This window comes from Pseudorca crassidens, chromosome 20 (assembly GCF_039906515.1).
Source record: "Pseudorca crassidens isolate mPseCra1 chromosome 20, mPseCra1.hap1, whole genome shotgun sequence".
NCBI lineage: Eukaryota > Metazoa > Chordata > Mammalia > Artiodactyla > Delphinidae > Pseudorca > Pseudorca crassidens.
Window position 1 is genome coordinate 17,407,597 of NC_090315.1, and position 135,920 is coordinate 17,543,516.

Genomic DNA, 135,920 nt, shown 5'->3' on the forward strand with positions numbered 1-135,920 from the left:
GCAGTGTGGCAAGTCAGGAGCCAGGCCCCTTCAGAGGAAGCAGCCACCATCTCTTTCAGTGAGATGTGGCAGTGTGTAAGCGCAAGCCCAGGGCTGTCAGTCGCTCCACCTGTGGCAGGAGCAGGAATGAGGGTTGTGATGTGAAGTCACCCAGCAGTCAAACATGACCTACTGTGGACCAGCTGCCAGCTCGGAGTGGAAGCAACTTAAGGGCGGCTGGCCTGGGCTCAGGGCTAGGATCCCTGAGGACCCAGGGAAGGGCAAGGAGGCGGGGGGCAGGGTCCCCAAGGACGGGTCTGAAGTCATCAGGATCTAGACGGGTGTTTGGCTTCAGGGCATTTATTTCGTGTTCCTCCGCACAGGCCCTGGGGCCAGGTATGGGGACAAGAGACCAGGCAGGGGTAGCAATAAATAACACGGACAGACGGGCTCCCCTCCAGACAGATGAGGTTAAAGGAGGTTACAGGGGAGCCACAATGCGGAGCTGGGGCGCTGGCAGGGCGGGGACAGCTGGGAGGGAGGGGGAGGCCAGGCCCCCAGGACCTCACTGTCACCTGTCCCGTCCCTTTCCTGCCCCAGCTCCCGCTACTTTGGGGAGGAAGGAAGCCCACAGCCAGTGGGGGCCAGTGAGGGTCCTGAAGGGGTGGTGGCCATCCGGGCTGCCCCCGGCTCCCTCACTTGACGCGGATTTCAGCATACTCGGCCAGCTCCTCCGTCAGGGTGTAGCTGTCCTTGGTGGGTCGTTTTCCCAGGTCCGAGTGAGAATAGCTCAGGTCCAGCTCTGGGGGTTCCCCCCGAAGGCCCAGCAGCCTCCTCTCAGATCCCAGGCGCCTCTCACTCTATGAAGGGAACCAACCCATTAGAAGGTCCTGTTCCACCCTTGACAGATGCAAAGGCTGGAGTCGCTTGCGCCTCCCAGAGCTGAGTCCTGTGTGAGGACCACCAGCCCAGCCAGCCCCACGGTCTCCAGTCCCCCTCTGGAGCTCTTGCCTGTGCCGATCCCCGCTACGCAAAACCACCTCCTCGCCGCCAAGCCTGAAAGTCGCCCACAAATGCAACGTCTCCAGGAAGCCTTCTTCAACATCGGAATTTGGGGGGGGCACTCAATTCAGTCCATAACATGCCCTTAGATTAAAGCCACCTGGCCGGGTGCCCACCTTCCCCAAGTTCTGTAAATGCCCGACTCAGTACGTTTGGGTCTGGTGTGGTCCCCCTCCTCCACCTGGGAGATCCTGCAGGTGCAACTTCGGCTTCCCTGTCACGCTTTCCATCCCTACCCCCCACCTTTGGACACACACACACACACACACACACAGGACAGTGGCCACAGACATACAGAGGGGAGCAGCAATGGGACAGACTAGACAAGGCCAGGAGTGCTGGGCAGAGCCAGACTGAAGTGGGGACCAACCTGGACGCCTGACGGGGACGCACACACATGCACGCCAACCCCAGGGCCCAACACGGGCCCAGAGGTGGGCACACTGAGGCCCCCGGAACCTACCTCCCGGGGTGCTCATTCCAGGGTAGAGAGCTCTCTGGACTATTGGAGAAGGAAATGCAGTCATAGACGCAGGCGGGGTGGATGAGGGCTTCCCTTGGGCCCCGAGCTCCACAGCCCCCCGCCAGGCCTCGGCCTGAGCGCCCCTTCCCAGCCCAGGGCCAAGCCAGCCCTCCGCACGACCCCTGCTTCCCTTCTGCGGGGCCGGCGCCCCCTCTGCCCCTGGGTCTCCAGGCCCCCCGCCAGGCCCTCGGGGCCCCTGGCGCACAGGATCTCCAGCTAGCCCCACACCACAGGGCTCTGGCCTTACCTCATATTTCTCCGGCGCCCCAGAGATGCGGAAGTCACTGCTGAACAGGACGGGGGGGTCGTCCCCCGCCGGGAAGCTGGGGCTCTCTGTCACGTTCTTTCTGCAGGGCAAGACGTGTCAGCTCCAGTGGGACCCCCAGGTCCCCCCACTCCCCTCTCTATCTGCAACCCCATCTACCTAAGAGTATGGCCCAAGGGACCCCAGAGCTGCTCCCACCCGCCTCTCTAAGATGGGCAGCAGGCGCTTTGGTGAGCAGCCTCTTCCTGTCCACCACTGCCCACCCCTCCTCTGCTTCACAGCTGAGGATGAGCCACCTGGGCCCTGGTCTCTGCCACTTTCAGGACCCCAGCCTGGCTGCTCCGGGCTCTCCTCATTCGCTCTGGGGCTATCCGCACCCCCTTGCCGCCACGATGCGGAGCGGGGGGTTAACTCCTTGTCAGGAGAGCTGATGTGCGCACCACAAGGCAGAAAATTAACAGCGGCGCACCTGTGGCAGGTGGCTGTGGCTTGGGACTGCGGAGCGTTTTGTTTTGTCTTGTTTTGTTCTGTTTTTTTAAGATTTCTTTGATGTGGACCATTTTTAAAGTCTTTTCATTGAATTTGTTATAATATTGCTTCTGTTCTACGTCTTGGTTTTTTGGCCACGAGGCATGTGGGATCCAGCTCCCCGACCGGGGATCGAACCTGCACCCCCTGCCCTGGAAGGTGAAGTCCCAACCACTGGACCACCAGGGAAGTCCCTGAGGAGCGTTTTTGATACCACAGATATGTGTAATCATTGGGGCTTCCGGAACCAACTGTGACGGATGTTCTGGGTGCAAGCCAGGGGTACCGGCTCTCCCCATCACACCGGAGTGGCAGGAGGCCACAGCACAGGATGCGGGGCACAGGTATCGACTGGTGAGAAGTGCTCGGCCCAGGCACTGGCATGCGTGACCTGACCACGGCGGCCCACGTTAGCCGGGGCCCTCTCTCCTCCATCCAGCTGAACATTCTCAGAGCAGAATCCTCCCTCCCTTGCCCACCCCCAGCCTCCAACTGCTCTGCCCCTGCCCTGCCCTTGGAGGCCACCCCGCCCCGCCCCAGCTCAGCCCGGAAGGCTACTCACTTTCTGCGCGTCTGGGTGATGTAGCAGACGACGGCAATTAAGATGGCAAAAGCAACCACCGCTCCCACGGGCCCGATCTTGGCCCACATCAGGCGATCTGAGGAAAGAGAAGACCCAGGCGCCCTCAGGGCTGCCGGTGGGAGTGAGGACACCTGGGTTCTTAGGAGACAGGCTGGGGCAGGGGTGAGAGGGAAAATATTTACACCGCTGGCATATCCTTGCACTGACTGGCTAGCCTGAAGGCCTTTGCTGCTGGAGGGGCCAGTAAAGTACAGGCAAGCTCGGGGCAGCCTCTCCTAACTGGCTGGAAAGGGCATCTCTACCACCCGATCCGCTGCGCAGCCTGACCCATGCGCAGCCGCTGGTGATCAGCCTTGGGGAGGGGAGCTTGGATCCAAGAGGGGTCCTGTCTGTCCCTTGACGCCCAGCCCCAGGCCACACCACTCACGGGCTCCCTGGAAGGGCAGCTCCAGGCTCTTGGTGCCATAGAGGTTGTGGGAGGAGCAGATGACCCGGGGCGGGGCCTGCGCCTGGCCCCGCAGCGTGAGGATGCTGGTGAGCAGGAGGCCGCTGCGCTCCGAGTACACGAACTCGCGCTCCGTCTCGTTCACGGTCACGTTACGCGAGGGCAGCTCGAAGGCCACGGACGGCTCTGGGTTGGCTTTCACCACGCACAGGCACTGCACCGTGTCACGGGCCGCCGCACAGTGGGACTCCAGGAGGATCACGGGGGCAACTGCAGGGGCAAGACCAAGACCCCGCGGGCTAGAGACAGGGCCTCGGGGGCTCCTTGGCCGTCGCAGAGATGAGCTGCCTGTTCCCCTCTGCACTCTCTTTTACGTCCTCTCTAACTCTGCTCACCTTGTGAAACATAGATCACGGTGCTGCCTGCTCAAAGCCCTCCCCCCCTCCAATTGCTCCCCGTGTCACTTAGAATAAAACCCCAATTCTTTGCCTTCGCCTGCAAGGCCCTGCAGGACTTAGCCACGCTCTAATCTCCTGCTGTCACCCTGGCTCATTCCCTTCCAGCCACACGAGCCTCCTTGCTTGTTTCTCATACTTGTGGAGCTTTTTCCAACAGCCGGGGCGGGGGTGGGGGGGTCTTGCGTTTCTCCCTCCGCTAGGAACACTTCCCTGACACCTGCCAAACTCACGCCCTCACTCCAGGCAGCTTCTGCGCAGACCATGTCTATTTCTCTGACCACCCCATGTAAGTTGCACCTCGCTTCAATAACTGTTCACTCGAGTTTTCTCCCCAGCACTTATCCCTACCCGGGTTATACACTGATGTGGCTGGTCTTGTATTTGCATCGAGACAGGCTCTTACTCAGTCTCCACTCTGTCCCCCACACTTAGAACATGACTTTCTTTTTTTGCCATACCACACGACATGCAGGATCTTAGTTCCCTGACCAGAGATCAAACCCAAATCCCCTGCAGTGGAAGCGCAGATTCTTAACCACTGGACCTCCAGGGAAGTCCCTAGAACATCCCTTTCACCCGGCAGGAGCTCTGGGAAGACTTACTGGATGAACTACTGCGTTCAGCCAGCTCCCCTTCCAGGCCATCCTACAGATGCCCCTACTCACTCCCTGGAGCCCCCTGCATCCTGACCCTCCCTCCCTCGCAGGATTCCCCGTGGTACCAGGTACCACCCTCCACCCAATATCATTTTGTTGAGCTTTGCTTTGCTGCCATTTAAATTACAAAAACGATACTGGTATTTTTTTTCCTTTCATTTTCCAAAATATGAAATTATAATAGAACATTGAATGTTGCTTTTTAAACTATGTTCTCTTTCCCTCATGGAGAGTCTGGCATTCCCCTCTGCTTGCTCTAGACTGACCTCTGGTTCTCAGCCCTGAGCAAAACCCACTTCCACACGGGCAAAAGATCTTTGGCCCACCTACCCCACTTATTTTCAATTTCCAGTAAAAAAGAATATGCAGGTAACAGCGACGGAGCAGGGAGTCACATGAGCCGTGTAGTGGCAATAGGGATCATCCCATTTGGAACCTCAATGTGTACATATCTCTACGTCTAGTAAATGAACAGTTAAATATTCCAAATTCTGTTGAGGCAGACGTGCACTATGCTTGCTGTAGTATTGACAAATTAACACACCACAGAGTAAATTAGTAATGACAAACATGAACGGACAGTGATTAATTTTTTAAAAATCCTTTCATTCAATACTGCGCCACTGGTACTGTTGTGACAGTGTTGCGGGAACGCTGACACCCTGTTGCATGTGCTCAGCATCTTTGCAGCATTGCCGGCAGCCTCGCGACCTATGAAACCCTGATTGACACTAGATAAGCCCCAGGTCCCACAAAGGATGGGGAGTTTGGGGTGAGACAGCTTTGGCTTGAATCTCAGCTCTGCCATCTACTGGCCGGCCACTCAGCTTCCTGGGCCTCCGAGATGAACTTCTCATGTGTGCAAAGAGGGGTAATGGTCCTTGACTTGCCAGGGGCTACGGGACTCTGTTCTGAAGTGGGCACATGAGCTTGTTGAAAAGAAAGCTTAGGGACTTCTCTGGTGGTGCAGTGGTTAAGAATCTGCCTTCCAATGCAGGGGACATGGGATCGATCCCTGGTCTGGGAAGATCCCACGTGCCACGGAGCAACTAAGCCCGTGCGCCACAACTATTGAGCCCGCGCTCTAGAGCCCAAGAGCCACAACTACTGAAGTCTGTGCGCCTAGAGCCCGTGCTCTGCAACAAGAGAAGCCACCGCAATGAGAAGCCTGCACACTGCAACGAAGAATAGCCCCCGCTCGCCACAACTAGAGAAAGCCCGCGCGCAGCAACAAAGACCCCATGCAGCGGAAAAAAAAAAAAAGAAAAGAAAAGAAAAAGAAAGCTTAACATCCCATGCAGGGATCGAACCATTCCAGCAGAGGAAGCAAGTGAGCAAAGCCTTGGCAGCAGGAAGGCAGGCGGATACCCAGCCAGGAGTTCAAAGGAGAGATGAGTGGGAAGCTAAGAGGTTGTCTAAGACTTACGGGGCACATGGGACATGTCGGGCACTATGGGCGCTCACCATAATTTCCTTATACTGTCATATCCGTTTTTCAGAGAAGAGAATCGGGGCTCAGCAAAGGTGAACTCACTTGTCTGGGATCACACAGCACATCTCCATCACAAGATGGAGATAGAGCTGGGATTCGGACCCAGGTCGATTCAGCTCTGTCGGGTACTGGGCACCAGTAACATTTCCGTTTCCTCCTATTAAACGGGTGAAGGGCAGTCCCTGCCCCCAATCACGTTGTTGTGAGAATGAAATAGGTCAATATGCACAAAGGGCTGAAACCAGTCTTCTAGTCATCACAGGGTCTCAGTGAGGAGAGTGCCCTGCAGGTCCCATGCTGTGCTGGGACCCAACAGCCCCCCCCCCGCCCCCTCCCCGCTCAGGAGCACCCACCATCGTCACCGAGCATGGAAGCCCCGTTGCTAGGGGACGCAGACTTTGGGGAGAGAGAGGGACCTGAAGCCCAACGCCCAGAGGGTAAGCACAGCGACACAGGCCTTGGAGCCCGGTGACCGGCTCAGCAGGGGTGGGGTGGGAGGCACAGCTGCTCCTCCCCTCCGGCCGACTGAAGGCCTTGAGTACCTTGGGTACCAAGGACTGCAGGGGAGATGAAGCAGCCAGAGGTTTAAGAACTGGGTCGACAGGAGTCCAGAAGAATCCTGGCACTGGCCAGCCTTCCAGCTGCATGGCCTTGGGGAATTCTGACCTTCAGTTTCTCCTCAAAGGGGACGACGATAACACGTAGCTGCTTCAAGGGGCGACCACAAGGGCTCAGCAAAATAACACGCGCAGGGGATGCAATCCTGGCCCAGAGTAGGCCCTTAATGATCATTTGCTGCCACCGCTCTTATCATACAGGAGGGTCTGTGACTGAAAACGTTCGTGAGCTGGAGGTGTGTGTATGATCAGACATTTCCACCAGATCCTCAGGGGGTTCTCTGACTCTACACCTAAGAACCCCTGGCTTGGGATATAGGTTTAACGGGGAAAAGCGTGAGGCAGAAGGGTGGGCATGTATGGAGAAGGCGGGGTGCCCACACAACCCATATGCGTGATCACGTTGGATGCCGCGAGCGAGCAGAGACTGGGAAGGAAGGTGCCCAAAGAGGAAGGGTTAGCAGGTGGCCACCACCTTGCCCTGGAAGATGGTACTCCAGGAATAATCTGTCTCTGCTGACTACGGCCACACGCCATATTGAATATACGGACTGTGCCCAAAACCTTCTGGCAAGCTTGTGTGGTAGGGACCATTGTAGGTGGAATCATTTGGAGACAAGTGCCAGAGGCCAGGCTGGAGCTGGGGAGGAAGCAGGGGCAATGGAACTACAAAGGTGACATTCCAGAGGGAGTTGCTGGAGGAGGGGGAGTGGAAACTGCGACTTGGGAGCTATGACCCGAGTGACGGCCGGGTGGGGGTGGGGTGTTGGCGATGATGTCCACAGAAGGTTGGGAAGGGCTCTGGTTGGCAGTGGAACAATGGGCTTCATTCCCAAGACAGTTGGCTTTTTATATGCATCCGTCTCATCTCTCTGGCTGTACCATTATCTGTTAATACGCTTGGTGTCCTCTCGGTCCTACCCCCCGCCTCCCACTGAGCCACACGGCCGTGCATGTAACAACGGCTTGACCAATGTATTCTGATGTCATAACATAGGATGAGGTCAATGGGCAGCACAGAAGAGTGGAACCAGACCACTGTATTTGAATCTCAGTTCTGCCGTTTTCTGGCTGTGTGACTTTGGGCAAGTGACATAACCTCTCAGGACCTCAGTTTCCTTCTCTGGAAACTGGAGACAGTAAGAGAACCTCCCTCATCGGATGTAACAAAAACGAAAGAGTGGGTCCCTGTACAGAGCTTCCAACATTGCTTGGTGCCTAGCGACGCTCCATAAGGGTCGGAGGTCATGGTTATTCTTTTAGTTAATGCAAAGGGGCTGTGGCCACAGGATTCAGAAATCTCCTTGGTCACAAGCCCACACCAGGATGTGGGGATACCGTATTCTCAGGTGGGGCTTTTATTTTCTTGCTGTGGGTTCCGCTTTCCTCCCTTCCTCATCCTTATCTGACCCCTGGCTGGGATGCGTGGGTACCTCCCGGTCACCTGGGTGTCCCCCATTGAGCCGTCTATCACAGGGGTGGGTGGGCAGGAGTCAAGCCCGGCCGCCCTCCGCAGGGGCAGCGGATGCAGGGGAGTACTCACACTCCACGGATAGGTTGAAGGCGGTGGCCCTCTGACCGTACTGGTTCTCGGCCACACACCAATATTCTCCATCATCCTCGGGCACGACGGCGGGCAGCTCCAGCTGCAGCTCGCTCTCATAGATGACCGTGGCCAGAATCTGCTTCTCCTTGAAGATGGTAAGAATGGGATCCGGGTTGCTCTGTGTGGAGCACAAGATGGAGACTGTCTCCCCCTCCACGGCCACCACTGTCCCGTTCACCGTCGGCTTCCAGGGTGCATCTGGGGGGCAGGACAGGGGGCCGATGGTCAGAAGCTCCCACCCCCAAATGTGACCCCCGACGCCCTAATCAGGGCACACCAGCTCAGGATGGCTCAGGTAACCCCAGGCCTGGGCGTCTCGTTTACAAAGACAGGGGTTCTGCAGCGACAGCGCTTGTGTTTGAATCCCGGCTCTACCCCTTCCCAGCTGTGTGTGGACCCATGTCGAAACCCCTCTGGGCCCCATTTTTCTTATCTGGAAAATGGGCTTAATAATATTCCCAACCTCATAGGGGTCACTGAGAACCAACTGTGACAAGCACTGTTTTAGCCTGAACAAGGTTAGATGAAGATCCCTGCCCGTGTGGACAGATGCTGTATAAGGAAATCAAACATATAGTTGGCAAGACGGGGATAAGTGCTTTGCAGAAAAATAAAGGTGGGATGGGAAATCGGGGTAGTTGACGGTTTTCACTAGGATGGTGAGGGAGGGCTGCAGTGAGCCTAGAAGGAGGTGAGTAGGAGCCAGCCGTGGGGAGGCCCCAGGGGAAGAGTATTTCTGGAAGGCACTCAGAAACTGCTGAGTAAATGTTGGCCGGTGCTGTCATTTTTATTATCCCCAGCCCTGGGCACTTTGCCTCAATAAATATTTGTGAATGAATGAATGAATGAATGACCTCTCCTTGGCTCCTAGTTAAGAATCCTGTCTGACGGGCCCCCTCTCCCTGGGGCCCCATAATGTTCGGGGGCTGGGAGAGGCCTGGGTTCTCCTCAGCCCTCCCATCAGAACTGCAATGGGGCTTATTTTAAAATGCAGATTCCCGGAGCCAGGCCCAGCTCTACCCGCAGGAAACTGAATTTAACAGGCTTTCCTGGGTGGCAGGGATTGCCTCTGCCTCTTCCCATCTTGTCCTAGCGAGGAGAGTGGTGCAGAGTAGGTGTTCACCAGATACTCGTGGGGAAAATGAAGGAACTCCTTAACCTGCAACTTCCTCTCCATCTCCACCTCAACCACGGGCATGGTCCCGACCGCGCCCCCACTGGGCCCCCAGCTCCGCCCCGGGAAGGGGCGGCGACTCACACATGACGCTGAGCCCCACGGTGCGGTTGTCCTGGCCATAAGCGTTCTCGGCCAGGCAGGCGTAGACGCCGTCCTCCGCGGGCGTCACCTCGTCCAGTTCCAGGGACAGGCTCTCCGTCACCGCCTCCCGGAGCACCGTGCCGTCCCGCATCCAGGTCAGCAGCGGCGGCGGGTTGCTGTCGGCCCCACAGAGCAGGCTGACGTGGGAGCCCTCGATGGCCTCCACCGAGGAGTTCATCTCCACAATCACCGGGGGGTCTGCGGCACCGGAGACACAGGACGTCAGCGGGCACGTGCCGCAGACCCCGCCCCCGGCCCGCACCCCGGCCCGCACCCAAGCTCACACTTGACGTCCAGGCTGGCGTAGCCTTCGAACTGCAGGGTGGTGTTGGGGAAGGAGGCCTGGCAGCCCAGCCGGTAGCCGTTGGCCTCCCTGGTGGGCACGAAGTGCAGCAGCGACACCTGCACCCAGGTGCCCTCGTCCTCGCGGAGCCGCCCCAGCACAGCCGGCTCCCCGAGCCCCTCGTGGCCCAGCCAGCTCAGCTCCGGGTGCATCTCGGGGCAGTTGTCAGGCACCATGCAGCTGACCTCCACTTCTGTGCCTGCCACAACCTCTGGGGGGACCATGATGTTGGGGGTGTCTAAGTGAGACGGGGAGATGGAGGGTGAAGGAAGCAGCATCGGACCCCCACGTTGTCCGACTCCAGTCCTGGTACCCGCTCCCCTCCCCATCCTTGGATGCAGAATTCCCTACAACCTTCTCTCCTCCTGGGTACCCTTCACCCAGAAGCCCTCCGCAGATCCAACCGCAGATGTAATAATAACGGAAACAACAATATAGTGGTCTGAGTACTTTACTGTGTGTAACTTGCCCGTCCTTCCAGCCATGCCGAAAGTAGAAAGTGGGTAATGTTATTTTGCCCATTTTGCGGATGAGGAAACTGAGGCCACAGCGCGCATGGGATAAAACTGAGCTTCAATTCCTGTCGCTCTGGCTTCATCGTCTGTGCTCTGGACACTACGTTATATTCCTCAAGAAACCTCTCTCCTTCCCACGTTTGCTTTGGTTTAGCTTCCACGTGCGTGCGTGCGTGCGTGCGTGCGTGTGTGTGTGTGTGTGGTGTGTCCTGGAGCTGTCTGGCTGTGCCTAGCGGCGGAAGCGGGACCTCTCTGTGCATCAGGGCTGTAATCTGGCCCCTCATGTAGACTCAGAGCTGATGGCAAACCTGAGTCTAAGGGTTCCATGCCTCTCGGGGCCTCTCAGAAATGAGGCAGTAGACCCTACTCTAATTGCCCAAACTGGCCCGGAGCTGCATTTTATTTGACCTAAATTTAGGGTATTTTTTTTAAAAAATATCTGAATCAGCAGCTGATGCTGAAAAAACATAGAAAAATACAGTTCCCTTTGAAAATTCGGGAATTCCCTGGCGTTTCAGTGGTTGGGACTCTGTGCTTCCACTGCAGGGGGCACGGGTTCGGTCCCTAGGATACCGCATGCCGTGTAGCACAGCCAAAACCAAACCAAAACAAACAAACAAACAAATGGAAAACTCAGAATGCTTGACAGCAATGACCCTGCCTTCTCACCCAGCACCACTTAGACGGAGCTGGGCGTCATGTACCAGGCACTGCTTTGCCCACTTGACAACTGTTCCCTCATTGAACTTTGAGTGCTGTTCTTAACCCTATTTTACAGAAGAGGAAAACAAGGCCCAGAGAAGTTAAGTAACTTGCCCTCAGTAGCCCAGCTAACATAGGAATCCAGAGGCCTGGCTCCAACCCCTGGGCCCGCTGCCTTTACCCCAGGTGTTTCTGGAAGAGTAAGACCACTGCTTTCCTCTGAGAGCCCTGCTTTGCCTGTTTCAGTCATCTGCCTGGGCCGTGTGGGCGGGGGGGGGGGGGGGGGTTGCACCCCTCCCCCCAGCCAAACCAACAAGTCCCTGGTCCTGCCAGCTAGACCTCCCTGGAAAGGTGCCAGGAGGACTTCCTGCTCCCCCTGCGCCCCCTGCATGGCCCCAGCCCCACGGCATCTGCACAGCCCCCGGGAACTCACTGATGATGTCCAGGACGCTGTGCTCGGAGAAGGTGTACTGGTTGTAGCCCCCCAGGTCCCCGCGGAAGTAGTACTTGCCGCCCAGCTCGGGGCTGAGGTTGCTGAGCAAGAGGGTGCAGTTGCGCAGGCCCAGGGCCCCCAGGAGGCGGCTGCGGCCCTGGAAGCTCTCGTGGACGACTTGGGTGCGTGACTTGAAGACCACCGGCGGGTAGTTTTTCGGGTAGGGGCTATTGAAGTACCAGACGCCGTGCACAACGGCCGGCCGCAGCTCGTCGGGGAAGTCGAAGCGGCAGGGGATGGAGACACACGTGCCCTCGAAGGCCGAGATGGACGAGGGCATCCAGGCCCCCCAGTGACCCCCGCGAGAGGCTGTGGGCAAGCAGGACCGCTGAGGCTGAGGGACATGTCCTGCCCGGATGCCCCCAATCCCCCCGCTCCCATCACCTTCCACTGCCCTGCGGGGCGGGGGCGGGGTCCAGGGACCCACAAAATCAACCCCAGCCTGCTCAGGGGCCAAGACCCCAGGAGCCCCAGACCCCCAGGCATTACCTGAAATCATGATCCAAAACAGAGGCAGTGCCGTGAGGAATATCATTTTGTACAGCAAGTGAGCAACAGCTGGATGGGGGAGAAGAGAGGAGAGGGTTAAAGGCCAGGGGAAGTGAAAAGGGTGCTTCTAGTAAGGCTTTAGGAAGCAGCCTGTTCAGATGTTAGCCACTGCTGCTATTATTATGTATAATCACAAACACATCTATGGGCATCAACCATGAACCACCCCCAGTACTTTACGACACAGATTCATTTCATCTCTTTGAGGTAGGTGCAATTATTATCCTCACTTTGTAGCTGCGGTCCAGAGAGGTTGAGTAACTTGCCCGAGGCCACACAGCACATAAGTGGCAGAGCTAGGATTCAAGCCCTGTCTGCCTGTCCAGGTCTGCAGATTTCACCACCAAACTGTCCTGACTCTATGTGGTAGTGACGTGCTAATAATTGTCTTCATCACCATCCTGCCCTTGGGGATCTCCAAAGAGTAAGGATAGAGCCAAGTCTGGACCAGCATCAGGAAGCAGGGCAAGCCAGGAGGAAGGGGAATTTGGAACCCTCCCCCTCACCTCCGTCTCCCTGAGTTGGGAATGTCTTCTGGTCCCACTTGAAGCTGTCAGCCGGCCAACCTGGAACAAGAGTCAGACAGGCGCAAGGAGGTGGGGGCCTGAGGGTCCCCTGCCCCTCCCCGTCCACTTTCCGGATCTACTGTGAGTAGATCCTGCAGGCTGCCCACACGGTCTCTGTGGCCCATGGACACTTGGGACCCTCCCACACAGCCTGAAAGCTACTCTGTGGTCACCTCCCGAGGCAAACTGCGATGGAGAACTCTCGGGAAGGAAAGGGAAGCAGCAGAGCTCTGGGGGTGGGGGGAGGCAGGGGCAGTGAACGCGGTGAGGGAGCACATGTCCCACGGCTGAGGCCTGGGGGTGGGAGGCAGGGACCCAGCCCCATCAATGACTGGGTTTCACATCGTCAGCATTCCCAACATGCCACGTGAATTCCTGCCGCCCTCTCCCACCCTACAGATGGCCCCTGGCGTCCCCACCCTCCAGAGGCGAGAGCCCGGTACAAAAGAGCCCTGTTCCCTCAGGGTGAGGGTGCCTCGTCCTGGGGGGTTTCTGGGGTAGATGGGGGTGAGGGAAGAGCTGGGCGAGCCTGGCTGGGCTCTGAGTGGAGCCAGGAAGGACCAGGGATTGGGGTTAGTGACTCCCTGGCACCCAGCTCCTCTGTGGGTCGCCTCAGGGCTGGACCCAGTGTTTCCAAGTGGCTGCTCTTCCTGGCCTTTGACACTCTCTTCCCACGGACAGACGCATGCGGTCAGACACATGCAAATGCCCCCATGAAACGTGACGGATCTGGACGCAGCCAGAAGAAGCAGCCTCGCACCGTAACACCCGTCAGGGCTCTGCACACGCCGACAGGCACCGAGACCCCCGTGCGGCAGACACACACACACCTGCGTCCTCCTGCCCACCACACACCGGGACGGGCATAGGCATGGCAATTGGGCATACACACGGACCTGCCTGCGTGCCATGCTCGCAAAGACACTCGGACCGGCTATGGACAGACCCACTCAGACACATGCGGATGGACACGCGGCAGATGCCACCTTTGCACCTGCGACGGGAAGGTACAGGAGGTAGACACAGGTGAGGGCCACGGGGCCTGGGCAGACGTGTGAAACAAGTGTGTAGACCATGCAATCTGAATGGGGGTGAAAATTGGTTCTTGGGGTGGGGTCCAGAAAAATCTTAGTTATTACAGTGGTTTGTGGCTCTCTAAAGGACCACGGTATATAAACATATACAGTCTATCCGTAATATTAAGATCTCACGGGGGGAGCTGGATTAGGAAAAACAGGTCTAAAAGCTTTCCTTAGTGGGGTGTAAATAAAGGTGGAGAAACACGGATGTGCATTACGACTCACTAAGAGACGTGCACGTGCATGTGCACACGCGCCCCCGTCAGGTGCTCAGGTGCTGGAACTTGCTCACTCACAGCCCCCTGTGCCCGCACCCTCCCAAATGGCAGGAGGCAGACGTCTGATCACCTGGGCATCCCTCCACTCTTCACCTGTCCCTGGATGACTTCCACCCCATCTGCCACAGACTTAGGAGCCCCAGGGCAGAACGTCCACCAGAGGGGTGCTGAGGAGGGCTCTTCATTCTTTCTCTCTGTGGTTTCTTCCCAAGGCCCCGTCACTGTCCCTGCCGCGGTCCCAGCCCACGCCCAGAGCAATCCTAAGCAGCACCCTCCCCCACCCTAAATTAGCGGCAGCTCCCAGCCACCATCCACGGCCCAGACCGCTTCGTACTGCACATGCCCCGGGCGGCCCTGCCCAGTGCTCTCAGCCCCAGTCCTCTGTTCTCCTCCCCGTCCCACAGCCCTCTCGGCTGCAGTACTCACCTGATGCTCTTGCTTCTGCACCCTCTGCTCCGCAGGCCCCGCTCGCAGTCCCCTGGCCTCCCAGGGTCTAGGCCCCCACTGACCAGCCCCTCCCCTCCCCCTGGGTGCCAGGGGCCGCCTGCCTCCAAGGCCCAGCTCCTCCCTGCCCCCGGGGGAGGGGGGCACAAAGGGCCCTTGTCACCGCTGCTTGAACTGGGCAGCCTGATGCCTGGGTTCTACGAGCTCCTTCCTGGAGGGGCTGGGGGCGGCTGCCTCACTCATTCCCCCCTCCATCACTGCGTACCCTGGTTCTGGGTCCCTGGGAGGATGCTCTAAGATCTCTGGAGTCTCAGGCTGAGAAGCAGAAGGCATTGTCCTCAGCGTCTAGGGGATCTTGGTGGCAGTGTTAGGGATAACCCCGGGCCTGAGAGGCCACAGAGGCCGGTGTGGCCAGGAGGAGGAGGCAGGACATCTCACCCTCGGCTCCAGTCACATCCACCCTCTCTAGAGGGTGTCGCGTTTGGTACCCACATCCTGGTCTATTGTCTTCCAGCCACTTCTTGCCATCGGAAACAACCTTATGTGTTGACTCTCTCCTCCCGTGATAACATGATCTCCAGGAGGACAGGCCATGGGCTGCTTATGCCCAACCTAGCCTGCCGGGAGGCTGGCTCCTGGCAGAGTTAAGATTCGTCAACACAGAGTGGGTGCACGGGTGTGATCCTCAAATGCCCTGAGCGGAGGCCTTGACGCCTCTTCCTTCCTCCTAGAAAGCTCCCCTGCCCTGTCCCACTCCCCGCTCCGCTGCTGGCCGTAGCCTGTGCGGCCTGTTGGCTCCCAGCTTGGACGCTGCTTCCTCTGGAAGCCTGCCCGGCCCCTCTCACCAAGCCAAGTTCCTCTGTTTAAATGCTGCCCGGTCCCTCTGTGGCCCTCAGCACGCCATTTGCCAACCTGCACCCTCAGTGAGCTGCTTCCCCACTGGCATCTGAGCTCAGGTCTCCGCCTGCCTGTCTGTCTGTCTTGTTCACCACTGTATCCCCTAGAACAGTGCCTGGTGCACAGAGGGTGCTCAGCCAGGGCTGTGCTGACTCTCTGAGCTGGGTAGGGACCCTCTGTGTGCAGAGTCCACGGTGATCCTCCTGCCACCCCAGCCCCTCCCATTGGTCATGACCTTTGCATGGTGATGGTGGTGTGATGAAGTGGAGTAGTGGTTTGATCATGAGCTGCTTAGTCACACTGGGGCATCTTCTGTCCTCCTTCAGGCCAGGGCAGTAGGGAGGGAGGCGGGGAGGGTCCTTTCTCCCAAGGGAGAGCCCGGCCCCGGGGGTGAGGGGGGGAGATGCAGAGGGTGATGGGTGGGGAAATCCCTCAGACTGGGGATGGAGGGGGATGGGGAGTCCCACCCCCACCTCGGGCTTCATGATGTCAGACTCTGCCCGTGCCTTTCCCAGTCAGGGACAAAGGCCCACTGAGAGTGGGCTGGGGCTTGAACGCCAGGGTTCCAGACCAGAGCGTGGCGTGGTGCTTGGGCTCTGGGAGAGGACACGGAGATCCTAGGGGACTCATGTCACAGCCTTCAGCATCAACGCCAGCCGCCTTGGGGTCTTGTGCCCGAGCATTTTAGGGGGGCGGGTCTATCGTCTCTCCGGGTGTGAACTGAATGACGGCTGTCCCTGGGGGCGGGATGTACACATGAGTGAGTCCCACAGAGGGCTCTATCGCTGGGATCTGCACTAGGGTCTCCAGCCCAAGGGAGGACTGGGGGACCGGAGAGCATGTGCCAGGAGAAAGGAGAGGTGCTACTCAGATCCCGCTACCAGTGCTGCCTGATCACCGGGCCCTTCCAGGCGAGGCAGGTGTGTTAGTTTGCTAGGACTACTGTGACAAAGTCTTACGAACTGGGTGGCTGAAGAAACAGAGTTTATTGTCTCACAGTGCTGGAGGATAGAAGTCTCCATGTCCACATGGTATTTTCCCTATATGCGGGTCTGTGTGTCCAAATTTCCACTTTTTATAATCATACCGGTCCTATTGTATTAGGACCCAACGTAATGACCTCCTTTTAATGTGATTATCTCTGTAAAGACCCTAGCACCAAATGCCACACAATCGCACTGCGGATTAAGACTTCAGCATATAGATCATTCTAGTCTATTCTATTCTATTTGATTCTATTCTATTCTATTCTTTCTATTCTATTCTATTCTATTCTATTCTATTCTATTCTATTCTATTTGATTCTATTCTATTCTATTCTATTTTGCCATGCGGCTTGTGGGATCTTAGTTCCCCGACCAGGAATTGAACTCAGGCCACCACAGTGAAAGCACCTAGTCCTAAACACTGGACCACCAGGGAATTCCCAACGTATAAATTTTAGAGGGACATAGTTCAGCCCATAACAGCAGGAGTTCAGATTTTTATGTGAAATACCTCTATCTTTAGATATTAGCCCAATTTTTGTCTAAAACATTGTGCAGACCAAGCAAAATTGATCTCAGGGCAGAATCAAGCCTTCCCAGGCCCACTCGTTGCACATGCTCTTGAGGGGTAGTGGGTGGTTGGTCCAACCCAGAGGCGCTCTCTGCCCTCAGCCAGAGTTGGCAGCTTCAACAGCAGGAGTCTTCAAACTGTGGCCCCCAGGCCAGCAGCAGCAGTATCAGCTGGGAGCTCGTTAGAAATGCACATTCTAAGGCCCCACCCCAGACCTGCCAAATCTGCATTTTACCAGGCCCTCCAGGAGAGTCGGGTGCACGCTAATGTTTGGGTGCCTCCGCCTCACATCACTAGGACCACCTGAAGGACCGGCTAAGGTGAGAGAAGAGCACTGGTATCATCAAGTGCAATTAGCAATTTTGGGTTTCCCACCTCCCGGTGTTTATTCATCAGGAGGGTCTGAGAGGCCTCCACCTCCTCTGTCAATACGAATCCTTTGCATTGATGAGGTATTTGACAGTTTCCACTCACACTCCTCCCTCTCTGAGCATCTCAACAGCCCAACGATCTGAGTACTGTAGAGGCTTCTGTCCTTTTACAGATGAGGAAGTGGGGTTTCAGAGCAAGAGGAGGATGCCTGTGAGATCCCGCAGCTAAAAGGACGCCAAGCTCCCCACGTCTTCCTCTCCCCATCCTTCGGTCTCTGTTCAGGAAAACCTCTCCCAGAGAACCAACCTCTCGCGGCTTCCGAGGCAGAAGTCGGTAGTGTACGGGGCTGATCTGGCTACCAGCTGGGTTTGGTTTGGCTCCTAGGGTGTTGATTTTTAAAAAATCAGATTCCTTTCATCAGTTGTCAATATTTTAAAGATCAGGAAATTTCACATAAAATAAGGATTGCCACCTTCTCTTTTTTTTTTTTTTTGCGGTATGCGGGCCTTTCAGTGTTGTGGCCTCTCCCGTTGTGGATCACAGGCTCCGGACGCGCAGGCTCAGCGGCCATGGCTCACGGGCCCAGCCGCTCCGCGGCATGTGGGATCTTCCCAGACCAGGGCATGAACCCGTGTCCCCTGCATCGGCAGACGGACTCTCAACCACTGCGCCACCAGGGAAGCCCGCCACCTTCTCTTGAAAAGGCGCTCTAGCCATGTGTCGCCTGCCTGTGGGCACGGCAGCTATGTCTGGCAGCCCTCTTTAGATGGGGCCCCAGGCCTCCTCACTCCCTATCTTTATGCAACATTGAGGCCAAATGGCCGAGGCCCTTTATCGTCACGCTAGCGCAGAGGTGTTCTCATGGGCTAAGATGATAGTGAAATGCATCTTGCATTTCTTCTATCAAAAGTGGGGAAATCAGATAAATTGAGAGGGATACAGTTTTCAAGAAGCAAGGGAGGGAATTCAACCGCTTGTGGAGATGAACAGTATTGTCCTACGTATCTCCTATGCAAAGTATGTTGTTATTGAGAGAATATAAGTGAAGATGCTCCTGTGAAACAAATCCATCACATCTCACTCATTTGTGTCACCTAGTGGTCCCTGAAGGCCAGTGGTTCTCAAGTGTTTTGGTCTCAGGACCCCTTTATACTCTGAAAACTTACTGAGAACTTCAAAAACCTTGTGTTCTAGTGAGTTATACCTATAGGTGCTTAATCTATTAGAAATTGAAACAGAAATTTTTAAAGCACAAGATACACAAGCACACAATCTACCAGACGTCAGAAGGATGACGTCCTCACACGTCATGGGGCCTCGCTGTCCACTCACGAGGGAATGAGAGTGAGAAAGACGGGAAACATCTTAGTAGTTTCCACCTTGTGGAGCCCTGGAGCAGTCCCCAGACCTTACTCTGAGAACCCTTGCTAGGCATGTGAATTTACCCCTGTAAATTGCAGAAGATTGTAAGGAGGAAACTTTAACTTTCATTCCCTGCTGTTGCAACATAAATTCGACGTTTTCTGAAGTGGGGAAAGATGGGAAGAACAGAAACCAACTATCCCTCAACAAGCTTCCTTGCAAGCCCCAGTACACACCAACCCCGCACACCCCACCGAGCACTGGCCCTCCCAAGACAGGGGCCACAACGAGCCTCTGGCATAGGCCTTTGGCAGGGAGAAAAGACAATGGACTCTGGTTTGGAAAATAAGAGCTAGAACCGGACATTTTATTCCAAGACCGTTCACTGAGGGTTGGAGGGTAGCAGGAATAAATAAGGGACTGGGGGCAGGGCAGCAGGGGCTGCTCTATGTTCTGCAGCATAACCCACATGTTGCTTTAAAACAGCAGCCGCAGCAGAACGTGCAGATGGGGATGTGGGTGTCTCGTCTCAGCCTCTGGAGCACGGGCTGTGGGAAAGAAGGGCAGTGAGCGGAGCGTAGGCATGGGAAGGCGTGGGAGGCTCTGAAGGGAGTGCCAGGGGACCTCACCGTCAAGCCAGCTGCAGCTCCTGCTGTGTCCTGGGTCTGGAGGTCTGCGAGCTGTCTTGTCTGTGAAAGCAAAAGGGGAATTGAGGACGGCAGGGCCCCGGCAGAGCTCTCAGTCTCGCTGCTACCGACCAGCTCCTCCCCAGGGGTTGGGTCCGCTGGTTCAGCTGGAATCCTAGGAGTGGCCTTACGTTGTGGCCTTCCCGCACCTTCCCACGGGTGGTTCTCCTGCCTACAAACATCCCAGATCTGTCTTCTCTCTCCACAGCTGCTCACTCTTCCGTAGCACTCTCCGTGGCCTGGAGGCCAGTCCCTGCCTGTATCTTGTCCCTTACAACCCGTTCCGCATGGGTTATCCGTCAGATCTCGGCTTAAAAGCCTGCAGGGCTTCCCCTGTGCTTAGAGGAAGATCAGCGTTTGCACAGTTGCCCACGAGACGTGGCATGGCCACCCCTTGGTCTCCTCTCGAAGCACCATCTCCTTCCCTTACCAAGCCCTCTAGTCCTCAGGTACACCATGCTTGCCCCACCTTGGTCTTGGCTGGCTGCCCCCTTCTCTTCTCCTCCCTGTCATAGGTCAAATAACATTTTCTCACAAAAGAGCCAGCCCTTGATGCCAGCTAAAGAAGCCAACCCACATCACCACTCTTCCACCATCTTTTATGTTATTCACGAATAGCATTTACTGAACACAAGTGTTCACTTGTTTTAAGTTCACTGACTAATTTCCCTGACCAGGATGTAAGCTCCACGAGAGTCTTCTCTCATCTACCTTGTTCACTGCTTGGTCACCACTGTCTAGAAGAGGACTTAACACAGAGTAGGCCCTCAATAAATAACTGTGGAATTAGATCAGGGCCCCCAGTCCCTGCTACTCAGTACCCCATCTCTGCACTTCGAGCAGCTGTCTGTCCCCCTTTGCTTGCCCTGAGCTCTGGCCCGTGCTGGGGTCTCCTGCTGCCCTCCGCTGTCCCCTCCCAGGGGCCTGGCTCTCCGTTGCGATTCTGGCTGCCCTCCTGGGCCCAGACCCTGTGGGCTCTCACCTGGGGTGGGAGAACGAAGCCACTGGTCAGGCTGACCAGGAGAAGCAGGAGGCAGGTGGCCCGGATCTGCGCGTTCAGTGCCATTGTGCCGTCCGTCTGGCTGTCCTTCTGTTACGTCTAGGACTTGCTCTGGTGTCTGGGAGCCCAGTTACAGTTGCTTTTATGGGGCCTCCTGGGGGAGGGGGGGCGGGGATGCTAAGCCCCCTCCCCTTTGGCCCAACTCATTTCCAAGAAGGTGGTGGCGCCGAAAAGGCGGGAGAGATAAGCGGGAACAGAGTGACAGGGAACAGGGTTGTGTCACCCTCAGCCAGCAGAGGTGTGTCCAGGAGGTGGGACAGACGCGACCACAGACACACGCCTCTTGCCAGCCACCTGGGAAACACTTTCCCCAACATGACATCACCCTGTTGATTTCAGAAAAAATTCCACCTTTTGCCCCAGCAGCTGAACTGGTCGATGAGCAGGAGTGAGGCGCCCTCCTTCCCCACCCTTCCCCGGTCTCCTCATTCACATGCCATATGGCTGTCACTTGCCGGGCAGGGAACACCGTGACGGCCACGTGCAGGAGTCTGTGTCGACAGGAGCCCCCAGAACACGTATGGGGTCTTTTTTTTTTTTCTTTGATGTGGACCACTTTTAAAGTCTTTATTGAATTTGTTACAATATTGCTTCTGTTTTGTTTTGGTTTTTGGCCATGAGGCCTGTGGGATCTTAGCTCCCCGACCAGAGATGGAACCCGCACCCGCTGCATTGGAAGGCAAAGTCTTAACCACTGGACCTCCAGGGAAGCCCCACCTGTAGGGTTTTTCAAGTGTCAGAAACTTAAGATGTGGCCCTGGTATCTGGGAAATGTTCCTGCGAACTTTGGGCCAAAAAAGACAGTGGTGACGGTAATAGCTAACATCTGACTGCACCTCATGAGCCGGCAGGTGTATTGCCTCACTTTTGGGTTAACTCGGCCTGTGCCACCTATCCTCTGGGCAGCTCCTACCTGACCCATCCTGGGCTCTGCTCTGTATTCCGGGTGCTAGCTGCCTTCTCAGCCACTGACCCCAGGGGCCAGGCTTCCTAGATCCTGCTCCTGAGAGAGGAGTCCACCATGCCCACCTGAGACTTACTTTCTTCACTTTTCAGGAGAGGAGCTGCAGGCAAAGGTGAGGGCGCTGCCCAAGCTCGGCCAGCCAGAGGCAGTCGGGACTTCAGCCCGGGCAGCCTGACTGGGGCCTGTGCCCTCATCCCCAGGCTTTCCTGCCTCCCAGAAAACACAGGAGGGCACGGTGGGTCTGCCGGACCTGGCCCATATGGCTCAATGAGCAGCTTGTGCGCGTCCCATCCCAACTCCAAAGTTAGGGGCATCGTGTTGGCACCTTGAAACCCACTGATGTGGGAGTCCTTACGCCACAGACGTCGGCAAACACTAACCACCCAGGCTTTCCTTCAGAGGGCCGGCTCCCTGCCCACCATGCGAAGGGGAGCTGAGCTGAGGCTGCCCGACTGCGGCAACCTCATTGCTACCCATGACCTGAAACATCTTAGAGCGCACACGGCCCAGGAGAACAGCAAACCTTGACTCCAGAGATGGCCCCTTGGCCATTTTCCCTCTCCGACTCACTCTAGGGCCATCCAGTGTTAACCCTACGAACCTGGGGATGGTGCTGTCAAGGAATGAACTCTTCTTCCTGGCCCCAAACTGCTGCCAGAGCCCACTCAAAGAGCACAAAAGTGGGGGGCCCCTGGGAAGTAATGCTGTTCCCTGCCATTTGCCTCCCCACTCACTCTGTTAGGCCCCTCCAGCTGCACACAACCTCACTCTCAGACAGAGGAGGAGAGGAGACGGGGCCCTTGGAAGGAAGAAACCAGCTGGGGGCATCTGGGATGGGCGCAGCGTGGCGAGCTCAGTCAGGTGACCAGGCCTAGATGCTGGGAGTGGCTGGAGTTGCACGGGGAGACACAGCAGCATCACCCAGCACTGCCAGGCATCACTGCATCTCAACTCAGGCCAGGTTTCATCATCAACCAGGGGCAGGGGTCACAGCACAGGCGCCAGAGTTGCAGCGCAAGGCGACAGGCTGACGGGCCAAGCCTGGCTTCCTGGCCATCTGCCCTCCCTGGGGGTGGGGGTGCTCAAGGCCAGGCCCCACCATTGGCTGATGCAGAGGGGAGGGCGTCAGCCCAGAAGAGCAGGGCCAGGAGCCAGTCCTGTTTAGGAACTGGTGACACGAAGACCCCAGCCTCTCCTCCAAACACATGGGACATGTCCTTGACCCTGGCTCCCCCTGTCCCCCACACCACATATGCAACACCTGGGGCCTCCACGAGGCCATTCATTCCTTAATTCCTTCATCCACACAACCAACAGACTGGGTACCAGGCAGTACTGGATGGCAGGGACCAGCACACAGCCACCAACACAAGAGGGAAGCCCTGCCCTCACGAGCCCTGCACAGACCCCAGACTCCCTCCCCACACCTGAGATGGACAGATACACAGACAGACAAGGCGAGGCCACATGGGGCCAGTTTATTGCAGTTAAATACCTCTCTCTCTCTCTATTTTTTTTTGTCCATTTTTTTCCATAAAGAAAATTAGAACACACTCACACACCCAAAGGGGAGCAGGGTTCCAGAAACAAGAGGTGGGGTGGGACATGGCCTCCCTGCTTAGGTCCAGGCCCCAGGGCTGGCCCCCCAAAGGCTCCCCTCCTTCCCATAAGCACCCTGTCTCAGTACCTCTAGAGTCCAAGGAGGCAGTGGGGTATGGCAGGGGCTCTGTCCTCCTTCCTCTTGCCTCCAGGTGAGGCCACTAGAAGTGCCAGGGCTGAGTAGGGGCCGGGAGAAGGGAGACAGACAGACGGGCAGGGAGGATATTGTTTCCAAGTTGAGGAGAGCAGTGGGTGCTTATCCACAGAAATTCATTATTTCTCCCCGTTTTTTGTTAAAAATCTACTATAAAAAACGCAGCTGGGGGAGGGGCGTCTGTCCCTCTCTGTGCTAAGGGCTGGGGAAAGGGACGGCAGGGGCCCAGAGGCGGCCCGCGCCGCACGCTGCGGACGGCGTCACTGCCGGGCGCTCTCGCCCACCATCTCCAGGTTGTGCTGCTGCAGCTGGGCGCGGAGCACGGCATTCTCGTTCTTCAGCTCCTCGATCTGCCAGACACGACGGGGCACAGGCAGCCGGGGCTGGCTCCCCGCGTCCTGGGGTTCCTGGGCGCGCCTCGCCACCCGCCCAGGCCTGCCGCTCACCTGCTGCCTCAGGAGCTCACTGTCCATCTGCAGCCGCTCGGCCTCCTTGAAGGCCTCCTGCATGCGCTGGTTGGTCTGGCGCAGCTCCCGGATGTAGTCACAGGCCTTCGACAGGATCCCTCCTTTACTCTGGGGGGTGGGCATGAGCGTCAGCACCGCCCGCTGGCCGCCGCCCGCCGCCCACCGGCTCGGCCCCGGGCGGCTCCCGCCTCTGGTGGCCAGGCAGACTCTCCGCAAGGGGTCGGGGATAGGCCGCAACAGCACTGAGGGCCGGAGGGCACTCACCGCTCCTGTCTTGCTATTATCTGCATTACAATCTGGAATGATTTTTGAAAGCTGGACGATCCAGTTGTTGATCTTGTCCCTCCGCCTCCGCTCCACTGCAGCAAGAACAGCAAGAACGAGGCTACGTTCACAGCACTCCCTCTGTGCCCGGGCGATTCACCTCCTAAGGCAGGTGCCGTGAGAGCCGAGGCCACCCAAGGTCACACCGCCAGCAAGTGTGGGGCTCCGATCTGAACCCAGGCAGCTGGCTCCAGCCCACTCCACATCGCTCCTCAAGAGGAACCCTCAAGTGCCACACGTACCTCAAGGCAGAATCGACAGCTGGGGGGCTGCAGGGTTCGCTTTACCCGTCCAGCGTGTTTTCAAAAATCTGATTCAACATTTAAAAATTAGGAAACTTCACCTAACAATTGGCCTCTTTTGAAAACTGGAGTTGTGGCCACAGTGGGCACGTGTTCTTGGCAGGCAAGAATGGGCCAGAGCCCTTTACACAGGACCCGGGCACCCTTCTCCAGTCCCCACAGCCCCTGCATTTGATTCTCCATGGTGCTCAGGTCTCCCCACAGCTCTGGGCCCCATGATCCTATTTCTCTTTTCATCTTTAAAATCACGGTCTGACCACGTCTCACCTCCACTGGAAGTCCTTTTCCAGGGCCCCCGCAGCAAGTCTCAGCTTCCCTGGCTGGCACTGCGGCTCTCAGGGGCCTGGCCCATCAGGGCACTGGGTCACCCAGGAAGAAGCGCTACGAACCCTCTCTTGAAGGCCAGGTTTGACAAACTACTGGCATATTTCACTTGAAAAGTCCAGATTTGTGATTTATTTCATAAAACACCACAACCTCACTCTGTCTGCTGAGTTGCAGGGAAGCTGCTCCCTTCAGGCAGGACTCGTATGTGTCTTTGCCCTGTCTTCTCATCTGGCCCGTCGTGACCTATGACGGCGGCCTGGGGTCTGCCTGCATGGCAGCCTGAGACCCCTGGTTTGGGGCTCACTGAACAAAGCTATCCCAGCCCTTCGTACTAGGCAATTGCTGGGGACACACAAGAAAGCCCAGCTGCCCCTGTGACTCTCACCCACACACTCTCATCCCCCTGCCAGGGCAGCCCATGGACAAATGCAGGTGGTGTCTATAGAGGAGCGGGGACCGTAGGTGGGACCTGGCAAGGAGGGCCAAGGGGTATTTTCTCAGGGTTGGGAGACTGGGGGAGGGGTCGGGTGAGCGTGAGAAAGATGGGGTGGGCCAGAAGCTTGCTCCTGACTCCTCTCCTCCGCTGAGGCCAGCCCCACCCCCCGACCCGACTCTCCCTCAAAGGGTGGGCCTGGCCACTAACAGGCACATCCAGCTGTCTTCTCCGGGCACTTGCTTTTGCCCACTCGCTGCTGACCGGTCCTTCCAAGAGCCCCCCACTTTGGCCTCGGTGACAACATCCTCCCGCGTGGACTCGCTTCCTCCCTCCCTCTCCTCTCTTTCCGCCGAAACCTCCCCCTACCACGGTAAGATGATGCCCAGTATTGAGCTTCACCTGACCCTGGCCCTGGGGCCAGCGAGTGCACAGACCTGGGCCCCATCACTACCGTGGTGAGTGAACTTTCCCAGCGAGGACGACCCTGTCTTACGGTCTTTGGGGACTCTGTGGTCCAAAACAGCAGCGGAGCTAAGGGCCTGCCCAGGTCTGGCAGCACTGGCCACCACGTCCCTCAGCAGCGCGCTCCACTCTAGGGGTTCAGCTGAGGAGCTCTAGAGCAGATGGCTGCCCAGTTCCTTCCTCTACCCTCCCGCAGCCCGACATTCCTGAGCCTGGGCTCCGTGCTGCAGCTGCATCCCACACACACTCCTCACTTCAAGCCACCGGGGGCAGGGATGCGGGGGCGGGGGACAGCAGTTCGCATTTGCTTCTTCAAAATTTACCGCCTGCCCTACTGTGTGCAGGGCACTCCGCGAGGCTGAAGTCCATGGTGGACTCAACCTCTGTCCTGCTGGCACTCACAGCACCAGCGTGACATGCACGTGAACAGGAGACACCGACGCCACAGGACTGTGTGTTATAACTGAAGACTGTACCAAGTGCCTGGGGAACGATGCATTCTGCATGGAGTGAGGTGGGGCATATCTTCAGAGAAGGATTTAGAAAGGAAACATTTGGGCTGGTTTCTGAGAGGAAGGACATCAGGCCGACAGGCATCAAGAAACCCAGAAACGGTGATATGGAAACACCTTGGAGGGTGCAGGGGGTGGCGCAGGGTGGCAGGAATAGATTGCAGAAACAGGTTGAGAACCCCTGAATGCCCTGCTAGCAGGTCTGGACCTTGTCTTCTCTTCCCCTAGGGGTCTAGGCCCTCGAGTCTAGGGCCTTTCTTGGCAATGCGGTCAGGCCTGTGGCTTGGGAAGACCACTTCGGCACAACCGAAATGGAGGAAGACCAGTTAAAACCAAGGCCATGTCCGTTTCTCAGAAGTCTTAAGTCACACCCATACAACATTTAAAACACAATTTAGAAGCAAAATCTGCCAGGACTAATGGGAGAAATGGGCAAATCCACAAATGTAAGACATCAACACTCCTCAGCAATTGACAGGACAAGTAGATAAAAAAATGAGGATAGAAAACCTGAACACTGTCAGTCAACCTGACCTATACCACCGACGGAACACTCCACACAAAGCAGCAGATACACTGTCTTTTCAAACACACACAGAAACTTTCACCAAAATAGACCGTATTTGGGGCCGTAAAAGTAAGTCTCAACGAATTTCAAATAACTGAAATTATATACATAGAGTATGTTCTCTGACCACAACAAAACTCACTTAAAAATCAATAACAAAAAGATAGCCAAAAAATCCATAAACATTCGTAGTTAAACAACACACTTCCAAATAAGCCATGGCTCAAAGAAATCATAAGGAAAACTAGAAATATCTTTAATTGAATGACAAGAGAGCACAACCTATCCAAATGGGATAGAGCTAAAGCAGCATTGGACTGGAATTCGCAACTGTAAAGGCTTAAATTGAGAAAAAAGGCAGGCTTAAAATCATCTTGAGAGACAGGGGAAAACCCCCAGCAAATTAAACCCATATTAAGCAGAAGAAATAAATTAGTAACAGTACGAGTGGAAACCGATGCATAGAAAAAGCAACTCAAAAATCAGACTTCATATAAAGACCTAGATTTCTGGCTCCTCAGAGGTTCTGGCAGTAGTGGGCCCAAATTCTGACACGGCAGCGATGGCTGGCACCATGCAGTCACCCTTCAGGCAGGACAGACACACAGACCCCAGTTCTCCACAGGGATCACCACTCCCCTTTCTGCCACACTAAGTATCCTGACTCCCTCAGGCCCCTGAAGCATCTGCGGCCCAGAGATGGGCCCCTGTGGTACCAAGAAATGTGGGAAAGAGGGAAAAAGGAGACAGAGCTGATTTGAAGTCCACTTCGGCACAGCGTCTCAGGGCTTGTGGATGTGAGGGAACAGGGCAGAGCCGAAATGGCCTGGCTCTCAAGTCCGGCTGCGGTAATCAGGACAGGGGTGCCTTTTGCTACTCTGGAAAAGGGAGGCTTTGGGAAGGAGGGACAGAAGGTTCTGTCTTGGACAAGTTGAGTGTGAGGTGTTTCAAGGACAACCAAAAATGGAGATTCTGAACGGGCACTTCAAAATATGGGTGCAAAGGAGATCCAGAGAGATGGAGCAGAAAGACAGCTTTGTGCAGTGCGGGGGGCAGGGGAAGCCCTGGGAGGGCATCAGGGGGCAGTCTCTCCTTTTTGGAATCACATACTTTTCTGGATAAAGCTCGCAGACGCACTCCCGGGAGAAATGACAAACACCGACAACCGGGGATAGGGTCTCGGGGATACTGACCATCCCTGGGCCTGATGCCTCACTCTCCTGAGACCGCTAGAAGAAGGGGCTGGACCTCCAGAAACGCTAACAGCCAAAGCACTTTCCAAACCTCTCCCATCGTGAAGAGTCACCTGGGGAACTTGTGGAAACAAGGACTCCCAAGCTCCCCCTCCGACCTACCCATTCAGCACCTCGTGAGGACAGCCGTGACTGTGAAGCCCTGCCCTCAGGAGCAGGCTGGAAAGGAGAATCAGAGTAGGTAGAGCAGAAAGGAACATTCCCGAAAGGAGGGGAACGGGCAGGGTCAGATGCTTGGAGCGCAGACAGGAAAGGAAGCCAGTGGATTTGGCAATGAGGTCATCACGAGTGACCTTAAATAGAGCCGTTTTGATAGAGAAATGAGCCAGACTGCCAAGGGTACGGGGAGGCCAGGCAGAGGGTGGGTCAAACACTGCAGGTTAGGAGAGAGTGGGCAGGCCACAGCTGGAGGGCAAGGGCAAGGTCGCAGCGAGACTGATTTTTACAGGATGAGGAGAAGTCACGACTTTGGAGCTGGATTAATCCAGTGAGAGGCAGAGTGCGAGGAGGGTGGAGGGTGGCTGGCTGGTCTCCCGATCGTTAGCTGTGGTCTTACCAGGCGGCACACCACCCTGCTGGGGGCTCACGACTCAGCGCGCTGCACCCTCACTACGAGCCTCTGGGGTAGTCAGTCGCGTTAACGCGTTCTTAAGAGGACTGAACAGGCGCGGAGGTTAAGAACCAGCCTAAGGTCATACGACCAGTACGCAGTAGAGCCAGGACTGCCCAAGGTAGACAACTGGAGACCCCTGAAACCCATCACACCCAAAACCAAGCTCACACTCAACCCTCCCCTTTAAATGAACCTGACCCCGTCATGAAAGCCTGATTCACGAAATCCTGATTCTGCAGCCTTGTGCTCCTCCGCCCCACAGCTCGGGCCCCCACAAGCCCCGTTCAGGCCCCGCCCTGTCTGAGGCCCACAGCTGCAGTCAACTCTCGTTTCCCTAACCTCTGGTGCCCCACCACCCTCACCATCCAGCCTCCACACACAATCCCTCTGCTTACTTCCCCTCGAAGCAGAATAAAAACCTAGGAATGGGGACCCCAGAAAGGCCTCTGACAAGGTCCCACGTGATCTGGCCCTGGCCAGGCCACCCACGACCCCACCAACATCCTCTTATCTTTCCTGAAACCTGCTCTTCTTCAGACACACCAAGTCTGTTCCAGCCCAGGCCTGGGTGTTTGCACTTGCTTGTCCCTCGCTGCCTGGGACTCTTCCCATTCAGGCCCCTGCTCAGCCGTCACTCCTAGAGAGGCCTACAGAGCACACTGCCGCCATAACCCTCCATCTCCTTACCCGGGCTTATCTTCCTTCACGTGACACATGACTTATGTTCCCTGACGTCTTATTGTAGCTTTCTGTAGTTTCTGTCTCTCCCACCAGAATGAACACCCTGCAAGAGCCAAGGTGTCTGTTCCATTATCTGCTGCTGTATCTGAGGCCTAGAACAGGGGCTGGCACACAGTACGTATGTGCTGAATGAATGCCTGAACTCACTGAGCAGCTTAGATCACAGCCGCATAAGCCCACCTCCCAATCAAACACCTTCAGGACTCTCAGGTCCTCACCCTGACGTTCAAGGCCTTCCTTGACCCTCCCAACTCTCTCCTCCCAAGCACTCCACATAGAACCTCTGCTTTAACCAAACCAGCACCCACGAAGCAACCTCACTCTACCCTGCCTTCCTGTGCTTCCCTCTGCTGGACAGGCACTCCCAAAGGCCACTTCCCTGGGGGAAACGTCACCTGATCCCCAGTGTTCAATCAAACAGCCTGAACTACTCTGAGCTTCCTGGACACTCCAGACTAGTGGCACGGGGCATGTACTGCCCAGCCTAGTATACACCTTCAGGAAATATCCGCTGAATGATGGCTATTTGGGTGGAAGTGTCCCCTGGACATGCTCTGGCCTCAGCCAGAGACATGGACTTCTCGCAGTTTCATCTTCAGATGTACTCTCTCTCAGACCAGAGCTACTCCTGGAAGCTAGGCTGGCAGAGGCGTGGGAGGGCTTGAGCAAAACAGCTGCTTCGTGGGAAGGCAGGTCCAGGTGAGCCAGACCAACCCAACTTTCCAAAAGGAGCAGGAAATCCATACATGAATGTGAAACTTGCCATTTAAAATATTAGTAATTAATTCAAAGTCACTAGCCAGGATGTTAAACACACTGCAGCTCACACCTCCTGCCTATTTGCTCACGACAGCGAACCTCCACATTTCTGCTTTTCCAGCATTCGACAAGCACCTCTCACGTACTTGTCGCATGCCTGCTGATCTGTGACTCCAAGCACCGGGCCAGGCTGTGCCCGTGAGGCCCAGCAGCTCCACCCTGACCTTACCTTCATTATGTTGAGCTCTCCTTCTCTCATCCCGTGGTGTCCTGGTTCCGTCGATTTTCCTAGAAAAGAAAAAAAAAAATAGGTGCATGTTACCTCCAGCCCATTGGTCCAAACGTTTATTAAGGAGTCAGACTTAAAAATGATCTTTGCAACACGTATCCATACGCAGAGAGAGAAAGAGAAAAAACGAGAGAGAGGAGAGAATATGGCATTTTCTTTACTTAAACTAAAGAAACAAAAACCGACCAAAAAATACACCAACTGCCTGCCGTGTACTCAACTGCCTGGCTCCGATTTCAGAAACACATTCCCTTCCTTGGGCCCCCACACCAGGCCCTCCCAGTGTCCCCTACTCCTGGGACCAGGTCTCCTGCACATACGGGGAGTAGGGGTGTGTCCGGGGTGCAATTGTCCTCTGCGTTCCTGTCTGAAGCACGTCCTGGGGCGTCATCATGACATAGAACTGGCCTGCAGGGAAAGCAGGGGTTAGTGCTAAAACTGGGGACAGAGTCAGACCTGGCCGGGGGAGCTTCCCTCCCTGCTAGGCCTGCTGCCTCCCCTGCCTTCCGCCCTGGCCCCTTCCTTCCTTTACCTCCAGCCTGCAAGCTCTGGTCTGTGGTCTGTACGGACACAGCCGTGGTATCTCCCACACTGGACGCTGGGAAATAGGCAAATCGTGCCTCCCCACTGACAGCCTCAGCTGCCGGGCTGCCACCATTGCTGAAGGGATTTTGGATTACAGCCTAGGGAGTAGGAGGACAGAGGCCACCCTTAGCCATCTTTGTTCCCCAATCCATCCCCTAGTTGCCATATTTGATGTTTACTGCATTCTCTAGGGAGAGTGGGGAACCCCTCTGTGTGTGCCACTCTGCCCTGTGCCTCACAGCCCTGGAACTCGACAGATACTCAGCAATCACTTAGTGAAGTGACCCACTTTTAACTCTTAAGAGACTTTCCTGTTACCGTGATGACCCTTTCACAAAAAAAAAATATTCCAAAGATCTTGCCCCAGGTTGCACTGTGCAGAACACAAATTTCACCTGAGGGCCTGAAGGCAGCATCTTGGTCCCACGTGCCCCACCCCCTGGGGCTCCCCCAAGAACAGAGGCAGTGTCCCTTCTCCATCCCCCCAGGGGGTTGCTGGGCACCTACCAGTGGGAAGGGCGCTGCGGGACCTGGGGGCACAGAGGCAGCAGCGGGGCCGGGGCGCTGGGTGGCCCCATCCACACCCACCTGGGTCACAGCCTGCTGCCCCCCCGCGAAGGCAGCCGTAGACACGACGCTGACGGCGCCTGCTGTGTCGCCCTGGCCGTCCAGCTGACCATCAGTCACCTGGACTACGCGGTATGTCACCTGCAGGGGGCGGCAGAGAAGGAAGACCCGCGCTGGGGCCCGGGTAGGGGCCAGGTCCGAGCCCCTCCCAGCCCGCCCACTCTACCCGGGGCTCAACCCTCCACTTGCCCGCCGGTCTCCGGGCCCGCAGGCTCACCTGTCCTCCATTATTCTCTGTGCGGAATTGGTACTGGATGTTGTGGTCGCCGAACGCCGCCTGCTGGACGCTGGCGATGGCCACCGCCGTCTGCTCCTCCGCCCCAGGGCCGTCCCCGCCTGCGGTCGGAGGAGGGTAGGGGGGATGGTCAGAGGTGGCGCGGGCCAGAGCGCTCCCAGTGCCCTCCCGGGCGCAGGTCGCGGCCCCGGTGGGCCCCGCGAGCACTCACCTTCCTGCAGCTCGACGCCCTCCTCTGCCTCGGGTCCCTTGTCGTGACTGCGGGGAGGACGGGAAGAAGAGGGGGTCAAGGTTGCCCACGCCCCCGCCCCTTCGCCCAGGTGCAGGGCCCCCATCCCGCCCGCCCCAGTCTCGGGCTGCGGCACCGCCAGGTCCGGGGGCCAGGGATATTCGCGCGGGTCCTCCCTCCCTCGCGGCCTCCATTTTGAGCTGGGCCCGGCGGCCGCTCGGGATCATGGCGGCCCGGCCGCCAGGCCGAAGGGCCGGGGCCAGGGCGCGCGGGGGCGCGGATCGGCCGGGCTCCCTTACCTGGCGGCGGCAGCAGCAGCGGTAGCCGAGGCAGCAGGATCCAGACCCGGGTCCAGCATGTCCATGGGGGGGGTGGGGGCGGGGGGGGCGCCGGGCCCGGGGGGGAGGGGAGGGGAGGGGAGGGAGGGAGGGGAGGGGGCGGGCGGCCGGGGGGGCCCCGAGCCCGGCGCTCACGCCGCGCGGCAGGAGGGGACGGAGGAGACACGGGAGCCGCTCGCGCTGATCACGGGGACAAACAGTGGGGTCATGTGAGGAGGAGATGCCGCCGCCGCCGCCGCCGCCGCTGCTCCTGCAGCCGCCTCCGCCCTCTCGCCCGCCGGCCGGCTCCCGGCGGCTCTAGGCTCCGGGACGCAGCGCAGCCGCCCCCCGCCCGCTCTTCGCGGCCCTCGGGCCTCCTTCCCTGAGTAGCCGCCGCCGCCGCGACTTTTTTTAACCCGGCCCGCCCTGGATGGCCGCAGCCTCTCCCCTGGGTCGCCGGCTCGCGCGTCCGCCGCCCGGCCTGGCCCAGTGCGGCGGCGGATCGCTGCTGCAGCCGCCGCCGCCGCTTTCTATTTTTTCCCCCTTTTTTTTCCTCCTTTACTTGAGCTGCGCGCGCGCGGCGGCGGCGGCGGCGCGAGCCCGGGGCCGACGCGCGCGGGGGGAGGGCAGCCCCCGGGGAGCGCGCGCGCTGTCTGTCTCCGATGGAGGGCGGGTGCGCGGGCCCGGGTGTCGGCGGGGCGCGAGGTCGCCGTCGCCGCCAGCGCGGCCGCCGCCCCGGCACCCGCCGGCGGGCCGCCCGAGTGGAACGCGGGCCCGGATGGAACGCCGGGGAACCCGGAGGAGGGGCTCTGGTCGCCGGGAACGAGGCAGGCGGCGGGGTTTGGAGACAGAAAAGTAGGTCGGGGGCGGGGGGGAAGAGTGGATGGGGTGGAAGGGGAGAGGAGCGCGCACGCGCGCCCCCGGCGGCCGCGCTGTGGTGCGCGAAGGCGGGGGCCCGAGGCGCATGCGCACGTCTGGGCGGGTCCGGGGGCGCGCACGCAGGGCGGGGCGGAGCCAGCGTGGGGCACGTATTCCTGGCCGCCGAGAGACGGAGAAGGCAGAGCTGGTCCTTTCCTCCTGGGTCGGGACGCAAGTCCCAAGAGAGAACTGGACATGAGGCCTTTTGCAGACACACACAGCAGCTGTCCGGGCTCCCCACCTCGCGCAGCAAAACAAACGCTTTCCTCCAGACTTAGGACTTGTGATCATAAGTTTTATTAGTCTTAGGAGGAGAATATCAATAATTCATCAAATTTAAAAAAAAGTACAAAAGTTACATACAAAACGCTGAGATCAGACGACTAAACTTTCCCGACTCAGGCCCAAGTTCTGCAAGGGAAAAAGAAAGAAGGATGTGAGCTGGGGAGGACAGGAGAAGAGGGTCCAGGAAGGCTCTTAGAGCCAGGTAGGGCCGTTCACTCACCTTCTTAAGCCTCCGCTCCCGTGAGGCCTGGGAGTCAGTCTCAGAGTAAGGGGGAGGCGCTGGAGGGTAGTAGGCTTCCTCTTCTTCCTCCCTGTAAGGTCTCCTTCTCTCCGCTGGCCCCTTTTTCCGCAAGGCCTCTTCTAGTAGCTGCCCATCATATTGGGGGTCCCCAGACCTGGAGCCATCACCTGGAGGGTCCCGGGAGGGGTGGTAGCGGGCCCTAGGGTCAGCATGAGGGCGGCCTCTAGACCTGAAGTCATCATAGTAGGGATCCCGGGAGTGTGGGAAGTGCCTTGAGTCATCTTGGTCTTGGTCTTGGTCGTAGAGGTCATCACGGCTGCGACTTCGGGGGGGTGCACAGGCCCGGCCTCTCCTCCCACCACTTGGGGGAGACCTCCCTGATTCAGCGGAGCCCAGCCGGGCGAGGTCATCTAGAGCATCCACAGAACGGGCTCGGGGCCGCCCGGCCCCCCAGCCACTCCCTGGCCGGTCCAGGGGGGGCTCTTGTTCCCACCTCCTCGAACTCCGGGGGGAGTGGTGACCCCACTCCTCATCCCGGATCGGGGTGAGGGCAGGGCCCCGGGAAGGCCGGGATCTCCAGTCGTCCTCATGGAGGGAGGTGACTTCACTCATGGCTGTGGGAAGGAAGGTGTCACTGGTGGGAGGAGGTCAGGACCTAATGTCAGGAGCCCTGTGGTCCAGCAATGTCACCCACTTGGCTCATATACTCTCAAGGGGGCCCTAGGCTTTTCATCTATTTAGTGATGATCGTACACTTCACTGTGGCCATGGTAGGGAATGAGGGATTGTGTCCAGGATTTGGAGCAGGTATCAGGGAGTCATGTTTCCCCCAACCCCCGCAAGAATCCCTCAGACCCCAAGGCTCCTCACCTCGCTCTACACGGCCATTTGGGGGACCAGGTCGAGAAGAGTCAAAGTTGGCCAGCTCCTTCTCCATGTAGTACAGGACCCGCATGGAGTCGTCCTGCTGGTTGGCCTGAATCCTATAGCCACTACGGATTTCTGGGGACAGGAGTTGGAGGTGATCAGTTCCGGGAGGTTGGATGCTGACCCAGCCCCCTCCCCTATAGGCATGTCCAACCTCATAAGGATTGGTTCTCACCAGAGGTCACGTTGCTGTCTGTGTCACGAAGCAGGGGTACCTGGGAGCTGTGGCCACCAACTGGGGGAGACTGGCTGTCAGGAGGAAAACCCTGCATTCCCAGCCCCCAAGCCCCCCTTCCAGCCCCAGACCCCTTAGTGGCCAAATACCCAGCCTAGCCCCTGCCCCAGCTGCTCCTGGCTCCCCCCGACCTCACCTGAGCTATTCCTGTCGAAGTCTCCAGAGTACCCGTTGTACAGAGGGCCCATGGGAATCATGGCTGGGGTCTTGGCAGGGGAGAGGTGGGCATAGGTGCTGGGGGCGTAGATGCTTGGGACGCCTGAGGTGGCAGCTTTGCCTGCAGCATACACTGGGGAGGACACGCATAGCATGAGAAGGCCCCCAGGGGCCACATGCCTTCTTCCCACCCCACCTCCCCCCGCCACCCCACCTCCCGCCACCCCAGGCTGAGGAGCTTCCCTAGGTGCTTGGTTGGTTTCTGCAGGGTCCCTGAGGTTAGGGGACATCAGCTTCATGGAGTCCACACCTCCTGTGCCATGCCTCACAGAAGTTTCAGGATGGGGGGGGTGCATATTGGCAGCCGGCGGCCCCGATCTGGTAGGCCAGTATGTTTTAGACAGTTTGATGGTTTGCCAACATCTGACAAGGTTTTACATCAAACTCTCCTGCCAGCTTATCACAAGATGCGGCCACCCTGGACCTGCATTCCTACAGAGCAACAGGGGCAGAGGCGCCCTATAGCCGGTAAACAAGTATTCCCTTTGGCAGCTGAGCCCTTGCTCTAGAAAAATGGATCATCTTGCAGGGGGAATCCCATGCCTACTCCCCTCTCACGCCTGCCCCGTCCTCCGCACAGGGTCTTGCAGACCCAAAGGTGATGGGACTCAGTCTGAGGCAGGATCTTGGGAGCCTCAGCGTTCACTTGCCTCAGCGAAGCAGCAAAGCGTCTCCTCTAGTGTTTCCCACTTGGGGGCCGCACCCACCCCGCCCCCGCCTGGTTCTAGGCTTGACAGCTCAAGGGCAAATCCTCCTCCTCTCCCTGCCACCTTCCTCCCCAGGCAAGAGGTTGGGTTCTGGTGGCTGCTTTGAGGCAAAAGTCATGGGCCTGGGCAAGTCACTTCCTCCCCGGGACTCCAACAGGAAGATGGAGTGGGGAGATGGGCTCAGAAAGCTCCCTTCACCTCTGATTCAGTTGGGAGGCAGAAGGCTCAGTGCTCAGCCCCACCCCACCCAGCCCTGAAGAAGCCCTTCGGCGGCTCAGCTGATGTGCCCTTTTATAATTAACTGTGGGAGCTGCTGCTCCAGGACAGCTCAGCAGGACTGTGGCTGTGACAGAAACGACAGGGCCTCCGGCAGGGAGTTAATGGGACCTCACTTTGGGGTAACAGGGTCTCAGGATGGAGGAAATGGGGCCCTGGGCCTGGCATTTGCAGTCCTGGTCCCAGCCTTAGTTAGTGGGGTAACTGCGAACTTGTTTGCAGCCCTTGAGGATTCCACGCGACCTGTGAAATGACCAACACCCACTGCCCGAGCAATAAGCAAGAAGCTCTCACTACAAATGACGAGAGGGAGAGGGGATGGCCAGCACGGGCCTCCAGAGAGCAGTGGATTTCTTTTTTCAGGGCCGCGATGAAGCAGGTTGCCCACCGCTGAGTTCAGTGACCGTAAAGGTAGCCAGCATGGATTGAGGTGCGGCCCCGTGCTGGGCCTGCGTACACAGTGCTCCCTTGATGCTCACGACGCCCCCGTGACGGCAGGACCTTGCAGAGAAGGAAACCAGCTGCTCGCCTGAGGTCACGTGGTGTGAGTGGCAGGGCTGTGATTTACCAACGCTGACAGCAGCAAGGTCCAACAGCCAGTGGGCGGGGAACACTCTATGTTGGCCAAGCCCCGCAGTTCATGCGGGACACACCAGTTCTCCGGATCCCAACTCACCCTGTACAGCGGGCTCTACCATGGCCCCATTTTACAGAGGAGGAAACTGGGGCTGAGAGGGGAGGTCATTCACTGGGCTTCCCAACAGGTAAGGTGTCCAGCCAGGACTCAAACCTCTACCTGCCCAAGCTTGCAACGACTGCCTATGATTTTACCTGGACCGTGTTACACTGCAGTTATGGCACGTGGAAGCCTTAAATATATGGATGCCAACACACAGCCATCTGAGCTACATGGGTAATTCTTTCCACCACCTTGGCCTAGAAATCAGCGGGTGCCAGGAGAGGGGCAGGTCCGTCCCTCTTTTGGTCTCCCATAGTCTAGGTGCTCCTAACACGTAAAGTTATTTATTTCTATCTACCAACATCATCTGTTCATCAAGTAAAGATACGGTGCACTTGACAATGATGAAGGAACAGGTGAGGTGTCCTCACTAAGAACTAGTAGGGAAGTGTGCTTTCATGGCCCACTTTCAATACAAGGAACAAAAGAGCAGGTATGTCTGAATATAAGAAAGTAGCCAGTGTAAACTTCCATGTCAGAGTTGATGAAAATAGTCATGCGAACTTCCCAACAACTGAGTGCAGAGGTGCTGGTTCACCCAGATGCTCTCTGGAAGGGAACCGGCAGTGCTGAGGTCCCTGAGGAAGGGGAACGGGGCAGCTAGAGGAGGGAGACTCTCTCTTCCTTTCCACCCCTGTTTTGTTTGCTGCTTCTCCCTCCATCTCTGGTCCCACATCTAATCCCAGGCCTGCAGGTGCCCACTCTGAGGCACTGGATGTGTCCTTAAACGGCATCCGTGAGAAATCCGGAGTGCTTGTGTGGATGTGGGTTGTTAAAAGATGCTTGAATTTGCTGGGGCTGTCAACCTTGTTTGGTTTCTCACCTTTTTCACTTAGATTTTGTTTTTATTTTTTTATTTTTTTGGCCACCCCGCGTGTCATGTGGGATGTTAGTTCCCCAACCAGGGATCAAACATGTGCCCCCGGCAGTGGAAGCGTGGAGTCTTAACCACTGGACCACCAGGGAAGTCCCCAAGATTCTGTTTTTAAAGGGAGTTTTACTTTCCGGTGAATAATGTTTTGTACTATTTGAATTTTTTTTTTTTTTTACCACGTGCATAAATTATACTTTCAAAAGCAAAGACTCAAAATAAATGAAAGGTGAAAAATAAGTGAAGAGCTGAAGTATGTAAATGATAATCTAAAACAGCAGGTCCTCCTTGGCCCACTTTCTCCCAAATTGCTCCCCTTAAAACCTCCAGACCGGGACTTCCCTGGTGGTCCAGTGGTTAAGACTTTGCCTTCCAATGCACGGAGCGCGGGTCGCGGAGCTGAGGACCCACATGCCTCAGGGCCAAAAACCTCCAGACCGGTGAGTGGCACCGTCCCGGGAGGCAGGCAGACGGCCACCTCCTCTCCTTGGACTCAGGAGGGAGGCCAAGCGGGGGCGGACAGGCGAGGGGCGAGGGACACTTACGGGCCTCTGGGCAGCAGCACTTTTCGGGGCAGCAGGGGCACCTGACGTAACAGCAGCAGGTGTGGGGGCAACACTGACACCAGCAGATGCCCAGCAGGAGGAAGACAAGGAAGGCAGCCAGGCAGACCACGACCACGAACAGCCAGTCTGCGGAGAGACAAGAGCCGGCCCTGAGCTGGGAGGCCGGGGAGGGCACAGGGATGCGGGCACCGGGGGCAGTGCGGAGTGAGGGTGGAGCAGGGGCCGTCTGCAGAGCTCTCCGGGAAGCTGCAGCCCTCGCTGGAGTCTCTGCGCCAGGGGCTGGGGCGCAGCTGCAGAGGGACGCCCGCTCCTCTACATCACGGGCCGGCCCCAAAGTTAGGGAGCTCGCCCCAGGCTCATCTGGACGAGGCAGTGAACACAAGGCGACCCGGCCAGAGCAAGATAGGCTGTAGCCTTGAGAGAGGACAGAGAGCCAGCTGCCCAGATCCCGACCCCCAGAAGGGCACTGCAGGCACCAGTCACAGGAGCCCCCTGCCTACACCCCAGGCCCCTCGTCAGCCAGCCCAGCCCACCCCACGGCCCAGAGCCAGGTCACTAGATGCGCCGGAGTCGGAGTCAGGCGGCGTTTTTAGTGGGGTCTGAGCGAGCGGCGTTTAGGGCGGGGGAGAGTACTCGGACAGAAGCGGTAAGTGGTACATGGGGGACTCCACCCGCCCTACCTTCCATGGGCCCCGCCTGAAAACCGGGTAAGAGCTCAGCCACCCCAGAGGTCCTGCCTGGAGGGACAAAAGAGAGACAGATTATGCTGCCCCTGCCCTGAAGCCCAGCTCCGGGGTCATCAGGGTGGAGGTATGCCCTGCAGAAGAGGTGGGGTCGGTGGACTAGCAGGGTCCGAGCATGTGGTTCCTCCCCCATCCCCCCATCCTATGTGGGTGCTGTTTTCCAGAAGATTTCCATCACGTAATTCACTCACTCTCTCCCGCCATGGGGGATTCTATTGCCCAGAAGGGTTCCAGGATGTATCCCATGGGTTCTGAAGGATCGACCTTAGTTTGGGATTCCATCTCTTCCACACACACAGGTCCTATTGCCCCAAAGGGTTCCATCCCAGGTGAGAGGGGCAGTCCCTGTTCCACCAGGCACAAGAGGCACAGTAATGCTAGGGCCCATAGAAATGTTTTATTTTAAAATCTGAAGAAAAAAATACGACAATACTGAATATATAACAATGACTTGTCTTTATAACAACACAATCATAAAATGTGTTTTTTTAATCCAGAGGACGAGGCCCTTGAAGGCGAAAGTGCCTACAACCCATAAAAGTCACAGTATGGCCCTGGTTCTCTGCCCACCGGGGTCCCCTACGCAAGCTTCATGGCACAGCTAGTGTCTCGTTTAGGTGCCGCCCGGCACTCTGTGCCCCGCGAGTGCTGTATCTCAGGGGCATCGACACACCTGGCTGTACACCAACAAAGCTCTATTCAGAGCTCAGCACCCCATGCCACATGCCCCCAGGAGAAGGTTCTAGCATATAAACCAGCGGTTCTCAAAGTGTGGTCCTGTCTGGGAGGCCAAGCCGCTCTCCTGATGACACTAAGCCATCGTTTGCCCTCCTCACTCTCCTTCGCCAGCGCTCTCCTGATGACACTAAGCCATCGTTTGCCCTCCTCACTCTCCTTCGCCAGCGCTCTCCTGGTAACACTAAGCCATCGTTTGCCCTCCTCACTCTCCTTCGCCAGCGCTCTCCTGATGACACTAAGCCATCGTTTGCCCTCCTCACTCTCCTTCGCCAGCGCTCTCCTGATGACACTAAGCCATCGTTTGCCCTCCTCACTCTCCTTCGCCAGCGCTCTCCTGGTAACACTAAGCCATCGTTTGCCCTCCTCACTCTCCTTCGCCAGTAGAGGTGCAGGCAGGGGAGCTTTCCACAGGCTCCGTCACATGTGATGATGTCATGTGCTCTGATGGTAATCGACTGTGTGCTTGTGTGCCGGATTCAATTTATAATATGTTAAACAACTATAAATATAACCCACAGAAACGTAAACAAAATTTCTTTGAGCTCCTCAATAATCTTCTACGTGGGTCCTGTGACTAAACTTGAGACCTGCTGATGTAGATTGTGCATTTTACCAAAGAACACACAGATTTCTCTGGGTCACTGGTGCATGCATTCTGTCACCCAGACATGAACTCTGTTGCATGATCTGAGCACCCTGGGGCGTGCTCCCCCATCCTGTGCTCGTGCACACGTGCGTTACCTTGCATCATGCATGTGATGATGGCAACATCTCACATAGAGCACACACCACGCGAGACTGTATGTGTCGGCTGAGAACAGAGCATCTGGCCAACGGCAGCATCCCTTCCACACATGGCGGGGGGGTGGGGGCTCACAGCCGGGCGGAGGCTGCTGGCGGGTACCCCAGCCTGCCCCTGAGCTTGTAGAGGCAGCCGAGCTTAAGGGGAGCAATAACTACACAAGCCACACAGTGCCATCCCAGCAGGGCAGAGGGCCGGCTTCCCGTGCTCTGGCAAGGGACTCCGGGGTGAGAGGTGGCTCTGGGGGTGGGGCAGAAGCCTCCTCTCAATTATATACGCCATCAACCCTCCTCGCTCACTGCCCATCAACTCTAACCGTTTCTGTATTTTTAAAAACGGAGACTGGGAAGAGGTAGAGTCCCCATTTCTCTCCACTCTTAGTTCTGGCTCTGGTTTATTTGAAATGTTGTGGCGGGCGAGGGGTCCCTACCCTGCCTGGGGTGCAGGGTACAAATGAGCCCAAGTGACTGGTGGTGCTGTGAGGGGAGAACAGAGCAGACGACAGAGCCCAGAGAGTGAGCCGGAGGGCAGAGAGCAGATACAGCAGTGGCAGAAGAAGCCCCCGACCCTGTCCCTCAGGGCCCAGCCCACTCACCGAGGACGATGAGCTCTGCGTAGGCCTCGTTGTTCCCCTGGAGGTCCTGGGCTGAGACCACGGAGCAGTAGTACACACCGCTGTCCCCCCAAGCCGTCTGTTCAAAGGTCAGGTCAGCATCTGCGTCAGGAGGAGACGCGTGAGGGCACCTCGGGGGAGGGGTGCCTGATGCCCGCAGCCCCTGCCATGAGCACATGGGGAAGGGGGCTGCAGACAGACGAGTGAAAATTGAATCACTCATACCAAGGGTGCTCTACCTTTTAGGCTTGGTTCTAAACACTTAATGCGGGGAATTTCAAGAAGGTTGTCAGATGGCGCTGTTACCTTCCCTGTCTTGTAGAGAAAAGAAAGAGGTCTGGTGAAATTACTGATGAGCTGTACAATTGTGGCAAAAACTGGGGTGGTGGGGCTGGGACGGTCTGACTCCAGAGCCAACACTTCAGACTTACGCCTTCCTCTGTCGCATGTCCCAAAGCAAAAGTCGACTCCCCAAGACACGACCCACCACAGAGCCTAGTGCAGACCCAGGGGCCTGGGGCCTGGATAAGGAAGCAAAGATAAACAGGCCAGATTCCAGGAATCAGGAGTCACGCAGGCATGAGAAGGCGGGGATGTGAGGGAGAGACTTAGACTAGTCTCTTAGACTAGTTCCCTCGTCCTCCGGCCACCATTGGCACCCCGCTTCCAGGTCAGGCCCAGGGCTTGGGGACGCTCTGTGAAGCAGCCCGGGGCAAGGAGCCTGTTAATTACACCAGAAAAGAAAGTGTTTCGGCACATCCAGTTTCCTCTCTGCTCCTCAGGCCCTAATTAGTTAAATCCCTCCAGCCATTCACCAGGGCAGGACAGGGTGTGAGATGGGGCTGCGGGGCAACTCCACCTTAGGCCCCCCGGGAGGACAGGAGGTAGGAACAGGCCAGAGACAGCACCCCCAGAGGCCCACAGCCTTTCTCCCCAGCTGCTCTGGCTCCCTCAGACCTGCCTACCACCTTGCCCCACGGACCCCTGCCCTTCCCCAGGACAGTTCCGAGGGCAGCCACTGCGTGCGCCCCAGTCCACAGCACCTGGGCATCAGTCAACTGCCAAAGGAACGAAAGACCCGGAGCCTCCTTCATTCTTCGGAAGGAAGCCCTCACATCCATAGAAAAACCTCCTCTCGATGTCTATCTACACCATTCCAATCGCCTCACCCTGGCTCACAAGGCCCTTGCAGTGACACACGGCCACTGGTCACCACACCAGCCTCATCCCCCCAACTCTCCCTCACTCACTAGACTCCAGACACACTGGCCGCCTCACTGTCCCCCCACGTGCTGGGCTCACAACTGCCTCAGCCTGCACTCCTGCTGTTCCCTCTGCCTGGCTCTGTGTTCACAGACCCTCGGGGGGCTGGTTCCATCCTGCTGGCACAGCTCCCCTGCCAGACTGCCTAATTGTATCAGCCAGCTTAGGGGCTGACTGGCCATGATCCCATCTCCAGGAGGAAGCGGGCTCCAGGCAAGCAGAGCCTGGTCTGTCCTGGTCGCTGCTGAGTCCTCCGGGGCCTGGCCAGGATCTGGGAACGAACCCCTTCCCTCCGCATGCTGACCTTCCTTAGTGCTCTGGGCATGTGGCTATATCCGAATAGGCGCCCGATAGTCATTCAATATGCGACACACGATTACTGAATGCATCTGATGATGTTCCAGGCAGTAAGTGAGGCACCTGGTGGACTGAAGAGCAACGGTTCTCAAAGTGGGATCCGTGGGACCCAGGGTTCCGCCAGGCCTTTGCAGGGGATCCCTGAGGTCAAAGTTATTTTCATAATAATCGTAAGATATTTGCCTTTTTCACTTAATCTCATGAGTGTAGTGCAGAGCTTTCCAGAGGCTGCACGTGTGTGTTATCACAATACATCGAACGCAGAAGCAGCTTTGAGAAGCCAGCTTCTATTCAGCCAGACTCTGAGATGTGCAAAAACATAAAATCAATGCCATACATTTTCATTAGAGTTTTTCATTTGGAAAATACGGTTATTTTTTCATAAAAGTATGTTATTTATACTAATCTATAGTTTATTATCATCATTTAAAAAAGTTTTTTATCTTCTCAGTATATTTTTTCATAAAAGTATGTTATTTATACTAATCTATAGAGTTCATTATCATCATAAAAAAATTTTTTTATCTTCTCAGTTTTCTAGCTGTAAAAACAAAGCTCTTTGAGGACCTCAGTAATTAAGAGTGTAAGGAGGCCCTAAGACCCACACGTTTGAGAACCACTGCTGTAGAGGACAGGTATGAACCCCTGCCCTTACACGGCTCAGATCCTAACTGGGAAAGAGTGACAAATAAAAAATTTAAACATATCGAGGATCAGATGGTGATAGCAGTAATAGAAGGCAGACAGGAAGTGCCTCTGTTGTAGAGGTGGGGACCGTGCAGAGTTTAAGTGACCCGAAAGGTAGGGTGACCCTGGGCGCAGACACTCCTTCGTGGTCACGTATCCAGCCCCCAGTTATTGATCTCTTACTATGTGCTGGGTCCCTCTGCCTATGTTCTTTCATGGAATTATCCTAAAACTCTAACCTACATTCTCCCAAATCCTCCAGATTCTCCATAACACCCTCTTGGCCCATCATTTTTTCCACTTGTATCTTTAAATCAGACTCTAAAAATGCCTCTCCAAAACCAGAACCCAAGAGGAGGGCCCCGCCCAAAGCTGGAGGGGGGCGGGAAGGCAGCCCCTAGGCCAGCAAGAGCTCCTAGGCCAGAAGCTAAACTCTGGGCTCCTGCGGGCCGGATCTGGGTCTCAATGCGTTTTGTTTGGCCTGCACAATGTTTTCAAAACCCATGAAAAATACCACTTTCCGGCTTCTTTTGATCAGTTCTAAGGCCTGGGCCCACCTCCTTCCTGCAAGGCGCACCCTGTTCCCAGTCTATGTCTGGTCCTGACATCACCTGGGCTGGGCATTGCTCTAATTGTTTTAGGTGCAAGGAGAAAATGCCGGGCCTCCACTTGGGAACAGGAGCTGGGCTTTCCTCCACCTCCCTGGGCCTCTAATTCCTCATCTGCACACAGCAGAGGCGGCCCTGGTGATCTCAGGAGGGGTCCCATGAGCTCTCAGGTCCAGTGCTACTGAGTTGGGGGCACATGGGCCCCAAGCAGCCTGAAGAGGTAGAAACAGGGCCCCAATCCAGGCGCCCACATCACCCAAAGGACGGAAGAACGGAAGGGGAAGCGGGACCCACCCAAGCTGAGGGACACTGCTCTGGTTTTCCCAGGATGACTTTCACTTTTAAAACCTGGGCTGTTGGTGACCCTAGGAATTCCAAAGAGAACTCTGCTTTTCTCCATCCTCAAGGCTGAAATGGAGGAAGCTCCCATGGCTACTGGGCTTCCTGAAAGGACATACACACAATGGATGTTTACAAATCATGGCCTATATCAAACATGGGCCCAGGTCAAGGCAACTTGAAAGACCTGGGCCTGTGGGGCCTCTGGAGCAGGAAGAATCTGCCCCAGATAGAGCCTGAAGGTCACTTGAGTTCTGGACTCAGCAAATGGGGCACAGTTCCAGCCAGTCTTCAAGGGCACTCTCAGGACTGAAGCTGTCCTGACAGGGCTGTCCGGTCATAACCTGGTCCAGGCTGGAGAAGTCCCTGGATTATGGGGTAGGGGCCTACGCAGGTTGAACCCGCAAGAAGCCGTTTATCCACAAGAACAGGAGGAGGCTTTGGGCTCGCTGCCCGTGGAAATTCAGAGCCAGCAGGGCCAGTCCCTCCCCAAAACAAGACTGACACGCTGGGTCCCTGCCCATGGTCTAGACAGAGGGTGGGGAGGACTGTGTTCCAAGGTCTGGTCTCTTGGAGTTGGTAAAGGGATGCCCCCTTCCCTCCTCGGCCCCCATGCCCATGATTGAAGCTCTAATCCTTGTTGAAGCAGGTGAGCCTTCGTCCCTCACCCACTGCTGCCCATCACCCTCCTCCCTGACGGCTAGATTCTTTAGGGCACAGTCCCAGTTCCTCTTCACATCATATCTGCAGCGGTTTTGAGGGGTGAGCCCCGAGTCATTATCACATATCACCCAGGTCTGTTTTCTTTGTAGCACTTTGCAGGACTCTCTGAAATTCTCTTACTCCTTCTTTATCTGCTTGTTTGTTGCCTGTCTCATCCCACGAGAACATCACCTCCTTGAGGACAGGGATCTTGGCTGCCCTGATCACCCCTGTAGCCCCAGCACTGGTTACCATAGCTTCTGGCACTTAGAAGATGTCCCATAAATACCAAATAAATGGATGAATGAATGAACGGCTTCCCCACTGCCCTTTACCCGGTTCCAACAGGCACCTCCTATCAGCAGCTAGCATTATGGTGAAGGACAAGGGTTCTCAGTGCTGCCTGATTCAAATCCCAGCTCCAGCCCTTCACTGGCTGTGCACCAAGACAAGCTACTTTATCTCTCTGTGCCTCAGCTGTCCTGAGTGTAAAATGTGGGCATAAAGCACCTGGCAAGTTGTAGGCTTTCTCCATTAAAATCCCTCACCCCTTCGGTTCTCTCCTGTTACCTCCTCAGTGAGTTCTTTGCTGAACTCCCTGGGCAAGCAAAGGGGTTATTAGCTTGAAGACTAGACCCAAAGTGTCTGACTTAGACTCCCACCAGCTGTGTGACCTTGTGCAAGTCACTTGACCTCTCTGGGTCTCTGTAAAATGACAATAACAGAATCTACACACTCAATTATTGTGGTCTAAATGAGTTAATCCATGTCAAACTGGATTAGAGCCCGGCACACAGGAGGCTCTTTAAGAGTTGTTACTTATATAAATTCTACTTATTATTGCTGATGCTACTAGTATTATTATAGAACCCCGCCTCTCTCTCCATTACCCACTTTTCTTTATCTTCAAGCACTTGATAGTATGTGTTGTGTTTATCTTATTTGTCTCCCTCACTGGAATTCAAGCTCCAGGAGGGAAGGGATTTGATGATTTTGTTTACTGCTGTATATCCAAGGCCTCAAACGGTGCCTGGTATATGTTAGGTGCTCAATAAACCTTTGCTGTTAAATAAAGGAATGGACGGATGGGTAGAAGAAAGGATCCCTCCCTCTGTCAATCCTTTCAGACACTGGCGCTGACGAACTTCCAGGTGGGGACTCCAGGTTGGACATGAGGAAGCCAGCACCACCACCCAGTCCAGCCCCAGCCCACCCCCTGCCTCCCCCCTCCCCACCCCACGTACTTCCTGTGATGGTGATCCTCCGGCCCTGGTAGTAGTCTCCCAGGGTCACGGCATTGCCCTGTTTGGTGGCCACAACCCTGACGGTGCGCACGCTGTCCTGGCACTCCACGTAGGGGTTGTAGCCCGGATTACCAGCCGCCAGCTGGGCGTTAAGCTGGTTGTCAACACTGGCTGGGGAGAAGGCGTCAGCAAGGCGGTCCCGGCAGAAAGACTTGTACTTCCAGATCACGATGGGCGCCATGGGGGTCGTGGTCGACTGGTAGGAGCAGGGCAGGGTCACGGGTTGGAATAGGATCACCACGTGGTAGGGGTCTGTCACAGTCACCTGGATGGCGCTGGCAGGGGCTGAGGGCAAGGAGAGTCAGCAGAGGGACCGCTGTGAGCTCAAGGAGGTGCTTCAGCAGGAAGGAGCAACATTACTTGTCACCAGCTTGACATTTACAAGTGTACGGTTTTACAAAGCGCCTGGCACACATTGTTCCTTAATCCCCAAGACCGGTGAGATAGCTCCGATAATCATGCCCATTTTACAGACCCAGGGGGCTGAAGCGGCCGGTGCAAGGTCACATTGGCCAGATTTCTTGGAACATCCTGTCCACCCCTCTTCCCAGAGTGTGACCTCGGGACCGCCCTTGCCCCCTCTTCCCTTGCCCATTCTGTCATGGAAAGGGCCTCTCTGTGGCCCGTGCAGGCAAGCCCAAATGGCCCCCCACAAAGCCCACAGTGCTCAAGGCCCCCCTTCAAAAACAACCACCAAGTGTTCCAAGTTACTCCGGGTTCTGTGAATTTGGAGGGGGGGATTTTGGAGTTGTTTGGACTGCTTTGCATACAATGGTTAAAGCCCCCCTGTAATGTCTCCACCAGCCTCCCACCTCAGCCCACCCAAAAGCATCTCAAATGAACACGCCCAAAGTGCCTGCTGAAAAGTAAAGTACCTCTGATACCCCCACCCAAACAAACATCAGATCCAGCAGAAGATGGTTTCCAAACAAGTCCTTGAGTCCCTTCCACCAGACTCCTACGCACAGATACTTCGGACATGGTTGGGTTGGGGGGTGGGGAGTTTCCAATACCGCACCCACCCAATGCCTGGGCGCTGTTTCTTGATCTCTCCCCCTAGGAATCTTCTACTCCAACGCTCAAGTGCCTTCTCCCCGTTACCCCAAGACTTAGAAATCTCGGCGGGCTACCGAGTCCTCATCCCGGCCTTTCCCAGTGATCGGTGGTCCTTCACCCCTACCCCACAAAGGGTCCCATTCTCCTTGCCGCTCCCGGATTCGCTGTCCCGGGAGTTTCACTTCCTGCTATCTCTGAACAAGGGCGGGGGAGCGCTCTCAGGCACGAATAGAGAATTCCTCTCTGGCACACAAGGGATCTCCGGAGACTTGGGGATCAGGAGGTCTTAGTCTCTGCGCTCCCCCTCCCCCAGTTCTCCTGCCTCCTGGGCAGTGGAGAACTCCATCCATCGCCCTTCTACAGTGCCCTCCCGCCGTTCCGCGGCACCAGGGACCCCGCTCTCCGTACCTGTGCACAAGGTGCTGAGAAAGAGCCACACGAAGACGACAGTACCCCAGCCCGGGGTGGCCGGGCAGGAGCCCAGCCGCCCCCAGAAGGGCCGGCGGGCCAAAGGCGCCATCTCGCTGGTCTGGGCGAGTTGGGCCCGAGCGTCCCCTCCCAGGTACCCGGAGGGTAGGGGGCGCGGCGTGCACCAAGACTGGGAGGGGTGCCTGCTCCTCCCCTTCCTCCTTCCGTTCCTTGTTCCTATTCCAAGCCCACCCTGTTCTAGGATTTTAACTAGAGGACATATCGTGGACGAAGAGCATGCTTCCAGCTTTCGGGGAGAAACTTGCTTGACCCGCTGTGGATCTCCGAGCCACTCCACCCCCCGTGGCTCTGGGGAATGGATCGGCCCAGGTACACAGGGTGAGAACACAGGGCAGGGCTAGGGGGTGGGCGGCGGGGAGGGGCTCCTCCACCTCCCTCCCCGGAAGTGGGCTGACCCAGGTGCGTTCCGGCCCCCGAGGGTCGGAACCAAGTGACCAGCCTGCCGGGAGGGCGCCTGCGGACTAGGGATCCCGTCCGGCCCCCTTCTGCTCAGGTCATGCCGCGCGGGGTGTGAATCACCGAGAATCGAGACTCAACTGGAGTGATTCACCTGTTGAGGGAGGCGGGCGCCACCGCGCACCTGTTCCCTCTCCGCCCACACCCCTCTCCCCACCTGGCGATGGACCCGCCTAGGTACACCCTGCGGGGAGGGGCGAGTCTAAGCGTGCCTTGGGCTGGAAGAGGTTTGCTTTTAGCGCCTGATTTTTCCGGTAGACCTCGGGGTCCTCGCGTTCGGCTGGACTGAGGCGATGCGGTCCTCGCGCGCTTTACACTTAGGCGATATAAAGAACCAAGCGAAGTTTTCGGAAAGCAAGTGTGCCTCCTTAGGGATGCCCGAGGGGAGTGGGGCCCAGGAAAAGTTGTAATTCTACTTTGGAAGTTTTCTCCGCCTCCCCGCCCCCCACAATTCCTAACTTTTGGTTTGGCCCCCGGGCGTTCATCGCCCCAGGTCTGGCCTCCGGAAACTATGGCTCTTAAAGGGGCCGAGCGGAGGCGCAGGACTAGGGACGGTTTCCGCCTAAGGATTCGTAGGGAGCGGGGCCACCTGCGTCGAGGGCGGGGTGGGGCGAGGCCAGGCACCCGGAACGCGAGGCGCTCTACGCGGCTCTGCTGTCCTCCGATGGCGGCTAGCGAAAGTGCATCCTGGGGAACTCTGGGAGCTTCTGAGGAGTCCCCCTGGAGGTCGCAAACTGGTTACTGGCTGGCGGGTTACGTACCCAGGGATGTTTTGTTCGACCGCATCCTGTTAAAACCCAAGTTGGATCATGCCCCTCTGCTCAAAACCTTCCCGTGTCTCCCCCTCCCAGCAGAAATCAAAATACTGGGAAGTGGCCTGAGCCCTCTCTGACGTCACCACTCTCCCCCTGGCTTACTCAACTGGCCAACTCAGCGTTTGGGAATGTGCCTCTCACCCTCTCACTTCAGGCCTCTTGCCCTCACTCCTTCGTCTGCGGGAACACCCGTCCCTCAGATGGCCACCTGATCCTCCCCTCCTTTAGGGCTTTACTTAAAGGTCATCTTTGCAGTGACACCTTCCCTGACCACTTTTTATAAAATTTCAACCAGGTCACATTCCCCCCCCCGCCCCCTCCCCCCTCCCCCCCCCCCCCCCCCCGCACACACACTTTTTTGTTGTGGTAAAGTATACATACCATAATAGTAATCATTTTAACCATTTGCAAGTATACAATTCAGCGGCAGTAATTACATTCACATGGTTGTGTACTCATCACCACTATCTAATCTTTTTCATCATCCCCAGTATAGACTCTACTTATTAAACAATAATTCCCCATTCCCACCTGCCCCCAGCACCTGGTAACCTCTTTTCTACTTTCTTTCTCTATCAAATTGCCTATTCTAGGTACCTCATTTAAGTGGAATCATATGACATTTGTCTTCTGTGTCTGGCTTATTTCTGTGTCTGGCTGTTTTCAAGGTCCATCCACATTGTAGCATATATAGCAATCAAAATTTCTGTCCTTTTTATGGCTGAAATAGTATTTCATTTTATGTATATACCACATTATGTGTATCCATTTATCTGTTAGATCCTTGAGTTGTTTCCACCTTTTAGTTATTGTAAATAACGCTGCTGTGAACATTGGTGTACAGATACTTGTTTTCAATCCTTTTGGATATATACCTAGGAGGGGAATTACTAGGTCATATTGTAGTTCTAGTTTTAAACTTGAGGAATTGCCAAATTGTTTTCCATATCGATGCACCTTTTGTATTCCCACCAGCAATGCACAAGGGTTCACACCTCACCAACACTTATTTTTTTCTGTTTTCTTGATTATAGCCATCCTAGTTGGTGTGAAGTGGCATCTCATCAGGGTTTTGATTTGCATTTCCCTAGTGACTAATGATATTGAGCATCTTTTCATCTACTTCTTGACCATTTGTGTATCTTCTTTGGAGAAATGTCTATTCAAACGTTTGCGCATTTTTGAATTGCGTTGTTTTGTTCTCTGCTGTTGAATTGTAGTTCTTTTTATATTCTGAATATTAATCCCTTGTCAGATATATAATTTGCAAATATTTTTTCCTGTCCTGTCGATTGTTTTTTCACTTTCTTGATAGTGTCCTTTGATTCACGAAAGTTCTTAATTTGATGAAGCTCAGTTTATCTATTTTTTCTTTTGTTGCCTGTGCTTTTGGTGTCATATCTATGAAAATGTTGCCATATCCAGGGTCATAAAGATTTTCTCCAGTGCTTTCTTCTAAGACCTTAATAGTTTTAGCTCTTAAGTTAGGTCTTTGATCAATTTTGAGATATTTTTTGTATATGGTATAAGGTAAGGGTCCACCTTAATTCTTTTGTATGTGGTTATCCAGTTTTTCCATCACCATCTGTTGAAAAGACTGTCCTTTACCCACTAATTGATCTTGACACCCTTGTCAAAAATCAATTGACTGTATATGTAAGGGTTTATTTCTGGGTTTTCTATTCTATTACATTGGTCTATATGTACCCTTATGCCAGTACCATACTGTTTTAATTACTGTAGCTTTGTAGTAAATTTGAAGTTGGGAAGTGTGAGTCCTTCAACTTTATTCTTCTTTTTCAAGATTGTTTTGGCTGTGCAGGGCCCAGTGCAAATCTATATGAAAGATTTGCTTCCATTTCTTTGAAAAAGGCTGTTGGAAGTTTGGTAGGCACTGTGTTGAATCTGCAGATTGCTTGGGTGGTATTGACATCATAACAATTTTAAGTCTTTCTATTCATGAACACAGAATGTCTTTCCATTTATTTAGATATTCTTTAATTTTTGTTAGCAATCTTTTGTAGCTTCAGCATACAAGTCTTTCACCTACTTGGTTAGGTTTCTTCCTAAGTATTTAATTCTTTTGGATGTGATTGTAAAATGAAATTGTTCTCTTAATTTCCTCTTGGTATTGTTCAATGTTGGTGTATAGCAACACAATGGATTTTTCAGTGTTAATCTTGTACCCTGCAACTTTGCTGAGTTTGCTTATTAGTGGATTCTTTTTGATTTCCTATATGTAGGATCATGTCATCTGAGATTAGGCATAGTTTTACCCCTTCCTTTCCAATTTGGGTGCCTTTTACTTCTTTTTCTTGTTTGATTGCTGTGGGTAGGACTTCCAGTACAAAGTTGAATAGCAGTGGTGAAAGTAGACATCTTTGTCTTTTTCGTGGAGGAGGAGAGCATTCAATCTTTAACCATTGAGAATGATATTAGAAGTGGGGTTTGTTTTGTTTTGTTTTTTTATAATACCCTTTATCATGTTGAGGAATTTCCCCTCTCTTCTTAGTTTCCAGGAGTTTTTGTCATGAAAGAGTGTTGGATTTTGTCAAATGCCTTTTCTGTATCAGTTGAGATGATCACATGATTTTCCTCCTTCATTCTATCAACATGATGTATTACATTGGTTGATTTCCTTATGTTGAATCACCATTCATGCATAAATCTCCCTTGGTCATGACTTCTGCCATTTTGCTATTTGTTTTCTATATGCCTTATAGCTTTTTTGCCCCTCATTTTCCCCATTACTCCCTTGTTTTGTTTAGTTAATGTTTTTGTAGTGAAATATTTTGATTCCCTTCTCATTTCCTATTGCGTATATTTTATGGCTATTTCCTTTGTGGTTACCGTGGGGATTACATGAAGCTATAACACTTCAATATGAATTTATACCTGGTTAACATAATTTTTAATTATTTATTTATTTTTGGCTGCATTGGGTCTTTGTTGCTGCTGCAGGCTTTCTGTAGTTGCGGTGAGTGGGGACCACTCTTCGTTGCAGTGCGCAGGCTTCTCATTGCAGTGGCTTCTCTTGTTGCCGAGCACCGGCTCTAGATGCGTGGACTTCAGTAGTTGTGGCACACAGACTCAGTAGTTGTGGCTTGTGGGCTCTAGAATGCAGGCTCAGTAGTTGTGGTGCATCGGCTTAGTTGCTCCATGGCATGTGGGATCTTCCCGGACCAGGGCTGAAACCTGTGTCACCTGCATTGACAGGCGGATTCTTAACCACTGTGCCACCAGGGAAGCCCTATACCTGATTAACTTTAATAGCATGTAAAAACGCTGCTCCTATACCTCTCCATTACCTCCTTTTTATTATTGAGGTCACAAATTACACCTTTATACATTGTTTTTCCAGTAACAAAGGTTAATAATTATTTTTATGTCTTTTCTTTTAAGTCATGTAGAAAATTAAAATTGAATTTTAGTACAATAATACTAGCTTTTATAATTGCCCATGTATTTATCTTTACTGGAGATTTTTATTTCTTCATACGGTTTCAAGTTACTGTGCAGCATCCTTTCATTTCAACCTAAAGGACTCTCTTTTGCATTTCTTGCAGGGTAGGTCTAATGGTAACAAACTCCCTAAGCTTTTGCTTATTTGGATGTGTTTTCATTTCTCCCTCATTGTTGAAGGGCAATTTTGCCAGTTATGGAATTCCTGGTTGAAAATTTTTTTCTTTTAGCACTTTGAATAATTCAACCCATTGCCTTCTGGCTTCCAAGTTTTCTGATGAGAAATCAGCTGATACTCTTAATAAGGATCCCTTTATGTGACAGGTCGCCTCTATCTTGCTGCTTTCAAAATTGTCTTTTTTTTTTTTTTTTTTTTTTGCGGTACGCGGGTCTCTCACTGTTGTGGCCTCTCCCGTTGCGGAGCACAGGCTCCGGACGTGCAGGCTCAGCAGCCATGGCTCACGGGCCTAGCCGCTCTCCAGCATGTGGGATCTTCCCAGACTGGAGCATGAACCTGCATCCCCTGCATCGGCAGGCGGACTCTCAACCACTGCGCCACCAGGGAAGCCCCAAGATTGTCTTTTTGTCTTTGGCTTTCAGCAGTTTCATTATAATGTGTCTTGGTGTGGATCTTTTTGTGTTTATCCTATTAGAGTTTGGTAAGCTTCTTGGATTTGTAGATTTGTGTCTTTCATCAAATTTGGGAGGTTTTCAGCCATTATTTCTTCAAATGTAGTTCTTTCTGTGGCTTTCTCTCTCTCATCACCCTCTGGGACTCTCACAATATGTATGTGGTTCCACTTTATGGTGTTCCACAGGTCCCTTAGGTTCTGCTCACTTTTTCTCAACCTTTTTTTCTTTCTGCTCCTCAGACTCAGTAATTTCAATTGTCCTGCGTTCATGTTCATTGATTGCATCTTCTGCCTGTTCACATCTGCTTTTGAACTCCTGTAGTGAATTTTTTCATTTTAGTAATTGTATTTTTCAGCTCCAGAATATCTTGTTGGTTTCTTTTTATATTTTTTACCTCTTTATTCATATTCTTATTTTGTTCATACATCATTTTGCTGTATTTTTCCATGTCTTTGTTAGCTTTTTGAGCATTTTATGACAGTTTACATCTTTGTCTAGTGTGTTGGCCGCCTGGGCTTCCTCAGGGATGTTTGTTTGTTTTCCTTTGAATGGGTTACTTTCCTGTTTCTTTATGCCTTGTGATTTTCTGTTGAAAATGGACATTTAAATCTTATAAGTGGTAACTCTAGAAATCATATTTTCCCCCTTCCCAGGGTGTGTTGGGGGTTGTTATTGTTGTAGACTATGTCTGTGCTGGGGATCAGCTTGAGGTGAAAGCTTAAGGTCATCTCAGATCTTTTCTGAGCTCACATCTTTCTCTGGGTTTGTGCAATGACTTTCTAAATCCCCTCATATTGTGTGTGTATCAGTTGTTTTTGAAAGTCCTAATCCCTAAATGTCTTGCTCCCAATAGGGGGGGAAGGGGAGAAAACCCAACTGTCCCTTTAAATCTCTGGGAAGCCACTTTAGCCAGTGGGGGTTGAAAAAATGATGACCTGCCTCTGTGTCTGTACATCTGTGATCAGAAGCCGTAATCTGCAATCAGAACACAGAACCCTGATATTTGGAGGACAAGGTCCTTATTGCCCATCCCTCAATAATAACACCACCTGAGCACTTTATATACAGCATCTCAACCAATCCTCATAAGAGCGCTGTGCAGCCAGTACCATTGAAATCCCTATTTTGAAAATGAGGAAACTGAGGTTCACAGAGAGAAAGCCATTAGACCAGACCTTCATTTCAGGAAGAGGCTTCATTGCAGTTCCATAAAATATGTGAGAAAGAAAAACAGCCCTTGGTATCTGGGAGCTGACCTGACACAAATAACGGGGTATTGGTATTTCTAGGAGCCAGCCTAGAGTTCACAGCTAGGTCACTGAACATAAACAATTTCATAGAACGCCAACATCACACAAAGTCTCTCTGTGACTGTGATGAACCAAGACAAAAACAAGACCACTCCATAATCACGTCTGAACACAGACAAACAGAAACACTGTCCAAGCCACAAAAGACTAAACATCTCCCTCTCCCATTCTTCTCACCTTCCAGATAAGATAGAATTACTCTCACTTCCTGACAGCACCCCATTCAGAGAAAATCTCCACTTCCTTGAACTCATCCCCAAATCACATAAGACAAGCCCAAATTCTGTAAATCTGTTCTCACACTTTCTTACTGAAATGTTGTACCATTCTTATGGTGTGTACCTTCCCTCACTGCAGTTAGTCAACAAATCCAACTTTGTTGAACCACAAGTGTGTTCCTAGTCTTTGGCTGAAGTGCACTGGCACCTGCCAAGTGTGTACCCATCTCAAGGCCTTTGCATGTGCTGTGTGCTTAGTCCAGACTTTGCTTCCTCTGGCTCATCTTACGTAGTCTGCTCAAATGTCACTTTTTTTAGAGAGCCCTTCTCTCTCCATCCCATTTAAAATAGTCACTGTATTAGTTTGCTAGGGCTGCCATAATAAATGCAGCCATAACAAATGACTGGATGACTTAAACAACGGAAATTTGTTTCTTCACAGTTCTGGAGGCTGGAAGTCCAAGATCAAGGTGTTGGCAGGGTTAATGGCCTGCAAACAAAAGTAATGTAGATCCCTCCCAGGTCAAAGCATTTGACTATCCTTCCTTATTCCATAGCAGCTAATGATGCTGCAGGTGGTGCAGCCTCCACTGGCCATGGTATTTGAAGGGACTGTGTAGAGCAGAGCTCTCCACCAACCCACAGTAGACATGTAAGATGAGAAAAAAAAATGTGTTAAGACACTGAGATCCCAGAATTCTTTTGTTACACAGCATAATCTAACTTATCCCAATTAATACATCCCCCACTAGAGTGGAAGCTCCAAGAGGGCAGGGACTTAGCCTGGATCCTTAGTGCCTGTTGAAAGATGAGTAAACAATACTTATTTATGGAATAATTGGGTATGCCAGGCACAAGGTGAAGTTGCTGGGCATGGATTATTCTAATAAAAGGTGGATCTAGAAATGAAACTGATCCCAGAACCTGGGACTGAAGCCACTTGGCCACATTCCCACTAACTAACCACTGTGTTAATCCAAACCTGGACCGTTCCAAGAATTTGACATCAGTAATCTCTTGAAAGCTTAATAACACCATAGTTTGTGATGGAAAGTTCTAATATCCCATTTTACAGATGGGGAAGTGAGGTTTAACAAGTCTCAGCAACTCGCCTAAAGGTCGTGTAGCTCACATAGTGCTCACCACAGTCCTGGTGCAACTGATACTTCTTAACCGTGGATGCTGCGACAAACATGGTGGGTTACACCAAATAAGCATCCTCTTCTACATCTCTCCTGCATACAAAGCCCTGATTTTTTTTGGAGTCTTCAATGACTTCTATGGTCAGAGAAGGTTACACTTCCCCAGTCCCGGAGAACAAATTCTGATTGGCTTAAGCCAGTCATGGAAATTTTCTTTACTTTCAGAGATTGATTTTGATCTGAACATGGGACCTAATTCTGGCCAATGGAACTTTAGGAGAGATCTCATGGGAGGATTTGGGGAATGGTTTTAACTTTATGATATAAAAGAATACTGCTTGTAGGAGACATTAGCTGCAGTAATTATTACTGACTGCCATTTTCTAAATGTTTCCTGGACATATTAGAATTCCATTTCCTTTGTTGGGTTGGTGAACTGCTAGTGCCATGTAACAATTTCTGGCCAATGGTTTGTGAGCAAATGACATGTGTCATTTAAGGCCAGAGCATTTAATTGCAGACATGAAATCCTACAGAGCTTTCCTCCTCCTTTGGCATAAAACTGGAAATGTTTGGGATGGCAGTTGCTCAGTCATCCTGTATCCCTGAGTGATTGTAATGCCAACCCACAGGGACATGGAGCATGAATGGGAAGTAAACTTGTTTTATTGTAAGTCATTGAGATTTGGATGAAGTTTATTATAATAGCAAATAGCCTACCTTGAGTGATACAGAAATTAGTATCAGGAGTGGGGTGCTGCTGTAATAAAAAAAAAAAACAACACATGGCATCGGCTTAGATACAGAGCAAAGGGAACAAGAAAATTATTTGAAGCCAGAAGGATGGAGATTATTGCCTGAAATACTTTGGGAGGCAGATAACATACTTAACGAACTTGCAGCTTTAGGGGAAGCAGTTGGAACACAGGACACTAGGAGTGAATATTGGCCAAAGATGGCCCCAAATCAGGAAGACCTTTGAGAGTCAAAGTCCAGTTAGAACTCAGATTTTGTCAAGGATAAAATCAAGGATTAGCACCGATCAAATCATTATTAACCATTGTTAAGATCTCTGAATAAACTAAGGTACTCCCAGGAAACACTTAAGATAGTCTGAGGTAGACAAAATGGCTTAGAATATGGCTTTCCATGGATGCCTGATCGATTCTAAGGTACCTGCAATGAGGGAGAGGGAGAACGAGAGGTAGAGAGAAATGAGGAACATCTTGAATAGAACTGTGGATGTGGGGGGTTTGTACATGGAGTTAACTGGAGACTTATAAGTATCCTTAGGTCCCACACTTTAGGAGACAGAAAGCAGGCTGAGAAAACTGCTCATGTGCCAAGGAGGGCACATCTTCCAATGTCACCTGAGATGTAGCCAAGGAAGATAGTGGAAAAGGGGGTAAGTCCCTGGAGAGTGAAGACATAAGCTACAGCGAGCAAAGATTTGGGAAGCTCCCCACCCTTAAGGAGTTGATTTGGTACTAATTAAGGAACCCTCCCCATCTATAAGATAGGAAGTCCTTACAGTATCTTTTCACTAGATTTTAGAAATGATACAGACCAGTGATTTCTGCGTGTCTTCCCTTATTCCCCTTTCCAATTGGGCATTTTGACCCATTCCATCATTGTATATTGGGTATGTGGAGGGCAAATAATTTGACTTTTTAGTTCACTCGTTCTGACATAGGTTCACTCATTGTGTTTCCTGCCCATCTCTTGCGGACATTTGAGTCTTTGACTCTACAGCCTACACTAAGCTATTTGATGACATGAACTGAATTGGACTCCTGGAAGTGCAGTGGATCAACGTCCATTCCACTGCCCAGGGCTGATGCCGAGTTCTGTGGGTGACTTCACAATGCCCCAATGGTTCCCAGCCTCCTTCTGTAGTCTGTAGGTGGCCGTGTTGGCCACCTTGTGGCTGCTTAGCCTTTCTCTCCCTACTTCGTGGGCCCAGATATTAGTCAGCTGTGCCTACAAGAGTCTCTGCCAGCAGGCCCTACTCTCAGGCAATGATGTTGTCCTGCAGTGTGACCATCTCAAGGCACGCTGGTACTTCTCTTCCATTCTGGGGGAGGATCTCTTGTTGCTCTCCTCAGTGCCTAACATAAAGAAACTGCCTGGGGGCAGCCTCCAATTGACCAACCCTCAGCCCTCCCAGACAGGCCTCTATCACTGTGAGGACAATGACAGTGCCCTCGTGGTAGAGTATGAGATTGATTTCCAAGATGTCACTACCCTACACATTACGCACAGAGGCCTGGGCCAAAAGCCCCTGCAGAATGAGACCCTGAGTCTGGGTGGCAAGGAGCTCATCTTCACCCACTGGGATCCCAGGCAGGACTGTAACCGCTGTGGGGAGCCAGGTGAGCGCAAACGCCTGGGGTACTGCTACATCGAGGAGCCCCTGGAAAAACCCATGCCCTGTTGGCTCTATCTGCAAGAGAGAAGGTGCAGTAGAGACGCATGTGGCCTGAGATGCAGGTGGAAGCTGACCTGTGGGTATCACCAGTCCCAGCTCTTCCCAAAAATGTTATACACGGTTTAGCAGGGTGCAAGTGTCAGACGTAAAATATTAATGCCTTGTAAAATTCATGGCCCTGCTATTCCATTGTGAAGCAACAACAAGGCAGATCTGAAACTTCCAGAACTTCTGCCCCCGAGGAGAGGGAAGCGCTCACCCCTCACATCCCAGACACCATTGCCAAAACACCTAAGGCTTCATGTGGTGCCCAGAGATGCAAAGATTCCTGCAGAAAGGGGAAATGTTCATGGAGAACTAAAGGGGGTCCATTGGGAAGCAGAAGCAGAGAATAATAACAATAATAGCAAACATTTGGGGATCTCCTAGCCTGGTCAGAACCCACACCCTTTGCAAACGTTATGTCCTCAGAGCCACCCACGAGGCTGGGGTTACTATGAACTTCTTTTTGTAGCTGAGAACACTAAGGTACAGAGGGCTCAAGCAAGCTGCCTGAGGTCACATAGTGAAGTTGGGAAAGGGCCAGCAATGGAAGAGTGAAAGGAGACCTCTGGGCGGCCCCCAGCCCTGCTCCAGGAAACCCCCAGGGCCCTGTAACCACAGCAGCCCATCGGGTAGCAGCTGGAAGTGGATCCAATGCCCGGGCCTGTCTGCACAGCACTGAAGGCCGCCCAACCCACACCAAGGCTGTCAGTGCCCTACTGTGCAGGGCAGACCCTAAGGTGACCCCAGTGATTCCCAGCTCCTGGTGTCCGTGCCTCTGTGTGACTACCCACGCCTTCCGTGTAGATGGTACCTGTGACTTGCTTCTAACCAGTGGACTGTTATGAAGGTGTTGGGTGTTGCTCCTCCTATTGGGTTACGTTACCTAAGACTCTGTCTCAGCCCGCTAGAGCAGGAGAGACTTGCTGGCCCCATGAAGTAGGCAGCTGTGTCGAGGAAACCCGCTTGGCAGGGAGCTGTGGGCAGCCTCCGGGAGATGCAAGGGTTCGCCCTTTGAGGGTGACAGCCTCTATCACACAGTCGCAAGGGAATGAATTCTGCCGACAACTCGAATGAGTTTGGAAGCAGATTCTTCTCCAGTTGAGCCTCCGGATGAGAACACGGCCTGACCGACACCTGGACTGCAGCCTTGTAAACCCTGGGTAGAGGACTCGGCCAAGCCACGTCTGGACTCCTGACCCACGGAAACTAGGGGATCGTGAATGTGTGCCGTTTAAGCTACTAAACGTATGACAATTTTTTATGCAGTGATAGGCAACTGGTAACACCCAGCCATACGCCCCAGTCCACCATGAAGTCCCCTGAAGCTTCAGCTGTCACACGGATGGCTCCTGGAGGCACCAGTGACTTCCTAACTCCCCTGAGAAGCCTGCTGAGCCAGGTGTGGCGCAGGCTGGTAGCCAGGCCGTCAGTGCTCCCAGGAGAAATCCATATTCATGAAGGGTGGGAGTGGGAGGGTAGGCATCCAGCTTCCCCAGCCCTTGACGGTACAACTCAGAGGCACATTCCACACCTTCTCTAGGAGGGTCCCCAGTGATCCCAGTGTGCACAGCGACAACCAGCTCATTAAGGCACCTTTTATCAGCTTATCCCCTGCCCCGCCTCACTGTCTCTTACCTCTGCTTCCCGAGAAAATATTCTTCGAATATTTTTTCAGCCCCACGTTCCCTCCCCTCTCCTGGGACTCCAAAGACATGAATTTAGAGCTGCTGTTGTCTCACAGGTCCCTGAGACTTGGTTAATTTTCCTCCAATCTTTTCTGCTGTTCAGGTTGGAGAATATTTACTGATCTGTCTTCAAGTTCACAGGCTTCTTCCTCTGTCATAGCCATTCTGCTGTTCAGTCCATCCAGCGAGCCTTTTACTTTGGTTATTGTATATTTTAGTCCTAACATTTCCATCTGGTTGTTCTTTATAGGATCTTCTATCTCCTCATTGATATGTTCTATTTTCATATTTGCTTTTAGGGAATCCTTAACTGAGACACCAACGTTGCTAACTCAGTGGCCCCCATGAGCCACGCAGGAAACGTAAGTCAGGGAAAAGGCCTTGGGAGGCTGCTGCGATGTAAGGGATCTTACCCCAGATTGACGGGCCCGGTACTTCTGAAAGTTCCGTGTGATTCTAGAGATCGAGATGTTTGAGTGAAACTATCCAATTTATGAATGTTGGCTCAAAAATGTTTTCAAACACAGTGCCAGCCAAATGAGACATATCTGCAGGCTGAATTCAGCCCATGGCTGTTAGTTTGTGAGGTCTTGCTTCAACCTTGATTGGGGTCAAGTGTATATTTCCATTTTTGATTATTCATTCAACAAATATTTGCTAGCTGGAGTAGCCAAGGACAGCTTCTCTGAAGAGATGACATTTCAGATGAGCCCGAATAACAAAAAACTGGGCAAGCAGGGATCTGGAGGAAGGGTGTATTAGTGTCCTATAGCTGCTGTAATGAATTACCACAGACTTAACGGCTTAAAACAACACACATTTATAATCTTACAGTTCTGAAGGTCAGTAGTCCAAAATGGGTCTTATTTGGCTAAAATCAAGGTGTCAGCAACTGGATTCCTCCAGAGGCTTGAAGCGGAGAATCCTTTTGCTTAAAGCCAGCAACACTGTATTTTCAGATGTGTCTCTCTCTCTCTCTCTGACTCTCCTGCTTCCCTCTTGGAAGGACCCTTGTGATTATATTGGGCCCACCCAAAAATCCAAATTAATCTCCCCATCTCGAGGTCCTTACCTTAGTCACACCTGCAAAGTCCCTCCCACCATGTCAGGCAACACATTCACAGGTTCTGGGGATCAGGAGTGACCCTCTTTGGGGGGCCACTATCTAGCCTACCATAAGCAATTCCAGGCAGAGGTAGCATTTATAAGGGCTCTAGGTGGGTGTCTGCAGTGGATGGAGGACTACCAAGGAGGTAGCCAGGGGCCAGATCGTGTAGGGCCCTGTGGGCCAAGGTGAGGGCTTTGGACTTTATTTGAAGGGAGATGGGAGCCATGGGAGGCTTTTGAGCAGTGGAGGGACATGATCTAACATTCATTGAAAAAGGTAATTCTGACAAGGCAGAGCTCCTTGCAGGTAGGGGTGGGGGCAGCCCACAGGTTGGAGCAGGGAGTAGCAGCCACTCTCCGTGTAGCCAACTGGCCAATGAGAAGCTTTCATCACCTAGCAGGAGAAAGGCCACCTCTTCCCCACACCTCCAAGTGCAGTGTAAGACACGACATGCCCCGTATTCCATCTTTAGCCATCTTCTTCTACCTTTTCCTTTCCATATTATAATTTTGAAAAGACAATTTTTAGAGCAGTTTTAGGTTCACAGCAAAACTGAGGGGAAAGTACAGAGATTTCCCACATACCCCTGCCCCACACATGCATGGCCTCCCCCATTATCAGCATCTCCCACCAGAGGGGTCCATCTGTTACAAATGATGAACCTACGTTGACACATCATAATCACCCAAAATCCATAGTTTACATAACGGTTCAATGTTCTGGATTTGGCGTGTAGTGGTAGCTCTATTTTTCACGGGAGGAAACCAAGGGCCAGAGAGGTGAATTCACTTGCCCACGGATACAAAGTTCGTGTATCAGTTACAGCTGCAAAGCAAAACATACCCCAAATCAGAGATTGAAAATAGTAAGCATTCATTATTGCTTACAAGTCTACAAACCAACTGGGTAGTACTTCTGGTCTCAGATGGGATCGATCGTTCGTGCTTCTCTGATCATCAGTGGGCTGGGGTTGGCTCTGCTGATCTTGGTTGAGCTTTCTCCCATGTTTGGGAGGTGGCTGTCTGTAGGCTGGACCAGGTGCCATTAGCTGGGGAAACTGGACTGTCCTCCACGTGGTCTCTCATTCTCCAGCAGGCCAACCCAGGCTTGTCTACAAGGTGGTGGCAGGGGTCCAAGAAAGTGAACAGAAGCCACAGGGCCTCTGAGGTCCAGGCTCAGAACTAGCACATGACCAGGGACTGGGACAGGGTGGCCTTGGCTTGCCATGTGACCTGAAGGTCAGGTTTGGGGGAGGCCCCTGGGCAAGATATCAGTTATCTACTGCTACATAAGAAACCACCCAAAACTCAGTAGCTTAATACAACAATTATTTATTTCTCTCTTCAGTCTGTAGGTTGGTAGTATAGGCTGGGCTCAGCTGGGTAGTTCTTCGGGCCTTGGCTGGACTCATTCATGCATCTGTGGTCAGCTCTGGGTGGGTAGATGGCTCTGCTTCAGGGGGGATAAATGGCATTTGGTGGGGGAACCTCCAGTCTCTTATCTTCCAGCAGGTTAGCCCGGACATGTTCATAAGGTCATGGCAAGAGTCCAAGAGAGCAAGCGGGAGCTGGAAGGCTTTTTGAAGCCTAACCTTAGAACTAGCACAGCATTACTTTCACCATGTTCTATTGGCCAAAACAAGTTACAAGGTCAGGCCAGATTCAAGGGGTGGGGGAATAGACTACATCTCCTGATGGGAAGAGTGACAAAGTCACATTGTAAGTATGTATATATAAAGGAGTGAAGTATTACGACCATTATGTAATCACTTTACCAAGGGCAGTAAGTAATACAGCTGGGATTCTAACCCAGGATGACTGCTTCCACATAGCCTTCTCTTCTCAAGGTGTATCACTTCTGTCCTTTCTTTAGCTTCTCCACCTCCTCTAATATCTTCCCTATCTGTTATTTGAGCCCTTCAATAGCTTTCTGTATTAGAACACATTTAACTGCAAGTAACAGAAATCCAAGCAAAGTGGTTTAAGCTAAGAAGGAACTTATTGGTTCTTGGAATAAGAAGTCTAGCAGGTAGGTCCTGCTTCAGGCACGGTTAGATCCAGGTGCTCCAAAGACATACTCCAATATTATCTTCCTTCATCTCTCTATTCCACCTTTTTCTGTGCTGCCTTAATCCTCAAGCAATGCTTCCAAAGAATAGATGAGGACCACTCCAGAATCACATCACAGCAGCTTAGCAACCTCGATGGAAAGAGAGCAGACCTCCTGTAACAATAGCAACAATGGAGCACTCGCTGTGTGCCAGGTGCTGTTCTAAGCACTTAGCAAGTATTAACTTATCACTCCTCACAACACCCTATTAGGCATAATCATCATCCCCATTTTACTGATGAAGGAACTGAGGCACAGAGAGGTTAAGATCCATGTCTAAGGATACATAGGTAATAAGTGGTGGGGCTGGGAGCTGAACCCAACCAGGTTGGCTCCAGAGTTTTTGCTCTTATCTACTTACCTAGTCTGGTGGGAAAGTAGTAATAACAGCAAACGCTATTCACAGCAGATACTCTGACACTGTCTGGAACATCAGAATATAATAATAATAATAATATCCATGTAATCCTTCCAGCAACCGTATGGGGTAGGCACTGTTATTATTTCCATTTTACAGATGGGGAAATTGAGGCACTAAGAAGATAGAGAACCCTAAGGTCACATGTGGGGCAACTGAAACTTGAATCCAGAGAGTAGGATCCAGAATCTGTATCTGCTGCCTTTAGGTCCCACTCCTGAGCCAGGGGTGAGGTCAGCCTCTGAGAACTTGATGTAGCGAGATGGAGCGAGGCCCCAGGACAGCCCAGCGCTCACCAGCTGGGTCTGCCCCTCCCTCCTCTCCCCTCCACCCGCCGCCTGGCACAGCCTTCCCAGAACCCACGTGTGAACAGACTGACCTAATGCAGGCTGGGCCAGAGGGCTGAGTCCGGACAAACAGGCAGTGGCCAAGAGAGGCCGTGTGAGGCAGTCCCGAGGTGGGCATGGGGTGGGAGGGACAACACCTGGTGTCACGGGGCAGCTGGGGGCTGGAGCCCACGACTTTGACACCCGTTAGACCTCTGCAAAACAACCCTTGCCCACTGACTGCCCTGACAGGGAGGCTGGCCAAGATGCCAAGTCATATTGAATGCATTTATGAGAAGCTATTTATAGCCTTTTGATTTTGCCGACTGAGAACCGGGTAAGTGTAGGAACATCCCAGGAGCAGAATCCAGGTGAGGCCACCCGTCCTTTAGCAAAGACAGCAAGGGCACTTGGCCACGCGGGCTCTCATATTCTCATGACCACCTGTGGTCCTGGGGAAACCGAGCCTCTCTCATCCTTCATAGGTGGGACGTGGCAGGGCTGGGAATGGAATCTAGAACTCAACCCACCCAGAAAACCGCCTTGGCTGCCTGGTCGGGACCCTGCCAACAAGTCCTCTGAGGACAAAACTCTTTCCTCAGTTGTCCCTGGGAATCTTTGAAACACTGTAGCACCTCACACTTGTTTCTTTCCTCACCCACCCCTTCCTCCCCACACTCTCCCTTCCTCTTCGAGATTAAAATGTTTTCCTCTTTCTTCTTTATGTCCTTTTATCAAGGCAATCATCATAATACAGTAGGTAGCATTAGAGAGAGAGATCAGGTGTGCCCTCAGCCCTCCACAGACAGAAACTCACCAGCCTCAGCGGACTCTAATAAATGCTATTCATAGCCCCATTTCACAGATCAGGCGAGTAATCCACCCACATCAGCTAGAATGCCAAGTGGCTCCCCCAGGCTGCGTCACCTGGTGCATTTAGGATTTGCCACCCTCCTGCCGCTGACGCTCTCAGCACTTGCCCCAGCCCGTGATCCCGTCACTGTGGCTGATACTCAAGGAGGCACCAGAAATGAATCAAGAAACCGTCCAGCTTTGAAGGAAGCGGACGTTTGGTTTATTCTTACTCTGCAGTGATCATTGGTGGCCCCCAGTGTGATTGCTCTTCAGGGGGGTGCAGGGAAGTGCTGCTCCGTGCCTCAGTTTCCCCCCCCCCATCCTTATTGTTGGAAGGAACAAATGCACTGATAGGTGTATAGGGCTTAGAACAGTGCCTGGCCCAACACGCACTTCATCAGTGTTTGCTGTGGTAGCTGACGCCATTGTTATTCAACCCTGGCTTTGGAGAGCTTGGGCAGGACACCGGACGAAGCCCTGTGGGTTTGCCCACGTGGACTACTCCTGGCCACATGCTTCCAGGCTGGGCCTTCCCGGCTGTCAGGCTGTCCAGCCTCCAATGCGGACCTCCAAAACTCCATCATCAGCTCTCGTTTTCTCACCCCCTCTTCCCAGATACCATCAGTGGCGTGTGGACGCTCACACGAACGAGAGGTGCAGACACTTGGGATCGCATGAGCGGAGGCTGCCAGATTCTGAGAATCATAGCTTCCGGGCCTCATTTCCCGACGGCCGCTGTGGCAGTGCCCTGTCCCCGCCCCCTACCCCGCCCCCGCCCCGGGGCTTCCCCCTCCACCGCTTCCTCCCTCCAGAGGCGAGCGAGCGGTAGTCAGGGCTTCTGCTGTTCCTCCTCTGTCATAGTTTCCACGTCTCTTAACAAGATGTTTACGCCTCTGGCTTTTGATTCATCAGTGTTACCCACAATGCCATTCTCTGTCGACTTCCTGCCCTGGAAGATGAGGATTTGATTCCTACCACCCTCTTCTGATGTAATGATACCACTCAACCTCCCGGGGCTTCAGTTTCCACATCCGTAGATGAGAATCATAACTGTACCTCGTAAGTTTGCTTGAGGAGCAAATGAAGTCATTCACGTGACATCCTTAGAACAGGGCCTTGGCTGTTGTTATAATCATCTTCATCATTTCTGGTTTCTCTATTAGTTATCTTTCTAACTCTCAGTAACAAAGATCTCCGTTTCTTCTTAACTTTTCTCCCCCTTGACCTGGAATGTGGGCATGGCCGTCATTAGCCGTTGAGGACAGCATCCGTGGGTGACACTGCGGCAGGACAAAAGGGCCAACTGGGCTGTCACCAAGAAAGATCCAGAATTCGGCCTGGTTTGAGCCGCCGTTACTTTAGGTATCTGCCACAGCAGTGGAACTAATTGCCTAGGCTTTTACTTTTTCCCCAACATTTAATTATGAAAACTTTCAAAAAAAGTTTTGAAAAGTTAAATGCATTTTACCATAACACGCATATACGCCTCATCTAGATTCTGCAATTGTTAACATTTCTCCGTATTTGCCTTATCGTATACCTGTCTTTCCCTCTATTGATTCATCAATCCATATGGTTTCTTTGATGGATTTTTAAATAAGTTATAATGAAGTATTTGAAAGCAGACACCAGTACTCTTTTTTTTGGCCCACCACGCATGTGGGATCTTAGTTCCCCCACCAGAGATGGAACCTGTGCCCCCTGCAGGGAACACTGAACCACCAGGGAAGTCCCCGGACATCAGTACTCTTAACCCTTAAACACTTTAGCATTCATGTCACTAACTAGAGTTCAATGTTTACAGTTCAAAAGTGAGGTAAAATTTGCATACAGTGAAAGGCACACATTTTAAACATGTTTGCAGAGTTTTGACTAGTTCATATACTGTGCAGTACAAACCCCTATTAAGGTAAAGAACGCTTCCATCATCCCATAAAGTTCCCTTTTAAAGTTCCCATAAAGTTTCCAGCCCCCAAAGCAATCATGGTTCTAATATTTTTATACATTTACCATTAAATTATCAAGGTTGATACATGTATGTTCTGGGAGTGATCTTAATTCAATTTTGTGGGTTAGTAGCTAGAGCTGAAAAAAATTCACAGTTCCCTTCTACAGAATATGGGACCATAGTCAACACCATGATGCCAGCAGTGCCTGGGACTGGAGAGGATGAGGGTCTTTCAGTGTTGACAGCCAGGACCATTCTGCTGAAGGCGGTGGTCTGAGCACTGAATGAGCTATACTGTTAAAGTTCCTGTGCCATCTCGTGTGCATCACTTATCCTGGATGTTCTGCATCAGATGTTATTGGCTGAAGTAAGGGAAGAACAAATTCCAAACACCTTAAAAATAAAAGCCTTTATTATTTGACAAAACAACTAGTTCCACCAAGGTAGGGAGGCTCTACAGAGGTCAGTGCCTCAGCTGAATGGTATCCTCATGGACTAAGATTCCCTGGCATGTTGGCAGTGTCATCCCTCAAGGTGGCAATATGGCTGCCACTGTTCCAGCCTTCATTTCCTAAAGATACAAAACATTACAACTTTACACTTCTTTTTGCTAAAATCCTACTCCACCCACTTTCCCCCCATATTTTCAGCATTTAGCCTCTCTGATTTTGCTCTTGGTACCAACCACGGGAATTCTTGACCTTGGCTTTGAGGCTGTTGGCTCTTCTAAGTGCCAGTGAAAAAAAATTACAGAAAGATAAGTGGAAAAAGTATCTTTCCTTGCAGCTTCAGAAAATCAGACACTCCTCAGCATCATTAAATCCCTCGTACAAATATTCTTTGTAGGCTATAGGGGCTTCAGAGGTGATTAGAACATCCCATGAAAGAAAATTTTAACTTTCCAAAATCTGTAATTCTGATTTCTTGTCCTACTTAATAATTTATTGTCCTGGGAATAATACTTAAATTGGCATGTAGATTCTGAAAAAGAAATATTTATGAGCTTTTTCTTTGTTAAACCAGAAGAATGTTATTACCACCCACTCTTCTCTCACATGGGTGGAGGGGAAAACGAAACATAGACTCTCTTATGATTTTGCTTTAGACTAAGAGTCTGAAAGAATCGAATTCCAAGGCAATTAATGCCTCCTCACATTGCCCCACTTTCTGTGCGAGGCAGAAGGGGTAAGTTTCTTTCCCGTGCACTACTTTTTAAAGAAAAAAGTTTACCCCAGAAACCTCCCGCCACCCACTCCCCAGCTGACTTCCCCTCACATTATCTTGGCCAACAGTGTGTCACAGCCCGTTTCAGAACTAATCACTAACAGAAAGGCTGGAGAGCTGTGACCGGCTTAGACCACTTTTTCTGAACACATGGACAGGGCTAATAAACAAGCAAATAAAATCAGGGCTCTCTCTACAAAGAAGAAGGAAGGGACTGCCCTGGTGGCACAGTGGTTAAGAATCCGCCTGCCAATGCAGGGGACATGGGGTCGAGCACTGGTCCAGGAAGATCCCACATGCCACGGAGCAACTAAGCCCGTGCGTCACAACTACTGAAGCCTGCGCTCTAGAGCCCGTGCGTCACAACTACTGAAGCCTGCGTGCCTAGAGCCCATGCTCCGCAACAAGAGAAGCCACTGCAATGAGAAACCCACGCACTGCAACGAAGAGTAGCCCCCGCTCGCCGCGACTAGAGAAAGCCCGCGCGCAGCAACAAAGACTCAATGCAGCCAAAAATAAATAATTTTTTTTTAAAAAAGAAGGAAGGACAATGGATTTGCTTATTAATAATGAAGATTCCTAGTTCCTCCTGCTGGTTTCATGCTTGCTTCTGGAGTTACCCCACCTCTGGCCTGTCACTTTGATTCTTCTTTTCTCTCTCAGGTTGAACGAACCTCAAACACTCAAGCCTCATAAAATAGGAGCTTCTAAAGAGGGAGTGGCTTAAGAGTGAAGGAAGCACCTGCCCACATCCCTCAAGGGGAAAGTACCTAAGCTAGACTGTCTGCATATCTTTGAGGCTTTATTATCAACCAGATTTTCTATTGCAGGTGACTGAAATCCAAACGAGATTAAGCACAAAGAGAATGTATTGATTCTTAGAATGGAGAACGCCAGGAGAAATTGGATTTCAGGTATGGCTGAATCCAGGTGCTCACACTCAGGACTGTGCCTCTCTCCCTCTCTCACCTCCGCTTTCTTCAATATTGATTTCATTTTCAAGCAGGTCCTTTCCTCCCCCAGCACCTGCAGCCTTACAGCCTACCAGATAAGTAACCATGGCAGAACAAAAACTCAGTTTTCTGAGCACTTCTGGCAAAAGTCCTGCAGCTGTCTCTCATTGGCTTTACTTGGATGATGTACTCATTTCTGAAGCTGGGGAACAGGGTTGGCCCCATCCAGATCACACAAAGAGAAGGAAAGGATGGTTCCCAAAAGAAAATGAGGAGGGGAAATTAATGCCCACGAGGCTAATATATCTCTTATGTAGAGAGAGCCAGCCCTTGGGGGTACCGACCCATCCTATTTTGTCATGAAGAGCAGTCAAGTTGCCAACAGGCCGATAAGGGGCTAAATTAGCTGGAGGTAGTCAGGGATGGCATGTTGGAAAAGGCGATGTTGGAAGCAGAACCCTGAGGGATAAAAGACAGTGTTCCAGGGGAAGAGACCTAAAAGGGCAAAAGACCTGAGGCAAATCAACATTTGGTGGATAAGTACATGAATTAATGGGTGGATGGATGGATGGATGCCTACAGATGGGGACTATATATGAGAGCACAGCTTCCTGCTCAGAAGGAACCTATGGGCCCTCGTAGTAATGAGGGAGCTGGGGTTGGACTGGGATAGACCTTGAGGGGAAGTGGGGTGTGCAGACGTTGCCTGAGAGGAGGAGGTGAAGGGCTGTTTAGACACCCCAGGAGCCAAGAGGAGGGGTGGGCAGTGGACCCTACCTTGGAGATGACGTCCCACATCCCTCTCTCCACTCCCGAGGCTCCTGGGGCTACCCTGAAACCCTCTTCCAGTGCAAAGCTTCCCCTCTCCTCCCTCTCTCCCTCTCCCACAGCATCCTCACTTCCTCTTTTTTGTTCCTCAAACAGACCAAGTTTGCTCCCACCTCCAGTCCTTTGGGCTTGCTGTCCCACTGCCTGGAACACCCTTCCCCAAGAGCTTTGGGAGGCTATCTCCTTCTTAGACCTCAGGTCTCAGCCAGTGTGCCCTCCTAAGAGCCGTCCATCTGGACCACCCCAACTGAATCACCGCTCCCCCCCCCCACCCCCAGCAGCCCCTTCCCAATCACACCACCCTGCTTTACCTCCTTTCTTGGAAACTTTTGTGAGCCTGTCGCAGTCCCAGCTGTCACACCAGTGCCCAGCACAAACCCTGGCACAGAGTAGGTGTTCAAAGGGCTCAGGATCCAGCAGCTCAGAGCCCCTCAGTGCCGGCGACTAACACCCCTGTGCTCCCTGCCTGTTCTTCCCAGTGTGCTAGTGCCTTCTCTGTACCTCAGTTTCCTCCTCTGTAAAATGGGCATAGCAATAGACACGACCTCTGACAACCTATCTAAGGTGCACAGAGCACATGCAGCCTGACTCATAGTAGGTGCCCCATAAGGTCAGCCTCAGCGATATTATTATTACCAGCCCAGGCTTGTTGTGAAGTCTTTGGGAGGGAGTCGGGCACGCATTCCAGCCATGACTGGAGCTTCCTGGCCGTGTGACCCTGTTCAAGTGACCTCCTCACACTGGGACCATATCTTTTTTTTTTTTCTTTTAACCTTTCGGCTGCACCACGCGACATACAGGATCTTAGTTCCCTGACCAGCGATCGAACCCGCACCCCCTGCAGTGGAAGCGCGGAGTCCTAACTGCTGAACCACCAGGGAAGTCCCACTGGGACCATTTCTCTCATTGTAAAAGTGGAGCTCACTGCAGCATCACCACGCTCCTCCACTCCCCACCACACACACACACACACACACACACACATACACACACGCACGCACGCACGCACACATCGCTGTGCAGGTTAATGAGCTCATGCAGATAAAAGTTAGTGCAGCGTTTCAGGCAGTAAATGGGAAGTGATGGATGATGTAATTTGTTCAGCCACCTATAATCTGGAGAAATGTTTCTTGGCGGGACATGTGACTTCAGTAATGGCCTTCACCTCCAACCCTCCTCCCCTTTCAGCTTTCAAGGGCCAGCTAGGGGCTGTCCCCTGCATGTAGGGAGGATGGGGGCAGCAAGTATCAGCCCCTGCCCTGCCCATGCTGTCGGCAGGTGAGGGCCGCGGAATTGAAAAGGCTCTCGCTCACCGCCAGGAGGAGTAGGGGTGAGGTGGGGGAGCGGAACAGGAAGTTCCATGGCCTCCAAGACATTCTCTCTCTCTCTCTCTCAGTCTCTCAGGGCTTAGTGGTCTTAACCCTTAGGTCCCTGGGGGATGGGAGACAAGGACTTGGGAAGGCCAGGTTTTTTTAAGACGTTGGTGGTTGGTTTGTTTGTTTTTTCACAAACTGTTAACGCAGGCAACAAAAATGTGAAGTCTGATATAGTGGCCTTACTTTTGAAAAAAAATTTGCAAGTAAAGACATGGAAAACAAACAAAACTACCAAACGAAAATGCATTGCTCTCTGATTTTGAAATGGGCAAAAGACCTGAACAGACACCTCACCAAAGAAGATATACAGAGAGCAAATAAGCATATGAAAAGATGCTCCGTGTCACATGTCATTAAGGAAATGCAAATTAAAGCAACAGTGAGACACTACTACACACCTCTCAGAATGGCCAAAATCCAAAACACTGACATCACCAAATACAGGTGAGGATGTGGAGCCACAGGAACTCTCACTCATTGCTGGTGGGAATGCAAAATGGAACAGCCATTTTTTAAGACAGCTTGTCAATATCTTATAAAACTAAACCTACTCTACCATACAATCCAGCAACTTCACTCCCTGGTATTTACCCAAAGAAGCTGAAAACTCATGTCCACACAAAATCCTGTACGCAGATGTTTATAGCAGCTTTATTCATAACTGCCAAAACTTGGAAGCAACCCAGATGACCTTCAGTAGATGAATGGATTAACAAACTGTGGGACAGGCAGACAATGGAATATTATGCAGCACTAAAAGGAAATGAGCTGTCAAGCCATGAAATGGCAAGGAAGAAACTTAAATGCATATTTCTAAGTGAAAGAAGCCAATCTGAAAAGGTTACATACTGTATGATCCCAACTCTATGACATTTGGAAAAGGTACATGACAGAGACAGTAAAAAGATCAGGCAGGGGTGAGGAGTGAGGGAGGGGTGAATAGACACAGCATAGAGGATTTTTAGGGCAGTGAAACTATTTTGAATGATACTACAATAATGGATACACGTCATTATACATTTGCCCAAACCCACAAAATGGACAACACCAAGGGTGAACCGTAATGTAAACCATGGACTTTGGGTGATTATGATGTGTCCGTGTAGATTCGTCGATTGTACCAAAAAGACCCCTCTGGTGGGAGATGCTGATAATGAATAGGGAGGTTGTACCTGTGTGGGGAGATGGAGTATGTGAGAACTTCCTGTACTTTCTATTCAATTTTGCTGTGAACCTAAAAATTGCTCTAAAAAACAAAGTTATTAATTTAAAAAATTGCTATCAACCACAGTGACTTTCAAATTTTCTTGACTCTAAGAAACTCACTTTATGTCATAACTCAGGAGGAACACAGGATTACAACAAGTTTCCGAAAACAACACTTCCTTGACAGCCTGAGACAAACACTGATACTTTAAAATTTCTCTTCTCTTCTCCTTGATTTCATTTTTTAAAAATGCTTGTCGTGACCTTCTAAGTGGATCTGGTGAGCCACTATTGAGTCACTACCCACTTTGTAGTTTGCAAAGCTCTAACTACACGCAAGAAAGGATGAGGGCTTCCCTGGTGGCGCAGTGGTTGAGAGTCCGCCTGCTGATGCAGGGGACATGGGTTCGTGCCCCGGTCCGGGAGGATCCCACATGCCGCGGAGCGGCTGGGCCCGTGAGCCATGGCTGCTGAGCCTGCGCGTCTGGAGCCTGTGCTCTGCAACGGGAGACGCCACAACAGTGAGAAGCCCACGTACCACAAAAAAAAAAAAAAAAAAAAAGAAAGGATGATTTAACACCAGGAAAAAGTGGGAGGGTTGGACCCAAAGCATATTCCGTTATACTGAATACATTTTTTGTACTTTATTTTATTTTTGTATTGAAATATAGTTGATTTACAATGTTGTGTTAGTTTCAGGTGTACAGCAAAGTGATTCAGCTATACATACATATATATCTATTTTTTTCAGATTCTTATAGGTTATTACAAAATATTGGGTCGAGTTCCCTGTGCTATAGAGTAGGTCCTTGCTGGTTATCTATTTTATATATAGTAGTGTATATATGTTAATCCCAAACTCCTAATTTATCCGTCTCCACCTTTCCCCTTTGGTAACCATAAGTTTGTTTTCTGTGCCTGTCGGTCTGTTTCTATTTTGTATATAAGTTCATTTTATACTGAATACATTGTACTTGATGAAAACACCATAGTTTGCTTTTTAAAAAATCACACTGATGGAGAGCGTGCAAGGATAGGCACAGAGAGGGGAAGCTAATTCTGTGGGACTGATTTCATGAATTCATTTACTCATTCAACAAATCTGTGCTGGGTGCTGGGGTGTCGACTGCAGTGGTGTGCTGGAGCCCGCTCCTACCAGGTGGCAAGAGCCTATTGTTAAATTTTTCAGGAATTTTGGTTGAAATCACATTGGTGGCTTGAAATTGTCCATGGTGGGAGATTTACACCATGGAAATCAGCAAATGCTATCAATCAGCACTCACAACCCCGCCGCCACCCCACCTTGTCCCACCTTGCCCCAGAGGCTGTTGTTAAACATTCATGAGCACATTGGTGGTCAGCAGTGACCAAGACCTGGTCCCTGCCTGGACAGAGCTTATGTTCTAAAGAGGGTGGGGTGAGGAGCATAGTTTACGGAAATAACCACAAAAATAAAATAAACTTGATAAATGCTATGGATGCTATAGGAATCCATGAGACCATATAATATAAAAGGGGGCTCCAAGAAAGCTTCCCTGGAGACATGAAATTTGATCAGAGGCTTGAAGGATGGCAGGATTTAACTAGACAAAGAATGCAAGGAAAAGTATTTCAGGGAGCAGGAATAGCATGTGTGAAAGTCCTGTGTCAAGAGAGAGAATGGTGACTCAGCAATCTGGCTGGAGCAGAGAGCATGTGGGACAGTGAGAGATATGGGGAGATGGGTCTGGAGGTGTGGGCTGCCAGGCCAAGCTGGGCTGGTGGCAGGGTAGGGCATTTGGTATTTACCCCAAGAGGAAATCACACAAGGTGACTCCCATGTTGCATGGAAGATGTTCTTGTAAATGCCCTGTTTTATACCTTCTTCCATCAGATTCCGTGAACTAGATTTATGGTGCGGATTGCACGCTGCTTCAGGGCAGGGAAGACGTTTCCGTGTCTTCCTGATGCACCTTTTGTTAATGAGGAAGACTTGCATTTTAAAATAAACCTCTGGAAGGTCAGAAGTGACCATCATGAGCAAACAGCAGCCCTGGAGAGCTCAACACTTTGCTGGCACAATGGAGAAAGGCTGAAACTGAGTTTCCTTAAGAGTAATGAAGTGAGGAGCTTTTATGGTTTTTCTTGTAGCCTAAGGTGAGCTTTGAGGTGATGTCGGGAGGTGATTAAGTGTGGTAGCTCATCAGCCCACACCTGTGATATCCGTTGAGGGCAGCCAGAATAGCAGTGAAGAAACCAGGGGTTGACGATGGAGAGAAAACTACTTCCAGCATCAGCCGGTCTTGGTGTGGGAGACTTGGAGCGAACTTACCTGTGACCATAGAGGGCAGAATGAGGACTGCCAGATGGCAATTATAAGGGGGCAGCTCTTCACCCAAAATGTAAAAGGTTTTCCTTGACCAGCCAGAGGCAGGACTCCTTCAGTTCTGCCTTGCAAGACATTGTTCTTGGCTAACCTGTACCGGGGGAATCGGGGGATGTGACCTTTCCCTATTTCCACACCTGAGGAGTCCTCTCAGTCACTGCTGTCAAGACGTTGTTGGCATCCCTTTCCCTCTGTTGCTTCTTACTTACTGTGTAACCTTGGGGTGGCTGCCACATCTGAAACATGCAGGCCATCTTGGTAGCCACCTCATAGGGCTGTTCTGGGATTATAAGAGATAATACATGTAGTATTTAAAGGGCACCTGGCACATAATAAGTGCTCAATAAAGTTAGCTGCCATTGTTGGTGGTATCTCCAGCCTCCCTACTTTTCCCTCAAATCAAACATCTTATATGCGAGGCATGTACATACAAGTTCTTTTACTGAGGGGTCACTTTATTAGTTTGGACTCTACTACAAACATCAGAACCCTACTTTCAAACAGAGTTAAACAAAAGAAAAACGACAACAACAAGGGAGATGGAACTTATTGGTACACTAAAAATCCAGATGTGTTTGACTTCAGGCATAGTTGGATCCAGGCGCTCAGAGGACCACATTAGAAGTGTGTCTCTGTCCCTTTTACCTGCTCAATCTGCCTCTATGCTGACCTCATTCTCAGGCTGATTCCTCCCTGCTGAGGGAAACAAAGGCCCCCAGCAACTCCAGGATCAGATCCTATCAGCTGAGGAACCGAGACAAAATAACAGCAAAGGTTCCAGAATTGTCTCATTGGCCCAGCTTAACAATGCACCCATCGCAGAAACAATGACAGTGGCCAGGGGTACAGTTTATTAGGCACGGTGCATATGCCCATTCCTGGATCTAGGAAAGGGGGTCACACCCCAAACTCTAGGAGCTGAACATGTGGGCCAGTGTTCCCCAAAGGAAAATATGGGTTCTCTTACCCAAAGAGGAGAGAATGGTTACTGGGCAGGGGGAAGCAAAAGATATCCCCTACAGTCAAATAGATATCTGCTTGGAGGGCTCAAGGGTGTGAATTTATCCACCTTTCTTGCTTCCTTGAACCATATAAGGAAAGTGAGCCACCCAGGCTTGCCTCTTGGAAAGGAAGGTGTCGGGAGTGAAAGATTCTCTTTTTTGCTCCCTCTTTTCTCAATCTTCCTCCTACAGTCCCCTCTTTCCAGACTTTGAATCTGATGTTCCTCCTCTCTTCCCTGTGAGACTTCAACCTCCTTTTTTTTTTTTTTTCCTTTTGGATCAAGGCTTCTGTCAGATGCTAATAGAAGCTCTCCTCTGGCCAGCTCTCCTACTCCCAATGGGTCATGCCCACGTTCCAGGTTCTGGTTCTGAAATAATAAGAATTTGGTGAGTATATCAGGATTCAACCAGAGAAGCAGAACCACTAGGATATATCTATAGATAGGTAAATAGCTATGAAGGGACTTGTCCCTGGATTTGATCTTATGTAATCTGGGGAGCTGGTGAAACAGTCTCTGTCAGGGTGCTGTCTCTGAGTCTGATGTTCTAACTTGAAGTCCACAGGGCAGGCAGTCAGGAAGGGAAGATGGATGTAAGATCGATGAGAGTTAATAATAAGCTGGAACACAGAGCCCAAGCTGGACTCCGTGAGGCTGGACTGAACCCCTTGTCAGTTCTTGTTGCCTCTGACGACCTTGGTGGCGTGGGTGTCCTGCAGGAGCCAGGGCGCTTCACCATGGGGCTAAACACACCTGGCCCAGGAAGTGGAGAAGCTGAAGAAGGATTGGTGGGGGGAGGGGGCGGAGGTGGAGCAATGGCAGGACTAATGAAGTGAGCCAGCAGAAAAGGGAAAGCATTATGAGCTACCAAATGGCTGCTACTTCCCCCATCCCTGAATCTCTCCTGGTTAAGAATCCGCCTGTCAATGCAGGGCACACGGGTTGGAGCCCTGGTCTGGGAAGATCCCACATGCCGCGGAGCAACTAAGCCCGTGCGCCACAACTACTGAAGCCCGTGCTCCGCAACAAGAGAAACTACCGCGATGAGAAGCCCGCGCACCACAACGAAGAGTAGCCCCCGCTCGCCGCAACTAGAGAAAGCCCGCGTGCAGCAACGAAGACCCAACACAGCCAAAAATAAATAAATAAAATAAATTAATTTTAGAAAGAAAAAAAAGAATCTCTCCTGTAGCTCAACATAATTGGAAGCACCCCCAAAAGGGAACTCGGGGCAATGTAGTGCAATCTAAGTGAGTACAAAGCCACCACTGCAAAGCCGCCACAGTACTCCCCTTGCCAACTTGCACACACGCATCTCCTTAAACCATACTTAACCTCCAAATAGAGCAACAAAGTCATGCTTTTACCTAAAATTAACCGCAATTTACCGTCCAAGACTTCCCCTGGTAGAGCCAGAGTTCCAAATTAGTTCCATCAGACAGATCCTGCCAGTACAATGTTGTCTAGACGGGGAGACAGACATTCCCGCTGTTTCGTACTCCATCATCTTCCAAGAATGCTCCTGAAGTTTCTTTCTGGGGTGATGAAAATGCTCTAAAATTGAGTGTGGTGGTGGTTGTACATACCTGTGAATACACTAAAAATTATTATTTTGTTGTTTTTTTAAAAATTTTATTGAAGTATAGTTGATTTCCAATGTCGTGTTAGTTTCAGGTGTACAACATAGTGATTCAGATATATATATATACACACACACACACATATATATATACACATATTCTTTTTCAGATTCTTTTCCCTTATAGGTTATTATTAAATATTGACTATAGTTCCCTGTGCTATCCAGTAGGTCCTTGTTGGTTATCTATTTTATATATAGTAGTGTTATACTAAAAATTCTTGACTTGTATACTTTAAAGATGTGAATTGTATGACAAGTGAATTATATTACAATAAACCTGTTACCAAAAAAAAAAAAAAAAAAAAAAACAGACAAAATGCTGCTCTTTCCATGAAGGAAGGAGTTCAATGTAATCAATCAGCCATGGTCCACCTGGTTGATCCTCCTGAGGAATGAATGGTGCCGTAGCAGGGATTCAGTGATGGTCTCCGCTGCTGGCAGATGGGGCACGTAACAGTGGCAGGAGCCAGATCAGCCTTGGCGAGTGGAAGTTCTTGTTGCTGAGCCTGTGTACAACCTCCGTCGCTGCCACCTTGGCCACACTGTTTATGAACTTATTGGGCAAATACAGGAGTCACTGGAGAAAGTGGCTGACTGGTGTCCACAGAGTGGGTTACCCTAAAGTAACCCACAGTGTGGGTTACTCCTAAAATTTTATTTTCTGAGGTCACTCTTCGTTGAGCATTCACACGGGACACAAATATCTTCCCACTCTGTAGAGATCTATCCACATACCTCTTCACCAGACTCTGTAGCAGTCTCTGACCATCTAGCCGAGAACCACTAGTCCCAACATGTGATTTGATGTACAGCCATGTTTCTGGACATCTCTCCTTCCAACCAAAATGGACAACCAGATGCACTGCTCAAATTTCTGTCCACTGGGAAAATTTCCCTTTACGCCAGTCCTTCGGGGATGTCCCAGAATGGGGCTATAGTGGTATCGCTGTCCAGTTGTGGGTGGTACCTGCGTGTCCTGCAGAACTATATGTAAACCAGGTCTGAGCTTTTTCTTCCTCAATCAGCTGGTCACAGGGAACTCCCCGTGAGCCATCGGTCTTGTCTGAGAGACAGAAGACAATGAATCACGAATAAGGGATCTGGCCATCCGAGCAACTTCCTCACACGAACTACGTGTGCTTCAGGACCTGCTAGAGCCCAGTCTTGCATAAACCACTTCCACGGAGTTCTGCTGAGTGTGCCCAATGTTATGGCTTGTTGGGTCAGACAACACACAGTTAATGATAGGTAGCTCAGATTGCATGGTATCTTGGTGCCCGTGGTCAAGCGTTCAGTCTCTACTAAAGCCCAGTAGAAAGCCAAACACTGTTTCTCAAAAGTAGAGTAATTGTTTTCAAAGAGTGACATAACTTTCTTCCAAATCCTGGAGGTCTACACAGTGATTTCCCAGCTGGGAGCTGCCGTAGTCTCCAAAGGCATCCCTATCTACCACTGACACTTCAAGCACCACCATATCCGCCTGAATCTGTGGCAGGACTTTCTCTTGTTCTGGATCCCGCTCAAAACTGGCAGCTTTTCAGGTCGCTCAGTGACTGAATCACAGCGCACGAGGTATGTGTTGTTTCCAAAATCCAGAGGGGCTCCCCAGGTCTGTGCCTCTCTCTGAATGTTGGGAGGGGCTGGGTGCAGCGACTCTTCCTTCCCCATCAACATGCCTCAAATCACTGGACCCCAAGAACTTTCAGTGAGGTGACAGGCCCCTGAATTTTTGTGGGTGGGATTGGCTTCCCATCCTCTGGCATGCGAGTGTCTTACAAATGTGTCTAACGGGGTTGCTACTTCTCCCTCATCAGATCCAATCCTCATAATATCATCCACGTAAGGGAGCAGCATGAGGTCCTGTGGAAAAGGAAGGTAAGGTTAATCCAGACCATATGATGACACAGCGCTGAAGCACTGATATACCTCTGAGGGGGGACAGGGAAGGTGTATTGCTGGCTTTGCCAGCTGAAAAGAAACTTCTTGTGATGTCCTTTACTAACAGATATAGATTAAAAAGCATTTTCCAGATCGATAACTACATGCCAGGTCCCAGGAGATGTGTTAATGGCTCCAGCAACAAAACCCCCTTTGGAACAGCAGCTGCAATTGGAGTCACCACCTGATTAAGTTTATGATGAGTCACTGTCATTCTTCAATGACCCATTTATCTTCTTCACTGGCCAAATAGGCAATTTGAACGGGGTTGCAGTAGGAATCACTACCCCTGCATCTTTCAGGTCCTTAATGGTGACACCAATCTCTGCAATCCCTCCAACAATGTGGTATTGAGAGTTCTAGTGGCTCCTACTTGCCTTTTCCTATGATAAAATCCCTCATCCATGGGTCAGGGAACCAATGTTGGGATTCTTCTAGTTGCTCAAGATGTCTATTTCAATGATGCATTTCAGCATTGAAGAAATATCCAGGGGCTTCCCTGGTGGCGCAGGGGTTGAGAGTCCGCCTGCCGATGCAGGGGACACGGGTTTGTGCCCTGGTCCGGGAGGATCCCACATGCTGCGGAGCGGCTGGGCCTGTGAGCCATGGCCGCTGAGCCTGCGCATCCGGAGCCTGTACTCCGCAACGGGAGAGGCCGCGGCAGTGAGAGGCCCGCGTACCACAAAAAAAAAAAAAAGAAAAGAAATATCCAGAAGGTGTATTCAGGGACCGATTAGGCCTTTTGTGAGACAGAACTTCCCCAAAACTCCATTGATCACCTGACCTCCATAGCCCTACTCTGACTAGTGAACCTCAGTGATGTTTTGGAATTCCAGGAATTAGAGTCAGTTCAGACGCTGTGTCCAGTAATCGTTGGAAAGTCTGACTATTTCCCTTTCCCCTTTGCACAATCACGGGGTGAATGGCCACAAGTCTCTTTGGAGAAGTCTGGTAGGAAGATTAACAGCATACTTTTTTGGCAGTGTAACAGGGTCCTTCCTCAAGGAACCTGGCCTCTCCTTTAATCAAGGGCTCAAGCATGGGAAGTGATTGAGGGTCCATGACTCTCTGTTTTGAGCATTCTGCTCAGGCTTCCATTCGCCAGACCCAGAGCTCATTCACTTATTCAGTTCAAGCAAGACTTCAGTAGGCTTCCCATCTACTGCCATGATAAACTAGTGAATGCTAAAGATCTGTGAGTCACACTATGCTCGTTACTGTTTTGGCTTCGCTATCCACTATGGTAACCACGCCCGTCTTATCTTTGGCATATGAGTGCCACCAGGGTCCCTGCCACCCTGGGTTCCTGCATGCCTATTGCATTTAGAGATCCCAATTAATCGTAGCCATTTCCGCTAGAATTTCTGACCTACAGAGAAGCACCATCACAGAGCTCTTCCAGGATGCTCAGGCTCTCCCTCATGAATCTATTTCTGATAGCTACAGTGAAAATTGCCTCCCCCTGACCCTCCTGGTGAAGGAGGGGTCAGCAAACTGCAGCCCAGCAGCCCTCAGGGCTGTTTTGGTATGACCCACAGGCTAAAAAGGGTTTGTACATTTTTAATGGAAATTGAAATCAAAAGAAGAATATTCTGTGCCACTTAAAAAAATGATATGAGCTGCAGATTTCAGCGTGCGTAAATAAACTTGTATTGGAACACAGCCACGCTCCTCCATTTACAGATGGTCTTTGGCTGCCTTCCGGCTATGACGGGAGAATTGAATAGTCACAACGGACACTGGCCTGTGAAACCTAAAATGTGTACTATCTGGCCTCTTACAGAAAAGGTTTGCTGACTCATGCTCGGCAGGTTACCAAGGAACTTCTGACATTTCCACCCAGGATAGGCCACCTTTGGGAACATACATCAGTCAAATAACCAAGTAAATCGTCAGAGCCATCCCTTAGCCCCTCTACCTCAACCACTGAATCCAGAATCTCTGTTTAGTGGACCAATGTCAATAAACTTGACCTGACCCACTTTGTATTCTTCCACCTTGATTCATCACTCTTAAGACCCATTTCCATACATATGCCCCAGTTTTCTCTTGATATAAATTGGCAAACAGAAATTGGCAATTGTTTTGGTATTACATCACACCTCCTCATGGGTCATGTTTTTTTTTTTTTTTTTTTTGCAGTACGCGGGCCTCTAACTGTTGTGGCCTCTTCCGTTGCGGAGCACAGGCTCCGGACGCGCAGGTCCAGCGGCCATGACTCACGGGTCCAACCGCTCCATGGCATGTGGGATCTTCCCGGACCGGGGCACGAACCCGTGTCCCCTGCATCGGCAGGCAGACTCTCAACCCCTGCGCCACCAGGGAAGCCCATGGGTCATGTTTTGTACCTCGGCCTTTGGTTTCTGTTGAGACTTGAGTCTAGTTAGAGGTGTTGGAAGCGAGAAAAGGGAGTAGGTTCTGACGAGGATCAGCAGTGCCTTGCAGGGAAACTGAGGCCACTATAGCAGGGGTGCAGACTGCTGCTTTGGGCAAAGAAGATGGCAAAATTCAGGGGTTTGAGGTACCCAGCCTTATTAGAATCTCGTCATACATCCTAATCCCAATTTTCAGGATCCTAGTCCTTCCCAATCAATGCCCTAACTTTAACAAAAAAGACCCCATGAGGTTGGAAGTTCAGTTTGTGTTGTAATTCAGCCACTCACAGGATCGGACTTTGAGCTTGGTCTTCAGAACTCTTGGCCCGGTGACCATGAGAAATAAGTTTCAGTGTAGTCACAGAAGCTTTCGAGTCTCTTATACAGGTCTTGACTGGGAATTTGAAGCTCTGAGCTCATCATTTTCTTTCCCCCATGTTTTCCAGCACAGTTAGAAACAATCAACCGATCCAGCACGCTCCTTCGTTTTACTGAAATGTTTCATGGAAGTAAATGCTTGGTCACCCAGAACCTTCCCTCCTATAGAACTGATTCAGGAAGCTACAGGTCACGATCTGAGTAACTGTTCTGCCACTTCATGCTATGGATTTTCAGTGTCCCCTTTACCTCTGGAAACAGGGTCATTAATGACTTCAAATCTGATTAGATCAGAGAACCAATTCCAGAAAAAACCAAAACTCATCCTTAAGAGTCTGTTCTTCTAAGAGTCTGCCCACTCTTAGACCCAATTCTATATCAGCAAAGCAGAACCACTGATACACACACACACACGATGTGTTACAGGGATTTGCCCTTTCCCCATTGTGGGAGCTGGGTAAGCTGTCTCTGTAAGGCTGTTGTCTCTGTACTTGATGCTGAAACTTGAAATCCACAGGCCAGAAGTCAGGAAGGGCAGACGGATGTAAAGCCAGGGAGAGCAAGAACAATCTGGAAGCCACGAGGGTGGACTGAACCCCATCATTCTTTATTTTTTTTTAATTTATTTTATTAAAGTATAGTTGGTTTACAAAGTTATGTTAATTTCTGCTGTACAGCAAAGTGACTCGGTAATACATATATATTCTTTTTCATATTCTTTTCCATCATGGTTTATCACAGGATATTGACTATAGTTCCCCGTGCTATACAGTAGGACTTTGTTGTTTATCCAGTCTATATATAACAGTTTGCATCTGCTAATCCCAAACTCCCGACCTTCCCTCCCCCAACCCCTCCCCTTTGGCAACCACAAGTCTGTTCTCTATGTCTGTGAGTCTATTTCTGTTTTGTAGATAAGTTCATTTGAGTCCTATTTTAGATTCCACATATAAGTGATATCACATGCTGTCTTTCTCTGTCTGACTTATTTCACTTAGTATGATAATCTCTAGGTCCATCCATGTTGCTGCAAATGGCATTATTTCATTTTTCTTTATGGTTGAGTAATACTCCATTGTATATATACCACATCTTGTTTATCCATTCATCTGTCGATGGGCATTTAGGCTGCTTCCATGTCTTGGCTATTGTAAATAGTGCTGCTCTGAACATTGGGGTGCATGTATCTTTTCAAATGATAGTATTGTTCAGGTATATGCCCAGGAGTGGGATGGCTGGATCATACGGCAGCTCTATTTTTAGTTTTTTGAGGAACCTCCATACTGTTTTCCATAGAGGCTGCACCCATGTACATTCCCACCAACAGTGTAGGAAGTGAACCCCGTCATTCTTGTCACCTTTGACCTTGATGGTGCAGGTGTCCAGTGGAGTTGAGGGTCCCGATCACAGGGCTAAGCACGCACCTGGCCCAGGAGTTGGAGAAGCTGAAGATGGATCCAGGGGAAGCTGGAGCATTTGCTGGCCCGGTTGTTGCCTGACGCCAACGAGACGAGTGGGCAGATAAGTGACAACTGGTGTGAGCCACAAAACGGCTGTTGCTCTAATCTCCACCCAGAAACCCTCCCACTAGAACATCTCTCGTGGCCCACCCTACCCGGAAGCACACGGGGAAGGGGAGGACTCTGGGAAATGTAGGTTAACCTCACCAAGTGGACACATCACAAAGCCACTCAGAGGGCGTTTCAAATCCTGTTTAATCTCCCACCAGCAGGAGCCGGAGTTCATTCACTCACCAGCCCCTTCAGAAGCAGCACCCCTGCCTGAAGTAAGCATTTGGAGGACGCTCCCGACGCCCCGAGAAAAGCACAATCTAGCCTCATATGAGCAAAGCAGATTTCTTCCAGTTACTGTGATTTGGCCTTAATTCTTCCAGAACAAGAACCTTGTCAGTATCGTACTCAGGAGCCTGGCTGCATGGGAAGAACCACTGCATTAGCTATTGGCAAGAAATCTCACCCCTGATGTAAGAGTGGAGGAAGAGGCTTCAGTTCAGACACTACGCAGCAGAAAAAGGTGTCGTGCTAGAAGGGGTTTGGGCAGCAGATAACAGCCTTTGGGGAGCCCTGGGGCACTAGTGGAGAGGTTTCTGAGTGTCTTTTCCAAGTCTGAGATCCAGTGTTGCTGTCCCCTGGAGGTCTCGGCAGACTCCAGTCTTAAGAATTACCTTCTCTTCTTGTATTTGAATTAAAATTGCTTGAGCTCCCATCCCTTGACTTGGGAGAAGCTCAGCATCCTCCTCACCATATCCACAAATTCCTCCAGGCTATCACTTTCCCTGGCGGTATTCAGAGTGTTGCAGACTCAGCCAAAAGACTACATTTCCCAGTTTCTTTTTGCAGATAGCAGTGGCCAATCAGAAGTAAGTAGAAGTCTTTGGGAAGGGATCCTGAAAAGTCTCTTTAAAAGGAGCTGACTCATCAGTGGTGAGTGGGCAAATAAGTGACAACCAATGTGAGCCAGAAAATGGCTGCTGCTCTAATATCCATCCAGCAACCCTCCCACTAGAATGTCTTTCGTGGCCCACCCTAACCAGAAGCACACGGGGAAGGGGAGGACTCTGGGAAATGTAGTTGCCAAGTGGTTAACCCTGCCTTTTTCTTTTGCTCTTGCTTTTCCCCCTGGAATGTGGCATGATGGCTGAGGCTCCTGCAGCCATTTTGTGACCTTGAGGATTACAGCCACATTCTAAGGATGGCAGATCAGTAAGTCAGTAGGAGCCTGGTCTCTCATGACATCAAGGGACCCCTTCCCCAGCCTTGGACTACATGCTTCAGAGTTCTGTTATGTGAGAGAGAAATAAATCACCTTGCTTACATCACTGTTGTTTCTGGCTTATGTCTCTTGCAGTTGAATACGGTTTCTGCTTCCGCAATTCTTGCTATGTGAGATAATTAACTTCCTTTGCGGCAAGCTATATTACTGTTCACGAACTATATCACAGTTCCCTCCCTATAAGAAGGTTGTAGTTTCCTGCTCTCTTGAACTCAACTGTAGCCATGTGATTTCCTTTGGCCAATGAAATCTCAGCAGAAATAATAAGTGTCCCTTCCTGGCAGAGGCTACAAGAGTCAATATGTGTTTCATCTTATTCTCTTTTCTTTCTGTCAATGATAAGCAGGAATATTTCCGTAATAGCTTCTCCATCATCTTAGGTTACATCATAGCTCTTGGCTGACCCATGATGGACATGCAGTGTGAGTGAGAAACCAATATTTGTTGTTGTAAGCCACTTAGATTTTATTGTTTATTGCTGTCATATTTAAGCAAAAATGGGCTGGCTTGATACAGGGAATTAGGGACTGACAAGCTCTTTGACTAAGGCTAGTGGCAAAGAAAGAAAAGAAAAGAAAAGAAAAGGCTAGTGGAATGGGCTCTAGGTTAAGACTTTGTAGATGATTCCCAGAACATGACTGTAAGGAGAAACTCATCCCTCCTCCTGTGCATTTCTGCTTTACCCTCTCACTACTGCCACGCTCACAACACTTCTGATACCAGATGTGTGGCGGGGGGGGTTTCCCACACCAAGCAGTTCTCTGTGACACCAGCTGGATGTCCTACAGTTCAATTCAGTTCTGACACTAACCAGAATTAGTGCAGACACCACAGGTTAAGGGCTCAGTCCCACAAGACTGCCCCCCACTTCAGATGCCAATCACTAGCAGGGCCCCAGGTCATCCACAACTTGTGTCCAACTTGGTTACCATTGGAGGTTCCCATGACTCCCCCCAAACCTTGGATTCGATTGTTTCCCAGAATAGCTCACAGAACTCAGGGAAACACTTACATTGACCAGTTTATCATATAATAAAGGATGTGATAAAGGATACAGGTAAACAGCCAGATGAAGAAGTTCATAAGGCAAGATCTGGAAGGGTCCTGAGCACAGGAGCCTCTGTCCCCCTGGAGTTGGGGTGCATCACCCTCCTGGTATGTAGATGTGCTCACCAACGTGGAAGTTCTCTGAACCCCATAATTTTGGGATTTTTATAGAGGTTACTTCATCATGTAGGCATGGTCAACCATTAACTCGATTTCCAGCCCCTCTCTCCTTCCCGGAAGGTAAGGAGTGGGGCTGAAAATTCCAAGCTTCTAACCGTGCCTTGGTCTTCCTGGTGACCGGCCCCCATCCAGGAGCCCACCAGGCATTGCTTCATTAGAACAAAAGACACTCCTATCAGCCAGGAAATTCCAAGGGATTTCGGAGCTCCACATCCGGAACTGGGATCAGAGACCAAGTATCAGAATGAAAGATGCTCCTAATGTGATTTCCTATCGTTTAGGAAATTACAAGGGTTTTAGGAAGTGTGTGCCGGGAACTGGAAGCAAAACCAAATATAAATATATATATATTTTTTTTCTCATATCACAATGACCAAACTGACCCACCTGGGGAGCTTCTCCCTCCACCCCAATCAAGAGGACCCATTGTACATGGCATCTTCAGAATCTTGTAGCTCTATCTCTGATCCAGGACCCGGAAGTCATCGCAGCCCAGGACATAACTGCCCTTTTGGTTTCCAGTCTGTTGTGTTTTGTGTTGAGGTATAATTCACATGTAGTAAAGTACACAAATCTTAAGTGTACAGTTCAGCCAGCTCTGGCCAATATATACATTCAATTAATCTGCATCACTGTCAGGGCACAGAACATTTCAATCCTTCAAGAAAGTTCCCTCATGTCCCTTCTCCATCAACCTCTTGCTCTCATAGTAAAGGCAACATGATAGTAGTAGAGGCAACTATTATCCTGACTTCTATCACCATCAATTAGCTTTGCTTATTCCAGAATTTCATATAAGTGGAATTATACAGTGTGTGCTCTCTTGTACCTGGTTCCTTTCACTCGGGATAATGCTTCTGAGATTCATTCATGCTGTCGTGTGTACCAGTCATTCTTCTTTTTATCGCTGAGTAGTATTCCATCGCACAAGTATGCCACAGTTTGTATCCACTCACCTATGCTGATGGATATTTAGATCGTTTCCTGTCCTTCGCTATTACAAATATTGCTGCTATAAACACTTGTGTAGTACAAGTCTTTTCTGGACATCTGGTTTCCTTTCTCTTGGATAGATATTTAAGAACTGAACTGCTGGATCATAGGTTAAGTGTACATTTACCCTTTCAAAGAACTGATAGCTTTCTAAAGTGACTGTACTGATTTACAATCCAATTTACAGCAAGGTATGAAGGTTCCACTTGCTCCACATCCTCTGCAGCATTTGCTATTGGTAGTCTTTCTAATTTTAGCCATTCTGTGTGTGGTGGTGTCTCATTCTCGTTTTCATTTACTTTTTGCTCATAACTAGTGATGTTGAGCATCTTTTCATGTGTTTATTGGCCATTTAGATATCGTTTGTGTGTGTGTGTGCATAACTGCCTCTTAATGCCCACGAAGCTAGCGACTGGACACTGGAACCGTGCGGTCCCAAACTCATCACCTTGGCAACCCTACTTGTCAGCAGAAAGCAGCCAGTAGAGCAGAGGATGATCTCTCTGGCTTTCCAATTTCATACGAGGGCCTCTAATTAGCAGAGTTTAATCTGCATCCAGAACTCCATATCAAGGGCATCTTTGAAAAACAGTATCAGCTTTTTCATCTCTACCCCATGGGAAGATGGAATGAGGGGGGAGTGGACGCCCAGCACCAGTTCCCCAGTTATGATGAAGTGGGTCAGCACTGCCCTAGTTCTGCCCTGGAGGCTGTCAGGCATGCTCGTGTGTTGGTGATTCCTCAAGTTCAGGCTTTGCTCCAGTGGTGGCATGCGAAATGGTTTTAGGCCCCAAACAGTATTAATTCACATTGAATTGCATCACGAGAGTAAATTGCTTTTTGAATATCATTTAATCCATCAAATGATATGAGGGAGGAAGACTCTGTTTAGTAAAGAGATGGCTGGCTTTTGTGCTCAGCTCCTGGAAGGTAATCTCTAAGCCCCTGAAATGTCCTGCCTGAAAAGAGTGTCTTTCTTTACCTGGGGGACTTGGGCCAGCCTAGATAGTTTTTAACAATGGGATTTATGGTAGGGCCTTTGGGTCACAGGTATCAGCCCCAGAGGGGCTGGAAAGTAAGGTGACCACGTGGGTGGTCAGTCATGTCTTTGTGACTGAGCTCCAATAAAAACTTTGGACACCAAAGCTTGTGGGAGCTGCCCTGGTTGGCAGTACTCCATGTGCACTGTCACACACTGTTGCCAGAAGATAGCACTGTCCACAGCTCCACTAGGAGAGGACAACTGGGGGTTTCATGTCTGGAACGCTCCTAGACTCTGCCCTATGTGTCTCTTTTCTTGGCTAATCCTAATCTGGTTCCCTTCACTGTAGGGAACTGTAAAACACTGTATTTCACTGTAATAGACCATAACTGTGAGAATAATGACTTTCAGTGAGTTCTGTGAGTCCTTTTAGTGAATTATCAAACCCAAGGGCGGTCTTGGGCACACTCAGTCTTATAGTTGGCATCAGAAGTGAGGGTGCTTCTGGGCCTCCCAAACTCTGCAGTGTCTTTGGGCGGTAAGGAAACAATCACAGCCCTGACACCTGATGCTCTCCTCCAACAGAGCAGACTCTGGCCTCCAGCTCAGAGCCCTCAGCCAGCAACTCAGTATCCAGCTCGAATGCAGTCTGTCTTCTCCGTGCTTGTCTTCATTGGATTTATCTCTATGGCTATCTTCTATCTACATCAAGCAGTACTAGGTCTCCACATACGATTGTGCCTTTTAAAATAAATGTATTTAAGTTAAAAAGGGAGCTGATTTTTTAAAAAGTGAATAATAATAGTACAGGCAGGATGAAAATACAGCAAAAATTGTGAAGAGCATGCGTGATGATTGAAGTTTGGGAAATACTAGAGACATCTTCCACATACTCCTGTGGCCATCCAGCCAGGGGGCAAACGTGGCTGCCAGCACTTCCTGTTCTGAGAAAGAACCTTAGTTCCTTCGCTGTGACAACCACATGTGACAAGCATATATGTGACAGGCATATCTCCCTCTCCCCAGTGCTTTTCAATATGTTTAAAAAGTGACCTGCAGTATGAAATCTGTTTTACACCATCATCAATAGGTTGAACCACATGAAATTGTTTTTACAGGTCAAAAAAATTTAAATAGTGACAATTTCATATTTAATTTATATTTCAATTTAATAGATATAACACATTACACATGAATATATACATATATGTGTAATATATGCTATATATATATATATATATATATATATATATATATATATATATGAATGATATTCCCTCCTGATTGGTTAAGTATCTGTTCTGATTCGTAGGTGGGGAGTGCCAATCAAAAAATATTTTTAGTATCCCCCCATATGTATATTATATATATATCATGTATGATGTATATCACATAGATAGTATACATATATTATACATAATATATGTCACATATACAATATATTGCATAAAATATATGTATTTGTTTCATTGAATTTATCTTTTTGGCTATCTTCTATTTATATGAAGCAGTATTGGTTTTCCATATATCATTGTGCCTTTTTTGGGGGGGGGTTATTTTGGCCACGCCATGCAGCATGCAGGATCTTAGTTCTCTAGGCCAGGGATCTAACCTGTGCCCCCTGCAGTGGAAGTGTGGAGTTTTAACCACTGGGCCACCAGGGAAGGCCCCCTCACTATGCCTTTTTAAATATATTTATTTAAGTTAAAAAGGGTGTTCTTCTCTTAAAAAATGAATAATAATACAGGTGGGATAAAAATGGGGCAAAAATTGAGAAAAGAATCTATCTACAATGTCATATTATTTGTGATATATTCTGATATTTTATTTTCTGTTTTATTACTTCTTTTTCTTTTTTTTCTTTAATGCTACTCACAGCCCACTAGATTGATTTTGTAACCCCGGGAACAGGCTATGACCTGAAGTTTGTGAAACATTGTTATGCAACCGCCTTGAACAGGACCTTGTCTCTTGGCTTCGGCATGACGACCCTTGACCCTGAGCGGAGGTCCCCACCCCAGGCCCTGCACTTCAGAGGGCCTGCTCCCACCTCATCTGGTTGAGTCCCTCCCCACGGGCTGCAGAACCTAAGGGCTTTCAGGAGCCTGTGCCCCTTCTCAGCCATGCTCTGGGCCCCCAGGACCCTGGAATTCCCCACCCAGGCTACTCTGAGCCCACTCCAGGGCCTGCGTGGCTTTCTTTGTGGGCACAGCCCTAAGACCAAGAGGCAACCAGGGGTGTGGATGGACCTTGGATGTGCAGGGTGGGGTGTCCACACTCATATGCTGAGGGACCCAGAGTGGGAAAAAAGAGGGTCACCGTGGGCCTGGGCCCTCCCTCTGTGTTTGCCCGGTTAGCAGTGTTGCCTCTCAGTGTCAGGGGTGAGCTGGCTTTGGACACCAGGCTCTGCACAAGGACCAGGCCAGGGGTCTCGATCTGCCATGGGTGGAATCCAACACTGACCCTCCCATTGGCCAGATTCCCCTGTGGCCCGCCCCTGCCCGCATCCTTCCCACCTCACCCAGGCTGGCTTCGTTCACTGCGGCCCCCAGCTTGGCTTTGGAGTCCGTGACTCCCTCACTTTACTCCTGGGGTCCCTGCCCCAGCCACTGCTGCTTTCTTCCACTCCCCGGTCAGGAATGATCAGAGACCATGGCGCAAAGACCACAGTGCTTTACTTCTTGTCGGAACAGAATGGATAAATGGGGAGCCAGTCAGCCTTCAGGGAGGGCAGGGCTGGGAGAGTAGGGGGCTCAGGCCACCAGTTCCGGCTCTGGCTCCATCCACGTCCTACCTCTCAGGCTGGGCTTTGTTGAGTAGTCTGTAGGTCCTTCGAGGGGAGGGAGGAGGCCAGGCACGGTGAGCCGGCGGGGGCTCAGTCTCGGGGTGCCCATCGCGTCATCAGCCCCCACTTCCAACGGACTCATCTGTCATGACTCCGGCATAACCGGGGCAACTGCCTACACTTGCCACCTGTAGGTGAAGGAAATGGTTCAGTCATGAGTTGGAACAATATCGATTATTGCGGTGATCTGGGTGCCGGAGGACGAGCCTCCCCTCGGGAGGCTCCAAGGCAACTCTGAGCAAGTGACAAGAAGCTGACGGGGGAAGAGCTGGTGCAAAGGTCCGCAGGGGGGACCTCCCCCCACCCCTACGCAGAGGAGCCCTAGCTTCTGTGTCATTCATGTGTTCAGCAAACATTTACTGTGCAGCTACTCTGTGCCAGGCAGTGACCTAGGCACTGGGAACACAGTTGGGAGCAAGAATGGATAAAATCCCTGCCCTAGTAGAGCTTTCTAGTGGGGGAGACCGACAATGAGAAAAAGAACTAAGTCAAGGGCACATACAGTGATGTGTCAGACAGTGATGCATGCTGGGAAGAAAAATAAAACAAGGAAGGATGCAGGGAGACCCAGGAGCTGAGGGCATCCTCATGGCAGTGACTAGAGGGGCCTCAATGAGGAGGTGAGGGGGGAGCCACATGGACATATGGAGGAAGGGTGTTCCAGGCATAAGGCACAGTCAATGCAAAGGCCCTGAGGCAGAAGTAGACAGGTGGGGTTAAGGGAGAGCAGGAAGGCCAGGGGGCTGGGCCAAAGCAAATGAGGGGGATCTTAGAAAACAAAGGGGACTTCAGAAAACAGCCCTCTCCCATCTCCTGGCTGCCACCCTTACCTACACCTCCCTGTCCCTCTAGACTCACCTCCTACCCCTCTCCCGCTCACACTGCCCCAGCCACCCTAGCCTCTTCCCGTGGTTATTGCAACACGCTAAGCTCATTCCTGCGTCTGGGACTTTGCACTTGCTGCTCCCTCTACCTGTTTTTTAAAATCATCTTCCTTATCAGAATCCATTCTGATTTTACCTCTTTAGAGGGAGTACCTCTCCCCGTCCTTCTCAATCCATCTTTATTTTCCTCCTGGTAATTCTCTTTTTCTGTACCTCTGCTCCACTCTGTTCATTAATGTGTTGAGCTGTTTATTGTCATCCCCCCACCAGCTGTGAGTTCTCCGAGGGTGGGGACCAGGGCCCCCAGCATCACAGCACAGGCTGGGCACAGAGTAGGTGCTCACAAATGTCACTGGAACAGTTTATGGCCCCAGAGCTAACATATAGGCTCTGCCCTCACACAGACCTGGGTCCAGTCATTCCCTGATTTTTCTGTGCTGTGTGACCTTGGACAAACTTCTCAACTCTCTGAGCCTCACTTTTCCCACAGGGGAGAGAACAGGGTCTGGCACTAAGTCAGGATCTATAAGCACAAGTTGAACAACTGAGGCAACAGTGCTTGACTCCCTGATTCAACAGGATCAGACACGCATCAGCGATCTCTTTTTAATTCTATCAGTGTTCCGTCTCCCACCTTAAAGCAAAAAGCTGAGGCTGTGCCCATTTTCCTGATGAGGAAGTTGGACAAGAGAGGTCACTCATAAAACTTGGCGTGGGTTGTACAGCTTAACTGAGAGCTTGCAAACTGGTTGCCCTCGTGTTTTACTTAATCTGTAACTTTTTTTTTTTTTTGCGGTACGTGGTCTTTTCACTGTTGTGGCCTCTCCCGTTGCAGAGCACAGGCTCCGGACGCGCAGGCTCAGCGGCCATGGCTCACGGGCCCAGCTGCTCCACGGCATGTGGGATCTTCCCAGACCGGGGCACGAACCCGTGTCCCCTGCATCGGCAGGCGGACTCTCAACCCCTGCGCCACCAGGGAAGCCCCTTAATCTGTAACATTTTTTAAACTTCTTAAAAAATTAGTTTCTCCACTTGTTAATCTCCCTTTGCCCCCCTTCCCTGCTCGACACTGGGCCCTGGGAGGCTGACTCGAGAGGCCGCAGCCCACAGGCCCTGGAGGGAGAGAGGAGGGCAGGAGGAGAGAGAGGCTGAGGTATCCGATCCCCTCGACCCCTGCCCCGCTCCCTCCCGGTGGGCTTCCCAGGAGGCACGGCTGGAAACCTCTCTCTGAAGCCACAGTTCCTGCCTGGGGCCCCCTCCTCCACTTCCATCTCTCATCAGGCCCTGGCGCAGCCATTACCTCTCCTCACTCATGCAGCCCGGGGCCATCAAAGCTTCCCGCTATTGCTAATCCTGGGGAGCTGCACCATCGCATTCCCCTGCCACCGCTGTGTGAACAAGCGCAGGCTAGCCTGCTGGAGAAGACCACCAGGTGAAGAACTGAGGTGCCCACAGAAGCAGAGCTCCCTGCTGACCCGCGGCTGACCTCAGACACGTGAATAAATCCAGCTGCAACCAGAAGAACCATCCAGCTGAGCCCAGCCTAAGTTTCCAAATTGCGGAATTGAGAACTCAGTAAATGGTTATCATCTTAAGCCACTGAACTCTGGGGACGCTTATATGGATACGCCTCCTTTAAAACAACCTTGCTCAGGGGTCTTCAAGAACCTACCCTCCGTCAGAGTCCAAGCCAAGGCCTCCTCCCTCCCAGTCCTGATGCCCCTCCCCCCCAACCCCCGTTCTCACTGGTGAGGATGACGATGCCGGTGATGAACAGCACGGCTGCCACCAGCAGGCCCCGTTTCCGGAGGGTGCCCTCATCTGCAGAGAGACAAATGGAAGCGTGTGGCGAGAGGGGCCTGCACCCTCCTCTCCCCACAGCCTCCCATGGGTAACTTACCATAGGAGAAGGGGTCGTCCTCGCTTGAACCTGGAGGGGACAGAAGGGAGCAAAGGTTTGTGGAGTGAATCGGTGAGTGAGAGTCAGAGTCAGAGCAGAGACACCTGGGTTTCAGCCTTGGTGCACTTAGAGCAAAACTGAAGTCCTTACTCAGCACACAGTCTGGTTCCCTTCACCTCTAACCTTTTCTCCTCACTTGCCCCCTCACTTACTGGGCTCCATCCCCACCCCCCCACCCCCGCTGGTGACCATGCAGACCCTTTCTCACCCCAGGGCCTTTGCACTGGCTGCTCCTGCTGCCTGAAGCTCCCTTCCCCAGATGGCCACATGGCTCCCCCTCAGCTCCTTCTCAGTGAGGTCTCCCTGGCCCTTTACAGAAAATACTCTCCAGTCGTTCTCTCACCCTAACCCTGCTTCATTTTTCTTTTTTATTCCTTTTTTGCTTCGTTTTTCTTGACAGCAGCTTAAAACCACCTCATATATAGTTATTATGATTCTTATGTATTGTCTCTCTCTCCCCATGAAAACGTTTCCTTCATTAGGGAAGAGATTTTTGTCTGTCTCATTCGCTGCTGTACCCCTGGCACCTAGAGCAGTGCCCAGCACACCATAAATGCTCAATGAATATTGCTTGAATGAACGAATGAACTCTCTATATGACCCGTGGGTGTAGGATTTCCATCTGTTCACTGGGGTTGGCTGGACAGGAAGTGGAAGATAAGACCGGGAGCGGAAGAATCAGGGTGCCCCTGCAAACTGAGCTCCCTGCTGACCCCAACCTGATCTCCAGTGCACAGGTAAGTCCAGCTGAGACCAGAGAAGCACCCAGCCAAGCCCAGATTAAACTTCTAAGCTGCAAACTTGAGAGCTACATACATGGTTGTCTTTTTTTTTTTTTTTGGCTGCGTCCGGTCTTAGTTGCAGCATGTGTGATCTTTACTGTGGCATGCAGGCTCTTTTAGCTGCGACACGTGGGCTCTTTTAGTTGTGGCATGTGGGAACTAGTTCCCTGACCAGGGATTCAACTTGGCCCCCTGCGTGGGGAGCGCCAAGTCTTAACCCCTGGCCCACCAGGCAAGTCCCTAAATGATTGTCATTATAAGCCGTTGGGTTTGGGGGTCGTCGGCATGCAGCACTCACTTATGCATTCATTCATCTATTCAGACATTTCTTGTGTGTCTACCCTGTGCCCACCCACAAGAACACCAGCCCTGAAGTCAGGTATTCGCCCGACCCCTGTTTACTGAGCACTATTCTGTGCTGGGCAGTACTGAGGCGCTAAAAACACACAGTGAGTAGGAAATAGCCTGTGTCCAGTCTGGGAAGGGAGCTACTGACCAGTCTGCCTGAGGGCGGGGTCCGTCCTGGCGTTTTTGCGTGGGAGTTGAGTCTTGGGGGGCGTGGGGCCTTGAGTGGGATCAGCAGAGAGAGTGGCCAGAAGATGGTGGAGGGCAGGAGTGAGCCGTGGAGGGAAACAAAAGACAACTGAACGTCTGCGTCTGGGAGAAGCCCCTCTCCCACGCCTACCTTCAGGGCACAGGCCAGGTATCCCCGCCTCCCACCCACAGAGGCAGCCAGGAGTGGCAGGTATGGAAATACTGCAATAAGCCTGCACCCCCCGATTAGGACCAACAGCTCCGACTCCCGAGGAACCCCTGGCTCCTCTCCTAGGACCTCCCGGACCACCCCGTGATCAGGAATAAAGGGTCACATCTGTCAGAGCCACACAGGGGTCTCCAGAACCCTGACCCAGTTACAGAGCCTGGAGATGCTTGTTAGAAAACACGTTGAATTTTGCCTCTGCTCCCAGACCAGAAACACCAGCGGGTTCCTCTCTTTAAAAAAAAAAAATTCAATACCCAAGGGAAGACCTGCCGCTCTGGCACTGAGAAATGTCCTCAGTGAGGCGGCCATCCCTGCCTGATGCCCCGGTGTGAAGTCAGCATGCAGAGAAGCTGCCTCATGACCTGGCTCCCCAGGCCAGCCTCAGCACCTCGTTCCCTAAATAGGAACCGATTACGAGATGTTCAGGAAAAGTTCTTCCAAGAAAAGGGATGAGCCAGATCCAGGGTAAAGATGGAGGGACCACAGGACATGTAATAAAACACAGCCTCAGTGGTATGTGGTGCTCATGCCCCGCCCCCCGGCCCTCACCCCGGCCACTCCGGTGTGTGGGAACCTGGGCTCAAATTCTGGTTCTGCCACTTTGCACTGTGTGGCCTAGGGCCAGCCAAGTAACCTCTCTGGGCCTCAGTTCCCTTCCCTGTAAAATGGGGTACTGACAGCTCCTCCCACATAGAGTAGCTGTCAGCAGTGAACGAGTGACCACGTGAAAGCTTAGCACAGTGTGTCCCGCATGGAGCAAACCCTTAGCACGTTGTTGCTATTGTCTACCTGGCTCTCACTCCTCCCTTCTTCTGGCAACAGTCCCCTTTCTTTGGGGGGAAATGTTCCTGCTTCCCCAGACCATCTGGGTCTCCTGTTGTAACCCAGCCACAAGGGGGAGCATGTGACCCAGTCTCACCTTTCCCTACCTTTCAAATTCCAAGTAGGGCTTTTGAGTGGACGCTAGGTGACGGAGGTTCTGAGCTGGCCATCTCCTTGCCAGGTGGAAAACAAGCTCCAGGGCAAGAGAGACAAAGATGAAGAAGGGAGAGAGGCTCTGGGGGTGCTGGGCTCAGCAGTGCCTTTTACCACTTGGCTCCTTGACCCCCCTCGACCCAGTTGAATTTCCATCACGTACAACCAGGAACAAGGAATACCACATAGGGTAACCCAGGTCAGCAAGGACTCAGAGTGAGTGAATCCGGAGATGTGAAGATGTTTTCTCATTTGGAAAATGCGGAAACAGCTGCTACACCCCCAAACCCCACTGTTGTACAAAATAAAATAAGCTCCCTTCCCCAAGACACCGTATTTCCATCTGTTGTAAAATTGTTTTAATAGACAGATTCTTTCAGAATGAGATGCTTTACTGCCATCACTGGGAAGTTGTAACAATGATAAAAAAATCTACAAGCAGAATGGTGTGACCTTCTAGGTAGTGCTCTTGTGCAGTGCCCAGTCTGAGCAACCATGCGTGCAACTCAGCCTGGGAGTGGCCTAACCTATAGTACTTTCCAGTGGGGGCTGCCTCTCAAATATGGATCATCACACAGGCATTAGAGACCCCCTATTACCTTTATTTTTGCTCATCCCCCCTTTCCCACGCCTCTGGTAACATTAACTCCCTTGTCCTGAGGGGAGCCACCTCTTCCCTGACTCTTGGTCTATGCAGATCAGACATGGGGCACAGACTCAGGGCCTGACCAGTCAGAGCTGTTCATTTCCCAGGCTCCCATTGGTCAGACATAGGCACATAACCCCAGCTGGGCCAATGAGAGTCAACTCTAGGCCTTTCAGCTAGAGATGCACTCTAGCTGCTGAGTTTGTAGCCTAAACTTAGAGCTACGGGACCACCTTTGTCACTAAGAGGGGAAAAGCCGCTTGAGAATGAAGAAAACAGAGCTGAGAGAGGAAGCAAGTCAGTCATGATGACAGTGCTTGAGCCCAGCTGTGCCTGAAATTGGTGCCTCTGTACTTTACAGAGCGTATATCGCTAATACATCCTTTTTTTTTTTTTTCCAGTTGGGTTTTCCGAGTTTTGCAACTGAACAGCTCCTGCTCTAACATTAAGAAGATCTACACCAAGGAAACACCTACAGGTACATTTCCCGCACCAGCCCTTCGAAGGGATCTGAATAAAGAGGGTTCCTGAGTCTACCAAGTTTGGAAAACGCTGCAAACTAGATGCTCCCTCTTGGGATGTCTGCTACAAACAAGCTTTATTACGACTCCGAGAAGTCCTGCCAGATAGAAACGTGTTTAACTTTAACTCAGAGTTTCCCGAATACCTTTGACCGCAAACCGAGAAAATTTTTTTGAAAAATGTATTAATTCCCCAAACAGGTGCTCTGAGAAACGTACTCAGGGAAATGCCGACCTAGATGGAGAATTAAACACAACTCATATGTTGCTGTTCTAGTCCCAGGCTCTACCTTGCGTGCTGCTCTTGTCTGTCCCCGGACCTGGTGTTAGAAGCACATCCATTTCCGTCGGTTGCTGGGTGTGGATCTCCATCTGGTTCGGGGTTGCTTCTACTCAGGTCGGAAGAGAAAGGAGGGGAGGGTAAGAAAGAAGCGAATCAGGGACCTGCAGAAAGCAGCAAGGGGCCCTCTCCCCTCCTCAAGTTGGCAAAAATCAAAGACATCCATGTACAAGTGCTGCTGTGGGGATGAGAGAGGGGGACTCTCTCACACGCCGCTGGTGGCAGGGCAAATCAGTGTGCCTTTGCCCCACCGTGTCGTGGGTAAACTTTACAGCCAGGTTCCTGGACCCTCATCCTAGCCGTGTCACTGACTTTCGGTGACACCTTGGGTGAGTTACTCTGAGCCTCCTGTAAAGCGAAGCTAATGCTCATTTCTATCTCAGAGGGTTTGTGTGAGGATTGAATGAGTGAATGAGGGTGAAATATTTAGAACCATGACCGGCACTTAATTTGTGCTATACGTGCTCAAGGAGGAGGGGACAGGCTTGCTCATTGCGGCACTGCAAGCAACAAGAAGCACTGGAAGCAACCAATATGTTCATCAAGATGGGCATGGCTTCATCAGCTGTGCACCGGCACCCTGCAGAATGCCACGCAGTGAAAAAGACCCACATGGATGCTTCTATAGGACTGTGGGAAGAGCTTCCAAACACATTATTGCATGGGGGAAAAAAAGCAAGTTGCTGAACAACAGTCATACAGTACCCTTAAGCTCCCACAACGACACCTCCCAATTAGTATGTTTTCCCCAGTTAATACACGTGATGCAGTATCACTGGGGAACTACTCCCAATATAACGCTAACGGTGGGGACCTCTCAGAGAGGGAGAAGAGAATGAGAATGGGGAGTGGATGAAGGGATTTCATCTTACCTGCAATATTCTTTTTATTTCCAAGGAGAACGTGTTTAGGTACCACTAAACAGTAATGGACAAAACTGGTGAACACTTTTTGAATGATGTTATATTCCAAGAAAGGGTGAAAGAAATGATTTGAAAATTCAAAAAAGGAAAAAGATAAAGAGATAAAAGGAAGAAAATGAAGGGGTTGGCATACAGGGAGTTTCTGGGGTGTCTGCAAAGCTCTATTCCTTGACCTGGCTGATGGTTACATGGGTTCAACTTAGAGTAATTTAAGTTGTACACTTATGGTTTTTATATTTTTCTATAGGCATGTTATTTTTCATGATTTCAAACAATTTTTACAAGAAGTGAATGGAGTTAGCTGGCTGCCCCACGACAAAGTAAACCTGGGGATTCAGCACTGGGGGACTGAAATGGGTAATCAAGGACCCAGAGTGTCAGAGGAAGAGGGGCAACAATGTCTGTCCCAGGCCCACCTCCCCACCCTCTGCCCCTGCCCAACTCATTACCAGCCTGCAGGGTTGAAGTCTGAGGAGTGGGCTGGAGTTCTGGTTGGACGGTGTCTGGAGTCCGGAAACAGGAAGAGAAAAGAGAGAAGATGCAGAGAAGGTGCATGGATGGAGGTACAGGGGGATTTCCATAGCAACTCAAATTTGATGTCATGGAAACGAATTAATCCAGCCATTTGCTAACTGCCCAAATGGGATGCCAGTATCTCCCTGGCCTCAGGCCCTCCCCTCCCACAGATGTCTTTTCCCCTACTCAACACCCACCCGCGTCTGGTAAGAGCCCCCTGAACTTCCTTTGGGGAACCATCCTTCCCTGACTGTCAGTCCACTTGGTTCAACAGGCCTGGCACCAGCCCTGTTGGAAGTTAAACACAAGACCCGGGTCTGGCCAATGAGTTTTCTATGCCTGTGGCCACAATGATCCGCTCACAGGTGGGTGTGTGACCTGAGCCTGGTCACTGACACTCAGCTCTGGGGCATCTGCTGGATTGGGGAAGGGGAAATTCTCTTTCCTCTGGATTCTTAGCAGGTAGGATAGAAGCTCCAGGTCTCTATGGGCCATCTTTGCTCCATAAGAGGAGAATCTGCCTGAAAATGAAGCCACCACAGAGAAAACAGAACCAGAAGATGGAGCCACGTTCCTGATAGCATAATCTGAGCCTAGACGGAGCCATGCCTGAAGGTTTACCCCTGGACTTTTCAATTACACAAATCCAAACAATCCCGTTTGGTCCAAGTTTGAGATGTTTGTTGCCATTGTTATTTGCAATGACAGGATCTTGACAGACCTGTCCCTCTTTCCTCACCTGGGGCTGGAGTCAGGGCATGAACGTTCTCAGTGACTGGGTCTGCTAGAGTAACGGAGGTGGCCTCCTCCAATGTCTGTCCTGGGAAATCAAGGATGAGAATTCAGGGAGGAGCCTCTGGTCCCCCTTCTCTCACCGAAACCCCTACCCCGCCCTCCCTCCTGAAACTTTGGGGGATAACCAGGAAGCCCTGTCTGCTGGCGGAGCAGCAGACAGATGTGTGATCAGCTTTGGTGGAAGTGTTTTAAGAAATGCTAATACCCCAGCACCCTACCTGCAGCTGCCTCTCCCTACCCATCCTTGTGGGGTGAGAGAGGCAGTTTAGCCTAGGAGCCCAGGTGCTAGACTCAGCCAGGGCCCTGATCTCAAAATCTGTTCCCAATAACTTCCTTGCTGTGTGTCCCGGAGCAAGTGAAGCCCCTCTCTGAGCCTCGGCTGCCTCATCTGCAAAGTGGGGATAATACTTGAATCTACTACTCAGGACTGTAGAGAGGGTGAAATGAGATGGAGGTCTCCCGCACTGCTTAACATGCAGTCAGTGCTGGATAGAGCCACTGTCCCCCACCCTGGCCCAGCCTCCATGCTCTCCCTCCTGGACCATCACACAACCTCCTCCCTGGTGTCCCTGCTCCCATCCCGCCCCTACAGTCTGCTCCCCACACACAGCCAGAGGAAGCCTGTGAACCCCTGAGTCAGATCAGGGCCCTCCTCTGGCTGCATCTCACTCCTAGTAAGAGCCAAAGTCCTCACCTGGCCCATAAGTCCCCCCTCCACCCGGTCCCCTGTCACCTCTCTGACCTCTCCTCTTACCACCCTGCCCCTTCCCACCCTAACCCTAACCCAAACCCGAACCTGAACCCTGGCCTGCCTGCTGTCACTCACATTCTCCAGACAGCACTCGTTCCTTACATACCTGCTTGGCTTGTTCCCTCCTCTCCTTCAAGTGTCTGCCCAAATGTCACCTTCTGGTGAGGTCTTACCTGATCACCCTATTTAAACAATCCTCATTTCTCTCCTCTGTTTTTCTCTATAGCACTTTTCACCTTCTAGCATACTATATAATTTACTGATGTGTCAGTTACTGTGTGTCTTTCCAACTAGAATGTGAGCTCCTGTTTTATGCAATTGCTGTTTCCCCAGTGCCTAGAATAGGATCTGCTCAGTGAACGCTTGTTGAATGACTGAATGAACACAGGAAACCCATTTTATCAAAGAGAAATGGGGCAGCTTCAGTGCAGAGTTTGCTCTGGGTTCCAGGGTTGTAGCCCAGCCCCTCCACTCACTAGCCTCTGGCACAGGGCACTTTCCTTCACTGGGCCTCAGTTTCCTCATCTGTAAAATGGTCATGACAACAGCATCACAGAGTAGAGCTGGAGCTGAAACAAGCACCTGTCATGTAGAAAGCGCCTGCAAAGGCCCCCCACAGGGACTGCCTTCAGAAAACACTTCTCAGGTAAGGGTGAGACATCTCCAACTCCTGGACTGGCCCCAGCTCACCCTTTTCCCTAATCATATATCACCCGGGGATCCCAGGGAGCTGCTCTGCTGTGAGTCCGGTGTTCCTGGCTGCCAAGTAGGAAACCGACACCCACCTCCCCGCCAAATCAAACTCCGTTGAGTCCTTCTTGGAGGTGAAATGGAGGATGCTCAGCAGGACAGGCCCTGGCCAGACTCGTTGGAAGCGGCCACCCAGGTCTGAGGTACCTAAACAGGGTGTAACCTTGGCCCCCTTATTGGGGCCCCCACTTCCTGGTGCCAGCTCAGGAGAGGACTGAGGACACAGGACAGAGCGTCCAAATTCACCAGCCGTCCACCCAGCAACACATGCACCCGGAGCGGGGCTGAGGGCTCTGCAGCAGGGTGGAGTCAGGGCTGGGCCTTACCTCTGGCGGGGAGAATCAGGCCAACGAAGACCAGGAGACACAGACGACCAAAGGGCGACATCTAGAGCAAGCCAGAGCGGGGGTCAGCCATGATGTCAGTGAGGCAGGCCCAGGGCAACCCGCGGGGACCCTGCAGCCCCCTTCCTTACCCTGAGCAGGCACCTCTGGCTTCAGAGACCCCTGCCAGGGTCTTTGGCTGCGGGAAGGAGGGCCAGGGGGAGGGTCTCAGAAGTGGGGATCGCCAGCAGTCACTCCCTCTTTCCCTCTGCAGGTCCCCAAAGAAAACAAGAAGCATCAGACTAAAGCAGGCTTCAAGTAGCAGCCACTGCATGGGGCTGAGGCAGAGAAGCACTCAAGGGCTGGGCAGGACTGACCGTGCAGGGCGAGGGGAGGGATCTGGGGCACCGGAGGAGATCTGAGGACCTCGGTCCCTCCCTCCGGGGCAGTCCTCAGAGCAGAGGAGTCAGCTAGGAGGGGGAAAGAGGAAGAGTGAGTAATGTGCTCCTGATCTCAGAGGAAAAAGTGAGCTGGTGTTAGGGGCCTCCCTGCAGGGACAATAGAGCAGGATGCTGGGCAGATCTGGGAGGGTGAGAGGGATGGAGGCGAGCTGGGGAGACTGAGGCAGGAGGAGAGAAGCAATGCCGCACGCGGAGGTACTGGGGAGCCGGAGGGACAGGGAGCATGCATGGGGGGGGGCGCGGAGAGGCGCCAAGAAGATCGCTCTCTACCCACCTGAGCCCGGCCCCTGGGCAGAGGGGAGCGGACGGAGGAAGATCGGAGGAGAGACTCACGTCAGAGCTGGTGGTCCCGAGCCGCCGGCAGCCTCGTGCGGAGAGGGCAGCTGCAGTGGCTGAGTCCAGGCGGAGGGTGTGGCCAGGGGAGCGCTGGCGGGCGGGGACCGAGACGGGCTCAGTCATTTCCTCTTGGGTTTCCTGGCTTCAGAGCCCGGGGTGGGAGCAGGAGGGGGAGACGTTGAGGGCTATGGGGGGGCTGGGGTGAGAGGCTGGGCGGAGGCCTCCAACCCCCCGGCCTAGGGGAGGGTGGGGGTGGGGAACAGCAGGGCGGGCAGGTCTGGGCGGGGTGGGGCTCCTGTGGGGAGGGAGGGAGAGCGGGGGAGGGGTCTACTCTGGGGTCTGGGGATGAGAAGGGAAGGGGCAGCTGGGGGCGGTGGCGCTGAGGGAGGGAAGGGAAGCTTGAGGGGCTCTGAGAGAGAAGGCGGCCACTGTGGCGCTGCGGGAGGGGAAGGAGAGGAAGGGGGAAAATCTGGGGATGGGGGAGACAGCTCCCCAGCTTCAGCTTTGTCCCCTCCCCAGTTTGGCCCCCACAGATGAGAGCACACAGACAGAACAGGGGAAAACCAAATGCGCGTTTATTAAGCTCAAGACACAGACGCTGAGGGTGCGGGGAGCAGGGAGGTGCCGGGGAGCAGCACACAGGGATTGTGGGGGGCTGAGGGTGGGCTCCCGGGACCCCAGGAGCTGCAGGCCTGAGTCCCTGGGTCTGGGATGCAGACGGGCTCTTTGGGGGGTCGTAATTGCCAAGGCCTGGGGAGGTGCAGCGGCTCCAGCCTTGGAGTAGGTGGGACGGCTCATTCAGGGGAGCGCTCCCTGGGCAAGGCTGGGGTCCCCACCGCCTCCACCTGGTCCTCAGGCTCCCGCAATCAGGCAGGGACAGTAGTGGAGGTGCCCAGGGCTGGTCTACACGCCGCCACCTCCAGGGGCTGGGGTGAGAGGGAGTGAGAGAGAGAGAGAGCCATGGAGCTCCAGTGGGCAGCAAGAGGGGTGCAGGCAGCCCCCCACCACACACTGCCAGGCCCCCTTCATGGAAGTCAGATCTCCAGACTGTCACCCTAGAGCTAGCCCTGGGAAGTTGTCTTGCCTCCCTGCATCCTAATATCTGGTCCATAGAGGGACACCTTTGGGGCTTTTGTCCTGTCCCACAGGACACTGTCATGAGAGGAACACATCTGTGATGAGGCCGAAGACCCCTGGCCCAGCCTGGGCTTTTCTGTGGTGTCCCCCCACCAGAAAAGGAGTCTCCAACCCTCTCCCATGCTCCCAGCGTCCTCCTATACCCCCATTCCTTTCCAGCACACCACCTCTGGGACATTTGGGTACAACAGGGATTCCTATGTCTCCCACCCACTTGGGCCCATCATTCAAGTGGAATGGGTGAGAATTCTGTACATATTCTTAGACTGTGGCCAGGTACCCAGGCCAACCGTACCCCCCCATCATCCACAAAGTGACCCATTAATGTTCTTAAATCTCATTAAATAAACATGAAACTAAACACATGAAATTCCACATCAAATCCTCCAAATATGGAGTACCCCAAGGCCCATTTTTTTAGTTCTAAAAACTTTATAAGAGGCAGAGTTTCCCATCTCTGATTTTTTAAAAGTCCCTGGAAAGGACACAGTTCCACTAAAAACAGGTCGAGATATTTTTACATAATTAAAATTAACACCCCCAAGGAGTCACAATCTTTCATCTACATGCTTATCCCCCTTCCTACATCCTACATCTATCCACCTGCACTCACTCTCCCCCTCCTCCTCACTCCACCCCCTCCCCCCTCCACCCCCCCTTCACCCCACCCCCTCCCACATTCCACCCTCCTCCTCCATTCTCCACCCCTTCTAGGGACTCCTTCCCCCTCTTCCTCTATCCCCTCCTGCACCCTTCACCTCCTCTTACACCCCCATTCTCTTCACTCTTTATCCTATACTTTCCATCTTTCCATCCTCACACTCATATTCTCTCCTCTATTGTCTCTTTTCCAATATCAATTTTTTTTTTTTTTTTTTTTTGCTGTACGCGGGCCTCTCAGTGTCGCGGCCTCTCCCGTTGTGGAGCACAGGCTCCTGACGCGCAGGCTCAGAGGCCATGGCTCACGGGCGCAGCCGCTCTGCAGCATGTTGGGATCCTCCCGGACCGGGGCACGAACCCGGGTCCCCTGCACAGGCAGGCGGACTCTCAACCACTGCGCCACCAGGGAAGCTCTCCAATATCAATTTTTAAAACCTGTATTCTATATGTCTCTCTTTTTGTTTTTTGATACAATTATTCACAAGCCTTCCTTCCTTCCTTCCTTCCTCCCTTTTTCTCAGTCATTTCATCCTAGATCTTCCCAACTGAACACTAAAGTCTGGAAAACATTCTATCTTCCTGCCTTCTCTAGTGCTCAACTCTGCCTTCATTCTGACTGCCAATATCCTTTTCCCATGTGGACCCCTCTCTCCACAGGCTGTGGCTTTCTCATCTGGGGAATTAGTTCATCCTTGCTTTTATGAGATTAGGTACTTGTTTCTGGGCTGTTTCAAGGACCCTTGAGGACATTTCACATCCCGCTAACTTCATGTTTTAACGTTTGATCGGCAGGGTCTCAGCTCCATCGTTGGTGGCCCCATTCTTAGGGCCATCCAGTGCAGTTTCCCCTCTGACTCCCCTCCCTGCTCCCACCCATCTTCCCAGAACCACACCCTTTCACACCCTCACCTGAGGAGGGAAGCTCCGACTTACAGGATTTGCATGTTGGGCTGTGGAAGCAAAGATGAGAGAGAAAAGCATAAACAGGCTCAGTTGCGCAGGCTTTCTGGGAAGCACCTGGCAGGCCCCGGGGGCCCTTTTGTTTGGCAGCCCCCCTGCGCCCCAGGCCGCTCCCACCCCTCCCCGTCTCTCCCCACTGCTGCCGGACCTCTCAGACCTGGAGTCCGCCTTCCTGCACTTCATCTTCTTGCCTGTTAGGACAGAGACAGAACAGAACAAGGAGACAGGACATAAGGGTCTGGACAAAAGCCAGCAGGGGAACTGCAGGTGCCCAGGGCTTTGGAGCCCAAGAAGGGGTCACACTTACTGATGATGATGAGGATGCCCAGCAGGAACAATATGGTGGCCAGAGTCATGCCCACGGTCTGGACAGTGTCATAGTCTGGGGAAGATATGGGAGGACATCAAAGTGGGGGCAGCACCTCAGCTCCCCCGGAGCCTTGGCCTGGGTTCAAGGCTGCAGGCTCCTCCAGTAGGTCAACGTGAGCATCAAGTGCATGGCCTTGGGCGTTGGGCGCTCCCCTTAACCTCTCCTCTTTACCCTTCTCTTACCCTTCTCTGGATTGTTTGGCCATAGATATAGATAAAGATATGAACTTCCTCTATTGCATATATATATATATATATATATATATATATATGTATATTTTTCATCAAACAGCCTTCTCTGTGGTCTCTCTGTCACCCATCCCCCTACTCAACCCTCCAGCCATAGGGATCCTGTTAACACCTGAGTCTGCTCAGGGTCTTCCTGAGTTCAGAGCACAGCACTCCACCCCCTCCAACTTCCACTGCATTACGAGGAAAAGCCAAAGTCCTCCCCACAGCCCATGAGGCCCTGTACCATCTAGTTCCTATCCCTTCTCAGAGCTCATCCCACTCCACTCTCCTCCTCAATCCCCTACTCCAGGCACACCAGTCTCCCTGCAGTTCCTGAAGCCTATCAGGCTTGGTCCTACCTCAGGGCTTTTGCACTTGCTGGGCCCTCTGCCTGAAAGCTCCTCCCCCAAATAGCCCTCCCTTACCAACTTCTGGGCTTTATTCAAATGTCAGTGACACATTCTCTGACTGTCTCATTTAGAATTTTCCATGCTCTCCTCAACATTTCCTAATCTCATTCTTTCTTTTATTTTCCTTCATAAGAATTATTCTTGTCTAGTATGCTGTAGTAAACATTTATAAAAATATTAATTTATAAAGCAACCACTCCGTACCAGCAGCAGCCCAGGCCCCTGCCCTCAGGGAGTTGTCGTTCATATTGTGATAAACAAAAGAAAACCAAAAACCTCAGTCATGTGACCATGGCTAGATGTGGGTGTGGCCCCTCTTGCTGGGGAGTCAGGAGGGCTTCTCCTAGTAGACAGTCATTATTTGATCTGAGGCCTGAAGAAGAAAAAGGAGCTGTGTGGAGAGCTAGAGGAAGAGTATTCTGGCAGAGGGAACAGTAAGTGCAAAGGCCCTGAGGCAGGAAAGAACTTGGCGTATGGAGAAGCGGTATGAGTGAGCAATGGGAGAGGGCAGGAGGGTATTTAGAGGGAGAACTGGGGTCAGTTCTGCTAGACCTGGAGTCATTTTTTGAGCTTCAGTGCTGTGGGGAAGATTTAATGATATCATCCGAGTAACTCTTTCCCACAGTCCTTATAGGTAGGAACCATTACTATTCTTTATTTACAGAAGGGCCCAGAGAGGCAAAGTTTCTTGCTCAAGGCCACACAGCTAGTGAGTGGATAATCCAGGATTCAAATCCCGACAGCCTGGTGTCAGAGTTGTTTGCTTCTCTGATGATCCCAGTGCACCAGCCCAGAGTGCTGCTGAAGCCTAAAGAGGGTCCACAGAGGGTACCCCCTCCCCAAGTCTGACTCGGCCCTCCATGAGCCCAGCTGATGTGAATTATATCCACATGGTCACATGGCCAGTGGGCCAGCACGTAGCGTGTAGCCATAGCTGAAGCCACTTCAGCAGTGACCCATGGGGATCTAGAGCCACCCCTCCATCCAGCCCCAGGGTACCCTCAGCACAGCATCTGCCACTCACCGTAGTAAAATGGGTCAGGTTCCTGAGGAACTGTGGCAAGGAGGCAGAGAAAGAAAGAGAGGGGAAAAAAACTTCAACAATGAGCTTCTTAACATTTTTGAGGATCCTGATGGGGCCACTGGTCCAGTGGTTTCTGTGTAGAAATCAGATAATGAGACGTCTTGCTCTGGATGATGGCCTCATGGCCATCATGGCCTCATGGCCAGACACAGAGCTTAAAGAGAGGAGCATAGGCTGGATTCCAGCCCCCACTCATTCCATTGGTCGATACCTTCCCTTGTACAGTGTACAACCTACCTAACCATACATGGCGGTCCTGGTCCTAGCCCCCCGTGGAGGTCTAACGCAAGCATGGACTCATTTCCTGAAATACACATATATACTCCCGTTTGCATACGATGCTGAGACTCCAATCCCACTGCTGGGTGGACTGCTGAGTGTATCAGCTTCCCCTGAACACTCCCTGAAACTTCTCAGCCATCTGAGAGCCCCAAAAGGCAGGCACTGTGGCTACGGCTCTCATCCACTTGCTCCTGACACCAAACCCAGCAGAGCAGAGATGTCCAAAATTTTATATTATATTATATCATGCTATATTATATATATATATATCCTATATTACTTATTTCTCAGACATCAATTTAAAGATTCAAAATTGACTTTGTAATAACTTTCCCAGTGTGTGTGTATATGCACGCATATGTGTGTAGCTGTACCACATAAAACATACTCATCCATTGGAAGACTCACTCTGATTTCAAAAACGTTAACATGTGGATAAAACGTGTGTGTGTCTGTGTGTCTGTGGATTTACTTTTCCCCAACTCCCACCTCCCTGTCTCAAACTATATTCCCCTTCAGGAGAGCTCAGAACATCCTTCCCATTCAAGAAACCCACCCTGATGCTTCCCTAATTCCTCTGACAGCTTTTAGTACACTCTGCCTTGATTAGAGCACGATTCTGCAAAACAAGCACCACTAGGGGAGTGGGGGTGGGGGTGGGGTATCAGGAGTGCCAGGGAGATGCCAGATGTTGTCATTAATGTTCTTCCCCTATCCAGGCTCAGGAAGGTTGGCTACCTTGAGGTTGGGAAGGGGGACATATGACTAATTCAGGCCAATGAACTCTGCAGCATTTAAGTGCCCGCGCAAGAGCTCTCTTTTGCCTTTGGCCTGGTGATACGAATGCTCAAGATCGTGGCTTCTCCAGTTTTCTTTGGTGAGTAGACACCCCCCAGTTGACCTGTGGTGGCCATGTAGTCTAAATGAGAAATCTACCTTCATTGTGAGAAGCCACTGAGATTTTTTGTTACCACAGTATACTCTCGTTTAAACTGACTCATGCAGGTGGCACCCAGGCAAGACCCTGATTAGCACTGACTCACAGTGTGTAAGTTCACCCTTCTCAGTTCCCTGTCCAATCTTCAAAGAGCAAGTCTTAAATAGGAGCTGATGTGACGCTACACTTTCCAACCCTTGTTAATCTCCCAAGATGAAACAGGCCTTGGGTTCAGGGCCTTCAGCAGGCAACAATATCTAAATAGACTGTTATGACGTTATTTGCTTTTCTCCTTTATTTATTTATCTAGGCAGCATTTGATGGCACTGAGTCCATGCCAGGCTCTCTTCTAAGCACTTTACAGATATTAACACAGTTATCTTCACAGCAGCTCTCTGATATAGGCGCTATCTTCATCCTCATTCCACAAAAGAGGAACACTGAGGCTCAGAAAAGTGAAGTCACCTGTTTAAGATCATTTTAATACTTGCCTTCAGTGTAAGACCAAAAAAAAAAAAAATTCCTGATTTTCCATTTGTGGTGGCAGTATAAAATAAAGCTAACAAAGTTTTTTAAAAGTTAATTCTTTGAAGGAAAAATGTTAAATAAATATCAGTGTGGGGAACATTTGGACAGGGCAGAAATCATGAAGGTGGTACTCATAAGCGTCAAGATGGGGAAACATTTTAGAGCCATCTGTGCTCTGTCTTAGCTCCCTCACCAGATGGAGAGTAAATTTATTGGATTCATCTCTACTGTTAATCCTGGCATTTATAAAGTTTTTCAAAGAAGTTTTCTAGAATGAATGAATGGATGGATGAATGAATGAATGAGCTCCTACTAGGCTGCAGGGAGACTGCATCAGAGGTGGAGCAGTTGAATTATCCTGCTTTTGTCTCCTGTGCTTCCACACATCCTGCCTCCCCAAACCATCACAGAAGCCCAGAGGGTGAGCGCCTGCCCCAGAGTCCTCTTTGGTTCCTCCCTGGGTGCTCCTTGCTCCATGCAGAAGTTCCTCTTCTGGTCTCTGCTGCCCCAGCAATCTGGGTCCTCAGGACGAGATTGAGCTAAGGGTGGAGCCAGGAGGCAGGAGAAGGAATGTGCACCACTCCTGGCCAGTTGCCAAGGAGACATCAGGAAGGAGGTGGTTACTATGGCAACTGGGGCATCTTGAGAGGTGAAGAGAGTTGATGGGTCTGGGTACCCCAGGCTGGATAGGGTCCTGTGTGGGACTTGGGGGTTGGGTTTCTAACTCTGGGGCCAAACTTGACTGCCTCTGCTCCCTTTGTACCTCCTGTTGTTGCCTCTGCAGGACTGGCTTCTGGCCAAGCGGAGGGTCCTTCTTAGGGATAGGGACCCAGGCCCAGCTGTGCTCCTGCATCTTCTTTCTGTCTCTCCCCAACACACCCTCCTGCTCTCTGATGGGGTGGGGGATGGGGGGATGCGGGAGCCATCCCCCGCCCCCAAACAATCCATTCATTCATTAATTAATTTCATTAAGTGGTTTGCAACAGGCAACATGCATTTCCTCCCCCGGGGTTTCCCAAGACCTGTGGTCCCCTCTCCTGCTGTGACTGGAGAAAGGGTGTGGGGAGGTGGAGGCATCTGTCCTCCCACCTCTGCCTGTCTGCTGCCATCGATCTTGCTAACCACCATCTCCGCGAAAGGAAGCACTAGGCTCCCGCCAGGCTTGCTGCCTCAGCCCTGCCCCCTCTCCCTAGGGTGGCTTCCAGCCTCTGCAGCCGCCCCCCCACCCCCACCCCCCCGCCCTGCTTCAAATTCTGCAGATATGGCTCAGTGCAGCAGCCCCCACCTCCCAGGAAAGCGGGCAGGGGAGGAGAGATCAGAGTGGAATTGGGGTTCCCTTCACTTGCCAGAGGTTCCTCAGCACCGCTGGCCTCTCCCCTGGCCCTGCTCTCAGCGCAAGAGACCCTCCCTTGCCCACCTCTCCCCCACCGTGGAAGCATCCTTCCCCTTGCCCATCTGCAGAAGCAGGCTCAAGAAAGGGGGCTGTTGGGGGGGTCAGTATTTCGGGGGTGCATAATTGGGCTAATGGTGTGAAATGTGAATATCTGTGTGGGCGATGGAGGTAGAGAGGGGCATCTGTGTGCGCACCCAAGTGCACCTTTCGGACCAGACAACACCCCGAATGTGGGCCGGGAAGGAGGGTCCTGACACCCATCCCTGCCCATGGGGGCTCACTGCAGTGGTACGGGCCCCACCCTGTGCCACCCCCCCTTCTCTTTTCCATTTCCCTCTCACACTGTGGGGCCATCTCTCTCTCTCTCCCCCTCTGTGTCTTTATGCCTCCCTCCATAGTTGCCTCAGTCCCTCCATCTCTCAGTCTGTATCTCTTTCAGGCTCTCTGTCAGTCTCTTTTTGTATTCCTTTCGGTCTCCCTCTCTCTTGCTCTCTGTCTCTCTCTGTCTCTCTCTCACTTCCTCCAGCTCCTATCTTTCCCTCTTTCTCCCTGCTTCCCACTGAACCTGCCTGTCAGAGATTTCAGGAAACACCCACCGTAGGTGCCAGCACTAGGAAAAAAAGAGGCATATGGACCCCCTCCCCTTACCCTCCTGAAATCTGCGAGAACCTCTGTGGCTGCAGATCCACCCGCTCCCACCTTCGAAGCCCATCTCTTCGAGTCCACTACCACCGCTGTGCTGGACCAGCCACCCGGTTGCTATAGCTACCGGTCCGAGCATCCTTTCTCCGGGGACTGCCGCTCTCCAACCACGGGTCCCGCACAGGAACGACACCACCGGGAGAAGGTGTCCAAGAGGCCTGGAGGGGTGCCAATGGGTGCACTGCAGGGGCCTCCGCCCATGGTAGGAAGGGACATCTCCTTCCCCATTCCCCTCCCCTTCCAGTACTGGAATCTCCCCAGATCCTCTCTCCTAAGCTCTAAGATCCCGGAGCCCCCCCTGCGCCCTCTCCCCAGGCGACGCTCACCCTTTGTGGTGACCTGGGTCGGGGTCGCCATGCCAAGCCGGAGCAGGGGTCGGCTGGATGCCGAGGCGGTGAAGGCGCGGCTGCAGCAGCTGGAACCGGGACGGACTGTTGTCGGGGGGAGATGGGGGGAGCCCTGGTGTGGAGGGGGCCGTAGCCAATGGGGGCCCGGAGAGCCCGCCCCCGTCCCGGCCACCCCCGCCCCCGCCCCCGCCCACTGCCGACGTCCCCGCCCTTTCCCCAAGGGTGGGGGCGCCCTCTGCCGGGGCCAAGGGGGCGCCCAGGCTTTCCGCGCGAAGGGACTGACAGATCCACACCGCTCTGTCAAGACAGAAAAGCACGTTTTATTGGAAATCTGAGCGGCAGACGGGAGTCTGTGGGGGCAGGGCTGGGAAAGAGGACAGTCCAGATGGAGGTGGGCGCGCGGAAGGTGGGTGGGAGGCGTCAGGTGCCAGGGGAATTCTGTGTGGGTGAAAAGGGTAAGAGGCAGGAGAGCCCTCCAAGCCCCCTATCCCAGCCCTTCGCCCCCTCCTCCTCCCCCCCTCCCCCCTCCAGCCTAGTCAGAGCTGCAGGACCTGGCTGGCTTCCATCGCACCAGGTGTCTCTACCGCCTGCGGGTGGACAGACCTAAGGGGGAACACATAGAGTTCGGATAGCAGGAGGGGCACCCCAGCTCCTCTGGAAGGTGGGAGCACAGCAGGGCAACTCCCCGACCTCGGGTTTCAGATCAAGCCCCCCGCTCCACGCGCCCACGGAGGACCAGGAAAGGGGTTCTTGGAACCAGCTTGCATCCCCAAACACCCGAAGTCTCCCCAAACTCACGGCGGATTGAGCTGCGGAAAGTTCCCTCCTCTTCATCCGGTTCCCCAGTCCTGAGAAAAGAGATGCAGAAGGAATTGGGGATGGAAAAGGAGAGAGGCAGCTACACCCGGGAAACCCCAGTGCAGCCCCCATTTCACAGACTTGTGTACTGAGACCCAGAGATGGGCGAGGAGCAGGTTCCGGGCCGCCAGAAAATCCAGTGCACCCAGGAGCAGTTTAAGTGTTTGGCAGGAGGCGCTCCAGGCCGGTAACAGAGAGTACCTCCCCGAGTGCTGGAGAAGGAACTCGAATTTGGAAAGGAGGTATAGCCAAAGCGACTTGAGGGCAGATTGCCTGGAGACGGCCTAGGTTAGAAACCTAGAGCCTTCATCTTGCAGTTGAGCGATTTGGGGCGTGTGACCACCTTCCTGTGCCTTGGTTTCCTCATCTGTAAAATGAGGTTAATAAAAGCACCTGCCTTATAGATATGGTGTGAGGGGTAAATAACACATCATGAAACAGCATCCTGCACGTGGGACACACCCAATAAATACTACCTTTATTTATAATAACATCTACAAGTATCTTAATACCGACAAGGTATTCATACATTGCCTGGGCTTTACATTTTTATTTAAGGATGAATCAGAGAGCTAGAAACAGGACTCCGAGCTAAACTGGGCCGCCAAGTGAGGTGATCTCATTTCGCCGCGGCTCTTTCTTTCACAGCACTTACGGCGCTTCGTGATTTTATATTTGTGGGTCTGTTGGAGCCCATCGCCACCGCCCCCACTGGGCCGGACGCTCAGCCAGGCAGGGAGGGCAGTTAATTCGTGGCTTGGTCCCAAGGCCTGGCTTGGGGCTGGACACGTAGTAGGTGCTTGATACATATTTGCCGAGGGGTCTCTCTGGCTCTGGATTGAGTGGACTTCCGGCCTCACCTCCAGTGCTCCTTCAGAGCGGGAGTAGATGAGTGAGAGCCCAGAGAGGCTTCTTACCTCTGCTGCTGGTTGAATTTGCACCGGCATCTTCTGCCTGTGGGTGGGGGCGTGGGGAGGAGTGCGCTGAGATTACGCTCTACGCGGCACAGCGAGCCAGAGCTCGCGCTCGCCAGGGCTGGAGCGGCGGGGGGGATAAGGGTGGGGCAGGGACAGGGGGGTGCTGGGCCTGCAATAGAGACGCGGCTGGCCCGAGGGAGGAGTAGAAGGGGCAGGGCGGAGCCTAGGGCAGGGAAAAGGGAGGGGCAGAAACAGGGGCGGGGCCGAGGGCGGGGCCGTAAACGGGGCGGGCCCGGGGGCGGTGATAGAAGCGGGGGCGGGGCCGAGGGCGGAGTAGAAGGGGCGGGGCCTAGAGCTGCGATAGGGGAGGGGCATAAACAGGGGCGGAGCCGAGGGCGTGAGGCCGGTGGGGGGCAGAAATAAGGGCGGGGGCCAAGGGCTCTGATAGGGGCGGGGTTGGAGGCGGAGCGGGGACTGGACGGGGTTGGGACAGACACCCGCAGATTCGCGACTGGAGTCTGGGTAGGGGTACTCACTCAAGATGATGAGTATGCCCAGGATGAAAAGGATCCCGGCGATAATGAGGCCTCCGATCCGCAGGGATTGGTAGTCTGTGGGCAGCAAGGAGGAGCGTGAATGCAGGGAGGGGAGGAGGAAGGATAGTAGAGGGGCAGAATGGGGAGGAAGGGGCAAGGAGGAAGGGTGGGGAAGAGGAAAGGAAATCAATGAGAGGAGTAGGGAGAGATGTGGGAGAAGGGGGATCAGGGAGAAGAGAGGATGTAAAGAAAAGGGAGGGGAGGAGGTGGGCAAGGCAAGGAGGAGGGAGGAGACAAGGGAGTAGGGAAGGATGATGGTGAGGATCAGGGAGAGGAGAAAGGCAGGTGGCAGCAGAGGATGAGCCATAAGATACTAAGAGGTAGAAGGAGAAAGATTCAGAGATACAGAGAGGGATGAAATAGAGACCAACAGAGAGACAGAGACAGAGGGAGATCAAGACAGAAAGAGTCGGAGAGCCAGATCAAGAGAAAGAGAGAGAATGAGAATGACAGAGACATAAACACTGAGAGTCTAGAGATAGATGGAGACAGAAACAGAGAGAGGTGGGGGGAGGGGAGGAATGAGGAGAGGACAGGCGAACCCAGCCCAGCACCCCCTAATTCCCAAAGAAAGGTGCCCCTCCCTCCCTCACCATAGGTGAATGGGTCGTGTTCCTGTGGCGCTTCTGGAAAGAGAGAAAGAAATCAGGGTCGGATGCTTCCTGGGATCCTGGACAAGGAGGGGCATAACGAGACCTTTTGGGGTTTTACGTTCCTGGGCCGAGAGTCTGGGGACTGCTGGACCCTGAGCAGGCTGCCTACCCTCTCTGGGTCTTAGCTGCCCCGCTGCACTGTCCTGGGTGGAGCAGCAGGCACCTAACTGCCTCAGCTCTCCGTCTCATTACAGGTTGTCTCTGATTCCGTCATTCACAGGCCTCCATCCCGCCCTCCACCTTTGCCTGACCTGGGGCATCCTCTCCCCTCCCCCAGATACCAGCCTGTGACTGAACCCCACGTGAGACCCCAATTTCCTGGTGCCTCAACTGACTCAGTTCAGATTGGAGTCTCCAACTTGTTTCTCTTGCAGGGTTTCCCCTACCCTTGCCACCCTTGGGGCTGAAGTGGGTAGTGGGCTGCCTTCCCCGGACTCACCTGCGTTGACCATGGCGAGGAGACCCACACAAAGAACCAAGATGTGGCTGAGAGATGCCATTGTCCTGGGGGACAACAAGGGTCAGGAAACCTGTACCCTCATTCCCCCACCTTTGGGGCCTGAACTCTCTTCAGGGGACTGTCTCTGTTAAGTCAGAGACAGTCCAGGGACTTAATTTCAAAAGCGTCCATCATCCAGGTTGGTCACCCTGAGAAACAGAGGCACCCTCCTGCTTCACTGGGACACAGCGTCACGAAAACAACCCACACCATGGGGGTCACAGAGCAGCAAGGACAGGGGTGAGACACACACACAGTCCACAGGGACCTCCCGCAGGCCAGGGCCGTCCCCACAGCAGGCCCCAGATTCCCCATGCCTACCCTGGATGCCTTGCCCCACCCAGGTGGAGAGACAGACACGCTGCCAGGGAAGAGGCAGCCAGGACATGCCCAAGGGCCCACCTGCCCACACACCACAGCCTCACCGCGTCCGTAATATCCCAGCTCTCCTGCCCTCAGCCGCTGGCCCACTCTCTGCCTGACCCTGGGTATAAATATCTCCCATTTCACCCTGGAGGAATTTGCCTCGCACAGGCCACCATGGCAACAGCCTTCCTCCCCCCCCTTGGGGGTCACGCACAACCCTGCCCGGGTGAGGCTGGGCTGCCACATTGCCATGGGCTGCCCCCGTGGGAAAGGCCACCCCTTCTCCTCTCCTGGAAGAGATGAGAACAGGGAAAACGTCCCCTTTGCCTGCCTCTGGGTGACATCTTTCATGAACGGACAACGCCAGGCGAGTGACCTGCAGCCCAAGCCAGTGGGGCTGAGAGATAGAAGACAGATGCCAGGGGCAGGAACGCACGCACACATGCACACACGCGCGCACACACACACAGTGGGGCTGGAATGGAGACGACGCCCACTCCCTAAACTTCTGGTTGGAGCAGGACATGGGGTGGAGACCCAGGCACACGTTACTCCTTATCTGGGCCTTCTGCACCCCCAAACAATGACGCAGCCCGACCTACACCCTACACACGTGAGTGTCCAAAACCCACACCCAGCCAGGGTGCACGTGCCACAGCAGGAGCAGGGAGGAGCTGCACCCACACTTCCACCCCTGGGAGAACCCCAACGTCCCAACCACACTCCCTTCCTCTTGGGTCTGGCCTGCCTGGGAAGCCACTCCTGTTCCCAAAATAGGCGGCCCAGCCAGGCCAGGGGTGAGGCCTGGAGGGGAGGGGCAGGGGACGCTCACCCCAGTCAGGCTGTCCCCTGCCGAAAGAAGGCCCCAAACGTCCGGCTGTGCCCTGGGGCCGAGCACTTTGGACCCCCTGGCCCAGAGCTGGCCGCGCTGCCCTCAGCCGTCTCCCCTCCCCGCCCCACCCCACCCCTACCCTCCCCAACCGGCAGCTGTAACTGGAGCCGGGCTGGAGGGGGGCCAGGGGGCGGCCCCCAGCCCAGACCGCCCTGGCCCGCTAGGTTAACTCTCTCAGCTCAGAGGGAGGAATCGTAGGCAGCCAGCCGTGGGGAAAGCTGGGGAGAAGAGGTGCCGGCAGGGAGGACTGTGTTACAGGCGCACAAACACACACACACACACTCACACGTGAGCCTCGGCCGCACCTCAGAGGGCTTCGGAGCTGGGAGGGCAGGGTGGGTGTCAATGATTTTCCACGCTGCTCCCTGGGAACTGGGCCCAGCCTGGGCTTAAGGTCACCTGGCCTGAGTGCCTAGGAGTCCACTGACCCCTGACCCCAGGGTCCTGCGGGGCCCTCGTCAGCGCCACAGGGCCGTTTGGAGGGCATTTCAGCGTGTATGTAGGTTGTCTTCTACTGACTGTGAGGTCCCCCAGGGGTACACACCACACACACACACACACAGAAACCCAAAGACCTGGATAAACAGGCACAAAACAAGACAAATACATGCATGTCCATACATACAAATCCAGAATGACACACCCATAGAGAAGCCCAAAGACACTCACCAGCACTCCTCACACCAGTCACAAAACACCAAGACAAACACACTTGTATACACACAAAACACACACGTGTTCATTGAGATGGATGCCCGTATAGAGGCACAAAGACACAACCACGCAACTGTGCACTCTTACAAATGGTCACAGAGATACACACTCCGGCGAGGACAATACTGACAAATGTCTGTACAGAAACACACCAACACATGCACACTAAACATAAATACATTCAAAGGCACCGCCACAGCCAGCACTCCTACACAATCTCAGGCATGTGAAGGCACAAAAACTGTGTACATTTGTACACAGACACACACACACATTTATGTGGGCTCATGGAGAAGCAGAACACTGTCAAGGACACAGGCATACAACCAACCACGCTGTGGTTTCATAACCATAAAAACAGACACACACACACACACACACACACACACACACACACACACATCCTCATGCACCGGCAAACAGGCACACAGCTGGTCATACAGTCGCAGACATACAGGCCTACGCTCTGTGTTCACACCCTTGGAGACACCACCAAATGTACGCTGATGTGTTTAGCCCAGAACCTCCCCGTCCCTGAGCTCATGTGACCCCTAAAACCCCCTGGAGGACAACACACCTGGCGTCCTCATGGGCAGACCAGGTTACCAGGCACTGGTGACAGAGAAAAGGGGGATCAGCTCTGGGCTCTGCCATTCCTAGTTGTGAGAGCTCGAGCAGCCCAAGAGACCTCTCTGTGCCTTGGTTTCCCATCCTACAAAATGGAGAAATCACTAAGGTAATATGTATCACCCTGGGCCAGGCTCAGAGGTCTCTGAACCTGACGTTGTCGTTTTTAAAAATATATATTTACTTATTTATTACTATTTATTTGGTTGCGCTGGGTCTTAGTTGCAGCTCAAGAGCTCCTTAGTTGCGGCACGTGGGCTTCTTAGTTGTGGCATACAAACTCTTAGTTGCGGCATGCATGTGGGATCTAGTTCCCTGACCAAGGGTCGAATCTGGGCCCCCTGCATTGGGAGCTCAGAGTCTTAAGCAGTGTACCACCAGGGAAGTCCCCCTGATGCTGTCTTATTATTAACTCCATTTTAGATATCTGCAAACCAATGTTTAGCAAAGTGGAGATAATTCTCCCAAGGTCCCTCTGGTGGTTAAGGACAGAAACTGCCCCCACCTGAAAGAGACCTGGGCCCAGATACCACACTCTGCAGGACACAGATCAGGAGCAGGTAGACGGCTCACACCCAGGCACAGGTGGCCCTGACACACACACACACACACACACGCACACACATGCGCACGTGCACGTGTGCACGTGGTCTCAGAGGACCCCGGCAGCTTCAAAAGTCTCCCTCATGAGCCTCTGCCCCTTGTGGCCCTATACCCCAGAGTCACCAGCAGTCCCTGGTTAATGATAACCCTAATACTTATGTAGCCCTGGGAAGGGATGACAGAGGAGCAAGGGGGGCCAGCAGGGAGGGGGGCACCTGGCTAGCTCTAGCCAGTGCTGGGGTCCCTCCCCTCACAGGGCCAGCTGCTCCAGAGTGGAGAGGCCCAGCCATTTTCGGGCTGGGTGATGGGCCAATGACTTAACCTCTCTGTGGCTCAGTTTCTCCTTCTGTAAAATGTAAATGATAATACTATTCAACTCAGAGGGAGGTCGAGATGATTATCTGAAATGATCCATGGAAAATATTGAGAACAAAGCCTGGCACACAGTAAGTGATCACAAAAAAAAAAAAGTAAGCTGTCACCATCATCATCCTTGTCATTCTTCTCATCATAAACAGGAGGGAGAACCCTGCTGGGCTGAACGCTCTGTGAGTATGGATTTAGGCCCATCTGTCTCCCCTCGGTGTCCCTGGCCCAAAGCTCTTTATCTATCTTTCTCAAAGACCCTGTAAAGAAGTTTATCATCCCTGCTTTATGGCTGAGGCAACAGAGACCTGAAGGGCCTCGCTCAAATCACAGAGATGTTCAGGTGCAGGACAAGCCCTTGGATCCGGAATCCACCCCAAGCTGGGGAGTGCCCACCCTGCTCTGAACACTCTCTCTCCTCTCGGATAGAGGAGGAATTCTCTACACATCTGAGAAGTGGGTGACACGATTGCCCCATCTGACAGATGGGCAAACTGAGGATCAGGGATGACCTTGATCTGAGTGACCCCACCTGGTGTCAGGGGTGGTCACTTTCAATACTTTTAAAAAAATATTCAAGTTTAATAATTTATGCTTTACCAGTAAGACACACATTTCTACTTTTCTGTAAAAGGCGTTAGTGGAACAGTCCTGAGTATGCCGACCCGAAGCTGACCCAACGCGGCCTGGGCCTCATCTGCCCGCAGCTTTGCCCGGTGCTCTCCAAAGCCCCGACTAGCCCGCGTGCCAGGCCCACCCCGTGCCCTGCTTCGTGACCGGTGACCCCTAGCTGGTGCTGTTAGGTCCCTTGTCCTCCAAGTGTTCTGGGTGTGTGCAGCAGTGCCAAGAGAGGCTGTGTGTTCTCCTCATGCCTTAGTTTTCCCATCTGTAAAGTGGGGGTTAATAATACTCCCCACCTCAAGGGGTTGTTGTGAGGACTGAGTAAATTCATGTCAAGACTGATGCATAGTAAGGGCTCAGTGAGTATCATTACTACTACTTCAGTTTGGGTAATATCATTTATTTATTTTTCTTATTTAATGAACAGAATCTATCCAAACTGCTAAAAGCTTAGTCCAAACGAAAACAGTCAGTATCCATGGGCTCTGATCTCCAAAGGAGGAATGCAAAATCATACTGGGAGACTGTGCAGCCAGCTGCCTGGGCTTGAGTCCTGACTCTGCCTCAGCTCGATAACCTAGATCTCAAATGACCTGACCCCTCGCTTCAGTATTTCCATTTGTAAAATAGCTGTATGATGTATCAGCCTCGGAGGGCTGTAGTGAGGTCAGCACGAGCTAATAGATGAACTTGTAGGACGCGGCGTGGTACAGAGTCAGTGCTGAAGGAAGGGGATGGCATCATTACCATCCTTTTTCCCTTGGGTTGGCTCCCTACCCCTAAGTGAGTGGTGGGTACTCAAGGAGTTAATTTCGGGCAAAAGAGGTTGTGCGTTTGGGGAAGGGCGGCTGCCCTGCTGAGTGTCGCCACCAGAGGGAGCAGCTGGACTTGAGCTGGTCCCTCCAAGCCTGGGTGCCAGTGCCCACCCAGCCCTACTGGAGCCAGGGGAGGGGGCTGGCTGGGAGTGGCCACCGCGGCTCCAGCCCTTGGTGGTCTCTCCTCCCACCCCCCTCCTGCCTGCAGAGTCATCCGGTCCCCACCCAGGTGACAGCCTCCTCACACTCCATGAGTGGGGTGGAGTGGGGAATCTGGGGAGGGGGCTGGCCAGGAGGGGCCAGGGCAGCTCCAATGCTCCGCAGCCCCTCCCCTCCCATGGGGCCCTCTGGCCCCTTCCCAAGGGCTGCTCTTCCTATGGCCTCTGACGCCCTCCTCCTTCTTGCCCTGCTTTGCCTGGAGCACCCGGTGCCCAGCAAGTCCCTTTCCCAAACCTCCTGGGAGAAGGGACGTGGGAGGAGGGGAAGAAACTTCCAAGGAGCTGGAAAGGGGGGGTAGGGAGACAGAAATAAAGACACCAGACAGAGGGAGACACACACACACACACACACACACACACACACACAGAAAGAGAGACCAACAGACAGAAGGAGACAGAGAAAAAGAGAAACAGAGACAGAGAGACAATTCAGATAGAAATAGAGAGACAGAGATAGAGAGTGGGAAGCAGACTAACTCACGGAGTCAGAAGTATAAAAAGAGAGAGAGACAGAAAGACAGGGAAAGAGAAATAAACAGAAAATTAGACACTAAAGAGATACAGGAAGCAAAGCAGACTGAGGAGAGACCAAGAAAGAGGAGAGAGAAGCCAGGGCAGAGCGTGCCAGCGGGCGGCATGGAGGGTCACCTGGCGTGGGAGATGTAGTGGCCGCAACCTGGGCCAAGCTGGGTGGGCAGAGAGAAGCCGGTGCCTCGGTGGAGGTCAGGGGGCATGGGAGGGGCAGGAATTCTGCTGCTGCTGCTGGCTGGGGTGGGTGTGGGGGGGGCCTGGAGACCCCCAAAGGGAAAGTGTCCTCTGAGTTGCTCCTGCTCTAAAGACAGTGCCCTGTGTGAGGGCTCCCCGGACCTGCCCGAGAGCTTCTCCCCGACCCTGCTGTCGCTGTGAGTGTCCGGCCCTCTGGAGGCCTCAGGCTGCGGATGGGAGTCCTGGGACCCCAGGGGTTGGGGGGCAGGGTGCTGGCTCCCCAAGGAAACAGGGACCCATCAGGATCTTGGGAGGGGGGCAGCAAAGGATGTCGGGAGGCCTGAAAGGGGGCTGCTGGGATTTGGAAAGGAGCCGGAGGGAAATTCCAAAGGGCAGGGTCAGCATCGGGGCCTGGGAAGAAGGAGAGCCGTGGGGTGGGCTGAGCGCTGCCAGGATCCTTGCCAAGCGAGGAGCGCAAATGCCTGTCTCCCCTGGGATGTAGGGGAGACACACACACCCAGGGCCAGGTGGCATGCCAGGGTCCCCTCCGCCCCACCCCCGGACACAGGAGACAGCTCTGGGATGGGACTGGCACACTGGAGCAGTCTTCTCCTCGCCCACCATTGCCCACATCCCCAGCTCACTCGTTAGGACTGGAGTCACCCAGCTGAAGGCCGGCAGCTTCCTGAGGGTACCGTCACTGCACCTGCTGTGAGTGGGGCCCGGCTTAGCGACGGCCACCTGAGGGAGGGGGTGTCCGTGCACACGCGCGTGGGGGAGTGTGCACACATACACGTATGTGCGTGTCCATGAAAGCATCCGTGTCACACACATACTCACGTGGCATGCGTATGTGTGTGTGACCGTGCCCACGTGGGCTGGGGTTGGGAGGGGGCAAGGTTAACGTGTCAGGTAGGGAGCAGCAACCCTGGAAAAATGTCTTTCTAACTTCCTTGCCAGCCTCTTCACATCCAACTCCTTCTCCGTGATCGAGGACGATGCGTTTGCGGGCCTGTCCCACCTGCAGTACCTGTGAGTGAGGCCAGAAGATGGGGGCAGGAATGGGGGCCTGGGAGAGGAAGGCGGAGCCCCTCTGTGTCTCCTAGAGTGGGGGAGATAGGGGCTTGTTGCCCTGGGGAGGAAGTGTCTGCACAAGGGACCGTCTGGAGGGGGCAAGGGTCCTGGCCTCTTGAGTGGGGTTGGGGCTTCTGCTCAGCTGCCCTCTCTGTTTCAAGATTCACAAAAGGCCTGGATGACCCATGACTGTTTCTGGTCCTCCCTGACTTTTGGGAGCCCAGGGAGGTTACAGAGAGGCCAGAGATAAAGAAGTGTTTCAAATTAAGAGGAAACTATTCTGAGTTAGTTGGTGATGGTGGTACTGATGGTAATGGTGGTGATGAGAGTATGACTGCGCCAGCATGACTGCTGGTGCTGGTGGTGATGATAATGGTGGTGGTGTGCAGCTGCTCGCAGGGAAGTGGTGGCATTATTGAGGATGGTGGAGTGGGGATGATTTTGATAAAAATGGTGGACCCAACGTGATGGTGCTGTTGGTGGTACGGATGATGAAGTTTGAAGGGTTGGTGTTAGTGATAATTATCAGTGTTCTGGGCATCGGTAATTATTGTATTGGTATTGGTGATGGTTTGGGGTAGGATGTTGGTGTTGGCGTAATGGCGATGTTGTTGGTGTGGGGTTTGGTGGTGGTGGCGGAGATGTTCGTACGTATGGAAATTGCGGCAGTAGTGGTGCTGATGGGTGATGATGTGAGTGCTGGGGGTAAAGGTGACGTTTCTGGTGTTGGCAGTGCTGGTACCAGTGCTGAAGCTTGTGATGATGGTGGCATTGGTTTTGGTATTGATCACAAAGGCTGTGTTCTTGGTGATGCTTATCAGTGTTGCCGGTGTGGGTTTGGTAATGATGGTGTTGGTGTTGGTGTTGGTATTGATGATGGGAACGGGTGGTGATGGTATCGGTGACAGTGGTGACATGGTATATTGTTGGTGATGACGATGGTAGAGGCACTGGGCGTAATGGATGATGGTGGAGGTATGGGTGGTAATATTGGTGCTAGTGTTGGTGCTGGTGATCAGGGCAGCAGTGGTGGTGATGGTGGTGGCAGTGTTCACGGTGAGGCTGGCAATGACCATAGGGTCAGGTTCTTGGGTCCTGAAACTGTAGGCTGGGACCTTGCTGAGGAGAGGTTCGTGGGAGGTTTTCCCTGGGATCGTGCAAGCTGTTGGGGGAGAATTCGGCACATTCCAGTGGCCTATGGCTTCCATGGGGTGAGTTCCCCAAGCACTGTAGGGCCACAGCAGGGAACCAAGGGCCGCCCCCTGACCCCACCTTCCCTCCACAGCTTTATCGAAGACAATGAGATTGGCTCCATCTCTAAGAACGCTCTCAGAGGACTCCGCTCACTCACACACCTGTGCGTGCCCCCATCGCCCCAGCCCTCCCTGACAGGCACCCCGCACCCATCACCCAGGCACACAGCGTATCCTGGGAGCTGCTGATGGTTTCTCCTTCTCTCCCTCCACCAGAAGCCTGGCCAATAACCATCTCGAGACTCTCCCCAGATTCCTGTTCCGAGGCCTGGAGACCCTGACTCACGTGTGAGGCTCAAGGGGGCTGGGAGGGTGGGGGGATTTGGGAATGTTTGGGTGGGGGAAGGGGACATCTGTGCCCACTCTTTGTTGGCACAAATGAGTATGACTGCGATGGTTCCTACATATTTTCCACACCACTCGGGGGCCCTATCCTGAAACCTTGCCTGGGGAGGGGTGGGGGGCGTGGCCCGCAGGGAGTGGAATCTGGGTCGCAGCCCCTCCCCGGCCTCTTGCCCCAGGGACCTCCGCGGGAACCCGTTCCAGTGTGACTGCCGTGTCCTCTGGCTGCTGCAGTGGATACCCACCGTGAACGCCAGCGTGGGGACCGGGGCCTGTGCCGGCCCCGCCGCCCTGGCCCACATGCAGCTCCACCACCTCGACCCCAAGACGTTCAAGTGCAGAGCCATAGGTGGGGGCTTTCCCGGTGGGGTGGGAGGGACAGCAGGCGTTCCCGGAAGAAGGTGGGAGATTGGGGAACGGCTGCCAGGGCTGAGGGGCTCACCTCCTTCCCTGCTCTGCCATTTCCTGGCTATGAGTCTCCTGAGCAAGCAGCATCACCTCCCTGAGCCTCAGTTTTCCTGTCTGTAAATAGGGGTAATAAACAGTGACATAGGGCTGCTGTGAGACTTCAGTGATGTACTTGGCGCAGGGCCTGGGAGGGGAGGCCCGCACAAATGTTCATTCTCCTCGTTGTTGTTATTGATATAAAATCGACCATTTAAAAAGTACTTCCTATGATCATTTTGCTTTTCCACAAATATATTTTGGTACCTTTATGGGTACTGGGCAAAGCAGAGAGCACAGCAGTGATGAAGCCAGTCCTGGGTCTTGCCCTCACAGAGCCCACAGCCAGAGACAAGCAGAGAGGGATGGCCCAGAATGCTCAGGCCTGGGATGGGGGAAGCACAGAGGGGTCAGGGCCGGGATGGAGGGAAACCGTGGAGCTACGGGAGCCCAGAGCCAGAGCGGGGGCCAGGCACAGCTGGAGGGTCAGGAAGGAGTGGACATTTGAGTTCAGACCTGAAGACCATTACTAACATCATCATCATCAAAGCGTAAGACATGCTTTTGGTCTTTGGGATTCACAGAACAAGGGAGTTTAACTTAGTCACCCTTCATTCCATTATTCAACACACAGTCACTGAGGTCCACTCGGTGCCCGTCCCTGTGAGAGGCAATGGGCACACTGTGGTGACCAAGATAACCCCGGGCCTTGGCCTTGGCCTCATGGGGTCACAGTCCTGGGGGTGGGGAGACAGACATTAAATAAAACATTGCACCAATAATTGTATGGTACACATCGTGATAAACACAGGGGGTGATGAGAGAGTTTAGGCGGTGGTCCTGCCTTACCTGGGGCATCGGAGAAGGCTTCTCTGAAGAGGTAGCACTAGCTGTGGATGTAGCTAAGTGGAGTACAGAGGAAGGAGCCCGCATGTGCAGTGACCCCCAAGGCAGCACAGAGCTTGTCCTGAATGAGGGTCAAAGGGAGGCACGTCTGGTTTACGGGAGTGAGGAGGGAAGGACACAGATGAGGTGGAAGGTGCAGGGGCCTCACTCTGCAGGACTTCGAAAGCCACAGAGAACAAGGTGGACTTTATCCAGAGGGCTGTGGGAAGCCATGGAGGGTTTTGAGCAGGGAGTGACATGATTTGATGACCATTTTTAAAAGATCCCCTTTGGATGGGTATGCTCAGTGGTTTGGTTCATTGCTTCAACCCTGGTCCCTAGGAGTAGGGCCTGGCATGTAGAGTGAAGTATTGTAGACTGGAGTCCACCACCCGGCTCCACCGCCACCGCACTGGGCAATCTGGGTGCACCGTTACCCAAAATGCTAAGGTGCTGTAACAGGGAGGCTGTCAGTAGCAAGAATTAAAGAAAACAGAAGGGTCTGAGGTGAGCAGTCCAGGTGGGTGGGGCAGCCCCTGGGTGTTATCCTGCTTTCCACGGCTGAAACCGAGCTGTGGCCCCGTCCATAGGCCAGTTCACAAGGAGAAGGGGAAAGGGCCAAGTCCAGGATGAGCCGTCTTCCTACAAGCAAGGCAAGCACTACAACCATCACTCTGCTTTTGTTCCACTGGGAACTTGGTCTGGTCATGGCCGCAGCGGACCTCAGAGGCTGGGGGGCAGCACAGGGGCAGTGCTGGGCTAATGTGGCCTCTGGCTGGGCAGCTTTGTGCCCAGCTGCTATCCTATCTCATGGAAGATGGGAAGGGTGGATTTGGCGGGACAGCTGGCTGCCTGTGCCTCTTAGCCTCAGTTTCCTCATCTATAAAGTGGATATAATAACAGAACATAGCCCATAGGGATCTTGTGAAATTAAATGAATGAATAAATGGCTACTTCTAAGCAGCTCTTTGCTGATGCCACGCAGCTTAGAGTACCGCCACGTTGTTGTGAGTTAATACGTCCATAGGTAAAAAGATTCCACTGTATGTCCCTACGAGGTCGACACCGTGGTGGTCCTCACCTCAGAGGTGTGCAAAGCGGGACTCAGTGATGAGGACCGTGGGGTGCCCCTGGCCTGCCTGACTCTCTCCCCTCCCCGCTGCACCCCCTCCCAGAGCTGTCCTGGTTCCAGACGGTCGGCGAGTCAGCGCTGGGCGTAGAGGCTTTCTCCTACCAAGGGGAGCCCCACGTCGTCCTGGCACAGCCCTTTGCCGGCCGCTGCCTGATCCTGACCTGGGACTACAGCCTGCAGCGCTTCCGGCAGGAGGAAGAGCTGTCTGGTAAGCCCACTCCCATCCTCCAGCCTGCCAGGTAGCCTGCCCAGCTCGTCTGACAGGCGCCCTGCTCCCCGCCTCCCCACAGCGCCCTCGGTGGTGTCCTGCAAGCCGCTGGTGCTGGGCCCGCGCCTCTTTGTGCTGGCCGCCCGCCTGTGGGGAGGCTCGCAGCTGTGGGCCCGGCCCGGCCCCGACCTGCGCCTGGCCCCGCTGCAGGCCCTGGCTCCACGGCGGCTGCTGCGGCCCAATGACGCCGAGCTCCTGTGGCTGGACGGGCAGCCCTGCTTCGTGGTGGCCGACGCCTCCAAGGCAGGCAGCACCACGCTGCTGTGCCGGGACGGGCCCGGCTTCTACCCGCGCCAGAGCCTGCACGCCTGGCACCGGGACACGGATGCCGAGGCCCTCGAGCTGGACGGCCGGCCCCATCTGCTGCTAGCCTCCGCCTCGCAGCGGCCTGTGCTCTTCCACTGGTTTGGGGGCCGCTTCGAGAGGCGCACAGACATCCCCGAGGCCGAGGACGTCTATGCCACACGCCACTTCCAGGCCAGCGGAGATGTGTTCCTGTGCCTGACACGCTACATCGGGGACTCCATGGTGAGGCTGAGCCCAGTCCCGTGGGGCAGGCACAGGCCGGGCCTGACCTGCATCGGCAGACTCCCACTCAGGGCTGACCTTCCAGCACTGACCCCACCTTGCGCACTGGCCTCTGAACTCTGACCCGCCTCACGGGCTGAGCTTCCTAATGTGCTGATCTTTGAGCTCTGACCCCACCCCAACACTGACTCCAAGACTGTGACCCCTCGAGGCTGGCTGACCCTAAACCACTCCCCATCCCCCAACACTGACACTGGCCCCGAGATTCTACCGCCAAGCTCCAACACACCCCAGAAACTACATTTAATCACACCCTGAAGCCCCAGGGCTGACGGCCCACCCCCTCCAGCACTCTCTCTCTGGAGTGAGGTACAGCCAGGGGGAGGGCTCTGGGCCTAAAAGGCACTGATCTGACGCAGGTGTTCACAGGGTGTCTGCATGGGGAGCAGACTGTGGGCACAGGGACAGGAGCAGGGAGATCAGGAAGACCAGGAAGGAGGCTGTGTGATGGTCCAGGAGGGAGGTGACTGTGGCTGGGCTGGAGGGCAGCCAGAATAAATGAGAGACATAAATACCATGGTAGGTGAAACTGACAGATTCCAGGGCTGACTGATTCTATGTGGGGTGTGAGGGAGAGAGAAGGGCTCAGAATGACTCCAAGTCGGTGGCCTGAGCAGCTGGGTGGTGACATTTATGAAGATAAGAAAGCTGTGGGAGTTTGGGGACCTGCAGGCCTCTGTTCCCAAGCTGTCCCAGGTCCTCCAAAGCCTAGAGGACCACTGACGGGCAGGCCTGGCCCTCTTGGACCCCAGCCCTAATAAGCGGCCACCCTCCACAGGTCATGCGCTGGGATGGTTCCATGTTTCGCCTGCTGCAGCAGCTTCCCTCTCGCGGCGCCCACGTCTTCCAGCCACTGCTCATCGCCAGGGACCAGCTGGCTATCCTGGGCAGCGACTTCACCTTCAGCCAGGTCTTCCGCCTTGAGCCTGACAGGGGGCTCCTGGAGCCACTGCAGGAGCTGGGGCCCCCAGCCTTGGTGGCCCCCCGGGCCTTTGCCCATATCACCATGGCCGGCAGACGCTTCCTCTTCGCTGCTTGCTTCAAGGGCCCCACACAGATCTACCAGCATCACGAGTTAGACCTCAGTGCCTGAGACTGGAAGGGCCCCTGGACATGGCTGGCAGAGGGCTGGCATGGGGAGTCCTGGGCCTCTGGATGCCCCATTGCCTAGACTCCTGGTCCTACTCAGAGGTGACTGCTGGTCCTGTGAGATACTGACCACAGGCCAAGTTCCAGGCAAGAGCTGCTCGTCCAGTCTTAAGCAACATCTTGGCTGGAGGCAGATGACCCCTCCCCCTCCAAGAATGACTTGGGGGCTCAGGCTGGGGCACCGCCACACGGAGACAGTACAGAAATCATGGGGGGCGGGGGGTAATGTGCAGAGCTCCATGAGGTCTGGAAGCGCCCCGCTCAACCCGCTCTCAACCCTCCTATTCCCTGTAAAAGTACTACGGAGAGGATAGCTTTCCTTTTCCTTCTAAACTCAATCCAGCCAATCGCTTTTAGTGCCCGCCTCCATGACGTCATCAGTAGCTGGGGAGTTTTCCCTCTCGGGCTTGCTAACTTCCTCTGCTGCTTGTGCGCATGCCTGCTGCCGAGGCGGAAGCCCAGCGTGTCTTACCTGTTGCGCGTGCGCAGGGAATAGGCGGGAAATTGAGAATTGTTGCCGGGAGTCCGAGGTACCCGTCCTCGGTCGGTGAAAGGGGCGAGGACAGAAAGTGTACGAGCTCAATAAACGCGCTGTGCACCCGCCTCACCGGTTGTTGTGGGGTCTTTGGGAGAGGGTGTCTGCTGTGGCATGGGGGTGGGGTGAGGGAGGAGGATTCGTGTCCCAGGAACGGTATTATGGGGGGGGGGGGTGTCCCAGGGTACATTTTGGCTGCCCTTGTTGAGCTTTCGCGAGGTTTCTAAGGAGTGTGTGCTCATGATTATGGGGGGCCTAGTGGGATGTCCAAGGGATATAAGGGCATTATTAGGGGACAGGTCACGGGTTTATTGTTGGTCTCGTGTCTTATGTATTGTAGGAGATACTGCGGGGTGTTTTGGAGGATTTTAGGCATTTTTATGGCTCTTGGGGACATTTTGGAAGTCTTATTGGCTATTGGAGACTGTCTCAAGGGAGTTGAGGGCTTGTTGGAGTTCTCACACCGTGTGGTCATTATATATTATTAGGAGTATCATGGGGAATCATTTAAAGGTCTTACAGGAACATTTGAGTGTTAGGAAGGGTCTTTTATAATAAAATGGGGTCTGAGGTGAGTCGGAGGGTCACTATTATAATCATAAGCTATCTGGCTACTCCTTTTGTGACAGGATGATCCCACATCCTAGTTTTCCTGGGAAGGTCCCACTGTCCACCTGAGTGTCCCAGCATTCCATCTGGCTAGAGCTCCCTTTCACTCTCAGAATGTCCCCCATGTGGCTACTAGAGCATTTTAAATGGCAGATGTGGCTCCCATGGCCATGGAGGCAGAGGTCAGGCCCCATGCCGTCCACCAGGTCGTGAGGAAGCAGGCCTGTGGGCTTGTCCCAGTGGAGAGATTCAGCTGCCAGCTTCCATGCTGGCCCCCATGCACATCCACCTTCTCCTGGCCCCCCAAAACCCCAACGCGCACATAGGGAGTTTCGAGGCTGCTTGGGCATGAGGCAAGATCGTTTAAGAGTGAAAATTGAACAAAGACCCCCTCCAGTGAGAGATGAGATGGAGCCCTGGCCAGGTGGTCTGAGAATTCCATCGTGGAGTTTAGGATCCTGTGCAGAGCCAGGACTTGGGGAAAGAGTGGCCCTCGGTGCTCTTTCCACTGATCCATCCTCAACAGTTATGCTCAGAGCCTGGGAGAGGTGACAGGGTCAGCTTGTGAGAGTGGATCAGGTTATATCTCCCCAGGGTGCATACACACACACACACACACACACACTTCATACCCTATGTCCCAGTCAGCTCCATTCTGTCCCTGTCTTACCTGAAGTGATGAGAGGTGGGGCATCGCCTGGATAGTGACTAGGGAAAGAAAAGTGATGAGATCTCTGTTCACCCCCGTTCATCCTCTCCCTCAAGGCTAGAGGATTCTCAGCTTGCCCCGACATATCTTCCTAGCTATTTTCCCACAAAGTGGTACCATCCCAGGGACCAAAGCATTTCATGATTGGAGGCCCTCTGAGGATTCATGGCTCTGAAGAATAAACCTGGAAGATCTCAGTAACAGGAATTCGCCAGGGCAAGACCCAGAAACCCGGCCTTTTTTTTTTTTTGCCAAATTTAGCTCTTTCCCCCTGAAAGGTGTCTGTCCGGTATGAGGCAGGCACACTGCCTGGAACCCATCTTACCGGGGCTTCCGGCTGAACTTGCATTTGCATTTCCCACCTGTTAGGAGAGAGGGGAACATCAGGGGAGGACACCCACCGCCCTGCGCTGCCCGCTCCCCCCCCAGCTGCTCCACTCACTCATGAGGACGATGATGCCCATGGCGCACAGGACCGCTGCGAAGATGAGCCCGCCGACACGGAGGCTGAACCAGTCTAGGAGAAACCCAGAGGGGGCCCTCGGTGCCAGCCCGTGCCCTCCTCATCCAAGCCCCCAACCGCTTGACGATATGCATTAGGCACCCCTGATGTGGGATACAGCAGTGGAGAGAACAGACCGCCCTCCAGCCCCCGCACTCACTTTCCAGTCTCTACACAGCAAGCGACAGAGATCTAACGTGGAGTTAGGTAGAGAGAAGCGGTCTGAAGACATATAAGCAGGGCCAGGGGACGGAGAGTCAGAAGACAGCTCTTTTAGGGAGAGTGGCCAGGGGAGACCCGGCTGAAGGGGCACATCTGAGCAGAGGCCTGAGGAGGGGAGGGAGGGAGCATGGGGCGACGTGGAAGAAAACGTGGGGGTGGTTCTAAGGACCAGGCTGGCATGCCTGGTTGCCTTAATCCCCTGTGCTTACTGTTCAATGCCCCAATCCTCGCCCCTGGGTCACCCCCATCAGACCCTCACTCAACCCTGTGTGGGACCGTTGGCACGAAATCGGTCTGAGGGGTGAGTGGGGCTGCAAAGGGAGGGGCACAGGCTCTCACCGTAGTAGAAAGGACTGTTTTTATCTGCAAGGAAAGAAAAATAGGACATGAATCCAGGATAAGAGTGGGGATGCAGGGGTCCTGGGGGAGACTTTGGGGGCGGGACTGGTGGAAGAGTCGGTCTGACTCACCTTCCGGGTCGTTGGCATCCAAGGCAGGCAGGCCTGGCGGGGAGAAGCAGGGTAGGAGAAAGATGAGGGTGCTGGCCTCTGCAAAGCTGGGGCCAGGGCCGTTGGAGCTCTAGGCCTCAGTGTAGGGTCCCCTGATGGACAGTTCCCCACCTCCCACGGGCACAGGTGTCCAACCCCAAACTAGCTCCTCTGCACGTTCCACCTCGGAAATGAGGGTTTCCCCCGAATCAGCCCCACACCTGCAATAGGTTTTCACCTGGGTGGCTTTGGGCCACCTAGCCAGCCTTTGGCCTGATGTTTCCAGACACCTGGCTAATCCACACCCCCTGCAGAAACGAGCGATGGTCTTGTCAAGATGACAGGTGGCTTCAGCTCCCAGGCGTTCTCAGCCCTCATCTCCTGGTTCTGCCACGTCCACATCCCACCCATCCCTCACCACCCCCCTTACAGTGACTTACTAATTATAAACTTAATATGCTTTATTTAAAAAGGCAACTTTACATCACTACCCTGAATGGAATGGCAGTCTTGCCCAATGTAACTGATAAAAACAGATACAATGAGGGCTTCCCTGGTGGCGCAGTGGTTGAGAGTCCGCCTGCCGATGCAGGGGACACGGGTTCGTGCCCCGGTCCGGGAAGATCCCACATGCCGCGGAGCGGCTGAGCCCGTGAGCCATGGCCGCCAAGCCTGCGCGTCCGGAGCCTGTGCTCCGCAATGGGAGAGGCCACAACAGTGAGAGGCCCGCGTACCGCAAAAAAAAAAAAAAAAAACAGGTACAATGAAAGCAAAGGACTAGGTTTGAATTCTGGCTAGAAGCAGTGGGCTGCCTTAGCTCTGGGCCTAGGCTCTGTTCTTTCTTTGTTAAAGGGAGGTTCATATTTTTAAATTATATTTAAAGCACAAACACATGGTGCTTACTCTGTCCCAGGCACTCTTCTAAGTGCTTTGCAAATAGTAACTCATTTAATCCTCACAGTGACTCTATAAGTAGGTGCTACTATTGTCCAGATGGGGAAACTGAGGCACAAGGGGCTTTGGTAACTTGCCACATAACCTTGAAACCCTTACCTCTCGTAATCAAGTGTTAAGAAGTGTTAAAGACACAGTAGCCCAGAGCTGAGCCTTCTTGATGTCACCAAGAAGACATCAAGACCACGCATGACGAGCTGTGTGAGCCTCTGCTGTAAGAGGTCCTCCTTTATGTGTTCCTTGAAATCACCAGTGTGGTACTTCCCACCTTCCAGGAGATGCTGTCCTGAGACTCACCACCCCACAGCGCAGGCAGAAAGCACGAGAGAGCCACACACAAGCGTGGTCACCACCCAGCTGAGGGAGTCAGGGGAAAGGCAGTCCAGGAATGGGCACTCACCTGCCAGGAGGACGAGCAGGCTCAGGGCCACCTCTTGCATGTCGGAGAGCTGGCCTGGAGGGATCTAGGGGGGAGGTCCAGCTTTAGCAGGGCCACCGGGATGCCTGTGGTTCCCAATCCCCTGCTGCTGTGCTCCTTATCCAGGGTACACAGCTCACCCCAGGGCAGAAAGCCTGGCCTTGAAACTCTGCTGGGCTGAGAGATAAGAAGGAGCCGGAAAGTGCAGTGGGGGCTGGGTGAGAACGAAGGCCTACGGAGGAGCAGCAATAATAACTCACTGGACGTGGACTTGAGGCTTTAAGTGAATTGCCCTGGCAACCAAATGAGGAAGGTGCCGCCAGCTGTTATCCCCATCTTACAGATGTGGAAACTGAGGCTCCAGAGGTGAAAGTGGGTGCTCAAGGTCACCTTGCCAGGAAGCGGGATTTAAACCAGACCTGGCTCTGTGGAGGCTGTTCCTAACTCAGGACTCTCTCAGGGCCTTGGGGTGTTTTGGGAAATGGGGTGTTGGGAGCCAGGTGGCAGGAGGCCTTGTTCCTGGGAGTGTCTCCCATAGACAGCTCGGAGCCTGCCCGCCCTGCCCAGACTTCGCAGACCTTGGGCTGGGCCAGGGCTGGGGACTGAGCTGGCTCCTCTTGTTGCTCTGGGCAGGATGTGGGGAGGAGAGAACTCAGAGAGGATGGGGGAGGGGGAGGGGGAGGGAGAGGGCAGCCCCAGCGCACCCCACCGTCCTGCTTCTGCCCCACCCCTGCCCATCCCACCCCAGTCCTCGGTCCTGCCTCTACCCCTACCAAGCTCCTCTGGCAGCAGACAATTCCTCTTTCCCCAGGTAGGCCTGTGCAGCACAAAGAACACTCCGCCGCCCCCTTCTTGGTCCGGTATCAGTCCCCCTGTGCGTCCTCCTGTCCCCTCTCCCGCCCCTGCCCCACTGCCACAGCATACATTGTCCCAATCTTGATAGCAAGAGCTAACACTTAGATCCACCCTGTGCTGGGCACCGCCAAATGACCTTGCTGGGTTTTCACTCATGTAATCCCCCAAGAATCCCGGAGGCCATTGGTTATACGCCCCATTTCACAGACGGCAAAACACATACCCTCCCTAAGCCTGGTAAAAAGCCCATTGACATTGCCTGCTCTGTCTCCTTGTCGGCAGCTGGAGAGCACGTCCCGTGTCTCTCTCTCTCTGGCCTCTATGTAACCCCCTCCCTGAATTTCTTTCCTGAGAACCTTCTTAGCTTCCCAGTTCATCCCATATACCAGACTCACAGTTTTAATTTGAGCATTCATTTCTTTGAGCATTCAGGCAGGAAAAGGGCCTGTAGCTTTGGGGAACATTACTAAGGCGTTTAAGACCGCCCCCCTTCAAATTTGGGGTGGTGCGGGGAGAGTTGGAATGTGTATGTGAGCGGGACAGCCTAGTGGCTCCCAGCACAGGTCTGTAGAAGGACCACCTGTAGTCTAAAGCGAACACGTGTGGCTTTGTCACCCCACGATCACACTAATACTAGTAATAAGAGCAGGTGCTGATTGAATGTTGACCCCACACCAGACACTGTTCTCAGCTCTTTGCGCTTGTTCATACATGTAATCTTCACAGCTTGATGAAGTTGGCACTATGATTAGCTCACGTTGCTGTCGCAACCCTGTCACCCCTGCGAATTCAGCTTAATGCTCTATACTGTCACCCGGGACTCAGAGTCTCAGTGCTTAAGCCTCTTTCCATGGGAGCCTCCAAGCCTCCCTGGCCGGTGAGGGCTCCATTCACCCCCATACAGCCCCTCCCCAGGCACCTCCCAGCATCCCCAGCACAAGGGGCACTGATGGGTGGTCTCAGCCGTACCCCAGCCCCTGCACGACATTTCCACCCTACTGTCCCATGGTGTGGGCTGCTGGGAGCTGGCATCCGGGCATCTGCCCTCTCCTGCCCTGTTCGGGCTGTTATTGGAAGAGGCCCCAGGGCAGCTCCAGAACCGACTGCAGTCGGTGTGAAGCCTTGGAGAGAAAGGCAGCCTGCAGACGGAGGCTGCGCCCACCCCTCTCTGCTCTTTCCTGGCCCCAGAGATCCCAGTGCTGGTGTGAGGACTTTCCGCCGTCCACCCCCTACTATCGTTCTGTTTCTCCATGATGGTGGCCAGGCCCTTCAGGCCTGAGCAAAATGACTCCCTCGTGTCCCTGAAGTCTCCGCGCCACCTCCCCATGTTACAGCTTCCCCGGGAAGCCACCAGCCCCTTCCCCTAGAGGTCTCCAGGACCCACACATTCCCAATATGCGGACACCCTGAGCCCACCTAGTCATCTACCCATCCAGCCAGTCTGATCCTCCCGATCCAGATACTTCTGTGCTACTCAGAACCCCCGACCTACCCAGACCCACCAGTCTAACAGACACCCCAGTCCCATCTGTGGGCCTTACCCTCGCCCCAGCTGGCTCACCTGGCCTCCTGTGTGGTGAATGATGGGGAGGGGGGCTTGCTCTAATCTGCTCCCCCAGCAAAGGACCTTGAAGGGGGAAGGTTCTAGGGGTCTTTAGCAGAGAGCGGTGGAGGGAGGGGCAAAGCCAAGAAGGGGTTGGAGGGAGGGGGCCCCAGCCCCTCACCTGCGTGCTCCCCAGGCTGCGCGGAGGTTCAGGTTCCGGGAGAGAGCGGGGCTGCTTAGCCTGGGTCCTGCCTTTATCCGCAGCCTCCACGCCCTAAGCAAACCTGGGCAGGTAGAGAACTAGTCTGACTCCCTAAAGCTCGGGGGCTCTCTCACCTCACACCTGCTCTTAAAGAGACAGTTCCAACCCCCAACCACTAGTGGCAGGGAGCTCCCTGGGGTCTCTAGGGTCACAGCAGCCTTAGGCGAGGCAGAAGGAGAATACGATGAGGGCTGGAACTCTGCCCCTCACATCCAGAGAGGTGGCTTTCTCCAGCCACCTGCCCCTCCGAAAAGGACCTGGAAGGAGGAGGGGCTCAGGTCTTTAACGGCAGAGCTTCTGCCTGGCGGGGCGGTGGGGGGAAGGCCATGCTTTGTTTGTAATAACCTAATCTCTTTTACTTAGATTGTGTGTTGTCCTTGGAGGGGGATGGGTGGCCATTGCGGGAGATCTAAAGTCCTCCTCCGGGCTACTTGCTGCCGTTGACACAGTTTGAGGGTCAGCAGAAGATGCTGATAGGACCAAGGTCATGAGGTGGGGACGGGATACAC

At 52.8% G+C, this 135,920-nt stretch overlaps 8 protein-coding genes, 2 long non-coding RNA genes and 1 pseudogene across 46 annotated transcripts; 4 read left to right on the top strand and 7 right to left on the bottom strand.

Annotated features, from left to right (window-relative positions):
* Positions 1-323: 323 nt before the first annotated feature.
* On the bottom strand, positions 324-14,573 carry MAG (myelin associated glycoprotein). 4 transcript variants are annotated; one of them, XM_067720127.1, is made up of 13 exons: positions 14,484-14,511; positions 13,597-13,694; positions 12,641-12,700; positions 12,075-12,143; positions 11,526-11,894; positions 9,817-10,113; positions 9,473-9,730; positions 8,152-8,412; positions 3,368-3,655; positions 2,920-3,016; positions 1,812-1,911; positions 1,505-1,543; positions 710-839 (listed from the first exon to the last, which is right to left on the bottom strand). In XM_067720127.1, exons 2-12 carry the CDS (start codon positions 13,658-13,660, stop codon positions 1,517-1,519), a joined length of 1,890 nt encoding a protein of 629 aa, XP_067576228.1. In that variant the 5' UTR covers positions 13,661-13,694; positions 14,484-14,511; the 3' UTR covers positions 710-839; positions 1,505-1,516. The 4 variants fall into 4 exon arrangements, with proteins under 4 accessions (XP_067576226.1, XP_067576229.1, XP_067576228.1 ...); XM_067720125.1 differs by lacking the exon at positions 1,505-1,543 and having other exon boundaries at positions 324-839; positions 14,484-14,509; XM_067720126.1 differs by lacking the exon at positions 710-839 and having other exon boundaries at positions 1,499-1,617; positions 1,736-1,911; positions 14,484-14,513.
* A 4,453-nt stretch (positions 14,574-19,026) lies between these two features.
* Positions 19,027-20,517, bottom strand: HAMP (hepcidin antimicrobial peptide). The gene is made up of 3 exons (XM_067720379.1): positions 20,358-20,517; positions 19,319-19,378; positions 19,027-19,237 (listed from the first exon to the last, which is right to left on the bottom strand). The coding sequence occupies exons 1-3, from the start codon at positions 20,439-20,441 to the stop codon at positions 19,136-19,138; spliced, it is 246 nt and encodes an 81-aa protein (XP_067576480.1). The 5' UTR covers positions 20,442-20,517; the 3' UTR covers positions 19,027-19,135.
* A 2,333-nt stretch (positions 20,518-22,850) lies between these two features.
* On the bottom strand, positions 22,851-32,273 carry USF2 (upstream transcription factor 2, c-fos interacting). Of its 3 annotated transcripts, none has more exons than XM_067720297.1 (10): positions 32,181-32,273; positions 31,864-31,910; positions 31,635-31,753; positions 31,379-31,498; positions 30,738-30,888; positions 30,526-30,613; positions 30,146-30,204; positions 23,884-23,978; positions 23,599-23,727; positions 22,851-23,502 (listed from the first exon to the last, which is right to left on the bottom strand). In XM_067720297.1, exons 1-10 carry the CDS (start codon positions 32,243-32,245, stop codon positions 23,413-23,415), a joined length of 963 nt encoding a protein of 320 aa, XP_067576398.1. In that variant the 5' UTR covers positions 32,246-32,273; the 3' UTR covers positions 22,851-23,412. The 3 variants fall into 3 exon arrangements, with proteins under 3 accessions (XP_067576398.1, XP_067576395.1, XP_067576397.1); XM_067720294.1 differs by having other exon boundaries at positions 31,298-31,498; XM_067720296.1 differs by having other exon boundaries at positions 23,884-24,046; positions 31,298-31,498.
* A 1,117-nt stretch (positions 32,274-33,390) lies between these two features.
* LSR (lipolysis stimulated lipoprotein receptor) lies at positions 33,391-47,934 on the bottom strand. 5 transcript variants are annotated; one of them, XM_067720198.1, is made up of 10 exons: positions 47,800-47,934; positions 46,276-46,620; positions 41,058-41,177; positions 38,860-38,916; positions 38,159-38,305; positions 34,941-35,093; positions 34,745-34,804; positions 34,513-34,644; positions 33,622-34,256; positions 33,391-33,527 (listed from the first exon to the last, which is right to left on the bottom strand). In XM_067720198.1, the coding sequence occupies exons 1-10, from the start codon at positions 47,909-47,911 to the stop codon at positions 33,492-33,494; spliced, it is 1,797 nt and encodes a 598-aa protein (XP_067576299.1). In that variant the 5' UTR covers positions 47,912-47,934; the 3' UTR covers positions 33,391-33,491. The 5 variants fall into 5 exon arrangements, with proteins under 5 accessions (XP_067576299.1, XP_067576298.1, XP_067576301.1 ...); XM_067720197.1 differs by having other exon boundaries at positions 46,276-46,670; positions 47,800-47,929; XM_067720200.1 differs by lacking the exon at positions 38,860-38,916.
* LOC137215306 (uncharacterized) lies at positions 33,468-37,535 on the top strand. Its single transcript, XR_010939240.1, has 3 exons — positions 33,468-33,603; positions 35,417-35,488; positions 36,367-37,535. It is a non-coding gene; the product is annotated as an uncharacterized lncRNA (long non-coding RNA).
* LOC137215311 (uncharacterized) lies at positions 47,817-77,206 on the top strand. 2 transcript variants are annotated; one of them, XR_010939248.1, is made up of 3 exons: positions 47,817-47,953; positions 48,062-48,189; positions 76,704-77,206. It is a non-coding gene; the product is annotated as an uncharacterized lncRNA (long non-coding RNA). The 2 variants fall into 2 exon arrangements; XR_010939247.1 differs by lacking the exon at positions 76,704-77,206 and adding an exon at positions 76,076-76,407.
* A 13,570-nt stretch (positions 77,207-90,776) lies between these two features.
* On the bottom strand, positions 90,777-102,888 carry FXYD5 (FXYD domain containing ion transport regulator 5). 10 transcript variants are annotated; one of them, XM_067720359.1, is made up of 11 exons: positions 102,628-102,779; positions 102,270-102,362; positions 102,045-102,160; positions 101,896-101,956; positions 100,013-100,093; positions 99,207-99,260; positions 97,785-97,883; positions 95,086-95,154; positions 93,748-93,777; positions 93,594-93,668; positions 90,777-91,091 (listed from the first exon to the last, which is right to left on the bottom strand). In XM_067720359.1, the coding sequence occupies exons 4-11, from the start codon at positions 101,954-101,956 to the stop codon at positions 91,042-91,044; spliced, it is 519 nt and encodes a 172-aa protein (XP_067576460.1). In that variant the 5' UTR covers positions 102,045-102,160; positions 102,270-102,362; positions 102,628-102,779; the 3' UTR covers positions 90,777-91,041. The 10 variants fall into 10 exon arrangements, with proteins under 10 accessions (XP_067576460.1, XP_067576458.1, XP_067576459.1 ...); XM_067720357.1 differs by lacking the exon at positions 102,270-102,362 and having other exon boundaries at positions 102,628-102,786; XM_067720358.1 differs by lacking the exon at positions 102,270-102,362 and having other exon boundaries at positions 102,687-102,785.
* A 353-nt stretch (positions 102,889-103,241) lies between these two features.
* Positions 103,242-116,609, bottom strand: LOC137215254 (uncharacterized). Of its 5 annotated transcripts, none has more exons than XM_067720251.1 (12): positions 116,451-116,609; positions 115,193-115,257; positions 114,694-114,726; positions 114,041-114,115; positions 113,505-113,541; positions 112,528-112,577; positions 111,709-112,167; positions 107,481-107,510; positions 105,754-105,828; positions 105,595-105,637; positions 105,396-105,436; positions 103,242-103,615 (listed from the first exon to the last, which is right to left on the bottom strand). In XM_067720251.1, exons 2-12 carry the CDS (start codon positions 115,251-115,253, stop codon positions 103,593-103,595), a joined length of 927 nt encoding a protein of 308 aa, XP_067576352.1. In that variant the 5' UTR covers positions 115,254-115,257; positions 116,451-116,609; the 3' UTR covers positions 103,242-103,592. The 5 variants fall into 5 exon arrangements, with proteins under 5 accessions (XP_067576352.1, XP_067576351.1, XP_067576353.1 ...); XM_067720250.1 differs by lacking the exon at positions 116,451-116,609 and adding an exon at positions 115,678-115,929; XM_067720252.1 differs by lacking the exon at positions 116,451-116,609 and adding an exon at positions 115,655-115,929.
* On the top strand, positions 115,866-116,708 carry LOC137215519 (uncharacterized; annotated as a pseudogene).
* Positions 116,709-120,359: 3,651 nt separating this feature from the next.
* On the top strand, positions 120,360-128,917 carry LGI4 (leucine rich repeat LGI family member 4). Of its 2 annotated transcripts, none has more exons than XM_067720222.1 (9): positions 120,360-121,376; positions 121,819-121,890; positions 122,140-122,211; positions 123,539-123,610; positions 123,723-123,794; positions 124,028-124,197; positions 126,353-126,517; positions 126,600-127,105; positions 127,944-128,917. In XM_067720222.1, exons 1-9 carry the CDS (start codon positions 121,207-121,209, stop codon positions 128,256-128,258), a joined length of 1,614 nt encoding a protein of 537 aa, XP_067576323.1. In that variant the 5' UTR covers positions 120,360-121,206; the 3' UTR covers positions 128,259-128,917. The 2 variants fall into 2 exon arrangements, with proteins under 2 accessions (XP_067576323.1, XP_067576324.1); XM_067720223.1 differs by having other exon boundaries at positions 121,286-121,376; positions 121,682-121,890.
* Positions 128,918-129,445: 528 nt separating this feature from the next.
* Positions 129,446-135,467, bottom strand: FXYD3 (FXYD domain containing ion transport regulator 3). 13 transcript variants are annotated; one of them, XR_010939226.1, is made up of 9 exons: positions 135,331-135,465; positions 132,734-132,797; positions 131,362-131,394; positions 131,231-131,254; positions 130,830-130,891; positions 130,610-130,684; positions 130,493-130,529; positions 130,129-130,166; positions 129,933-129,997 (listed from the first exon to the last, which is right to left on the bottom strand). XR_010939226.1 is itself a non-coding variant. In XM_067720334.1 (8 exons), the coding sequence occupies exons 3-8, from the start codon at positions 132,771-132,773 to the stop codon at positions 129,461-129,463; spliced, it is 747 nt and encodes a 248-aa protein (XP_067576435.1). In that variant the 5' UTR covers positions 132,774-132,797; positions 132,892-132,928; positions 135,331-135,446; the 3' UTR covers positions 129,446-129,460. The 13 variants fall into 13 exon arrangements, 11 of the variants coding, with proteins under 11 accessions (XP_067576435.1, XP_067576434.1, XP_067576436.1 ...); XR_010939225.1 differs by lacking the exon at positions 135,331-135,465 and adding an exon at positions 134,002-134,047; XM_067720334.1 differs by lacking the exons at positions 130,493-130,529; positions 130,830-130,891 and adding an exon at positions 132,892-132,928 and having other exon boundaries at positions 129,446-129,997; positions 135,331-135,446.
* Between the last annotated feature and the right edge of the window lie 453 nt (positions 135,468-135,920).

What these genes read in the sequence shown, in the direction of transcription:
- MAG (XM_067720125.1), bottom strand. Translation starts at nt 13,660, where the DNA reads ATGTGTCTGAGTGGGTCTGTCCATAGCCGGTCCGAGTGTCTTTGCGAG. An exon ending in GTTTTGGATCATGATTTCAG is followed by an intron (nt 11,895 to 12,074) that starts GTAATGCCTGGG and finishes GCTTGCCCACAG; the next exon opens with CCTCTCGCGGGGGTCACTGG. An exon ending in ATCACCCAGACGCGCAGAAA is followed by an intron (nt 1,912 to 2,919) that starts GTGAGTAGCCTT and finishes CTTGCCCTGCAG; the next exon opens with AAAGAACGTGACAGAGAGCC.
- HAMP (XM_067720379.1), bottom strand. Translation starts at nt 20,441, where the DNA reads ATGGCACTGAACGCGCAGATCCGGGCCACCTGCCTCCTGCTTCTCCTG. An exon ending in GCTTCGTTCTCCCACCCCAG is followed by an intron (nt 19,379 to 20,357) that starts GTGAGAGCCCAC and finishes TTGCTTTCACAG; the next exon opens with ACAAGACAGCTCGCAGACCT. An exon ending in GAGCTGCAGCTGGCTTGACG is followed by an intron (nt 19,238 to 19,318) that starts GTGAGGTCCCCT and finishes TCTTTCCCACAG; the next exon opens with CCCGTGCTCCAGAGGCTGAG.
- USF2 (XM_067720294.1), bottom strand. Translation starts at nt 32,245, where the DNA reads ATGGACATGCTGGACCCGGGTCTGGATCCTGCTGCCTCGGCTACCGCT. An exon ending in GCTGCTGCTGCCGCCGCCAG is followed by an intron (nt 31,911 to 32,180) that starts GTAAGGGAGCCC and finishes TCCTCCCCGCAG; the next exon opens with TCACGACAAGGGACCCGAGG. An exon ending in GTGAGCTCCTGAGGCAGCAG is followed by an intron (nt 23,503 to 23,598) that starts GTGAGCGGCAGG and finishes CGTGTCTGGCAG; the next exon opens with ATCGAGGAGCTGAAGAACGA.
- LSR (XM_067720198.1), bottom strand. Translation starts at nt 47,911, where the DNA reads ATGGCGCCTTTGGCCCGCCGGCCCTTCTGGGGGCGGCTGGGCTCCTGC. An exon ending in GAGGATCACCATCACAGGAA is followed by an intron (nt 41,178 to 46,275) that starts GTACGTGGGGTG and finishes CTCCTGACGCAG; the next exon opens with ATGCTGACCTGACCTTTGAA. An exon ending in CGCAGAGCTCATCGTCCTCG is followed by an intron (nt 38,917 to 41,057) that starts GTGAGTGGGCTG and finishes TTGTCCCTCCAG; the next exon opens with GCAGGACCTCTGGGGTGGCT.
- FXYD5 (XM_067720352.1), bottom strand. Translation starts at nt 102,812, where the DNA reads ATGACTGAGCCCGTCTCGGTCCCCGCCCGCCAGCGCTCCCCTGGCCAC. An exon ending in TCGGGACCACCAGCTCTGAC is followed by an intron (nt 101,957 to 102,686) that starts GTGAGTCTCTCC and finishes GGCTTGCTCTAG; the next exon opens with ATGTCGCCCTTTGGTCGTCT. An exon ending in CCCCGCCCTCAGGCAGACTG is followed by an intron (nt 93,778 to 95,085) that starts GTCAGTAGCTCC and finishes TGTCCCCTCCAG; the next exon opens with GTTCAAGCGAGGACGACCCC.
- LOC137215254 (XM_067720250.1), bottom strand. Translation starts at nt 115,757, where the DNA reads ATGGGAGATATTTATACCCAGGGTCAGGCAGAGAGTGGGCCAGCGGCT. An exon ending in ACACGACCCATTCACCTATG is followed by an intron (nt 114,116 to 114,693) that starts GTGAGGGAGGGA and finishes TGCTGCCCACAG; the next exon opens with ACTACCAATCCCTGCGGATC. An exon ending in GGGCATACTCATCATCTTGA is followed by an intron (nt 113,542 to 114,040) that starts GTGAGTACCCCT and finishes CCCCACCCACAG; the next exon opens with GCAGAAGATGCCGGTGCAAA.
- LGI4 (XM_067720222.1), top strand. Translation starts at nt 121,207, where the DNA reads ATGGGAGGGGCAGGAATTCTGCTGCTGCTGCTGGCTGGGGTGGGTGTG. An exon ending in CTGTCCCACCTGCAGTACCT is followed by an intron (nt 122,212 to 123,538) that starts GTGAGTGAGGCC and finishes TTCCCTCCACAG; the next exon opens with CTTTATCGAAGACAATGAGA. An exon ending in CTGGAGACCCTGACTCACGT is followed by an intron (nt 123,795 to 124,027) that starts GTGAGGCTCAAG and finishes CTCTTGCCCCAG; the next exon opens with GGACCTCCGCGGGAACCCGT.
- FXYD3 (XM_067720332.1), bottom strand. Translation starts at nt 134,034, where the DNA reads ATGCTCAAAGAAATGAATGCTCAAATTAAAACT. An exon ending in GGATGCCAACGACCCGGAAG is followed by an intron (nt 131,255 to 131,361) that starts GTGAGTCAGACC and finishes CTTTCCTTGCAG; the next exon opens with ATAAAAACAGTCCTTTCTAC. An exon ending in CCCACCTCTCATCACTTCAG is followed by an intron (nt 129,998 to 130,128) that starts GTAAGACAGGGA and finishes CACCTCTCCCAG; the next exon opens with GCTCTGAGCATAACTGTTGA.